General features: G+C 55.4%; 4 protein-coding genes across 4 annotated transcripts; 2 read left to right on the top strand and 2 right to left on the bottom strand.

The window, feature by feature from the left end:
- Positions 1 to 5,242: 5,242 nt before the first annotated feature.
- CDX1 (caudal type homeobox 1) lies at positions 5,243 to 20,717 on the top strand. Its single transcript, XM_047877700.1, has 3 exons — positions 5,243 to 5,687; positions 19,852 to 19,997; positions 20,517 to 20,717. The coding sequence occupies exons 1-3, from the start codon at positions 5,243 to 5,245 to the stop codon at positions 20,715 to 20,717; spliced, it is 792 nt and encodes a 263-aa protein (XP_047733656.1).
- Positions 20,718 to 26,457: 5,740 nt separating this feature from the next.
- SLC6A7 (solute carrier family 6 member 7) lies at positions 26,458 to 45,144 on the top strand. The gene is made up of 14 exons (XM_047868726.1): positions 26,458 to 26,584; positions 31,615 to 31,798; positions 33,457 to 33,588; positions 33,772 to 34,006; positions 34,430 to 34,568; positions 35,999 to 36,133; positions 37,637 to 37,740; positions 37,871 to 37,995; positions 38,904 to 39,016; positions 39,268 to 39,399; positions 39,882 to 39,981; positions 40,157 to 40,257; positions 40,804 to 40,971; positions 44,261 to 45,144. The coding sequence occupies exons 1-14, from the start codon at positions 26,552 to 26,554 to the stop codon at positions 44,468 to 44,470; spliced, it is 1,911 nt and encodes a 636-aa protein (XP_047724682.1). The 5' UTR covers positions 26,458 to 26,551; the 3' UTR covers positions 44,471 to 45,144.
- Positions 45,145 to 55,681: 10,537 nt separating this feature from the next.
- Positions 55,682 to 116,419, bottom strand: CAMK2A (calcium/calmodulin dependent protein kinase II alpha). Its single transcript, XM_047868733.1, has 19 exons — positions 116,358 to 116,419; positions 102,841 to 102,935; positions 95,563 to 95,622; positions 88,872 to 88,926; positions 87,941 to 88,006; positions 87,748 to 87,820; positions 84,624 to 84,726; positions 83,227 to 83,310; positions 83,003 to 83,097; positions 81,655 to 81,777; positions 81,196 to 81,279; positions 79,657 to 79,699; positions 76,848 to 76,888; positions 72,212 to 72,244; positions 71,181 to 71,229; positions 63,857 to 63,932; positions 61,154 to 61,248; positions 56,860 to 57,088; positions 55,682 to 56,550 (listed from the first exon to the last, which is right to left on the bottom strand). The coding sequence occupies exons 1-19, from the start codon at positions 116,417 to 116,419 to the stop codon at positions 56,547 to 56,549; spliced, it is 1,470 nt and encodes a 489-aa protein (XP_047724689.1). The 3' UTR covers positions 55,682 to 56,546.
- A 6,776-nt stretch (positions 116,420 to 123,195) lies between these two features.
- On the bottom strand, positions 123,196 to 129,746 carry ARSI (arylsulfatase family member I). Its single transcript, XM_047862736.1, has 2 exons — positions 129,032 to 129,746; positions 123,196 to 125,428 (listed from the first exon to the last, which is right to left on the bottom strand). Exons 1-2 carry the CDS (start codon positions 129,349 to 129,351, stop codon positions 124,021 to 124,023), a joined length of 1,728 nt encoding a protein of 575 aa, XP_047718692.1. The 5' UTR covers positions 129,352 to 129,746; the 3' UTR covers positions 123,196 to 124,020.
- Between the last annotated feature and the right edge of the window lie 8,768 nt (positions 129,747 to 138,514).

Here is a 138,514-nt window from a genome sequence, read left to right as displayed (position 1 = left end):
GGCCACACACAACACAAGAGTGGGAACAGTGTTCTAGGTAGAGGGAACAGCATATGCAAAAACTTGGAAGCCAAAAAGAACTTGGTGTGTTTGAACAGAAAGAAAAGAATGGTTGAGACACAGAGGGGACATGGCAGGGTAGAGCCTGGAGAGGAAGCCAGTGGCCAGGCCTCAGGGTCTTGTGGGTTCTGTCTTGAGGGTCAGGCGGGCCAGTGCACGATTTTAAACAGGGACTGATAAGATCAGGTCACTGTAGTGCACTGTGAAGGATGGGCTAACAAAGGCGACAGCAGGGGGCTAGTATGGAGGCTGTTGGAGTTGACTGTGGACTGGCTGCCCTCCCTCCAGCACTGGATCGTAAATAGAGACTGTGGGAATGCACCCTATAGGGAGTTAGGACTTGTGGGCCCCAGTCCATGCTTAACCACTGACTCACGGAGTGACCTTCCTTTCCTTCCCTGGCTGCTGTATCTCCTTTGAACAAAGGGTCCGATGCTCTGCCCCTTCAGATGATTCTGCCCCTAGGCCTTAGGTTCTAGCATCCTTTCTGCTCCCTAAGTGGCGATGTACTGGAGGGCTGCCTTCCTTCCCCACAGGGAGCAGGAGGAGAATCAGGGAGTCTGGCAGGGGGTCAAGTTGGAGAACAGGCAGCCTGTGAGCCTTCCGGTAGTACCCCGCAGTGCCAGCAGGTGACGCCCCAGCCTCTGGAGGAGGAGACGAAAGGTGCGGGAGGGGGAGGTGGGGAGAGGGGTGCAGAAGGAAAAGACATGTCGCAGGAGCCCCAGCACCCACCCGTGAGCCTCACATCTGCCCCCTGGAGGTGGGCAGGGCAGGAACGGCCATCCCTGCTTTCACCTCAGAAATAGCTCAGGCTGGGTGGCTCGGTTGGTTCAGCGTCCAACTTCTGCGCAGGTCATGATCTGAGGTTCAAGCCCCGCAGCAGGTTCTCTGCTGTCAGCACAGAGCCTGCTTCGGGTTCTCTGTCTCCCTCTCTCTCTGCCCCTCCCCTGCTTGCTCTCTCTCTCTCTCTCAAAAATAAAGTAAACATTTAAAAAAGAAAGAAAGAAACAGCTCAGACAGAGAGAGTTCCTCACCTAAGGTCACAGAGTGAGTCAAGGCCCTTGGGCTGCAGTCTGGGTAAGTCGAAAGCCAGGCCACCAGCCTCTCTTAAGCAATCCACTTCCAACCGAAAGCTCAGCCCAGAACCTTTCCTCTTCCACGGCCATAAACCTGTTTAGAAACCGACTTATCACCAAGATCTTTATGAGGCCATGTCTCTGCGCCCCACCCCTGGAGGCTGTGGTCAGGTATGTGAGAGTAGCCCAGAGGGAAGAGGGGCCACCGGGGAGCCAGAGGCAAGGAAGGGTCCAATAAACAGCTGCTCCCAGAGATAAGGGGCTGTCAGAGGAAGAGGCCGTGACGCGGTGGACGGGGGCTTCTCCGCACAGTCACAGTACCATGCTGGACCACCGTCTGAGACAACCAGTTCCCAGTGGGCAGATGGGGACACTGAGGCCCAGGGAGGCAGGTGCTCAAGGTCACATGGCGAGTCGGAGGCTAAGGTGGGGCGGGACCTGCCATTTCAGATTCCCCGCCTGGGACTTTTGAACAACGTTACAGTGTTCTCAGGAGGGGGAAGCAGGATTCACATCAGGGCTGGTCTCGGGTCTCTGGTTGGAGGGGTCCACCCAAAGGTGAGGGTAACGGGAGAACTGAGGCTTTTTTGCATGAGCCAGAGGAGGAAGAGGAAGCAGATATTTGTATAAGCAAAACCCCGGGTTTAAGAGAGAGACGCACACAGCGCACGACCTTCCCAGGCTGGAGAGGAAAGAAAAACTTCCAGAGAGGCCACGGACCTGCTATGCGGCCTCCGGGGAGTGACTTCACTTCTCTGAGCTCCAGCTGCTTCATCTGCAAGGTGGGGGTAACAAGACCCTGCCTCACCCTACCTGAAATAATACATGCAAATGAACTTGGCCCCCTGCCTGGCACTGAGTGAAGGAGCGCGTTGGCTCTGTAAGGGTCTACCATGGTCAGCATGCGGCGAAGTCTATGTTGTCCCTGCTCTCCTACTCTCTTGGAGGGGGTGGTGCTTGGAGGATCAGCAGGGCTGGGCTGAGGACCCCTCGGGCACTCTGGGTGGGCAGCGAGAAAGGCCAGTGGGGTCTGGAGACCCAGCTTCCGGGCCCAGCCCCGTGCCTGTGTGACCTTGCCTAGATACCTGGACCTCTCTGTGCTTCCTTATCCAGGAAATGGGGCCAGCCTGCTTTGCCCCGCCCTTCCCAACACCCAGGGTTCAGGAAAGAGCATGCCCAGGGAAAGGTGGAAATAGAGGCCTACCCCCAGGATGTATCTGTGGAGTAGGAGGCCTACCCCAGCCTCCACCCTGGGAGAGGACAACCCTGAGGGGGTTCCCCTGAGGGGATCATGAAGCCGGTGGGATGACTCCCCCAGGCCTCAGGGCTCCCTGGTCTTGATCTCTCCCGGATCAGGAAATAGGCCCCACTATGCCCTTAAGGCCCTCATCTCTCAGCCACCGCCCAAGTCCTGGGCACCGTCTTCGTCATTTCTGGACCCCTGCCCGGCTTCCCCGCTGCTCTTACCAAGATGTAATTTCACCTTTATCTGTGATTATTTGATTCATACATGCTTCCCCCCTCCCCCCCACCAGACTATAAAACCCCAAGGGCAGGGCCTCACTACCATAATACATATTTGTCAAATGAATGAACACACGAGCAAATGAATTCCTATATCTATTCCCGAGCTCTGATTTAGCATATTGTTGGAATTAGAGGGCACCCAGAAAGTACCAACCTTCCTGTCCCCCAGGATAGGCATGCTTTCTGCAGCGTCCGTGACCAGAGACCTCCAGCAGTCACTTGCATACCTCCTGTGATAATGAGCTCACTCTCTATTTCCTGACAGCCCATTTCCTAATGGATGGCCCTTCAGAGGGCACTCTATTATGGATGGGTTGAAACCTATGTCTGTCTATGCCTACAGCTTTCTCTCTCAGGTCCCAGGTCTGTCCTGCACGGCTTCCCAAACTCAGAACCTCAAGTCCCATTCCAGATTTTCTCCTCCTGCTGAGCAATCCCGGTTTTGTCAACTCAGAGAGGAGAGCCCTGTCTTTTTGGGTCTCTTCTCCCTTCTTTGTATACTTGTCAGTTTTTGACTGACCGCTTGAAAGAGTCAGAATTTCACCAACACGCCCCCTTCCTGACCTGGGAAAGGGAACCTTTCCCACAGAGGCAACCATGGGCTCATTCCATGACAGGCAGCTCCCTTTCCCCACCAGCTTTCATTTTTTGTTGCATAAACTTGGGCATGGCCCCTTTCCTTGCTGGGCCTCACTGCTGCCACCTGCACAATGGAAAGTTCCTCTGATCAGGAAGGGGAGCTACGTGCTTCCTGTCCCCGATTCTGTTATAGTACCCATTGGAACCCCAGATGGACAAGATTCTGACCAGAGCCAGCTTCATTGGGTGGGTCACCTGTACAGTCACCCAAGGCCCAGTGTTTAGAAGGGCCCCATGGGTGGTTAAATCCTCTCTGTCGCCATCTTGCAATTCTGAATCATTTTTGAGCAAGGGACCTCACGTTGTCATTTTGCACTGGACCCTGTAAATTATATTCAGATCCTGACATCTGTCTGGATGTAGCCTTGAAATGATGCTGACCTCCCCTGGCAAACTAATGCAGTGACCCAAGGGAGGGACAGGTTGATAAGACCCTGATTCTGTCCACCTTTTGGGGGCCACACATCTCTGCACAGGTAGGGTGTCCCCAGGAAATGTTGGAGGATCAAACACCGTCGGGGGCTTCTGTGCAGCTCGTTGGCACCGAACCCCACCCCCCGTGGAAAGGGAACCCATCTCCCCAAGACTTCCTGACCCAGGGCCTTGTCCTTCATGAGTCCTTCCCCAAATCTCTCAGCCTTGCTGCCCGTTCCGGGCTCCTCAGCTGTTTTACACACTCCCTCTTGGGTAGCTGTGAAATGTTTACCAGTCTTTCTTTAATAGGGGGAGGGACACGCATGAAGCGTTTAAAATACCAATGGGCCCCAGCTATAAGTGAACCAAAGCTTTTAGACCTTGATCACACAGGCCAACTGTTAAAAAAATCAACTGGAGAATTTTGCATCCAGACTGAGTGTTAGATAAGACTCAAGAATTTGTGTTAATTTTGTTAGATGTGTCTAATGGCGTATGATGCAAGAAAGTGTCCATGTGTTTTAGAGATGCATGCGGAAGTATGTAGGGGTGAAACGACATGGTGTTTGAAGTTTGTTTTAAAATACTCTGGCAAAAAGAGGGGAGTCGATAAAATAACTGTTACAAAAACTTGATAATGGTTGAAGCTGAGCGATGGGTATATAGTGGCTCATTACAAATTCCACTTGTGTGTATGTTTGAAACTTCTTAGTAAAATAAAGGGGGCGGGGGAGGGAAGCGCCTGCTGAGAGAATTGTGAAAAATTCCCCAGAATGTCCTCTTAAAGATGCCCCTCTTTAAGAACTTTCTCTGGAGAGTCAACTCAGGAAAACTCCCCGATTGTATGCAGACTCCTGTATGTGCATATGTGCATTTTCCCGGAAAAACCTCCACAGCTTGCTTCGGAGGCTCAGAGGGGTCGTGACCCCTCCCCCCCCCCAACATTAAGGACCCGCTACCTTACAGAGGGAACCCTGTTTGAAGTCAGGTTGCCCCCTCACCTCAAGCTGATCACTACGGAGTGCGCCACAGGCCCGATGTGGCTGTGTGACGCCGGCCTGGGGTCCCCCCGCCGGCCCCTCGGATCCCTTTTCTCCACCTGTAAGATGGGGTCACGGGCGGTCCACGCGGCCCAGGGAGAAGGAAGTGTTCGGCCGCCAGGCCGTCGGCCCCGCAGGAGCCCCACACCTAGCGATGCCTCGACGCTCGCCCGGGACGCGTCCTCCGCGCCCCCGCCCCCTCCAGGCCCCGGCCCGTCCACCTCCCGCTTGGGGCAGCAATTTGTCTCCTTTTGAACCCCCCGCCCCCGACGGGTTTCCCCCTTTGATTCGCGGCGCAGAGGCTCCCCCCCGCTTTGAAATGCAAACCCGCCCGGGCTGGGGCCGCGGGCGCCCGGAGCTATAAAAGGCCTGGGTGGGGCGGGCGCGGCGGCAGGGCCCGCGAGTTCAGGTGAACAGTCTGCTCGTCGGGGCGGCCGGCAGCGGCGGCTCCAGGGCCCAGCATGCGCGCGGGGCCCCGCGGCCACCATGTACGTGGGCTATGTGCTGGACAAGGATTCTCCGGTCTACCCCGGCCCCGCCAGGCCCGCGAGCCTCGGCCTGGGCCCGCAAGCCTACGGCCCCCCGCCCGCGCCCCCTGGGCCCTCGCAGTACCCCGACTTCACCGGCTACTCTCACGTGGAGCCGGCCCCCGCACCCTCTGCGGCCTGGAGCGCGCCCTTCTCTGCGCCCAAGGACGACTGGGCCGCCGCCTATGGCCCAGGCCCTGCGGCCCCCGCCGCCAGCCCAGCCCCGCTGGCATTCGGGCCCCCTCCGGACTTTAGCCCGGTGCCCGCGCCCCCTGGGCCTGGCCCAAGCCTCCTGGCGCAGCCCCTCGGCGGCCCGGGCGCACCGTCCTCGCCCGGAGCGCAAAGGCGGACGCCCTACGAGTGGATGCGGCGCAGCGTGGCGGCGGGAGGCGGCTGTGGCAGCGGTAAGGACCCCTCCTTCGCCCTGAGCCTTTGGAAGGTTCCCCTGGGCACCAGCAGGTGCTGGGGCCAGGCCCAGTTGCCCCCTGTCTCACCCCTGCCGTGGCCCCGCGTGGGTCCCCCCTTTGGGCCTCCCTGACCTCTCTGGTCCGGGGGGTGCTGTTCTCTCAGCTTCCCCCTTCAGAATCCCAGCCTGCCTGAGCCTTAGCTTAGGAAGCACAACCTGTCCTTCTGTATGGATAGGGAAACGGAGACCCTTAGAAGTGAAGAAACTTGCCTTGTGGTTGCCTGGCAAGGCTGGAACTAGAACGCGGGTCCCCAGGTTTATGCCAGGGCTCTTTCAGCAACACTGGCCCTGGTGGTCATCCCTTTCTTCCACCCCCTATCCCAGCCCCAAGAGGAAGCTGCACACCATACCCAGAAGGGGCGGTGCACTGATTGTGTGAACACGGGCGGATCACTTTCCTTTCCAGGTCTCAGTGCCCCCATCAGTACAGTGGAGAGAGTGGCGGGTCATATCCTTTGGACTGAAAAAGAGCCCTCTTCGGTTGAATTGGTGTGGGGGTCCATACCTTGCCATCCCAGGGCCCTCCCTGAACTCTTGACCCTGGGGGAGGGGAAAGCAGGAGCAGTTGGGAAGGTGGCTACTGTTTGGCTCCTGAGACAGTGAACCTCCTGCCCCCAGGCAGGCCTCTCTGATCCACCCTCTTCAAAGGCAGAGGAGGGGGCAGGACAAAGGGCCAGCTTTAATGAGGGGCGGCCTGACCTCCTTTATAGGTCCCCCCTTTGTCATGTAACAGGCTGCCCCTTGGCTCAGTAGTGACTCCTGTTGGCCGGAAAGTGAACAGGATACCCCATTGTCCCGACTGTGTCCGGCCTGTCCTGACAAAGGCCACCTGGCCTTAGGGGCGGGAAGTTGGCCTGCCCACCCTTTGATGTCCTACCCCTCCCCCCTTCCTCCAGCTGGGAGGGAGCCTGGGACTTCCCCTACCTCCTCTCTCTCTTCACCCCCATGTCCCTACACACACACTCCTCACTCGCTGGGGCAGATGCTGGGGAGGTCTGGCTATAATTGTAGCACCTTCTTCGGAGGCCCAGGGACACAGAAGCTCCTATCAGCCTCCAGAGGCCTCAGAGGACTGGGGTGGATGCCCCAGCTCTGCCACTCATTTGTGTGACCTTGGCTAAATACTAACAGCTAACGTTTATGGAACACTTACTAACGGACCAGGCACTGCCTAAGACCTTGCGTGCATTAACCCATTTAATTCTTACAACATTATTGAAGGTACTGTCATCATCCCCATTTTTACGATGAAAAATCTACGACCTAGAGGGGTTAAACCCTTATGCAAGGACGTATAACCAGTAAATGGTGGGGCTGGGACTTGAACCCTGGCCGATTGACCACCAGGCCTGTGTTCTAATCCTCTAAACAATAGCTTCTCTTAAATTAGTCATCTTTTCTGGGTCTCAGTTTTACCATCTGTGACATGATAGGGAAGGGTCTTGTACCTTTGTTTGATTTTAAAGGGGCCCTTTAGAAAAATCTGGTGGAAAATACAAATCTTCCCCCTAGAAAAAAAGTGTTGCCTAATTCAGCAGATAATCCGAGGGATTCTAGAAGCTCCAAAAAGATTTCTCCGTTGACCCTGGTTGAGAACCCTGCGTTAGATTGAATGAGAGGAGGTGTCTGGGGCCACTGACTCCCGGTTTTGTGTCCGTTCCCTGGAGAAAGAAGCCTGCTTTTCCTGCTTCTCTATTCTAGTTGTTGCTTCCTCCTGATCAGGCAGCTTTGGAGATGGATGGCGAGGTGGCAGCTGGGAGAGGTCCAGATGGAGGAGGAGTTCCTCAGGAGCAAGGACCTGGAGAGGGTGCGCCAGTGGGGGTCAGAGGACAGGTGGGAGGCCTGGAGGAACTTTCAGGCTGTGTGACGTCAGGCAAATCGCCGTTCCTCTCTGGGCATAGGATCTTCGAGGGAACCCGGCCCCAGCCTCTGGTCTCAACCAGTCATTTGAAAACTGTTGTCCCCAGGCAGATAGGAGGCCCAGCTGTAAGTCTGCCCAAAGGCAAAACACCTTTCCCCTTTCACTCTCAGAAAGTAGAAAGAGAGGGCCAAGGGAGGTTTGCAGGCTCCCAAGGAGAGTGGCTGCCCCAGAAGCCAGGTTAGACTTATTCTGCTGAGGACACAGGATCGCCAGCTTTCTAGAAGCTAGAAGCTGCTGCCTGTCTGCCCAGGGACATCTGACCAGTGTTCCTGAGATGGGGCAGGATTGGAATGGGGTTACAGACCTATCCTGAGAGAGAGGCCAAGCCCCCCCCCCCCCCCGCCACCTACTGTGGCCTCAGTTTCTCCTTCTGAGCCATGAAGACCCCGGGGCCCTGGCATGCTGCCCGTGTAATGTTGCTATCTAGGATAGCAAAGGGAAGGTCAGCACCTGCCAGCACCCCCCCCCCAACAAATGTTGCTGGCCACCTGGTTCTCTTGCCAGCCCCTTCTCTCCTGCACCTGAGCTTCTAGCACTCTAGAACATTTGAACTGGACAGTTAGGAGACCAAACAGGCAGTTGGGGAACTGAAGCCCAGGGACAGCAAACAATGTACTTGTTCCGCGCCAGTGGAGGCTGAGCTGGGATAGATGTTGGGGGAGTCTGTTACAATTTCTCCGATGGTTTCCCATTGGAAAATCTAGACTCCCTGAAGTCCACCAGACTGTAGAGCATCAGCACCTGGCCCCCGCCTGCCTCCCCAGCCTCGCCCCAGGCTACTTACTCTCTCCTTGGCCACCAAGCTCTAGACACTCCAGCCTTCTTTCACTTTCCCAGATGTGCCATGACCTGCCGCAGGTCTTGTGCATGTGCTGTTCCCTCTTCCTGAAAACTCCCTGGCCCTGACTCTTGGCAGGCCTAGCTCCTTTTCACCCTTTAGGTCTTAGCTTGATGGTCATCTCCTCAGACAGGTCCTCCATGATTTCCCAGGGAAGGCTCCCCCTATACACACACTGATAATCTTCGCCATGTTTCATTCAGAGCACTAACCCTGCTATCAGTTTACCCACTTGTGTGTGCTATCAGTTTACCCACTTGTGTGTGTGTGTGTGTGTTGTCTGTTTCCCCACCCACCAAGGTAAACCCCCATGAGGTCCAGAGCCACGTCCATTTGGCCCATCACTACATTCCAGATGCCATCTCAGTGCATGGCATTTAGTAGGGGCTCGATACATTTTGTTGAATGGATGAACAGGACAAGTGTGAGGAACAGTAAGACAGCTCTGAGAGAAGAGGGGGGGAGATGAGATCTGGGCTTTGACATGTTTCTGAGGTCCCAGCCCTGGAGATGGGCCCATGACTGTCTAGCTGATCGAGCTCTTACCTGTGATGGAAGCCTGGTTGCTCCCCCTCTCCCTCCTGGGACGGTACTGTGGCCTCAGCCGAGGAGGTGGCTGAGATGAGACTGGGACTACCACCTTGGCTTTACCCTGAGGGACAGTGAGAACTGGAGAGAGGAGGGAGAGGCTGTTGGGCTCCATCCCATAATCAAAATATTATCCAATTCTGAGTGATTGCTCTCACTTGACTGGGACCAGGATAGAACAGGACTATAAGGGGTCCTATTTTGTGGTCTTCCCTGTTGGCGTATATAAATACCACCTTTGTCATTAAGAGGGTTATACATCACCCTCTGTCAAAGGCTCAGCATCTATTCCTTGGGAATCGACAATACTTCGCAGGTTAGTGGCCTTTGGGGTGGTTGATGTCCCACACAGGCCAGGGAGATGCTCGCGGGGATGATGAGGCTGTTGCAGCAGGGTTTCGGTCTTGGGCCAGCCCCTTCAGATTTCAGACAGAGAAACTGAGGCCCGGCGAGGGGATGAACCCTCCTCTCCCCACCACAGTCTCTGTTGGCCCGTTGCCACAGTCACAAGCCTGGCCTCTCACCTTCACCCTCTCTCTGATACCCCAGCTGTCCTCACAACCATTACCAGATGTACCTTTTCAAGGCACATTGCCTGAGCCAGAGCATTCCGTGGCTCTCCACTGCCTTTGGAATGCCCGTCTCGTTGTATGTCATTTCATTGCTTTCAAATCCAGCCCCATTTCTGTGGCATTCAGAGCCCTCTTGAGAGGGCTGTTGAAGACACTCTCTCACTAGTTGGTCTAGATACAGAAATGCTTCCTGGGGGTGGCTTTCGGCTGCGTTTGGGAGCCTCAGGCCTGGGACTGCATTTCTGTTAGAAGCTGCCGAGCCTCAGGCAAGTTAACTTGGATTGTCTCTCTGAACCTCAGTTTCTTCCACTATAACATTAGGATAATAATAGGATTGTACCTTGAAGCAATGGGGCCCACTGAGCCCAGCCCCTCTGCTTGGCACACAGTAGGTACTTAGTATATCAGTGCCTATGACTGTCTCTGCCTGTCCTTAGCAGGTGCACGGAAACACACACCTCACACTCCCTGCCTCTCCAGTCCGGGTCCCTCAACCTAAATTACCCACCCTTCCTTCCCACATCTTCACTAGTTCAAACGCTGTGCCTTCGGGGCCACGGCCACCTCCTCTAGAAAGTCCTCCTTGGTTTCCTCCCCTCCAAGCACTGCGTCAGGCCCTTGTTTTCACAGCATTTACCACTGTCTTCTTTACCCCTTCCATCTCCCTCAAGGACCTGTCAGAGTCAGCCCCGTCCTTCTCACCATGCCTTCCCCGGGGGCAGGAGCTCGTGGCAAAGCTGAGAACTATGGCATTAGTTGAGTCCTCCCTGTGCACCAGGCAGCGTGCCAAGAACTTTGCACGGGGTTTCTCACTTAAGCTTCATAACGACCTTAAGAGGTGCGAGGATCTATTATTAGCCTCATTTGACAGATAAAGTTAATGAGGCTCAGAGAGGGTGAGGTACCTGCTCGAGCTCACATAGCTAGGATGCAAACAGCACGGGCTTCAAACCCAGACTCCACGGCCTAGGGAGTATCTACCAAAGAAAGCAACCCACTCAGCAGCCCCAGACCCCTGCCCATGTGCGTCCCAGCCCGGGTGGGGAAAGGAGGCTGGTCAGGGAGGAGCTGGAAGACGCGGATGGGGGGAGGGTGGGCACAGCAGGGGCCAGGCTGTTTAAAACTGGTTCTCTAGGCAGAAGCTGGATGTGACACCTCGTCTCTCAGATGTAGCTGGGAAGGGGAATGACCCAGTTAGAAGGTGGCAGAAGGCTTTTTTTGGTTGGGTGTTTTTTTTCCCCCCCCCGCTTTGGCAGATATTGCCGCCGAGAGCTCAGGGAATCATTCTGAAGGTCTAAAACAGCTTTGTTAGCGGTAGGGTCTGGCTTGTCAGGAGGAAGTTATCTTTGTGCGCTGGCCCTCCGGTTTCTGTTCTGGAGCTCCTGGGATTTGGAAACAACGTTTGCATCTGGAGTCAACGTGGGTGAACTTGTTGAATCCTCCCCATGCCACATTTCAGCCCTCAAGCTTGTAGGGGTGCACAGGGAGGGGGCAGACGTTAGTGGAAGCCGAGATTGACCCTTCAAGTTCAACACCTTCCCATGACTTCCCGTTGCTCTTGAAACAAATTCAAACCCCTCACCCCAGGGCTCAGAGCTCTGCTGGTCTCTCCAGCCTCACCATGTGCCTCTCCCATTCGTTCATTTATTCGTTCAGGCAGGCAGACTGGGGACTCTGGCCAGGAAGGCAGACTGGGGGCTCTCGGGAGCTGGCATTGTCTGCCCCTTGCTCTGCTACTCTCTGCCACAGGGCCTTTGCACATGCTATTCTCTCTTCCTGGCACATTCCTCTCGTCTTTGATATAGAAACCTCCTCAGCCTTCAGGTCTTGATTGAAATGTCACCTGCTCCAGGAGACTCCCCCCCAAAATAATTAAAGGAGGTCCCCCCCACCCTCCACCCCTGCAACTTATTCTGGCTCTCAGCTCTATGCTTACTTTCCTTCATGCTAATCCCAGTTGGTAATTATTTTGTTTGTTTGTTTTTAGTCTGCCCCCCTCCCATGAAAGAGGGGAAGGAATGGTTTAACAAATCAATCCTGATCATCTACCATAGTAATAACGACATCAACTAGTACCTAGTAAGTACTCGGCACGTGCTTAGCATTTCCTCAAATGCGGGTATTTCTGACCCCAGAACTGCACATTTCTGCATTAGATTAGTGGCTTTGACTAAGGCTCTGGGAGCAGGGGAGCTGGACAGAAGGACTGAGGTTGAGCTGACCAGCTGATGGGTTGGCTGTGGGGGCCGGAAGTGCCTCTTGGGCTTTTGGCCTGAGTATCTGGAGGGTGGTAGCCATTTACCGAGATGAAGGAGACCAAGGAGCAGATTTGTGTTGCATATTCAGCAAAGACCCATCAGGTACTCACTGTGTGTCAGGCACCATTGTGGGGCTGTGGGAGCAAGACGGCATCGTCCCTACCCTCACGGAGCGGACCGGGGGAGCAAGGCACTGGGGGGAGGGGGCTTGCAAAGGTCACCCCGTGATCCAGGAAAAGGCTGGAGCCTAGAGCCCCTCCCTGCATCGCACCCAGAATGTGTGACCTCAGGACCCAGGCCTGCAGACGGTCGGGCAGGAAGTTGACTTCCAGGGTGACCCTGGTAGGGCAAGGCTGAAAGGGGCACCGGGAAACAGCTCAGAGAGGCCTCAAGCTGTTCAGGCCTGGGGGAAGACGCGGAGGGACACAGTCGCTGTTTGCCAGTCGAAGAAGGGCTGTTCTGGGTCAAGGCCCCCCCCCCCTTATTTTTTGGCGCTCCCGTGGAAAAACCGAGGGAAAATACAAGTAGGTGGTGGATGTAAGAACAGACTGCTTTGCAAATAGTACAAGCACACTCCGCTTAGGATGCGACACAGCTGTGGGCATCTGGCCCGAGGGAGGGTTTTGGTCTAGGAGGGCTCTCCAGTTGAACTTTCTGTGATCGCGGAAGTGCTGGGTATCTCTTCTGTCCAGTCTGCTAACTAGCCACTAGTTAGTTAATTCGTGTCCTCAGTTTACAGGTGTATTCCTGGGATCCAGAGAGGTTCGGTGACTTGCCTGGGCTCACGTCGCTGGCCTGTGGCCAGGCTGGGGTGGAACAGACAGGTCTCCCCGACCCTGAACTTTTCTGTCTTCCTCACTGCCTCCCACAGCCAGGCCAGGCCCTGTGCCTCCACGGAGAAGACATGGCAGGGGACGATGCCAGGGTGGCCTGGGAGGAGAGGGTGCAGTGCCAGCTGAGTGCTGTGGCTGGGAAGGAGGGCGACAGTGGGGAGGAGAAGCTGGCCTAAGGCTGCAGGACCTCCCCACGCCCCTCCCCCCCCATGCCAGCCTCACCCCTGCTCCAGAGCTTAAATGAGGAACCGTGATGGAGCAGCCTGGGCCTGGCCACACAGCCGGAACAAGGACCCAATCAGGGCGCAGTAGACACCCTCAGGACCCAAGAAGGGACATCCATTCATCATGAAACCGGCCAGGTCAGGGCTGCCACAGCAGAGGTCCCACCCCTGCTGGTGGGATGGAGAATCAATCCGAAGCCGAACATCCATACGCAGCGGCCGGGCCGGATCTCCCTGCTTGCAGGCCAGTGTGTTCCTTGCCCTGCAGCTCCCCAGCGGGCCGCATTCCTCTGTCTCCCTAGGGACCCTTCCCGCATCCGCTTCCGCAAATAGCTCAGCTCTCCTTGACATCCCCTTAGCTCTTTGCCCTTTACAAACTGCTTTCCCGTCCAAAGCCCGAAGAAGTTCAGTCACTTGTCGAGTCCTTCGGCCTGGGCCCAAGCCCTTAGAGGAGGGCTCAGAGCTGCAGAGAACTTCAGAATCTACAGGCCCTCAGCGCTGATCTTCTGATGCACCGGAGAAACTGAGGCCTGGAGAGGAGAAGGGACTTATTCAAGACCACACAGATGGCATAGAATTGGGGCCAGGAAACACTGACTTCAGCTAGTGGTGCAGAATAGCGTCCGTGGGCTGCCAGAGACGGCAGGGAGAGCAGGATGCCGTGAGATCGGGGCTGGAGTATTTTTAACAGGCCTACCTGCGTACATGTGTGCATACTGCGTGTGTGTTTGTGTGTTGGGGGGGGGGGATTGTGATGCACAGTCAGGATGGGGCTGGACCACACAGGGAGGGGGCATGGAGGGTTGAGGCTGGGTCGGTGTTCCAGGCCCTGAGGGCCAGAACTGGCAGTGGCTTCCCCAGGGCCACAAACCTAGCAGGAAGAGGACAAAGGAAGTGCTGACCTGGGGGCCATACGATTTTCCTGGAGCCACCCACCCCGCCCTGGGGACAGAGGCTGAACTCTGTCCTCGCCTGGCCCAGGCTGGGTGGGAAGGCCCCACCGCAGGCCGCTGTGGCTCCTGTCCCCTATCCTCCAGCTGGGCAGGCCCGGTATCTAGGCTCTCAGACAGGGAAATCGGTCTCAGAATTCTTTCGGCAAAAATAACAAACACAACCAGAGAATCAACAAACATTGGGAGCCTCATGTTTCCAAGTTGGAGAGGACCTTATAAATAAACAATCTCATCCAGCACATCCCCCATTGCCCAGATCCATTTCCCAGCCTTTCTGCCACATGGCTTATCGTGCCACTGTTGGAAATCAGCACGGTCTGCCCATCCTTGCGCACCTACTAAGTGCCAGGTACTGCGCTAGGCGTCCTCCATTTATGTCAAGTGATCCGCTGTGCCCCCCGGTGGTTGCAGATAATTATGGGAGACCTCACCCTGTGTGAGAGGTTCTAGTGCTCTTTCTGAGGCTCGCCAGACCTGGGTTGAAATCCCACCTGCCAGATGTGTGGACCTCTCTGAGCCCCAGTTTGCTTATCTGTATGTAGGGATAACAGTAGCCCGGTTTCATAAATTGTTGAGAGATGTGTGCGAGCACCTCACACGTGGACATGTTGGCCATTATTAGAATGTTAGTTGCCTGCATTGTATAGATACAGAACATGATGCTCGGAAAGCTGAGGTGACTGGTCCTAGATCACCCAGCCAGTGAGAAGCTGTATTGCACAATCCCAGAGGTCTGCTTGCTCAGACCACCTCATGCCTGGGGCACCTGAGAGCCGGTCACACATCAAATCCCTGAGTCCCATTTTAGCCCCACTGAATCTGAATTTCTGGCCTAGAATCTGTGCTTTTAAAGAGCTTCCCAGGACCTCCAGTGTGCATGCTTTCGGAGATGGGGACTTTGCTACCTCCACAGCCGCCCAGTGCACACGGATGGGCCATTCCTCGTGTCCCAAAGCCTGAGCAAAGAGAAAGCCTCTCATTTGGGTGAGTTATCCAAGGATCTTCCCTGGTGTGCTCACCACTGAAGAGCTGGAGGGGGCTCCCCACCCCCCCTCCCACCCACTCGCACTGGCATCTGGCCCGGAGGGTTATTCATTAGGTGGCTGGGAGCGGCTGGCCTCTGTCAGACACCTGTTGCAGGAGCCCGGACTTCCCTCTCAGCCCCAGCATCCCAGGGACCTGTAAATCATTCATCCCAGGGCCCTCTCCCTGCCTGCTGCTCTCACACACCTCCCTGCCCCCTCCCTCCTAGGCTCCTGGGTGGCACAGGTGCTCATAGGAGGGGGAAGGGAGGGTGGCTTGGGGCAGTCAAGAGTTCTGGCCTAGAGCTGGGACTGGAGCCCAGGGCTCCTGACTGTCATTAAAAATACAAATTCATATCGCACATGGTAAAAAAAAAAAAAAAGAGAGAGAAAGAGAAAAGAGAAAGGAAGGAGGAAAGGAAAGAAGGAAGGAAGGAAGGAAGGAAGGAAGGAAGGAAGGAAAGGAGGAAAGAAGGAAGGAAGGGAGGGAGGAAGGAAAATAACAAATGAGGGGAGCCTGGGTGGCTCAGTCAGTTAAGCGTCCAACTTCGGCTCAGGTCATGGTCTTGTGGTTCGTGGGTTCGGGCCCCATTCCGGGCTCTGTGCTGACAGCTCAGAGCCTGGAACCTGTTTCAGATTCTGTGTTTCCCTCTCTCTCTCTGCCCCTCCCCCACTCGTTTTCTTTCTCTCCCTCTCTCTCTCTCTCTCCCTTTCTCAAAAATAAACATAAGAGAGAGAGGAAGGAAGGAAATAAAGGAAAGAAAGAAAGAAAGAAAGAAAGAAAGAAAGAAAAAAAGAAGGAAGGAAGGGATGGAGGGAAAGAAAGAGAGAAAGAAAGAGAAAAAAGAAAGAAGAGAAAGAAGGAAGGAAGAGAAGAAAGAAAGAAGCAAGAAAGAAGAAAGAAAAAGAAAGAAGGAAAGAAAGAAAGAAGGAAAGAAAAGAAAGGAAAAGGAAAAGAGAATCCTCTCAAAGACTCACATTCTCACCTTCCTGAGGCCCCACAGCTTCTAGCTCCCTCTCCAGAGGCAGCCCCTGTTATTGGCTTGTATATTCTTTCAGAAAGAATTCTATGGGTACACATACATGTGTGAGTGTGTGTGTATGTGTGTGTGTCTCCCCACTTTTATACAAAAAAACAGTAACATGCCATTCACTGTATTTTGTCTTTTTTTTCCTCAACATATCTTAGAAATCACTCCATATTAGTATGTAGGGACCTTTATAGTTTCTTTCTTTTTTTTTTTCTTACCATTTTATTTATTTTTGAGAGACAGAGAGAGACAGAGCATGAGCAGGGGAGGAGCAGAGAGAGAGGGAAACACAGAACTCGAAGCAGGCTCCAGGCTCTAAGCTGTCAGCACAGAGCCCGACGCGGGGCTCGAACTCACCGACCGCGAGATCACGACCTGAGCCGAAGTCAGACGCTCGGCCACCTGAGCCCCCCAGACACCCCGGTATAGTGTTCCTCTTCGTGGACGTGCCATCTCTTGTTTAGCAAGTTCCCTACGTGTAGACATGTACAGTTTTTAGTCCTGTGCCTTTCAAAACAGCCATAGCTTTGGGCACTTTTTCTGTGAGATCAATTCCAGGAATTGGGATTAATGGCTTGAAGGGTGCGTGTTAAATGAGGCTAGATAGTACCAACTTGGGCTCCAAGGAGCATGTTCCAGTTATTACTCCGTGGACAGCATATGGGATCTGTTGGTTCCCGGACCACAGTGTGATACCAAATGTTTTGTTCTTCGGCAGAGCCATTTTCTTAGCAGTAAAATGGTGTGCTTTGAGAGCTTCATCAGATAGAGGTTGGCCAGTGGTTCCTGAGCCTACCAGCCCCATCTCCTGGGCCCAGACAGGAGGCGACAGGGTCTGGGGGCTGGGTCTGCCCTGGCAGGAACAGCAAGAGATAATTACGCGGCTAGAGCCCTATCTCCTATCTGGTACCCCCCTCCTCAAATCTGGGATGAGTCAAGCTACGGTTTGGGTGGCCAGAGCCCAGGGTTTATACCACTATCAGGCAGGATGGCCCTCGGCAAAGATGCCCCCCTTCTGAGCCCCAGTTTCTCCCCCATTACGAAACTGCGTGTGATGGATCCCCGCTTGCTCATCAGCAAAAATGGGAAGGAGCCCTGGGTGCCTGAGGAAAAGGGTGTCTTTGTAAGCGCTGCTTGTAATCTCAGGCTGTTTGGGTGGGAAGGGAGCCTTACAGCCCCACTTCAGGCTGTGAGTGTTCTGGGAATTTTCAAGGGCCCACCCAGCCTGTGGACCATCCAGCCCCAGCCCAGGGCTCTTGCCCAGGATTAGGGGGCCTCTTGGGGGGCTCTGTGGACCCTAAGCCTGACGGGGTGGGGAGTTGTGCCAGGAGCAAGGAGTGGGACTCCAGACCAGATGACATGGCCTTGGGCAAGTCCACACTTGCAGGGGGCTTCAGTGACCCCCGACTGTACAGGGACGTTGAACTAGAAGGACTCACGAGGTCTCTATTATTTGGACCTCCAGCAGTTGTATAACCTGCTGGAACCCTCAGTCTCTTCATCCGTAAAATGGGAGGAGACTAAACCGAGCCCTTCTGGCGTTAGCCCAGCGAAGATGCAGAGCTCTGTTGGGCTCTGGGGGTGGTGGCATTAGGCAGAACTGTTTTTGAGTTGGCGTTGAATTTTCTAGGCCAAGGAAGGGCCCATCTGGAGCCAAGGCCTCAGCAGCCACTCCCTTGTCCCTTTCCTGGGCCAGACCTGGCCGAGGGCCGAAGTTGTCCCGGGCTACATCAGGCGGTGGGCTGAGGTCGGTGGATGTGGAAGCGTCCAGTGCGGTTCTGCTGCTCTGGCAGGAAACCCAAGGAAAAAAGCCCAGAAACATCTGTTGTCTCCCATTTTCCGCAAAACCATTTGGCTCTTGGGGAGCCCGGTGGCCGTCCTGCCAAGCTGCGTGGGCTTAGTAGTGGGGCGGGAGCTGGAAGAAGGGTGGGTGGTTAGCACAGCGATGCTGAGGGACAGGCAAAGCCAGAGCTGTGACCCCGGGGGGATAAAGGCCAGGCTGTGTGGGGGTAACCGGGTAAGGTGGAGCAGGGTCGATGGTGATTCCAAGACCCGCCATACCCTGGTGGGACACACGTGTGGGCCTGAAAGTGCTTGCGTGGGCCTCCTATTTATAGCCAAGTTCTCAGCTTCTTACGAAGGAAGCTGGTGTTTAGTCAGGCCCCCGCACCAGCCCAGGCCAAGCATGACTCTTAATATTCTCTCCAGACAGACCTCTGATCCCAGCCCCAAAGAGAGCCCTGACATTAACCCCGGTCGGTCCTCAAGTCCGGCTTTTGGCCCCAGGCTGAGCCCTGTAGAGAAGCCAAGCCACATCCTTCTCTCTCCTGGGTTACTGCGGGACTATCTGTGCTTCCCCCATCCTCTTGCCAATCTGTCCTCCATGCAGCAGCCAAAGTCATATTGAAACCTACATCAGACTTCCTGTCTCCTGGGCTCAGAACCCTTCAATGGCTCCCATCCCAGACAGAGTAAAACCCAGAGTCCTTTTCATGGCCTGTAAGGTTCTGATAGCCTGCCCCTCTGTCCTGGCTCACTGCACTCTGGCTATGCCAGCCTCCTCACTGTTCCTCACACATGTCAGATGTCAGGCATGCGCCCACCACGGGGCCTTTGCACTTGCTGTTCCCTGCACCTGGAACCCTCTTCCCCAGACACCTGCATGGCTATGTCCCTCGCCTCCTTTAGATCTTTGCTTAAATTCCCCTTCTCAGTAAGACCTTCATGGACTACTCTATTTAAAATCACATACTCTCTCCTCCCCAAATTCCCAGTCCTCTCTTCCTGCCTTCTTTTTCTCTGGAATACCTATCAATTAACATATCATATACGTAGTATTAACATATCAAATTATTTTGGTCTAGCTCCCTCCACTAGAACCTAATTTCACTGTGAGAAGGGATTTTTTTTTTTTTTTTTTTTTAGTTTTGCTTACTGGTATACCCCAGTGGTTGGCCCACAGAAGGAGCTCAGTAAATATTTGGAGCCTGAGCCTGAGTCACTGCTCTGTGCCCGCAGAAGAAGCGGCGGTGTGGATGGCTCTGGGCAGACCAACCCCAGCTTGGGGCTTGGTGTCTAGGGCCAGGGCCTTTTGAGGTACCTGACAGTTCCTCAGGGCCACCAGCTGTCTCAGTGCTTTCTGTTTGGTCTCGGGGCCAGCAGCCGCCAGGGGTCTGACGGAAATTGAGGAGCGCCCACCCCAGGACGGTGCGGCAAGCTTCTGCCTCTACCCGTGGTCGCTCTTCCCCACTCTCTTCTCATGCGCTGGAAAGAGGGGCAGCTGACTCGTCATTAGTCTCCATCTGGCCTGGCCTGCCAGGTGACCCTCCGTGTCGCCGTGTCGCCGGTGTGAGTGCCTGTGGTCTCAGGATCCTGAATCAGAACCACCAGGGGGGCTTGCTAAAAATGCAGACTCTATCGCCAGGCTTTCCAGTTCACAGGGTCAGGGATGGCCGGGAAGCTGTGATTTCCGCAAGCTCCCCAAGTGTCCGTTGCACAGCGGCATCTGGAAACTGCTGGGTTAGAGCTGGTGGAGCTGGCGATCACAGTAGGGTCAGAGGAGCCGGATCGAAACCCCAGCTCCACCAGCAGCTTGCTGTGTAACCCTGAGTGAGTTGCTTCTCTTCTCTGAGCCTCAGTGCCTCCCCAAATGGGCATGAGAGCAGTGCCTGCCTCTCAGGTTGGGGGTCTCCAAGCCTGACGCTGGGGGAGTAATTGTTACCCCAGGCCTCGGTGTGTGTCCCTCCCCACCTCAGGGTTCTCCCTTGGGGGCCTGGATTTCTCCCTTCACGGGGCCCTGCCTGGGCCTTTTACAGGCCCCACCCCCCCACTCACCACGTCTCCTGGCCCCTCTGCTTCTCAGGTAAGACCCGGACCAAGGACAAGTACCGTGTGGTCTACACCGACCACCAGCGCCTGGAGCTGGAAAAGGAGTTCCACTATAGCCGTTACATCACCATCCGGCGGAAGTCAGAGCTGGCCGCCAATCTGGGGCTCACTGAACGGCAGGTGTGTGGGTACCCCCACCTTAACCACGGGAGCAGTACTGGGAGTCTGGCCTCCAGGCTGTCAGGCAGATTACGGACTCAGTCAAGGGAGAACAGAGAGGTTGAGTCTCTGGCCATAGTCACACGGCATAGCAGAAACCCAAACCCCACTATCCCTGACCCCCAACGGGGGGGATAGGGGATCTGCTTAGCTATAGGCTACAGCAGGCTGTGATGATTCTTGTTTAAGTCCCAGGGAGCGCAAGGAAGTCTTCCTGGAGGAGGGGTGTTAGAGCATGGCCTTAGAAAATGGGGACAGAGGAGGTTACAGAGAAAGTTGTCTTTAGGGTTGCAGGTTGTAGACGGGGAGGATGTATTCAGCGTCCATGAATAGTCTGGGTGGTGGTGCAGGAGGGAGGCCCGAAGCCCCCTGTGGAGGAATAAGAGCCCAGCTATCCTCCCTCTTCCTCTCGCTCTGTTTTTTGGTCTCCCCCCCCCCCACCCCCCCAACCTAGCCCATCTCTGCTCTCTGATACCACAGGTGAAGATCTGGTTCCAAAACCGGCGGGCAAAGGAGCGCAAAGTGAACAAAAAGAAGCAGCAGCAGCAGCAGCCCCCACCACCAGCCCACGAAGTGGCCCCCACCGCAGCTGGGCCGTCCCTGGGGGGCCTGGGCCCCAGCTCTGCCAGCCTCTTGGGTGCCTCCTCCCCAATGCCTGTTAAGGAGGAGTATCTGCCATAGCCCCCTGCCCCCGCCCCGCGGGCTGGGGGCCTGGGGACTCCGACGCTGGGCATGTGGCTCCCGTTAAGGCCTAGGAGGCTCGGTCTGAGTCCCAGCCCTGCCACTGACCTTCTAGGTAACCTTGGACAAGTTGCCCACCCAGCCCTTGCATCCCCTTGGCCCATCTGTGCAGTGAGCCTGTGGGAGAAGGACCTTTCCAGCTCCTGTGTTCTAGGCCTCAGGGGGGTAAAAGAACCCAGGGTAGGAGGTCTCAATCCCCAGAGGGCTAGGTGAGGGGCCATAAGTCCCTAGGTCCCACCTCCCCTTCCATAGGTTCAAGGGTGGGAGGCCTCTGGAGGGAGTGCACTGACTCTGGAGAAAGGGGGCAGAGCTAAGAGAAGATGGAAAGCTTGCAGCCTGGAACCGAGGGGGAGGGATGCGGTCAGCTCACACCTGCCTCTTCCTGCAGCCTCCCCTCCGGCTGCCCCCCACCACAAATTGCCCTGACCCCTGTCCAGGCTGGATGCAAAGCGCAAAGCCCACAAGACAGGTCATCAGAGCAAGAGGCTCTGATGACCGACCCCTCTGGACCGCAGAGCCATATCCCCCCGCGAGCATTCTCAGTGGGGCCTCCAGATGGGGGGAGCCAGGGGGGCCCAGAGGGGCAGCATCCACCTGCCTAGTTTCTGTCACCCCACTAGGCTGTCCCTTAGGGCCCAGGCCCCAGGGAGTCCCCGGGGGACTTCCTCTGGACCAAGCGGAGCTCACAGCTGGGCAAGCGTTGTACATAGAGTGGAATCTCTTGGATGCAGCTTCAAGAATAAATTTTTTTTTTCTCTTTAAAAAGAAGTATAAAAATCATTGTACACAGCATTAAGGGAAGATGCTGAAGAAGCATAAACTGTCCTCACCCTTCCCTGACAATTGCGCGGTCCCCTCCAGTCTCTGTAGGCCTGTAACAAGGTCACCTTTAAAATGTGTTTGAAAGATCAAAAGAGGACATTGTTAGAGTAAGTCCATGAGACTATGTAAAATTTTAAGTGCATTTTATAAGCAGAATCATCAGACCCAATATATCAGTTTTGGTTTTTTTTATTACTCAAGTATTTTCAGCTCACATTTTTCTTTCAACAGATGATATTCATTGGGAACCCCCGTGTGCCAGGCCTGGCTGAGCCCACAAAAGTTCCTTGGCCCACAAAAGTTCCCAGTCGGAGCTATGCCCTGGGCATCAAAGGAACAGAGCATCTGGGGAGCCCAGAGTTGGCTCCCAGCTTATAGCAGAAGGTCTGGGAGGCTTCCTGGAGGAGGTGATGTTTGGATTGAGGCCTAAAGGTCTAGTAGGTGCTGTCAGACCAAAAAAAGACCAACATACTCATAAAAAAGAGTACTAACAATGTGAACTTAAAATATAATTTTTTTAAACTCCTGAGACAAGCTACTGTTCTCAACTCCCTTCCAGGGGCGGGCAGAAGTCTGGGGCCTTCGCTCCTGAGAAGCCTCTGGTGCCAGCTGCCTGCCCCTGTTTACCGTTCTGGGATGTGGCCCAGCCATAAAAAGTGTGTGCAGCCTGCCTGCCTGCCCTTTGCTCCTGGGGCACGTGACAGCAATGCACAAGGTGGATGCAGTCCCCACACAAGCCCCTGGGAGCAGCAGGCACTTCCCCCTCCTCCTGCTGGTGGCCTGGGAGACAGCACAGCTTCCCCGAAGATGGTGGGCATCTAAGGCCTGGTAACAAGGCGGTACCAGGGAAAGGACTATGCTTCCAAGAGCAGAGGAGGAAGGTTGGTGGCAGGTGTGGTTGGCAGCGCGCAGATTCTGACCTTCACAAATATTTGCTGTGTGACCCTGGGGTAACTGCATCTCCTCTCTGGGCCTCATTTAAGAAGTGGCTCAGGTCAAGTAAGTTTGGCAAGTCCCGCAGACTCAACCCTTCTGGGGGCGAGAGTGATATGTAAACACATCAAAGGCTCTGATATGTCCAGCAGCAAAGAAACCCCTTGACTTTTCTTTAATCCAGCCTTCTCCATGCTTTGTTACTCAGGAGGCCCCTACCAGCCCCTGCTAGCACCCCAGGGAGCACCACACACTCTGGAGTGTGGGGACGCTGTGGGCTGGAGGGCCATGCTTCAGCTGTAACTCGGTGTTCACGGCACGTTTTGTCACATGGCCTGGCCTCCGGCTTGACTACCTCCAAGCTCTGAGACTTCAGACAACTTACTTAGCTTCTCTGAGCCTCAGCGTCCTCGTTTGGCAAATGGAAATGAAATACTTTGACCTATCCAGAATTTAGCACAGGGTAGGTGCTGTCTTTTAGCCACCTGCTTACGGGGCTGTTGTGTCCTACTGCGAGATGCTGGCGGGCCCGCCTAATGTCCCCACCACCCCAAGGCTGAGGACAGATGGTGGTGTGGAAGATCTGAGGCAGGGCAAGCCTGTCCCCAGCCACAGGAAAACCTCTGTCTGGCGGGAGGGCGGTGGCCGGGCCTGGCAGGCTGGGTGAGCTGCAGGTGGGGCCCACGTGGAAGGTCAGGGGGCTAGGTTGGGCCCACAAGTGAGGTTGATCACCTGTCGACCTCCAGAAAAGAGGAAACCTTTATCTAAAGGGACTTTCAAGCAGAGGGTCCCCCCAGAGCCTGGGGTGTTGTGGCTCAAGAAAGGGACCCCTCCTATCCTGTCGGACCCAGAAGCCAGCCCAGTGCTAAGAGGTATTCTAGCTTTCCTCTCATGAGGAGCTGCTGTTACTTCTGTTTTGTATATAGCAATTTTATGTCCCCGTTCCCCCTGGGGGGCAGGCACCAGTGGCTGGAGACTGGGGCTCCAGACAAACATCAGATATGGCTTGGCCTGGCCGTCAAAGGCCCATGGCCTGGTCATGGCTTCCAGCAAATCAGAAGCGTGCCCATTAGCACTACGTTTTGCATGCAATTTCATCTGCAGACCCCCAATGCCCCGCTGAGAACCTCAGTCTGTAGAGCTATCCTATCGACTGCCAAGAGATCAGTGTGGGCAGAGCAGAGAGGGCCACAGCTCCACTCTAGGGGAGGACTCAGCCCAGCTCTAGGAATAGAAAGGGTCTTCCGCCCCCCAGGGTATGTGTGTGCACACGCACGTGTAAAGGATTGTGATGGGGATCTGTCCGAGGAAACCAGCCTGGCTCCTGGTGGATGAGGTGCCCCGCCAATGGGATGCAGAACCTGGGAGCACAGCAGGCCTAGGAGAGGGCGGCTTTGGAGGGCAATCCTGTCCCAGCACGGCCGCACCAGAGCCACTTTCTCTGAATCATACCAGATGGACCAGCAGCCTGATTCCTCATTTTTTACAGTCGCCACTCGCTGGTGTAACAAAACACATGCTCTACAGTGATACAGTCTGAACGTTTCAGCAAATTAAAAATGTTTATTTATATGCATTTAAAAATATCTCCGTATATAATAAAAGGAAGTACATTTTCATCTAACACTTTCCTTAAATCAGCACACATCTCCATTAGACTTCTGGTTTGATGTGAGACCAGGAGAAATGAGAGAGAGAGAGAGAGAGAGAGAGAGAGGCGGGAAGAAGGAAAGAGAGATTATTTACTGGTTGGGATTCCTAAGTGCTGTCTTTCTGCCAAGTAGTAACCAAACTTCCTCTGGGAGAAGGGAGAGGGGACAGCGGCTGCAGGGGACGTCAAACACGCTTGGTGTTCTGAGGGTGACTGAGGGTTCAGTGGGCAGACTGACTTATGTGGACAATATCTTCTAGAAGATGTTGGGATTTTGTTTGTTTGTTTGACGAAGACCAGACTTTTCCAACAAGGGCTGTGGTGAGGCTTCCCAAAGAAGCCAATGCCTCCCCTCTATTCCCTCTTCCTGTGGTTCTCCGGACCTTCCGTAGGATCTGATGAAACCCACGTACCAATGGGAGGGGGTTGTTCAGCAAAGCCGGAGCCTGTCCTGTAAGAGAAGAGGTGACAGTCCCTGGGGGAGGGGGGAGTGGGTCCCGCCTGGCCCTTCCTGGATTCAGGAGCTGCTGGCTTTTGCCCTCTTGGCTTCTCTCCAAAGCCCAGAGATTCAGTGCTCTGTGTGGCCTTGGGCATATGACTTCACTCCTCTGAGACAGGTTCCTCAGGTACAAAATGGGGACGCACAAACCTGTCTTCCCAAGCTGTTGGACAGAATTACAAATTAGATATTGGATATAAGCCTTCATCAAACGAACACAGTAGGGTTCAATAAATGTTCCTTCCCTTCACATTCAGGCCCAAAGGGCTCCTTCCTCCTGTATCTGGAGAGCCCTTGGCCTGCCCTTGAGGCCGGACTTAAAGAAAGGGGTCTCTGGGTGAGCAGGTGTGCCCAGAACCCGCCAGCCCCTTTCCCGAAGCACACTTCAGTGTAAACCCTTCTTGCCCCTTCCAGACTCCGGGGGTATGAGAGGCAGCAGACCCTTATCCTCACTCTCCCCAAAGACCTCCGCATGTTGGCTGATGGTAGGGCAACCCTATGATTTAGTGTCTGAACTGGGACACCTTTGAATGAAAGGGGCATGATTTGCAATGCATATGCTGGGTCCACTAGCTTATACCAGTTCAGGCCCATAGATGAAAGAACATGAATGCTCTAGCTAATAATTTCCTATCCTAGTCACAGGCTCACACGGACCCTCACGCTGCTCCGAGAGGTCAGTCGGGCACGGGGTGGCTGATGGCTCATCTTAGAGATGTGAAATTCTAACAGTCCTGAGGTCATACTGCTGGTGGGAGAAACCCAGGTGCTCACGATCTAAGTCACAAGCCATGACAACAACACGGTGACGCTTGCCCTGTCTCTTCTGGCCCAAACCTCTCCCAGGTTAAGGAGACATGTTCAAGACCTCCACCAGCCCAGAAGGTCCATGAGGCCTGACTCCGTCACTGGGGTCACTCACTAGCTCTGTGACCTTGACTCAACCTCTCTGCTTCAGTTTCTTCATCTGTAAAATAGGGATAGCACCATCTGTCTCTCCGGGTCCCTGTGTTGAGACAATAGGACCTAGCCCAGGATCTGGCACAATAAATACCGTGGGCGACTGAAAAATATCTGATTAATGGCTGCTGTGTCCTTTTCTTGGCATTAGCGGGCAACCTCTAGTCAGTCGATAAACGCCAGCTGAGCCCCTGCTATGTGCCAGGCCCGGTGCTACCTGTTTTCTATGCACAATCTCCCTGGGTTCCCCACATCATTGTAAGGGAGGGCAGATTCTTAACCCCATTCTCCAGATGAAGAGGCAGCACAGCACAGCACGCTTAAGGAATGTGGGCAAGGTCACACAGCAAAGAGGAGGCGCTGCCTGGATCGCTGGAACCTAGAGCCCGGCTGTTAGTGTCCGTGCACGTGGCCTGCCTCTCACTGCCCAACTGGGGAAAGGAAGGCCCAGAGAGGGCAGGTTACCTGCCCAAGGTCACGCAGGAGACGGTGGCCCGAGGCCTCCGGACCTCCGAGGGTTTCCGTCTCGGACCCCCCCTCCTCCCGCGCTCGGGCCCCTCCAATCCGCAGCTCTGCGTGCGGGGGCGCGCGCATCCCCCCGGCTGTCCGTCCGTCAGCCGTCTGTCTGGGTGGCTACGCGGGCGCAGCCGTGCTCCCCTCCCCAGCCCGGGGCGCTGCGCAGGGAGAGGCAGGGCGTTCGTGGCGCCCGGCGCGCGCGCCCCACGCCCCACGCCCGCAGCCGACAGACGGCAGCGCCTGCGCCCGAGCCCGCGCCCCCCCAGCCGGTGCGCGGGAGCCGCCGGGGCAAAGTCGCGGCGGCCGGCCGGCTGCGCGATCTCTGGCTCCCTCGCTCGCTCTCTGCTCTCAGGGGAAGGCAAGCCGGGAAGCCCCGGTAACCCGCCCTCCAAGATGAAGAAGCTCCAGGGAGCTCACCATCGCAAGGTAGGGCACGAGGACGAGGGGGCGCACACGGGGGCGGGGGCACACCTGAAGGCGGAGTGCAGAGAGAGGCCCGCCCCCCGTCCAGGCCCCGGGAGGGTCGGGGAGGGCGCCTGGACCATTGCGAGGTTCTGGGGGAGTCCGGGCTGAGCTAGATGGCAAGGAGGGGCGGGGTCGCGGTCTGCTGGGGCAGGGGGGTGGGGGGGATGCGGTTGGGAGGAGGGTTGGCAACACGGCCTTCCCCATCGGGGGGTCGGGATGTGCGTGAGGGGACCGAGGTTCGTTGGGCCGGGTCCTTCGAACAGGTGTCTGAAACCCCAGGAGGCGTGGGATAGGGCGGCTGGGGCCAGGCGCCCGCCCCTCTCCAGCCCCCCACCTGTTTCCTCCGGGGGCTGATTGGGGTTGGGGATGTAAGAATAGCCGAGGGCCAGCCTTGAGCTGGACTAATTACAGGGGTGGGGGGCGGGGAGCCGCCCTGGTCCTCATCGGGTGGGTGCGCTCTACACTGAAGCAGCGGCGGAGAGCCAGCAGGGGGACGCTATCTTTCCTACCCGCGCTTTTGCCCTGCGGGGACCCACCACCTGCTTCCTCCCCACCGGCTTTAGCTTCCCTGCTAAGACCCCAGGCTGCCCCACTGCAGGGCTGGCAGGAGGCGAAGGCAGGGAGGGAGGAAATGGGAGACCCAAGGGATACGGGGGTGGGGTGGAGGCTGGCATGAGAGAGGTGGGCAAATCTGTGTTCTTGGAGCCCTGGGCCAGGACCTCAGCCTCTTCCCACCTCCTCCTGTGGGGTCAGACCTCCCGGCCCGAGGAGCCTGTGTTGTTGGGTCAAGTTTTCTGGCTTTGGGCTTAAGAGTGGGGGGTGGGGGAGTGGGGGATGTGGTGACCCCACAGGGCCGGTAGGTGTAGATATGAGAGAACTCACAGGGGCTGGTGTTATTGTCCGCCCCCCTCCCCTGCCAATTCACGCTCTCTGCCCCTGCATCTGGGGCCATCGGTGTGTGTCTTGGGTCTTCTTGGGCCCTGCCCTCCGTTCTTTTCCATTCTCCTACTCTCTCTCCTTTCCTTTCCTCCCCTCTCCACTGCCACCAGACCACACAGAATGTAAATAGCCATAGTCTGTGAAGCCTTATCTCATGTAATCCTCCAAAATTCTGGGGGCTAGGTCTCTCTAGCCCCACTTTATAGACAAGGCAAAAACAGACGTGGGAGATGCAGCTAGCTGCTTTCCTAAAGATGGGCTGAGTAGCCTAGGACTAACAGGGCAGGGGTGGGGCCGCCTGGCCTCTGTGTCCCCTCCTTGGGTCTCAAGGTGAATGGGGCAGGGAGTGAGGAATGCCAGGTATCAGCAAAGGAACAGCGGTGTTCAGAGACGAGCACTGGGCTGAAAGTCAGGGAGGGTGGGTTCAGGTCTTAGTCTGCCCTTAACTTGCTGTTTGACCTTGGGCTCGTCTGTTTCCCTCCCTGAAACTCAGTGTCTTCATCTGCACAATGATGAAGTTGGACTCCACATTTCTATTGTCTCTCGCATCCTGAAGAAGGTGTGAGAGCCTTGGCTGGGGGCAGGCTAACCTCTTCCGGCCCCTGCTGCTGCTAGTGACCTACATCTGTTGGTTCTTAAAAGAGGGGGTGCAGGTCTGGCAAACCCACGATTCTGTTTCTGCGTGACTCCGGATAGGCGGCGGGGGGGCGGGGGGGGACCGGGGGTGGGAGCTTCACACACAGGCGGAAGTGTGAAGCGACTCATTAAGCTTCCAACCCTGCCCCATTGATTTGGTCGCTTGTCTCCCAGCCAGTCCCATCCTCTTTGTTGCCAGCCTCCTGGGATTCATCCATGGTGGTGTTGGGGGCTCCAGGTGGTCTTGAGATTGGCTCATCTTTGGAGGACCCAATCCCCTGTCCCTGGAGCAGGAGCAGGCTTCCCTCTGATCGGAGGAGGTGGGGGACAGAAGAGCTGGCAGCATCCTGCTCTTGGAACTCTTGTCACCATGGAAACAGAGAGCCGGGACTGCTCTGTGAGCAGAGAAAGGGCAGCAGCTTCTCAGGAGAGATCAGAGGAACCTCATTACTGGGCCCTCCTGCCAGCTAGCCTGAACAGGGTTGGGGGGTGGTCACAGGGTGACTGGCCTGTCACACTACCCCATTTCAGGGGCCAATGTTAACTAGCTGCTCCTCCATACCTCCTGGAGCTCGCCTGGCAGGGAGTGATTCCAGAGAGCTAGTACCCACCCAGCTGGGGAGGGACCTTGTGGAAAGGGGCATCAGAGGGCAGGGGTGAGTTTCAGATCAGTCTGGGGGCCACTGCTATCCTCAGCCCAGCATGTCTGAGATCACCGCAAGCCCAATTACTGGAAAGGGCTTTTTCACACTCTTCCTCATTATCACCATCACCCATAATTATGCCAGGCTGTCCTTGCTGCCGCTGGCCCTCTGGCCAACAGCCAGCCTCAGGCAGGATCATTACTATGGTCGCCACTGTCACTGAGAGTCACCTCAGTACTGTTACCCCCGTTCTGCCACCTGAACCCATTGCCCCGACCCTGTCACCGCAGCCAGCCAGACACCTCCAGTCCTGTGACACCTGCACTCTCCCTTCCCCGTCTTTATCCCTGAAAAGCCTCCTCTGTCACCACCCAGTTTGTGTGTAGACACCTACTTGGCTGGTGCCGGGAAGGGGAATTGGCGGGGGGGGGGGGGGGGGGGGAATATCTCATCAATAACTGATTACTGAGTCCCTGTGCTAGGATCTGATCTGGTCTTCAACCACTGTAAGTGCCTCTGGTGAAGCCTCCCTCACAGACCATTAGAACCAGAAGACTAACAGATAGACCTACACTTCTCTGCATAAAGCTCAGCATGCTAGCTTCTTAAAACCCTTTTCTTAAATAGAATTGCAGCATACTGTCTGTTCTAGTCCTTATTTGGAGAATTGCAGTGGGTATTGGTCCATTAAAGGATCTGACAAGTCCTACAGTAAAGAAAACTTTTGCTTTGTGTTAACCCAGTGTTTCCCAAACTTCTTCTTCTTCTTCTTCTTTTTTTTTAAGTTTACTTATTTATTTTGAGAGAGAGTGTGTGCACACAGGCCTGGGGAGTGGGGGGAGTGGGAGCGGGCGGAGGGCAGAGAGAGAATCCGAAGCAGGCTCTATGTTGTCAGCCATGTCAGCGTAGAGCCCACCTCGGGGCTCAGACTCACAAACCATGAGATCATGACCTGACCCGAAATCAAGGGTCCGATGCTTAAGCAACTGAGCCACCCAGACGATCCCTCCCGAAACTCCTTTGCCTCAAGAATCCTTTTTGCCGCTGAGCACCTGTGAACATCCAAAGGGATGTGTTTTTGGAAACACTGATTTATTCGATGCCTTCTGTGTCTAAATGGGGAAACAAGGCTCAGAAAACTCTTTCCTAAAGTCACACTGTGAAGTGGCACCGACCTGGGACTAGAATTGTAGTCTCCTGACTCCCAGTCCAGAGATATCACTGTTTTCCTATAACCACTGCTGAGCAGGAAACAGGGCGTCCTTTCTCCTCTCTCAAAACCATGAGATTTGATAATCGGCCTTCTTTGCAGCTGCATTCTTCTCTGCCAAGGGTCTGAATTTCAGAGGCAAGCAGGAAGGGTGTGGCTGTCCCTTTCTTCTGACCCATTCCAGGAGACACTTTGGGGACTGCTCTCTGAATTGTAGATAGTTATCCTGATATCTTTGGGCTCCCCTACAGGCTAACTCACCCCCAGGGCCAGCATTCTAAGCGGCTGGAGGAGGACCTCCATTTCCCAGCCCCAGTCTGAAGGGAGAATGCCCAGTGCACTTCCCCACCCTCCTTAAATTGCAGGAAGGGACCTTAGGGACCGCTGGTTTCCGTTCCCCTCTGTGCACGTATCTCTCCTGTAATGACAGGAAGATTGTGACTTTCTGAGATAGACCAGAACTCAGTAGCCTCTTTCTGCTCGTGAACTAAGATTCACAGCACTCCATAGGCCTCCCTGAGCCACTAGAGAATGAATTCAATTCCTCCCTCAGGGGAACCCGTGTTCCCTCCAAGGCCTCTTCTTTCTATGCTAAGGGCCCCTACTTCTCCCCTGTCCTCCCGTGACTACTTCTCCTGAACACCGTCCTGTCTGGCCACCTGCCCAGTGGACATGCTCCAACCTATGTCTTTCTTAAAATACGGTGCCCAGGATAGAGTAACAAAAGGCCAGCACCACGGGCACCTGGGTGGCTCCGTCGATTAAGCGTCCGACTTCAGCTCAGCTCATGATCTCACCATTTGTGGGTTCGAGCTCCGCATGGGGCTCTGGGCTGACAGCTCGGAGCCTGGAGCCTGCTTTGGATTCTGTCTGACTCTCCCGCTTGCACTCTGACTCTCTTTCTCTCTCAAAAATAAATAAACATTTTTTTTTAAGAAATTTAATTCTCTCTCAAAAATGAATAAACATTTAAAAACAGTTTTTTTAAAAAAGGCCAGCACCAGCAGTTGAAGACACGGGCTCCAGTGTCAGGAAGCTCTGGGCCCGAGACCCAGCTCTCCACCAGGCAGTCGCATAAAATCATGACACCTCCGTGAGCCTCGATGTTCCTCATGAGTGAAGCAGCGCTTAGACCAGTACTTACTCAGCTTGTAGCGTTATTTTGAGAATGAAATCAGGTGAAACGTTGAGTGCGCGGAGCGCGTAGTGAGAGCTCAGTCCACGGTAACTGTCATTAAGATCGTCGTCGCATCGTCATCAACATAGGACCATCCCTTCATCTGACCTCTGTGCTAACCAAACTGAGACCCAGGTAGCTCTCTTAGTGCTTGAGCCATCCTGCTGGCCTCATGCGTTTGTAGTTCCCTGCAACCCAGAGACGCTCCTGCGTAGGACCACGTGAGCCCAGGCAAGAGCGGTTGATTTTCCCAAGCAGGAGAGTATCTTTGCATTTAGCCCTGTTTGATTTTATATTCTTATTTTTGTTTAGGGGGGCGGAGGCATCACAGTGCTACCCTGGCCTCACCTTTCTCCCTCACCCCTTTGGTCTCTCCTACTGGCAGCCCATTACCCCAGACCTACTGATGACCCCCAGTGAGCAGGGGGACGTGGACCTGGATGTGGACTTTGCGGCGGACCGGGGGAACTGGACAGGCAAACTGGACTTCCTGCTCTCCTGCATCGGCTACTGCGTGGGCCTGGGGAATGTCTGGCGCTTCCCCTACCGAGCCTACACCAACGGAGGAGGTAGGGGCCCGGGGGCCTGCCTGAGGGGCATCTAGGCTAGTAGGCCACGGCTGGGGGTGGAGTGAGGTTTTAAGTGGCCTTGGCCACCATCTCCCCTGCGACCTTGAGCAGAATTGAAAGCAGTTCAATTCTTTGAACTGGGGCTTTGAACGGGGCTGGGAGAAGCGAGCTCCCTCTGCCTTGTCTTTTTTCATCACTCATCCCCTCCTCTGTCTCCCTCATGCCCAGTGCGGATACCTACTCGGCTCTCCCCCAAGGCCTTGGCCCTTCCCGGACCCCAAGAGATGGGCAGAGAGGCTTCCTCCACTTCTTGAGAGCAGCCTCTATCTGCCTCTCAGCGATCACTGTGCTTTCAAAGTTCTCCCATCCCCCCCTTCTCCCCCACCCCCGCCAGGACCTCACTCCATCAGTCATTCTCACTCTCAAATCTTCGATCCGCCCTCCTGTCCTGGTTCTTTCCATTCAGACTGCATATGTGAAGTCTCCCCCATCTTCAACAAATCCTCCACCGTCCCTGCTTCGCCATCAAGTGACTGTTCGATGTCTCATTAACAGTAGCTGGGGTTGAACACTCACCATCTGCCAGGCCCCGGGCTTGGTGTTCTCACTTAACCCTGACGACAACCCTCCTGGGCGGCACCATTGTCCTGATCTGACGGCCAAGGCTTGGAGAGGCCAGGTTCCTTGTCCAAGGTCATCTGGTGGCCGACCCAACATTCCACCTTCCATTCTACCTTCTCGAGAGCCAGCGTGCTCCCACCCGCCCTCGAAGCCTCCTTCCCATTTCTGCCAAACTCATTGAAGAAACACCTATTGGCAGAGCGACAGAAATCCAAATAGGAGTAGATGAGGCAAGGAAAAGATGAATTGCTGTGACCAGGAAGTGTGGGACTGTAGCTGGCCTCTGATGCTCTAGGAACTCAATAATGGCCCCAGTTCTGCTGGCTCTCCCTTTCCCTGGTTCCCGATTCTGTTTCTCTCTGGGTGCTCACCTCATTTTCTGCTGGGACAGGCTCCCTCCTTGAGGTTGGGCTGGGGGGGGGGGGGCGCACAGACAACTCTGGAATGACTTTATCCTCAGAACTGTTGTCTCTGAGTGAATCCATATAGGACCGCAGGGAAGGTCTTGAACTGGCTTGGCTTGGGATAAATACATCTGAGGGGGTGGGGTGGGGTGGCTGTTGTGAGTGACAGTCCTCCCAGAGCCCTATAGTGGTGGGCAGTTCTCTAAAGGAGACAGCTACTGGTATGAGAAGCAAATGGGGAGGGATACTGGGCACACGGGATGGCCCGTGGCAGCCACAAGCATCTAAGGGGGCGTGGCAGATCAGGGCCAGATTCTGCAGGGTGTTCATTCATTTCCATACTGAGGCATTTGCACTTTTCTCCGGCAGGGAATTCACTCCTTTATTCGTTCACTCACTCAGTGTTTGCTCGAGACCTAGCCCTCCTCTGTGCCCTGGGGCTGCAGAGGTGGGGAGATCCCCACCAGCCCCCTTGGCTCTCAGTGAGCTGGTATAAAAGGACAGTCCCAGTCTGCATGAGAAGTGCTCCGTGGGGTCGCAGGTGTCTGCCATCAGGGCAGGGGCGGGGCCGGAGCTGGGCTTTAGGGGAGCTGACCCACCCGGGACCTTCCCCAACCTCCTTCCTCCTCGCAGGTGCCTTCCTCGTGCCCTACTTCCTCATGCTGGCCATCTGTGGCATCCCCCTCTTCTTCCTCGAGCTCTCTCTGGGCCAGTTCTCCAGCCTGGGACCCCTGGCCGTCTGGAAAATCAGCCCCCTCTTCAAAGGTGAGGCCTCATCGTCCCTGGAGGGGTCTGGGCCTGGGGGAGGCAGGGAGGCTGCCCCCCTTCCCCCAACCTCTAGGCAGACGGGGGTGATGAAGCTCAGAGAGGGGATGGCTTCCGGAGGCCACACAGCCTGGCCTGCAGGAGGCCTCGACCTGAGGGCAGCCCCTACTCCCCCACCCCCAGGTGCCGGCGCGGCCATGCTGCTCATCGTAGGCCTGGTGGCCATCTACTACAACATGATCATCGCCTACGTCCTCTTCTACCTCTTCGCCTCCCTCACCAGCAACCTGCCCTGGGAACACTGTGGCAACTGGTGGAACACAGACCTCTGCCTTGAGCACAGAGGCTCCAAGGATGGCAATGGAGCCCTGCCCCTCAACCTCACCAGCACCGTCAGCCCCAGCGAGGAGTACTGGAGGTCAGGCCGCCGCGGGCCCCTAGGCGCCGGCAGCAGGGAGGGGGCGAGGATGGGCCGGCGTCCCCCAGGGGCTCGGCGTGCACCTGGAAGGCCGAGTGCCGGTGCTGGTGTTAGGTGGACCCCGGTTCTAATCCCAGCTCTTCAGTGACCAGCTGTGCAACCTTACCCAATATATTTGGCTTCTGATGCTCTGCCTTTGACGTGGGTCTGGTCATATATTTCTGAGGGTCACTGTGAGGATTAAGGGAAAGAAGGTACGATTGTGCCATCCAGCCTGTTGGATAATCATGCTGAGTAAATGCTGGCAGGCAATCGTGATGCTGGTGATAACAGTGATAGGAATCTTGCTGGCCGCGGCTTTGCCCCGCGTGTGTGGCGTGTGGCAGGGTGACCAGAGGACTCTCAAATCTCCATCCCCCACAGCCGCTACGTTCTCCACATCCAAGGCAGCCGGGGCATTGGCAGTCCTGGGGAGATCCGCTGGAACCTCTGCCTCTGCCTGCTGCTTGCCTGGGTCATCGTGTTCCTCTGTATCCTCAAGGGCGTGAAGTCTTCGGGCAAGGTAGGGCCTTCTGGGAGGCCCTAGAGGCCTGAGGGGCTGGGAGGTGTGAGGACTTCCCAGAGGAGGCAGGGCATGGACTGAGCCTGAGAGGATGAATAGACTTCCTACTGGGAAAAAGTTCAAGGGCAGGGGCCGGGAGGGGGGCGGTGGGTGGCTAGGGATTGGGAAGGGGGAGGAAGAAAGATGTGGCGGTAAGGGTGGGCAGTGGCTAGAAACTTGCCAGGGACAGGACTGATCTGTTACTCAAGTTTGCATCCTGACCCAGTGCTTGGCACTTTGAAGAGGTTCCGTCCGCATGTGTTTGTTGAATGTTTGGAAGGTGGGTGTATGAGTCAGAGGTAACTGACCAGAACCCAGTTGTCACACTCGATTGGAAAATCCAGAGGGTGTGCTTCAGGTATAGCTGGGTCTAGGGGTTCAAAGGATGTTATCAGGAATGTGGTTCTCTTGGTCTCTCAGGAGTGCTTTGTATCTTACCTGCTTGGTGAAAGGTTCTCCCTTGCTCCAGTTCTCAAAAACCCTAGAACTGGGTCTCACTGTGTAGGCTGGGTCATGTTCCCACCCCTGAACCGATCACTGTGGCCAGGAGGGTGGGGTGCTCTGCTTGGCTGGGTCTGGTCAGGTGCCCACCTCTGGAGCTGGGAATGGGGTCAGTCCCAGCTAGGGAAAGTCAGGTGACTGGTGTCTGAAGGAGGCCAGATGGATGCGAGGCAGACAAAGCCACGGATGCCCACTTGAGGTTATGAAGGGTGGGAAGGACCATGAAGCTGTTTTAGAAAGACTTGGAAACCTTCTGAGTGGTTTATTCACTCATTTATAAATTAGAACTTGTCCCTGTGCAAAATGCTGGGAAGTGTCGCCCACGAGGAACAGAACCAAAAGAAAGACTAGAAAGGTAGGGTAGAAACCAATGAGAAAGAGGGGAGAAACAATCATGGTGCAAGTCGGGACGGTGACGAGCCTGAGACCTGGTGGCGTTTGCTGAGAAAATGGCTGGAGTTTTGGGAACAGGTGGAGACAGGATGGAGGGGAGTTTGGGAATGTGCAGTGGCTGCTGACCACACAAGGTGGGCTTTCCTGGGCTAGGGGCACGGGGGGTGGACGCATCGGAGGGGAAACTCTCATAACCCCTGCAAGGCAAGGCTTCCGGGCAAGGGGGCGAAGGCAGCCCGGACCAGGGCACTGCAGAGCTGGAGAGAGTGGGTGGGTCAGGGACTCCTTGGGAAGCAGCGACAGGACTTTGCTGAGGGATCCATGTGTGGAGGGAGGGGTGCAGGGAAGGAAAGAAAAGCATCGTGAATGATGGCTCTTCTCATCTTGGCCTACCCAAAGACTGGGGAGGCGAGTTGGGTAAAATGGGGACTTGTGGAAAAGGAGCAGGGTGGAAGGAAGGTCACCCCTGCCTTCCCTCCCCACTTATCGTGCCTCAGGTGGTATATTTCACGGCCACGTTCCCCTACCTCATCCTGCTCATGCTGCTGGTCCGAGGAGTCACCCTCCCAGGGGCCTGGAAGGGCATCCAGTTCTATCTCACCCCTCAGTTCCACCATCTGTTGTCTTCCAAGGTGAGGCCCTCGGGGCTGGGGCAGAGAGGGAGGGGTCAGGCCTGAGCCAGGGAATAGAAAGAGGGCGCCCCTGGGGAAAAGAAGGTGGGGGCGGGGGGGGGGGGGGCGCCTGGGTGGCTCAGTCGGTTAAGCATCTGACTTGGGCTCAGGTCATGACCTCGCGGTTTGCGAGTTCGAGCCCCACGTTGGGCTCTGTGCTGACACCTCGGAGCCTGGAGCCTGCTTCGGATTCTGTGTCTCCCCCTCTCTCTGCCCCTCCCATGCTCATGCTCATGCTCCGTCTCTTTCTGTCTCTCAATAATAAATAAAACGTTAAAAAAAAAAAAAGAAGGGGGTAGGAATCCTCCATGTGATGGGCCCCTGCTACCAGACCCTGGGCTCGGCTCTGTGCTCAACACTGTGTGTCTTTTTCACTTATTATTCTTCACCATCCTGTGAAGTAGACATTATTCTGGGGCACGTGGCTGGCTCAGTCAGAGGAGCGAATGACTTTTGATCTTGGGGTCGTGAGTTTGAGCCCCACATTTAATGTAGAGTCCTAAAAAAATATATAAACCTTAAGGGGCACCTGGGTGGCTTAGTCGGTTAAGCGTCTGACTCTTGATTTTGGCTCAGGTCATGATCTGGTTCCTGAGTTCAAGCCCCGTGTTGGGCTCTGCACTCATGGTGCCCGCTGACAGTGTGGGGCCTCCTTGGGATTATCTCTGTCTGCCCCCCCACCAACCCGTGCGAGCACGTGTATGCTCTCTCTCTCTCTCAAAATAAATAAAACTTAAAAAAGAAATGTAAAAAAAGGGAAGACATTATTCATCCATTTTACAGATGAAGAAACTGAGGCCCAAAAGAGTGATAAGCTTAAGGTCACAGGGCTAGGGAGTGGCAGAGCCGGAATTCCAACCCAGATCTGACTCCACACCCCAAGGAGGGCATTTGTGATTATGGAAACAATGGTACCGATGGCTTTAACACTTCTCATTTATTAACGGATGCCCGCCTGACCACGCCTTAGCACTTTGCACATACGTGGTCATTAGTCCTCACCACCACCCTCATTTCAGAGGAGGGGCCCGAGGCTCAGGGAGAAGCTGTGGCATGCCTAAGCCATACAGCTAGAAAGTGGGGAGCTAGAATCAAATCCGGGTCCCTCCAACTCCAGGGAGGAGGGAAAGGGGTTCCAATGGGCTTACTGTCAATATGAATCTACTGAAAATTTACGTGAGACGCCACTTCCTTCAGAACTGGACCAAGCTTAGCGATCATCTAGATCCTGGAAGGGGAAACTGAGGCCCGGAAAGGGACTTTCCCCAGTCCTGCAGTGTAAGTGCTGGAACAGGGTTTGCTCCCGGCCCGTGTCACGTGTGAGCCGGGCTCCTTACCGAACCATCCCTGGACCTGCCGACTCGCTCTCACTCCACCTCCTTCCTCCTCTTTCCTTGGCCCTCTGGACGCCACGGTGTGCAGCCCCTTCTCTTTGCTCTCCATCTGCACCCTTTCCTGCCACAGGTGTGGATCGAAGCTGCTCTTCAGATCTTCTACTCCCTGGGTGTGGGCTTCGGGGGTCTCCTCACTTTTGCCTCCTACAACACGTTTCACCAGAACATCTATAGGTCAGTGCAGCCTCAGAGCCCTCGAGGCCAGAGCAGGGAGGAGAGTGGCTGGCCAGGGCGGGCCTCCTGGGGTGAGGGCGGGGCCCGCTCACTCTGGCCTGGACTTCTGTGCCCGGACCTCTCCCGGCAGAGACACCTTCATCGTCACTCTGGGCAACGCCATCACCAGCATCCTGGCTGGCTTCGCCATCTTCTCCGTGCTGGGCTACATGTCTCAGGAGCTGGGGGTGCCTGTGGACCAAGTGGCCAAAGCAGGTGGGCAGGCCGGCCAGCCCTGGTGGGTGAGGGGGTGGGGCGGGGGGGGGGGGTACCGCTGGGGCTGGGCCAGGGAGCACAGCGCGGACCGGCAAGGTCGCGGATGGGTTTGTCCAGTGCGTGTGTGGGTTTGCGTGCACACGAACGCGTGTGTCTTTGCCGGTCTCTGGGTGTCCGAGTGCAAAGGGGGTGTGCGTCAACCTGAGTCCGGAGATAAATGGATTTCTGTGCGAGAGTGTCTTATGTTTGATCACGTCTTAGTAACTTGCCTTGTTTGTCCAAGTGAGTCATTTCCTATGTCAAGAGGTCTGTGTGCACGTGAACTGAGGGTTCAAATGAGGATGCGAATCAGTGTCTTGTGCCAGTGGACGTGTAAGTGTGTGTGTTAGTGGGACTGTTTGTGTCAGTGATGGTATACGTAAGTGTATGCAAGTGAGGTTTTATGTTGGGTCTTGGGTTTATTCATGTACTCATTTTTTTTTTTTTATTTTAGAGAGAGAGCAGGGGAGAGGGAGAGAGGGAGAGAGAGAGAGAGAGAGAGAGAAGAGAACCTTAAGCAGGCTCCATCGTCAGCATGGAGCTCGATGTGGGACTCGATCCCACGACCCTGGGATCCTGACCTGAGCCAAAATCAAGAGTCGGATGACCAACCGACTGAGCCACCGAGGCACCTCTCACACACTCATTGTTAATCCATTTATTTTATCAATCTATGTTTCTTGAGCACCAACAATGCACTGGCCTGCGTCCTAGGAGTTAAGTGTTAGAGGTGTGCAGATAGCGTGCGTCTCTGGGCTTGGCTGAACTAGTATGGCCTGGTGGATGTAAGCGACCACGTGTGTTTGAGTGTGCATGTGGGGGGCCTGCCCCGTGCCCCAGGCTGCTGACTCTTTGTGCCCTTGGCCCAGGCCCCGGCCTGGCCTTTGTCGTCTACCCACAGGCCATGACCATGCTGCCTCTGTCGCCCTTCTGGTCCTTCCTTTTCTTCTTCATGCTCCTGACTCTTGGCTTGGATAGCCAGGTGAGCCTCGTGTGTGCCAGCGGGCCCCCTGTGGTGTGTGTTTGTGTCTGTGAGGTGGGTGTGTCTGTGTGTCCATGTGTGATGTGTGTCTTTGTGTGAGATGTGCGACTGTGTGTGTGTGTGTGCGTCTGTGTGTGCTCTGTCTATGCGTGATGTATCCGTGTGATGTGTCTGTGTGTACCTCTGGGGGTGTCTGTGCACGTGTGCTGTGAGGGGGGCAGAATTCTGACCCTCCTCCCCCCTCCCCCCAGTTTGCCTTCCTGGAGACCATTGTGACAGCTGTGACAGACGAGTTCCCGTATTACCTGCGGCCCAAGAAGGCTGTGTTCTCGGGGCTCATCTGCGTGGCCATGTACCTGATGGGGCTGGTCCTCACCACCGACGTGAGTGGTGCTTCGGGGTGGGTGGGCAGCTGGTGGGTGAGGCAGGGGCAGGCGCCCGCAGCAATGTCTGTGATCGTTCCCTGGGCTACCGGCTTGTTCCTGTTCGGGAGGAAGCTGGCCCACCCCAGGCGCTCTCCCCGAGGGCAGCTCGGTCTAGGACCCAGAGTCCTGGCTTGGAAGTATAAAAGACCTGGCCTCCAGCCTGGTTCCTGCTCTGGCTGAATGACCCCAAGACAAGTGGCTTCCCCTCCCGGAGCCTGTTTTCCCACCAATAAGATGGGGGTCTACGTCTAGGATTGTTGTGAGACTCAGATAGGATGGTGTGTGTAAAGGGCTTGGCAGGTAGACAGCCGTCCCACTGTTACCGTCTTGCTGTCACCGCTGGCCTGGCTGCTTTCTGCCCACCTCCTGCCTGGAGAAGGGGTCGCAGCAGGGAGCAAGACCAGGGTGAGGGAACCCCAGAGCTGTGACTTGTGTTCCAGGGGGGCATGTACTGGCTGGTGCTTCTGGACGACTACAGCGCCAGCTTCGGGCTAATGGTGGTGGTGATCACCACGTGCCTCGCCGTCACCCGGGTGTATGGTGAGAGGGGCCACGGGAGGCGGCGTTGAGGCTCCCCACCGTGGGAGGGTGGGAGTCTACTCTGGAGCCCGCCTGCACTGGGTCCCCGGTCCCAAGGGCCAGGGTCTCCAGTCGGGGCAGTTGGGGTGGAGGAGGGGCTGCTGGTGGGGCCATTCTCCTCCCCTCCCCCGTGCAGGCATCCAGAGGTTCTGCCGGGACATCCACATGATGCTGGGCTTCAAGCCGGGCCTGTACTTCAGGGCCTGCTGGCTGTTCCTGTCCCCGGCCACGCTTCTGGTAATGGGTGGGAAAGAAGGCTGCTGGCTGGGGCCCCGGGGCTGAGAGTAGGGCCCCGCCCTGGGCACTCAGGCTGGTAGGGCTGCCCTGACCCCGGAGTGGGCCTCTGTCAGGGCTGAGGGGTGGGTGGGCACCAGGATCTTGGTCTACTCCCGTCCCCTTGATGTCCCCAGCTGTTGTAGCCGGGCTGGCCCTAGCCCTGCATTTGATTGGCAAAGTGAGTGGGGCATTCTCAGGCCTCAGGGCCTTAGGGCGGGGGCTTTGAGGCTCGTGTGTTTGCTTGTGTCTGTGCTTTCTTGGCCTTGGAATTGAAGCAGTTCAGGCACAGGCTGTCTCAGGAATTGGGTGCTTCAGAGCTGGGCTGTCTCAGGCCTTGCAAAGGCTCCGAGGATGGACCGTCTTAGGTTCTGCACAGCTAAGGTTATCTCCGACACTGGGTGGCTCTGAGCTGGGCTCCCTCAGGCCTTCGGGTAGCTCAGACCTGGGCTACCCCAAGCCCTGGGGCCTGTGCGAAGCCCACTGTGATGCTGGGGCCCCCGCCTGCAGGCCCTGCTGGTATACAGCATCGTCAAGTACCAGCCCTCAGAGTACGGCAGCTACAGATTCCCAGCCTGGGCAGAGCTGCTGGGCATCCTGATGGGCCTGCTGTCCTGCCTCATGATCCCAGCCGGCATGCTGGTGGCCGTGCTCCGGGAGGAGGGCTCGCTCTGGGAGGTAAGTCTGCCCTTGGTCTTCCCGACCCGTGGCCCCGCCCCGGGCCCACCTGCTGGAACAGAACACATCTGCACCGGCACCTTATCCAGGGCCTTGCAGGCTTTTCCAGCCAATAGCCTGAGCTATGAATCCTGCTTGGGGTAAGGCAGTCTCAAGGGGCTTCGGGTCCTGCCCTGTGGCCCCCAGGGCCACGTGAGGCCTCTGAGGGGGAGCACACTCCAGAGACCACCGATGTTGGCCAGTGTCCACGTGTGTTGGGGAGAGGACAAAGGAATGGCCCAGGGTCCCAGTGTGAGTCGGGCAGAGGTCAGGACCTAGACTCCGGTCACCAGCCCAAAGCTTCCCTATGAAACTCAAAGTCAGAAGGCAACACTGAGGGACCCCAGAGGGTGGACTGTCACTCTTCTCCCTGCTGCAGCCCACGGGTGGCCTGAGAACAGGCTGATGGTGGGAGCCCTGCCCACGCCAGGCTTTGTGAAGAGATCTAGAAAGCACAGAGAATGCAAGCTGTCTGGGCACGGGGATCTGCAGGCCTCAGAAGAGGGGAGTGGGCCAGTGGGTGTGCTGTGATGCTGTGTGACCACTACAATGTTCTGCCCCTCTCTGAGCCTCATCACACTCTCGGGACTTCTGACGCCATGGGTGTGGAGTCCTCTGGGGGCAAGAGGCTGTCATAGTGAGCAGAGCTGAGGGAGGCTACTAGGGCCTAGGAAGAGCCTACGGACCCCCAAACAGAGCCAGCTAGTGCTGGTTCATAAGAGCTAATTGTTAAATACTCAGGGATATTGTGAGCCAGTTGTTAAACCATCGATAACTTGAAACTGACCTTGGTGGGAATATTTACACCACCGGAACTGGTGACAAATCGAGCCTCCTGTGCCCCTCCATACACCACCCCCAGCCTGCTCACCAGCTCCCTACTTCTCCCACCTCCCATAGAGCTCCACTGCACCTCTGCTGTCCCCCACCCCACCTTCACATCTCCACCTGGAGAGAGGCTCAGAGCCCTCCCCCTGCAGAAATGACTGCACCACCCAGACCACAGGCTAGTCCTGGAGTCCAGCCACCGCTCTGTCTCCAATTGCTGTGTGACTAGGAGCAAACGCCTTGCCTTCTCTGAACCTCGGGAGCCCCACCTGTACCTCTAAAGGAAACCTGTCTCCTTGCGTAACAGCCAGGGTGTCTGCAAAGGAAAGGAGGAGACAGCCAGGTGGCGGGGCCATGTTGTTGTGGGGTCAGCACTGCAGAGGACTTGCCCAGGTCCGGAGTGCCACCTTCAGAAACCAGGGCTTCTAGCACTGACACACTAGGAGGAATCCTAGGTCTGCCTTTTGCCAGCTGCATGACCCTAAGCAAGTTAACACACCTCTCTGAACCTTGCTTTCTCTCTCCTTAAAGTGAGGACAGTGACACCTACCCTTAAGGGTTGCTGTGAGAAGAAAAGAGGCTCCTCAGCATCTTCAGAACTGTGAGGGGCAGAAAAGCAGAGTATTCTAAAAGTTTAGGATGGAATCAGACTGCCTGGGTTCAAACCCCAGGATGACCACTGTGTGAGCTTGGCCAAGGTGACCGACCTTGCTGAACTTTACCTCCAGATAGTATCTGTGGGAGTAGAGGATGAAAGTCATAATGCCCCTTTCCCAGGGACTCTGTAAGGATTGAAGAAGCCCACATTTAGCGTAAGGCTGGAACATGGTGAATGTTTTGTTCCCCACCAGGGATTCTCACGGGGGCGATTTTGCCCTCAGAAGCCATTTGGTAATGTCTGGAGGCACTTTGATTGTCGTAAGCGTACAGCGTACAGTGTGCACAGGGGATGCTCCCGGGATCCAGTGGGGAGAGGGCAGGGATCTGCTAACCATCCTCAGTGTGCAGAACAGCCCTTACGCAGGGACTCTCCAAGCCGAAACGTCCACAGTTCTCAGGTCAGGAAGTCTTGATCTAGGCACTAGTGTGCAGCTGGGAACAGACCTAAGTCCTTGCTCTCAGGGAGCTTGTATTTTAATGTGGGAGACAGACAATAAACAAACAAATACATAAAGGTAGTGGCAAGTACTATACTTAAAAAAAACAACAACAACACAGAAACAAAAACAAAAAACAAACCCTAAATTTAGGAATAGAGAATGATGGAAGGTGGTATTTTGGCCAGGGTGTCTGGGAAGACCTCCCAGGGGGGTGGGGGTGTGTGTGGGGACAGACACCTGACCAAATCGACAAGGTGATCTATCTAGCTTTGGAAGGGGAGAGCATTCCAGGCAGAAGGACAGTCGGTGCAAAGGCCCTGAGGCAGGAGGGGCTGGCATGTTTGAGGGCAGCAAGGGGGTCGGCAAGACTGGATCAGAGCAGGTAAGGGCAGGGGGAGAGTGGTCGGAGCTGAGGTCAGGGAGGCAGGCAGGGGCCAGGACGTGGAGGCTGTGGTGAGCACGTTGGGTTCCATTCTAAGTGAGATGGTAAGCCACTGGCAAGTTTCTGAGCAGTGGGGTGACGTGCTCTACAACAGTTAAGTGTCACCATGCTTTGAGTATGGAGCCATGCTAGGCCCCGGGCTAAGGGCATCGCACACATTATCCTCCTTGAATCTGCACCCAGCAGGCTCCACTTGATGTTGGTTGTCCGTCTGCCTTCGAGGGTCTGGGGCTCTTCTCCCTGAAGCTCAGGCAGAAGGCTTTTGGGAATGTAGTTGGAAAAGGGAGGAACCCTGGAACGTCCAGACTTAGTCATTGTCTTAGTCACCTCCCTCCTCCCATGGAAACTGGGGCTTGAGAGGGAAAGGTCAGACATCAGAGTCAGAGCGAGGCCAAATGTTAGACACTTGGAAGGTCAGTGACAGTCCTGTCTCAGTTCTCCTGCTTCCTGGCTCTTTCCCAAACCGCCCAGCTCCTTAGGACTCAGCATTTAGGGGAAGGCACCCAGAGTGGGCTCCTGGATTGCGGTCACAGAAGACACCATTTACTGGGCCTTGCCCTGTTCCCGGCACCCTGCTAAGTGCTGCATCTCAGGGCCTGCCCGTGAGGGCATCATGATCCCCCAGTTACAGAGGAGGAAACAGAGCATGGAAAGCTTAAATCCCATGCCCAAAGGCCACCCAGCTCGTGACAGCAGAGCAGGACTCTCATCCAGGCGTGTGGCTCACTCCCCTGGGGAAGGTGCTACCGCCCGGGCCCTCTGGGATTCTTGCGCGGACTGATCCAGGTGCTGTGGTGAGGTCTCTGCCCGGTGCCCGGCCCCAGGAAGCACTGCACCACGAGCGCCGGCCGTTTTCACCGCTCTCCTTGCTCTGCTGCAGCGGCTCCAGCAGGCCAGCCGACCGACCATGGACTGGGGCCCATCGCTGGAGGAGAACCGGACTGGCATGTACGTGGCCACGCTCGTGGGGAGCCAGTCACCCAAGCCACTGATGGTGCACATGCGCAAGTACGGGGGCATCACCAGCTTCGAGAACACTGCCATCGAGGTGGACCGCGAGATCGCTGAGGAGGAGGAGTCTATGATGTGAGACAGGAGGCAGGCGGACAGCCTGCCGGGCCGCAAAGGGTAGCTGTGCCCTCTGGGGCTCTGAGAGGCCCCGAGGCCGTGGGAGGTTGCCCCGGGTGATGCCGGTCCCCCGTGCAAGTCCTTTCTTGTGGCCTCTGCCTCTCCTCCGTCTACCTTCTCCGCGCGTGCACACAAACCCACTCAGAGCTCAGCCCTCATTTCGCAGATGGATGAACTGAGGCCAGGGAGGAGGGACTTGCCCAAGGTCACATGGCGGAGGGGACTGGACGCCAGGCCTGCTGGCCAACCAGCTCCCTTTCTTATGTGGCAGGTGGGAGCATCTTCTCATCTCCGTTCAGGGCCCAGACTCCTCTCTTTTCTAGGGGAGGCTCCCCATACACTTGGAACAGCCAGAATCCGAGCTGGGCAGGGACGCCCAGGGCATGGCAAGGCCCACGAGGCCCCAGGCATCAAGGGTTAGCAAGTCAGGTCGGAGAAGGACCCCTGAGGACTCATGTGCCCACCAGGTTTCCTGAAGGAGGCGGGGCCTGAAGGCCCTGGAGGATGGGGCAAGTTGGGAGGGAGAGAGGAAGAGGAGGGCAGGGGATGGAGGCCCCCGTGTAACCCCCGTGCCTCCCCTGGAGCCCCGGGCAGACACCAAAGTGTTCCCAGGTTACAGCAGGGTCCAGGTGGGAATGACGAATGAGGGGGAGGGGGAGGAGGGACGTGGGGTGGGCAGGGGTTTGCATGATCTGGGTGTGCTTTCGATAGAATATCTTTCAGGGTCAGCGTGCAGGGTGGCTTCGAGGGGACAGGGCGGAGGAAGCAGGCCTGTGGAGGGCAGGCAAGAGGGGGCGGTGGCCTGAGTGAGGGGGTGGGGTGGGGAAAGGAGGAGGACCCCACGCTCCCCTCCCCCCCAGAAAAGGGCCGGCAGCCTCCCACACTGGACCCCCGCCCTCTGGTGTAGGGAGCCCTGGGCATGATTAGGACAGAGGACATAAGTGGACAGGTGGGAGTGAGGGGTCCTAGTCAGGACCCAAAGCCCCTGCATTCCCTTCTCCCTGCCCTGGCGGCCCTCACTGTCTCCTCCAGCTCCGGGCACTGCTGGGAAGTTGGCCTTGGCTGTGGACGACCAAGGCAACTAAGAGGCTTGGAGATGGTCCGCACACGTGGCTGTCTGGTCCTGATGCTGCCCACCCCTGCTCCGGGACGCGGGTCCGCGGGCCCAGGCAAGGGGGGTGGAGCCAGCGAGCCCAGGGCAGCCGACTCCTCAGCCCCGTGGCCAGAGGCCTTGGCATCTTCAGTCCCCGGCACAGGAGGGGCTATCCTGGGGCCCCCACTCGCCCCCGAGAGATAAGGGTGGGGTGTGCAAATGCCTGAGTAGAGCTTCTGCCCACACGGTGCTCCCCAGCGGGGCGGAGCACCCTCGTGCAGCGGGCCGGCCTCTGTGCCCTTTGTCCTGCTGTCTCCCCAGCCCATCCATGTTCCGTCCGTTTGTTGTCAATAAACACCAACGAGCTCATCCTTCTCACCCCTTCTCCTTACCGCTGAGAACCATGAGGTGGGCAGCCCAGGGCTCTCCGGCTGATTGGAACCGAGGCTCAGCTGTTTGCTTCCCCGGGTCCCCCAGCTTCTGACACTTGCTCTGCCATTGTGCTATGGCCATGGTGGGTGGGTGGGCTAAGGAAGGGTGGTGAAGAGGAGGAAACCCTTGAAGACAGCTTTGCCCCCCTTGTACATCTGGGCAAACTGAGGCCCACCGAAGGGGAAGACTTGCTCGAGACTACCCAGCCGAGGCAGGAGGCCATCCCCTTTCCCCCTCCAGCTGCTTCCCAGCCTTACCCACAGGTGCAGCTGGGGCTAGAAGACCAGGGTTGGGAGGGGCCCAGAGTTTCCCAGGCTGGTGCGACCCACCCCCTCCTGGCAGGACATTGCCACATAAAAGAGTCCCAAGGCCTTTCAAATGCGAAGCCCAGGTGTTTGCAAAGGCTTTGATTGGGGGTGGGGAGAAAAGGCCGCTGCCTATTTTGGATATTAATAAATTTCCCCTAACAAAGAGCCAGGCCCCCTCCTGCCCCTCTTTGGGGCAGTAGGTGGAGGAAGAGTGATGGGTTTGCTAATTTGCTGAGGGCACAAGAATGGCCTTCACAGTTCAAGGTGCCTCTTCCCACACTCTTGGGGGCAGGCTCCAGTCTTGCTAACAGAGGCCCCTGGTGCCAGCACAGTGGCCCCAGCCCAGGAGAGGGCACTCTCCAGACCCCCCAGCTCTCTCTAGGACAGACCCCAGGCCCCGGGCCAAGGTCCTGTGAGTACTCCTTGCCCAGCCTCTTGGGTGCAGCCTGGGGTCCTGGGAGTCCAGAATAGGCGATCCTAGAAGTCTAGGTTTCTCTTCTCCCAGATTCCCAGTCTGGATTTGGAGAATTCCAGGAGTTTGTGCAGCCCACCAGTTTCACTTCCAGTCCCTCCAGGACTCACTTCCCCTTGCTCCTGGGCCTGCAGTTCCTGGTCTGCCCTCCCCAGTCCCATCTTCCAGTCTGTCCCGCTTTTCCCATTTCCGCTGCTCCCAGACAGGCTGTCCTGCCACACATCACCCTTCTCCCACCTCTGCCGCCAGCGCCAACCCCCAAACGCCCCCAGACCCAACCCCCCAAGTGCCCCCAGCCCCATTCCTTCGTTGACTTCAGATCTCCCTGGCTCAGAACAGACCCCAGCCGGGCCCGGCTGCAGTGGGAACTGACTGGGGACCAGGAACACCTGGCTGGAGGGGTCCGTGGCGACGTAGTGGGCAGCTCAAGGAAGACGTCAGCCCCATCTGGAGTAGAACCCCAGCCTGGAATCCCAGAACGCCCTAGCAGGTGGCAATCCAGTGCCTGCAGAGCCCGGCAAGCAGGGAAGCGGGGTGCGGGATCGTGCTTTGCAGAGGCTGGTCAGTGGTGGGGACCGTGGGACCCTAGAGAACAAAGCGTGCCTGTCTTCGGGGGAGGCTGACCCTCAGAAGTAGGGGCCCAGGTTGCTGGATACCCTGGCTTTTCAAGACAAGCTGGGGGTGAGGATTTTTGTGAGAAGTTTCCCATTTTTGAACATGAGCAACTGATGGGAAGCAAGTGACACAGCGTGGCTCCGTTAGGGTGGCTGGCAGGCCCACTGCTCTGCAGAGGCAGGGGGTAGTAGGGCTGTGTCCTGTGGTGAGAACGTGGCGGAGCGGAGGCCGGAACCAGGGCCCCCCCTCTACTCAGTGTTCTGCTCCCCTTCTCAGCTGACCTCTGTGTGCATGGACCCCTGACCTGGGGAGGCCAGTGGGGGGCCCTGGGAGGCAGCATATGTGCCTGGCTCAGGTGTGCTGAGGGTGCCCTGGGGCCCCTCATTGCTGTTCTAGGAATGTTCTAGAACTCATCAGAGGCGGTGTTCTCTTGGCGGGCACTGGGAAGCGCTAAGATGGGGCGCTGACCACCTGCAGTCACTTCCAGTTCCAGCCTGTGATCTGCAAGAGCAAATATCTGGGAGGCCCAAGGGGGAGAGGGAAGAGGGAGGGGGCCCCGTTAGGGTCAGCCATATTCCCAAAGTCAAGTGAGGGTCAACAGCCGACACGGGGGCACACTGGGTACCTTGTGTTTGGTTCTCAGGAGGCCCTGCCTCCTGTGCTCCCTTCTACCACCCCAGCCAAGTTCACCTCGCATGGTGCCCTGAGCCGGCCCAAGCTTCCTCATCCAGAGTCCTCCCCGTTCATCCATGGGACCCCTATCCATTCTCTTAGGTCTGTCCTCCACATACCCTCCATTCTCCACCAGGTGTGGGCTCCTCGCATCCTCAGGGAGCCTGGCTCAGCCCTACACCTGGCGCGAGCCACGACAGCCGGCCTTGCCTGTGTGGGGTGCTCACGGCCTCCAGAGACACCCACTTCATTTCTGTGTGGTTAAGACACGTGCAGCACTCTCCCTGGGGCCCAGGGCACCTGGGGCTGGGGCAGGGCATCGTGGTGGGGGGCTTGTCACCTGGTGCAATCCCAGCTCTGCCCCTCCCTGGCTGTATGGCCATCAGGGACCCATAGCATCAGGTCACCACTTTGCACATCGCGGCAGCAACTGAAAGCAGTTTGTTGGTAGCTCTAGGGACAGCCAGCGAAGAGTTAAGACAGTCCCAGCCCCTCTGAATTTCACGTGACCCTGGCTTGCTGAGCCTACAGTTCTGGTTCTGCGGTGGACACGCTTCTCCAGACTCATTTTTTGCTGGTGGCTCATGGAAAATTTGGCTCCTTGAGCTCCAGGCCACTCCCTCTGGGGCCTGAGGCCTCGCTGACACTGGTCCTGCCCTGGAAGGGCGTCTAGGGCCGCCTGCCTGCCCTCGGATCCTTGGCCAGCACCCCCTCCCTCGCCCCCCCTCACCCCTGTCTCCGCCTGACTTCCTGCTGCCTGACCTTTTCCCCCAGGACAGAACGGCAGCCCGCCCCCCTTGGCCACGCCGAGGCCTCCTCCCGGCACCCCATCCCGGATCGCTTTCTACTGGAGGGAAAGAAAGCCGCTTCCCACTGACAGCCACCGCATCTGTGAGCAGCATCCCTTCCAGAACTGTAGTCAGCAGGAGCCAAGGCAGGCTCGGACTCTGCCAGTCAGAGCCCAGTCTTGACTCAGCTGTCCACTGGCTGGACGACTCAACTGGGTCTGCTGCTTCATTGCCCTGACCCCCAGTGTCCTGACCCTCAGATGGAAGATGGGAACAATGGCTTTCCCTCCGCAGGGAATTACATGGGATAATATAGGTGCTCAGTGCATAGTTTTTAAAAAGCGATCAGTGCTTAGTGCAAACCGTGGCAGGCAGAAGGCCTGCAAGTGGGATGGTTCTCATGAGCCTGCTGTCCCTACTTCAGATAAAGAAACTGAGGCCCAGCTCCCGCCTCCAACCAACAGACGGAGAAGGAGGGTGGGGATTGGTGTGCTTGGAGCCAGGGTCCAGGCAATGGTGGAAGCCTCAGGGCGAGCTGGCATCTTCCAGTTCCATGGCAAGGGGCCTGGGAGGCTGGGCCTCAGTGTCCCCACCTGTAAAATGAATGGGTCGGAAAGCCACAGAGGGAAGCGGTGCTCATTCTTTGGAGCTGGATTCCAGGACTGGACCCTCTTGCTGGATGGAGTTAATGGTTAAGAACTCGGATGGCGTCACCAACGGGCTGGGAGGTCCTGCCAAGCCAGCAGGAGGTGCAGATTCCGGGTGGGAGTAGGGCAGCACTGAAATCCTCCAGGCTCCGAGGCTTGCTTTGACCTTGACTCGGCTGATCCGGGGTCAGGGTCTCACAGAGTTTCAAGGATTGGGGTGGCAGGAGGCAGGGGCAGGGGAGGGGCCAATGGTCAATATTGATCTAGCTGAGTCAGGGGAGTGGATGGGGAAGCGGGCAGGCTGGGGTGGGGTTTACTGATAACTGGTCCTCCAACTCCCAGCATGGCTGTGGGAACCGGAGAATGGGGTGGTTGGGGCAGAATCCCCAGACGGAGTGCTTATCGAAATTACAGCTGCCTGGAGGCCAGCTCAGGCTTAATGCATCCAGTCCTCTGTGGGGAGGGTCTAAACATCTGTATTTTTAGCATACTCCCTGGGTGACTCTGCATAGCCAACTCGGTTCCCATATTGGGGACCGTAGGCTCAACCCCCTCGTTGTAACAACCAGACACCTGAGGTCCACAGAAGGAGAGTAACTCACTCAAGGACACACTGGGAGAGGATGATGATAATTCTCCCCTTTTTCTTGGGCGAAGGGGGAGTCTACTTCTAGATAGCTCCATCCATCGTGCAGCTTTGGCCCAAAACCCAGGAAAGAATGGTAAGGCCAGGATGCCCAGAGGGAAGTGGCTTCTGAGACCTTGGTAGGCCCAGGTAGAGAAGGGAGGGTGGGGCATGTCCCAGGAGGAAGGACAAGGAGGAGGGGCCATTCCCACAGGACTGGACCTGCTCTGCCCCGCCCTGAGCAAACACTCCCAGCACCTGCTGGGGGATGTTTCCTAAAAGATTTACTGTGGTCCAGTCCGGGGAAGGCCATTTCCATTGCTGGGGACCTACCTGTGCCCTAGAAGGACACGTCCACATCAAGGGATATTTGGGACCCACATGGCCCTCTGACACTCTGGCCCCAACAGCCTCCTCCCTAGCCTCTTCTCTCCCCACCCCTCCCTGATCCATTGTGCTGGGCTCTCAGCCTTCGCTCTGGCCTCCACCCTCCCCACCATTTCACCCTGTGGGGCACGTGCACAAAGCCTCTCGGGCAATCCCAGTCGCTGCCACGCTTCTCCCGCTCCTTCTTCTGGTTCTGTACACTTCGCACCTCCAGACCCAGCCCCCACCCCAGCCCGTCCTGCCTTCTGCTTCTCTGCATGTCCCTCACTCTTGGGATGGCCTCTCTGGGGACGGGAGACATGCCCAGCTCATCACTGGGCCCTACTCAGAGCCCAGCTGGCTGCAGCAGGCCCCAGCAGGTGTTTGGAGGGGCTAAAAATCCCGAAACCCCCCTCCCTCCCTCACACCCTGGGCCGTTCTGGTCAGGTTCCTTCCCCTCTCCACTACAGTCTCTGTGTACATGGAATGAAAAGAAGAGAAATGTAGTGCCCAGCTGAGGGGCAAACCCAGGATCCTGAGACCCCGGGAGTAAGGGGTGCCTGGTACCTCGTGTGAAGGAAGACTTCGCCATTGTTACTGCAGAAGTGGGGGAGTGGGTGGGAAGTTCCAGCCCCTGCACCAGCCATCCCTCGGTCACTGCTGAGGCACACATTTGCCAGGAGTTTACTCTGAGCAAGCGTGATGATACTCTGTGCGTGTGGGGAGCAGCGACAAGATGCTGTCCTGCCTTCAAGGAGCCCTCAGCTTCGCAGACTCTTCCTTAGGTGGCTTCAGCCCAGGGCGCTATGAGGAGATGGCTATGGGGGCTGGGTAAGCCCACAGAGGGCCCTAACCCAGCAAGTGCTGGGAGAGTGTGAGGGAGGCTTCCCCAAGGAGAAGACACCAGAACTGTGTCCTGAAGGGTGAGGGAGCATCGCTGTGCACTGAGCAAGAGGAGAGGAGCCAGCGGGTTTCACAGCAAATGGGCAGTGGGGAGGTAGGGACTGCGGGGTAGACTATGGAGGGACAGATGGTCAAAGATTCCTAAGAATCCCAGCCACAGTTGGCTGGCTGTTCAGAGACGGGGAAACACAGACTGGGTCACCAGAGGCCCTGAAGGGATTCCGGGTTCTGTCTGGCAAGAAGCCTTTTACCCTCTGAGCCTCATTGTCTTCAGGATAAGGCTCTTCTGACACAAGAGGTATTATGAAAGCACTTTGTGAGCTATAAAGGGTCACACTACTGTCAGACAATAGTAGTGTTTTGGGTGGAGCTGGTGCATTTTGAGTTAAAGGATACCTCAAGCGGCGCCTGGGTGGCTCAGTCGGTTGAGCCTCCGACTTCAGCTCAGGTCATGATCTCGCAGTCCCTGAGTTCAAGCCCCATGTTGGGCTCTGTGCTGACCTTTCAGAGCCTGGAGCCTGCTTTGAATTCTGTGTCTCCCTCTCTCTATGCCCCTCCCCTGCTCATGCTCTGTCTCTCTCTGTCTCAAAAATAAAAACATTTAAAAAAAATTTTTAAAGGATACCTCTTGAGGTCTACTGGGGACTGGAGGCACAGAGCCCAGGACTGCTGGAGCCTGCTCCTGTGCTGCCACCTGCTGGCGATTGTCTGCAATGGCAGCACAGACCCTCGGGCCCTTCCTCTTGCCCAGGTGGGGAGATCCGAAGGCTGTTTGAAGGCCGGAGCTGGGAGAAGCCCAGGCGCCAAAGGTTAGCAGACTCCAGGGCAAGAGGGCAAATAGAAGGCCCCACATTCCTCTGCAACCCACCCCCTTGCCCTTCTCAGCACTCCTCGTGGCCACCCTGCATACCGGCCGCGAGGCTAGATCCCAGAAGTGGCTGGTACAGGAATTCTGGAGTCCCAGATGTCCCAAGCATGGGCTAGAGGGGACTGTGGGCTCCAGAAGGCACATTTCCCTGATCCTGTGGAATCCAGGCCTCTTAGGTGGCAGCATGGCTGAGAGTGACCAGCTCACCTGCCTTGCCTAAGGCCTTCCCAGGTTTACTACAGAAAATTCCTACATCAGCAAACCAGGACCGGTGCTTACCCTGTCGTGGCCTTGAGGAGAGCCAAAGCCTCTGTATCACCATGTTGGCTCCGCCTGACATCCTGGGCTCAGAACCAAACTGGCCTCTAATATGGCAGGGGCCTCCCTTCGGCCAATGGAGCCTCTCAAGCCATCTCTCTCTCCAGCCCCCAAGGCCCCTGCCCCAGGCATTCTGTCCACAGATTGTGGGTTTGGAAGGTATTTCTCCCTTACCTCTTTCTCCAAACCCGTCTCCAGGACTTCGGAGGCCTGGGGGCTTGTCTGTGAGGTTCGGCTGAGGGGAGAGAATAGGTGGGGAGGGACTTATGGAACAATTTCCTCATTTTACAAGGAAACGAGGCCTAGGAGGCCTAGAGGAGAAGAGCCTCGCCCAAGACCCCTGAGGGAGACTTTGCTGCTGTTTGTGGCAACCCGCATCCACCGCCCCCCCTCCCCTCACCCACTCTTGTTAAGGGCACCCCATGTGTCTGAGAGAAAGCCAGCCCCACCCCTGGCTCTAAGCCTGGGCACAGGGTCCAGACACAATCCCACTGCAATTGGCTCAGGCTTGAGCATGAGACCAAGTTGGCCCAATCAGAAGGGAGACCTTGGCTTTTATTTTGCAAATGGAGAGATCTTGTACTGGAAACAAACAAAACCCACCCAGTGCCAGTGCTTGACTGAGACAGGGAGACCTCAAGTGCACAGAAGTTTGTAGCTATTTATTGCACTGAAAACACCAATAAAACAGACACCCCGTTTCCCCCCCTCCCACCCAATAGCAGAAGTTTTGAGCAGTGGTCATTCAAATTCACAGCCACATAGTTTTAAAAAAAGAAAAGAAAAGAACTGAAACAAACGCCCCCCCCCCCCCCGCCCCCAGACAAATAGTAACAAAGAAACCAGCATGGGGAGTCTGGCAAACACATCCCCCAAAGGGTCTCCCTTTGGGAGACAGGAGGCCGTGGGTCAGGATTAATGCCACAGTGTGCGTAATCCTGGGAGAATACTTTCCTATAAAGGTGTTTGCATGCTGGAGCCTAGGTCTGGTCTTAGGTCTGGATTTTTTTGCGTCTACAGGATGTTTTAGAGGAGCAGAGTTTCACTGTCTGGTGGGGGTGGGCTCTGGGCCGCTTTGTCTGCCAGCCTCCCCTGCGTGCTGCCTCAGGATCACGCTGATGGCCTGTGGTCCACACTGGCTGACTACCCGCCCACAGGAGTGGCCTTCCTCGTGGGGCCGTTTCCTCCCGGGGTAGGGACCTTGCCTCCATTTCTCTGGCACTTGGAACTGGACACGGTAGACGGGAGGCATGTCAGCAAATAAAGATCGGGACACTGGGGTCCTCCAGCTCAGTTACCCCTGGTGGGAAAACCCAGGGCCAGAGCAGGAAACGGACTTGCCCAAGGTCACGCAGCAAGTCTGGTCAGAACTGGGGATGGAATCCTACTAACCCCCAAAGCATGGCTCTTTCCCCATAGTCCACTGCTAATAAGCAGTTGACAGGCACCGAAGAGGGGAATGAGGGGCAGGTGGGGGAGAAGTGGGGGCTGGTCAAGGCCCAGAATGAAGCAGGGGTCCAGCCAGTGGATCCTGTCCGTTCTTGCAGGTACATCAGGCTTCACTTCGCCGTCCTGTTTGATCCCCCAACAGCTCTGCAACATAGGCTGGGCAGGAATATTTCACCCTTTAACTGATGGGGAAACTGAGGCTGGAAAAGGGACCAGACTTTGTCTTGGTACTTGCAGCATCCCCTGTGAAGGCTGCACCCACACCTTTGGCTTAGGGATGGCTGTGGGAGCTGGCAGCTCACAAGGGAGGCAGGCGGTTTTGTTGCTGGGACGCTGGGATCACTGGGCCTTACTGGGAAGCCCTCTGGACCTGGGGCAGACCAGGTGCCTGCCCCTGGGCCTCAGCAACAGGGTGTCTGCCAAGGATAGAGGCCGGTGATCAACCAGTTTGGAGACCAGGAGGCCCAGGCAGCCTCTATCCTGGCCTGCAGCCCCAGAATAGCCTGCCTCACCTGTCCCCAGGGCAGCAGCAGTTGTGAAAAGGGCCCAGCAGACAACTCATGATCAGGGAAAACTCAGAAAGTCCTGGATCAAACATCCCCCCAGTTCTCCAGCCAACACCCAGGACTCCCCAGAGGTTCGGGGGAACCAGAGCCTCCTCCAAATCCCTGGGGATGTGGCTCTTCCTCCCCTAAAATCCTCCAGAGGGGACAGTATCTCATGCTGGCAAAACACGGCCACACAGAGGCCAAAAGCACAGAGAGGCGGCAACATAATTCCGAGTCGGACACTGAGAATACAACCTCTATTTTTTTTTTTTTTTTGTCCAAAACATGTAGATTGGTTTTGCTGAGTGTTTTGTCTTCTTTTCTTTTTTTTTTTTTTTTTTTGACGTACTTACTGCATATAAAGTCATGCAAAGAAAACAGTGCAGACAGTAGATCCTAGTGGATGTGCCAAGGCATTCCACATCAGAGTCAATCCCAGGGGAAGAGGGGAAGAGAAAGGAAAAAAAAGAGATTCGAACCCACGGCTGCAGGACGAGGCGTGAAGAGGAGAAATTCCAGTGCTCTGCTTGGACCAGCAGATACAGAGGGGAGAGGCAATGGAGACACATGCTCGTGAACCCCCAGAGACTGGGGGAGGGGCTGAGAGGGCACTTAGATGCGGTGGAATGAAATCCGGGGAAGCTGGGAAGCGTCGTAGTAGGAACCTCAGTTTGGGAGGCAAGAAAAAAAAAGAAAAAAAAAAAAAGATAATTTCCGTCTTGACGACCTCCCCCCGCCCCCCCCCCCCGCCCCCCACCGGCTCTCTCTGCCCTGATTTGCTATTTCTTAGCTCTAACATCTGGTGTTTCCACAGTCCTGAAAAGGAACCTTAGGACCAAAATGTCAATGAGGCCCTCTTCCCCCTACCTCCCGCACCCCTCCATCCCCGGGGACTGAGTCCACCTCGACCCCAGATAACCACGGGTGACAAAGTCCATCTCAGAGATGACATTAAAAAAGAAGAAGAAGAAGAAAGAAAGAGACCTAGAACAGAAAAAAAACTACCCCTCATCCCTCTTCCCACGTCCCTTCCCAACCCAACCTGACCTTCCCCGCAATAATTTGAGAGGTTTAGTTATCACATAGATATCCAGGAACGCAAAATCCATTTAGGAAACACACAGAAGTTTGGCTATAAAAAGGCATGCGGTCCAAGTAGAAGTGATACCTAAATGTTGCCTTCTTTGCCCCCAAAAAGCAATCAGATTCTCTCCCTCAGATGTGACGGAGCTGGAATTCTCCAGGGCTGATGGAAGGGGTGCAATGGGAGTTACTGTTGGAGGTGAACATCAGCCGGAGGAGAAGAGTGAGGGCACCCTGAGACGGTTGTGCTCCACACGCTGAGGGGAAGGGTCCGCAGGGACAGGAGGAGGGGACAGGATGGGAGAAGAGCTAGGGAGGCAGTGTCAGGTGGGGACTCCTGGTGTCTGCTCCTCTCTCACCCTCTCCCACAGGGGAGGCTGGCTCAGGGGTTGAGGGGGACCCTGGAAGGAGAGAGACAGCGAAAGGTGGGGGCAGATCCACATTCCTCCTGACTCTGCCCCTCTTTCTCCTCAGCCCCTGGGGGACACACAGCTGGGCATTCTGGCCTATAGCCAAGGCAAGAGCAGGCTAGCGACAGCCAGGAGGGGGGGGGGGTCCTCAGAGCCAGCACCCAGGGCACCCAGGGCACCCAGGCCCGAGGAAGCCTCGCCCTGGCAGGAGAGTGACAGGTGGTGGCAGGGAGATGTGGCTATTTGCTCTGAAGTCGTGATAACTTTTGTGGACAGACAGGTTTTCTTGATGCAGGTGTGGCGGTGGTGGTGATGGTGATGGTAGTGGGATGGGGTGACGCGATTGGGGGAATTCCAGCCAAATCCAAGTGGGAGAACCAGCAGCCACATTCCGTGAACGAAGAGAACATCTCTGCGGTACAGGGCCCCCGGCCCGGTCCTTCAACTGTAAGAAATGGTATGTCTGTGGGTAATGGCGGTTGCTTCCGAGGGCGTCATGCTTTCCTTGGGCAACCACCCCTACCCCGTCCTTAGATGGAGTCGGAGCTGCTTCTGTGGGCCCCACCCAGCACCCTACCTGGCCCCGCCTCCCCCACCGGGGACCTGCAGGCCGGTCTCCTCCCTGTGGTCCTCCAGCCCCCACCCCATGGCCTTCCAGCAGCCAAGTGCCCCAACATGTCCCCCTCCAGACTGACACCACCCCGTTCCTTTAGATCGCCCTAGATGACAGATGGCGGGAAGGAGAGGCTCTTACTGGGGCAGGACGGAGGGCGCCCCAGATCTGTGGAAGTGGACGATCTGCCATTTGCCATCCCGGCGGTGCCAGACACGGGTCTCCTCCGACTGGGCCGTGCGGGGGATGCCACCCGCATCCAGGTACTGCGTGATGCGGATGTAGGCGATGCAGGCCGACTCGTCACCCATCAGATGGATGTGGGGGTTCAGGATGGTGGTGTGCACGGGCTTGCTGTTCCGAGACCACACTGGAGGTGGGGATGGGGGGGGCACAGGAGATGCACTTGGGGGCCTTCTTCACGTCCTTCATTTGCCCATCTCCCAGCGACCCTCTCAGCAGAGGCACTCCCCGCCCCCTGCTTCATTTCCACAGGAGGGGTGTCTGTGACAGGGCTCAGCTAGGTGTCAGGGCAGACCTTCTAGATGACTAGATCAGATCCCAGCTTAGAGACAATGGATTTCAGGCATGCCAGTTCTTTAAACACAGGGGAATGGGATTTTAGAATCACGGTATCTCAGACACACAGAAGTATAGGACTATGATGGCAGAATCAGATGAACTTAGACCAGGGTCTCAAACCCAGATTCCCTATGGGGGCCAGGCGTGTACATAAACGAGGCTGGTGAGCTGGGTGTGAAATGCTAAATGACAACAGACCCTTTGCCTCGGAGTCAGGGAGCCATAGGAATGGGGGAGACTGGTGACACCATGTCCCACCTACAGAGGGCGCCCTGTACACAGCTTCCTTGGTGGCTGATATGCGAGTACGGCTGACCCTGGAACAACGAGGGGGCGCAGGTTAGGGCACCCACCCTCTGCACAGTTGAAAATCCACATATACCTTTTGACTCCCCTGAAACTTAACTACTAATAACCGTCCGTTGACTGGAAGCCTTACTGATAACACCAACACTCGATTAACCCATCTTTTGTATGTTATTTGTATTATGAGCTGTATTCTTAAAGTAAGCTAAGGGAAATAAAATGTTATTCCTTAATAGGGAAAGGGGAATACATTTACCGCACTGTGCTGTATTTATTGGGAAAAATGCACGTATAAGTGGGCCGGCACAGTTCAAACCCATGTTGCTCAAGGGTCGGCTCTAAGTGGAACCCACGTTGCCACAGCTTCTGAGTTTTCAAGAGAATCCAGAAATCTGGATGTTTATGTGAAAATGCTTCATTTTTTATTATTGGTATTTAACTCAAATTTAAAACATGCGAGCCCCATGAAACATATGTACAGTCCAGATGGCCCGTGGACCCCTCAGTTGCTATCCCTACTGGCAACAGAAAGAATTATGGAAACCTGGGTAATATTGAAACTGCAGAATCTTAGGATCTCGAATTGTAAGGATGGAATTAGGGGTCATGGGGTGAGGTCGTGGAGTTCTCCAGAGTTAGGTGGAAAAACGTAACTCTTATGATCAGGACAGAACTGACAAAGGTACTTGAAACCAGCTTTCTCTATGCAATATATGAGTTACTATTGTTATTATTAGTAGTAGTAGGGTTAATTATTTTGGTTCTTGGAACTCTCCATTTTTTTTAGCAAGATAGAAAACAAAAGCACAGAAAGACAATGACCCAGGGAGGGGCTGGACAGGGGTCACCAGGGTCCCAGGCTTTAGAGGAACCCTCATGCCTTCTCTTGGTGTAGCCCAGATGTAGGTCCAAATCCCATAGAGAGCTGACTTAAAATATACACTGCCCATCTCTTCCCTTAGAGATGACAATTCAAAAATCTATACTATTAAAAAGCCCCCTTCCCCTCCCCACCCTTTGATTCTGAAGCCCAGCCTGGTTTGTGAACCACTGACTTCCTAGAAAACATAAAATGTCTTTTTTTTTTTTCAGGACTACTGGAAGCATCCCTAATATTATAATCTCACTATACCCAGGCTTTGCCTACAGAACTCAAAATCACTGAGTCTTACATATGTAGACTACACTAACAGACTGTTACAATGTGGGGCTCTCAGAGAGAATGTAGAGCGTTTGCATTATAGGCTTGGGAGAGACCTCCGAGGTCAAAGGTCACCCAGTGGCCTTCCTACCAAATGTCAGGAGGCCTCAGCAAGTATCCTTGACAGCAATCAGGGCTGGAGGCACTCCAGACCGTCTAGTTCAATGCATCCATTTTAGCACATCTGGAAGCTGAGGTCCAGAGAAGCAATCTGACTTGTCCCAAGCTGGGCCACTTCCTGAAGGAAATGCAGTAGAACCTAGAAGAAGTCAGTCTCCAGACGGGACTGAATTAGGACAATCTAGAACCGTCTCAGAAGGGACAGACAAGCTCAGCATTGTTGAGGGCACTGCGCCTTGCTGTTGTTGGCAAGGGCTGGGGTTCTGGGGGACGTTTGTAAAGAAATGACCACCCTAATTTGGTGTCTCTGACTAGACATCCACCCTTGTGGGCAGCGTGGGAGAAAGGGCCAGGTCCTCCAGCACCAGCAGGGAAAAACAGGCTGGATGGTGAGACTTGGCCTGGGGCGGGCCGCTACTCCGGGTCTTGCTCTCATGGGCCCTTCGGCGTTCAAACCTGCAGTCCAGGGGGCCGGTGCTGTGATGGGGCCCCCTGCCTGGATGCAGGCCAACAACTAGTTCAGCCTTCTCTTTGTGTTTATTTTCTTTTTCCCACCCCTGAGCCTTTACAGCCAGCTCAGCCTGGTTTCTGCTCTATTGGCTGGGGACTGGGGAGTCCACTCTGGGGAACCAGCGCCCCCAGAGGACAGGCCTGTATAGAGGTGGCCATGGTGATCAGCGAGGGAGCTCCAGGGAGATGGGGACTCTTGGGGTCCAGCCACCTCTCTTCACATGAGAATTTAACCTCCACTGCTAGCCTTGGAATATCAGAGTTTGATTAATCAAGGGATAATGCAACTTCCTTCTCTGCAGCTTTTTGGGGGTGCTCTTGAGCCCCTAGATTGGGTGCAGCAGGAGAGGAGTGTCCAGCTGGGGGCTGCTAACACATAGTTGAGAGGGGGTGACCCAGGGCAGGAAAAGGGAAGGAGTGAGTCAGGACTGGGTTCTGCTACTGACTTTCTGGGTTCCTTTGGATGAGTCATTTCCCCTCTCTGGGCCTCAGTTTTCCCTTCTGGGTGTTATAGAGTTGGACTAGATCCTTTTTCAGTCACTTAAATGCCCCCTTTGTTTTAGCCACCTACAAGTGCCACTATACTGACTTCATTAAAATCCTTCCTTAAATCAATACACTTTATCAATTTATGCCAATTTATTATAAAAGAAAACTTCCTGGCACAATCAGTAATGAACAACCAGTATCACAGAATACAAGTTTAATCACGAGTCCAGTGTAAATGAAATAAAGTTATGTAATCCTAGCTCCGAGCTCTTGCCCGCAAAGGATCTGAGCCTGAGACCGTTCTCTCTTTGATGAAGAGATAAATTAGAAGGTTGGAGAGCTGTTTAAGACCAGCACCCAGCTGAGCCTTTCCCCCTCATGAAACCAGACGTATTGAAAGAGAATTTAGAAAGGGACCAACTTTCTCACTGTGTGAACCAATGTTGTTTCAAGTGATGCCCACGTGCACCGGAAATCATCTTGGGTAGCCTCAGTGGTATATGCCTTCCCTTTGGGGTACCCTGGATATGCCACTTCTCAGGTCCTGAGCTAGATGATTCTAACCTGCATGTGCTTTGGTTCGTCCCTGTCTGACCCCTGGCCAAGATGAGACATGGACACAGGCAGAAAGCGCCCTTGGTCAGGCCCAGCCTCAGCCCCCTGACAGTCCCTGGTTGCAAAGCTGCCAGGGTCTCTCCTGCAGAGGAGAGGCCCAGTAAGGACAGACATGCGGACAGAGACCTAGACAAACAGGCAGGGGCACAGCAGTGTGAGCTCGGGTCCCCTCCTCTTCCCTGGACTGCCCACCCACAGGCATTAACAGCCCATGAGCCGGCTTGTGACCAGTTGGACAGCTGGGGTGGCCCCAGGCGTCTAGATGGCTGTAACTTGGGTACATGCTCCGGCAAGAAGGCTGCCATATCTGTAAAATGGGAACAAAGGTCCTCCCCCAGCCCTCCCAGGGTCAGGGGCAGAAGAGGGCTGGGAGTGCTTGTCACACTTGTCCCAGGTCCCCGTCCTCAGCCACCGGAGGGACAGCCGGCAGTCGGATGGGCCCAGGTTATGAGAGGGAACCAAGGTGGTACCAACCCCTGTCCACACGGGATCTTCCTCTTCGCTGGCTCCTGAGCTTCCCCGGGGGCCCTGCCTGTCACCCTGCTGTGCCATCCGGCAGGACATGGAACAGAGAGCAGACAACAGGCACCCCAGAGAGAAGGGATTGCTCACAGTTTTCAAAATAGAATCGATGGAAGTCCAGGCCCTCGACCAGGTTCCCCAGGGCCTCAGGTTCGAAGGCTGTCATCCCAGGGTCACACATCTTCCTAGGGGGAGGAAGTCAGAGGAAAGAGGAGTTGGGAGTAGTCTCTTAGGGCCACCCTCTAACTCCAGGGCCTGGACTGGAGGAGGGTGGGCCTGAGAAACCAGAGGGATGGAACCCACCTCACAGGATCAGTGACGTCAGCAGGTGGGACAGGGCTTGCAAACTGTGCTATGAGGCACCCACCACCATCCAGTGGTAGAACTGGGAGGCCAGGGTTCGACTCGGGTCCTGGCCCTGCCACTCACTGGTTATAAGATCCCCAGCAAGTGGCTAGTGGCCTAACATCACCCACCAAGCATGCCATGAGTGGCCGTGAAGCGTCGTGCAGAGACCCCAGGCGGGGGCTGACTCAGCGACTCAGCCTGTGCGGGCCTCTCCAACCTGCATCTCCCCGCCGGGGGCAGCAGAAGCCAGGGGGGCTTTTCCCGGTGGGGAGGACCTTTTCCTTCACACCAAAGTGACTTCTGCTCACCAAACAGGTACATCCCTGGAGGGGGTGCGTTTTGCTACTTTAAAAATGGCCTTTTTGCCCTCAGCGAGAGCCGCTGTTTCCTCTTCTGTAACATGAGGAAAATAGCATTCAGTCAGGTTTTTCATGCCTGGGAGGGAGGCGCACAGGGCAAGGTGAGGAGGCCCTCTGCTGTGTGTTTTCAGCTCAGAGCTCCCTTCCAGGTCTCAGCCTTCTGGGGAAACCTGACATCCAGGTTGAGGAAGGAAACAGGCCATCTCCCCCACCCCACCCCCACCCCCAGGTCTCTAGGATCTGTGGCACGACACAGACCCCTGTGACAATGACGGTGAAGCCAGGGACAGGAAGTACCTCAGCACAAGCAAAGATCCCAACCCTGGGGAGGAACCGGAGACACTGGTGGATGGGTATCAGGCCCGGCATCGTCTGAGCTGGACATTGGCTACTGCAAGCCACTGTCTCCCTGCTCTTCCCTGACTGTCCTGTCCATGTGACCCAGACAATGCACTTCTCCACTCAGCCCCTCAAATTCTCCAGGTGGACTAGCCGGGGGCTGGGGACTCCGCTCAGACCATAGGAGATGTTCGGAACCCTTCAGCTCCAGAATCCTCCAAGGCTGGGGGTCTGAGCTCTGAGTGTCCGGGAGACTGAGCACCCCCACTGGAGAAGCCCCTGCCTTTGAAGGGACTCAGGGACCACCTTCTCCAACTCTATTATACATCTAGAGACACTGAGGCTCAGTGAGTTAGGGTTACACAGGGCCAGACTCAGGGTAGCACAGGCTCCAGGGGTCGTGGCAAGGGGTCAGAACCGGGAGTAGGCTACCGATGCCAGAGAAAGTAACATCACAGAGGTGAGAGCGGGTCCCCAGAAATGGCACTGGTGGGGGGCTGGGGTCCACAGAAGCCACCTCTCTTTCCCCCCTCCTTGGGTGCATCTCTCCAGAAAGACTCGACGACTCTTCCTGTGGCTGATTTAGCACTTAGGGCTGGCCACAAGACGCATTCAACAGCGTGTTTCTGGGCTTTCATGCTTTACCCAGGTACACATGTGCATACACACCTGTGCACGGCCCTTATGCACACAGTCACAAACATGCAGTGTAGACAAGTGCGCACACATGTGTGTACGTGTGGCCTGTCTCACACCTGTCCCTTCCAGAGTCCTTGTTCATCCAGACATAACCAGGGGATTGCTGGGGCCTTGCCGTCATCAGCTGCTGCCAACACCCTCCCACAATTACCATGTACCTGGCCTGCCAAACCTTTGGGAGACAAACTTCAGCTCCTGGGCACAGTGGAAACCAGGAACCAGCTGCCCAAGAACCAAACCCCAGCTACGTTATTCCCCCTTCATCTGAACCCAACAGTCGAGGGTCATTCTGCCTCAGTTGGCAGCTTTTGCCCACCAAAAAGCATATGTGGGGTCTTGTCAGCCCTGCCTGAGTGGTGGAGACTCCTCCTGCTCCTTGGGGTCGGCTAAGGGCCCCGGTGGGGCCTGCTTCTGGGCCAGACCAGGGAGGGGGCATATGGGTGACCACTAGGGGGCGTTCCAGCTCAGCCTTTGCACACAGCCGCCCCATGGAAGGCTGGTCCAGATGCGCAGGGGACAGTCTCAGACCACCTGTTTCATTTAATGTTAGTTTTGGACACTCTGCCTTATTCCCCCAGAGGATTTAAGGTTCTGTTTTGAGGTTCTTTTGCTCACCCCTGCTCCCTGGAGGACATACCCTACCCTGCCCTCCTGAGGTCAGGCCCATTGCACCTGCCTCCCTCCCCTCCTTCCCCACTCATCTCCTGAGGAGACCCATGCTGTGGTGGAGACCACCCTCTGTTTCCTTGGAGAAGCAAAGGGGTTTGGTTGGAGCCCCTCCTGAGGAACAAGATAGGAGGAGGAGGAGGAGGAGGAGGAGGAGGAGGAGAGGGAGGACCGAAATACAGAGAAGTACTATGAACAGAAAGCTTCACTAAAGCATAAAGTCTAAATGCAAAACAGACATATGAGCTCAGTCTGACTCACAGCTCATGCAGAGGGAGTGATTGAGGGTCAGAGACCGGGACCCCCAAAGTTAGCCATCAGCACCCCCTCCCCCTGAACAACCATCTGGACATGACATGCAGAATGGGCCCAGCCAACTCACGTGTAGGACTCAAAATCTCCATTGCTTATGGCTTCAATCAGCTGCTCTGTCACTTTTATAATCTCCTGTTTCCGCACTGTAAGGCAGGAGGAGACACAGAGAAATGATAGTAATAGAAATAGTAATGAAGCACCTGCTACCATTTTCTGAGTCCCTATCATGTGCCAGATCCTGTGCTAGGACCTGAGGGCCTCGTGGAGACTGTCTTCATTTATATTCACGTTATCCCTGGGAGGTAGGTATCATGACTCCCATTTCACAGAAGCAGAAACTGAGGCCCAGGAAAGTGGGGAAAAGGTGTGACAGTTCCGTCAACTGCAGAAGGCAAAGCCGGTGCCCCAGGTGGAAGCCTTTGTCTCAGTGAGGCGTGCATGGCAGACATTCTGACGTTAGGTCTCATTTGAACCCAGGTTGTCTCCAAAATACCCCCCCCGCCCCCATCCCCTTGCTTTGCCGCCTGAATCAAAACCAGGTCAACGGTGGGGCTGGACCTAGTAGCCATGAACCAGGGCCCTCCCACCCCGGGCCCAAACTGGGGCCCCCAAGGAAGGTCTTAGGGCTTTACTCCTCCCTCAGGTCTGGGTGAGCGTTTTGGTCTATTTGGGTGCCTGTAGGAATCAGGCACTGAGCTGTTCAGAACTTTCTAGGCCTTAACGAATCCCAGTTGCTGAGACCTGGCCTCCCCTGGCCACCCCTGAGACACTACAAATAACTGGTCTTTCTAGTACAGGTTTAGGCATCAGCTTTCTTATTAGATGTGTGCTGTTCCGAGCCCCGGTTTTCCCATCTGTGAAATGGAAACACCACCACCTCTCATCCCTTCAGTGCCAAACCCAGACTTGAGGGCCAGACAGACCTCTGGAAATGCCGGCGCAGGTCCTTACACGCTGTGTAACAAGGCCACAGGGTTGTTTCCTAGCCTGTCTGATGGAGACAACAGTGCCCCCCCACCCCCAGTAACGAGGTAACGAGGTGGGATGAGGCGATGCGCACGAAGCCCCCGGGCCCACTGTAGGTACGCATTTTCAGCGCTGCCGTTTTCTGCCTTCTCCTACACAGGTTGCCACACCCGCTTCTCACAGACACCCCGGGAGGTCAGCAAGGGCCAGTGCCCCCCATCTGATCCACAAGGACACTGGGCCTCCGTGACAGAGGAAGCTGGAGCCGGGTGTCGTGGCTCCCGGCAGGGCTGTCTCACCAGAAGCCTCGCATGGTTCCGTGGTGGCAGGCCGCACCCCCCCCTCCCCCCCGTGCTGACCCCAGGCCCAAGCTTCACTCCAAACCCAGTCAGCTCTCCGGCCTACTGGAGCAGCCGTGGTGAGGTTCAAGGGCACACTGTCATTTCTCAGTCTGGGGCCGAAGGAGGGGACCACACCTGGCTGAGGCCCTGTCCCTGCCCCTTTCCTCACCACCGCCCATGCAACCCCACCCCGTCTCACGCCAGGGAGCTCACCTCAGGCCCAGAGGACACAGGGTCCTACGACATCCAGGCTGAAAGAACGCTTGGGGACCAGGGACTCAGCCTCCTTATCAGACTTTTGGGGAAATGGAGGCCCAGTAAGGGGGGTGACTTGCCCGAGGACATAGAACACACTGGGTGCAAAATTTGGCTCCCAGCCCATGGCCTTTTCCACAGGACCCCCACACCCCACATGCTCCCTGACGTATCAGGCCCGTAAGCTCATCTATTTCCCAACTCAAATATGTGCTCCACGGAAGCTGGGCCATGGCTGCCCGTGTCGCACAGGATCCCTGGACCTGGATGGGACCCCTGGCCCCCCCAGGCACTCATCCCTGAACGAACAAGTGCATCAGGCACTGTGCTATGTGCTCTACCTGCGGAATCTCGAAGCCTCACAGCACAGCTTCACGTGGCCATCACTTCCACATCAGCGATGAGCAAACCGGAGGTGAGAGAGGTCGGCCGGTCTGCTGCGGTGGGCTGACCGCCCCAACCAGAGTCGTCATACTGTTCTCGGGGCAGGGGCCCTGTGCCCAGCACGGCTGTTGGCACACAGTGGGTGCTCCGTAGACATACTGGTGATTTTCTCCAATGTCAGTACCACAGTGAGGGGCTAATTCTTTACCTGCTGGCTCTGCTAAGATTTACCAGGTCTGGGAATGAGACTGTCTTAGACCTTGAGCTCTGCCGGCTCCCTCTGGGGTCTTGCCTGGGGCGGGGGCAGAGGAGGCTTGAATGAATGAATCAGTGGGTGGACCCAACACCGGGGCCTGGGGCTGCTGTCTTCACCCTGTGTACTAGAATTGCCCAAGTTGCCAGGTGGTCCCTGTCCCTAGGAGCCCAAGAGCCTGGCCTCCAGCTCGACTCTGCCCTCCTTCCTGGAGACAGAGGGTGGGAAGAAACCCATCCCTGCCAGGAGATGCCTCATTCCACTCCCACGCAGAATCAGGCTGACGATCCAGAGCGGGCCACGCGCTCCGGGCAGGCCATGGCACCTGTCCCACCTCCTAGCCTTTTCTGTACAGACCTTACGATTCCTTCCAGCCTGACATTGCACGAGCCTGTGCTTAATTAACGCCCTGTCTCCTGTGGGCTGCCTCTCACTGCGATCTCAGGGAGGCTAGCGACGCGGTCAGGGGCATGGATTCTGGAGCCAGAGTCCCTGGGTTTGGATCCAGATTCTCTGCCACTTCATAACTGTGACCTTGAGCAAGGTGCTTCTGCGTGCCTCAGTTTCTCCGTACGTATAACGGAGCTACGGACACTACTTACCTCACAGGGTGGTTCCCAGGACCGAGTGAGTTAAGAATGTATCAGTAGGAATAACTAATACATAGATGGTTCTCACTAAGGACCAGCTACGGTTCCAAGCCCTTTATATCAACTCATGTATGTAAATAATGATGCATAATCTAAAGTGTTTAGAGCAGTGCCTGGCACTCCATAAATAAGAGCTATGATTATTGTCATCCGGAAATCTCTGAATTGGAAGTTTTCCCTGAGGACAGCCTCTGGTCTTCAGCCTGGGCAGGGATGTTTTCCAGAAGCCTGATACGTGATGGTTCCATCTGGGTTGGGATTTGGGGGTCTGCAGCCTGCTGCCCTGTTTGACATCTCCCTCTCTTTGCACCCACCTCCTCCTTCTTTTAAGTCAGAATCTCCCCCCCGAAAGCCCCTTCTTATATTTCTCTTACCCTTTCTGCCTTGTGGGCCTCTGAAGTGTGCACCTGTTTCCCCAGACCCTCTGCCCTCCCCCTCTACTAGTCTTCTCTTTTTAGGGCTGAAAGCCTCTGGGTTGGGATTTGCAGGATCTGACGTAAGCTGGCCATCTACTCTTTGAGCATCCTTGAGCTATTGAAATGCCTCTCTGAGTGTGAGCACACAAACCTCAGTGTGGCTTGAATATTGCAGCATATCAGGTCTGGGGTAACACTCTCTATCCCCTCCCTAATTCTGGACACTATACCTCTCTTAATGCAGCCAGAGACTATGGCTGACTTGGCTCTGCCTCCAGCCACTCAGGACATCAAGTTTGCCAGCAGTGGAAGTCTAGTGAGCAGAAATCTCCCTAGTAGTTTCATCTCTGGGATGGGAAATCTGGGAGTCTGGTGCTCCTGAGATGTGGAGAAATTCATTCTGGTTTTGGGTTCCTTCCATGTCCTCAGCAGTCCTGTTGCTGCGTGAGAGATCCATTCAGCAGCTGCTCAGTAGCAATCTCTGGCATTTCTCACCTACCAGGTGTTCATTCATTCAATCCAGGAGTGCTCCCCTACAGATGGGAAAGCTGAGGCCCCAGAGAGGTTAAGGCACTCTCTCAAGGTCACACAGCATGCCGAGACTGAGATTGGATCAGCATTCCTGGCTGGTATTTCCCAGAATGTCTCTGCCCAGAGTCTGAGGCAGCTCTTTGGGTTTGGGGAGGAAATTAATTTTTCATGGAGTTGACCAGGAGGAGGTAGGGAAGTGGGAAGGAGCCTGGCAGGGCCTCAATGCAGCTCAGAGGGTGAGAGGCCTGCGCATGAAGCCTGAGGTGCTCTGAAATATTAATGTCTCTTTCTTTGCTCAGGGGGAAATGTTCCCTAGAGGATGACATTTCTAATTAACTTTAATGTTAGGTCAGAATCTACCCCACCAGCTGCTATTCTCACTTAGTAAGAAGACTTAACAAATTAACACCAGAAAATGGTTTTGTTTTTTTTTTTGAAACTTTCTCTGAGGCCCGAAGAAGCTGGGGGAGGCGCAGGGCTCCTCTCTCCTGCCAGACACGGGGAGAAGCTTCTGGCTGAGCCAGTGTCTCTTCCATCAGACATGGACTTTTACATGTGGGAGACTGAGCAGGGGACGGGGTCCCAGTTCTGCCAGTAATAACCTGGATATACCCTTTCTCTCTGGGCCTCAGATTCCCCTCTACAAAAAGGGCGTAAGTGAACAAAAATTTAAGACTTCACAAATCTTCCCATCCTGGTCTCTAGAGGAGAGGATAATGGCTGCACATGTGGGGTCTCAGGGACGCCAGCCAGAACCATTACTCCATGTGGACAATGTCTTCGACGGGTCACATTTTACACTTATAATGCATACAAATTTTGCATTCTGTTCCAAACATTTCTCTGTCTGTTTAACATATAAATATTTGTCTCACAATAATCATTGAGTAAAATCAATGCTCCAAGGAAATGTTATGTGGCCTCTTATCATTCAGCCCTAAGCTCCAGTTTGAAAATAAAGAAATTAGGGGCGCCTGGGTGGCTCAAGTGGTTAAGCGTTGGACTTCAGCTCAGGTCACGAACTCGTGGTTTGTGAGTTCGAGCCCCATGTCGGGCTCTGTGCTGACAGCCCAGAGCCCGGAGCCTGCTTCAGATTCTGTGTCTCTCTCTCTCTGTTCCTCCCCTGCTTGTATTCTGTCTCTCTCTCTCTCTCTCTCTCTCAAAACTAAATAAGGAATAAAAAAACAATTTTTTTAAGAAATTAAAATTTATTAAACAATAACTATGTGCCAAATACTGTGTAACCACTTGATACACAGCCTCTCACTTCATCCCCACAGCAACCCGCTGAAATGGATACTATCGTCATCATCTCTTTACTGAAGGAAACTGAGGCTCAGAGAGGTTGAGTTTGTTGCCCAAGGTCACCCAGAAAATGGACCGCAGTGAAGAAGCACGGAGCCAGTTTACATCCATGACCCCCGTCTGCTCTGAGACCAGCATTATGAGACCACAACGAGCCCTTTCAAAATCCCAGTGCCTCTCATCATTAAGACAGTGAACCTCTAATGTGGGGAAAGCCTTAGAAATGCCATGTCTTGGCCACCACAAACCTATGGAATCAGAATCCACAGGGGCAAGGGCTGGGAATGTGGTTAGAAAATCATGCCTGAGGGACTTAGGGTGCAGACTTGACCCCAACAGGGAGCTTTTCTTCAGGATGATCCATTTTTTTGGTACGTTTTTATTTAGTTTTTGAGAGGGGGGAGGAGAGTGCAGGCGAGTGGGGGGAGGGCAGGGAGAGAGACTCCCAAGCCGACTCTGCACTGTCAGTACTCGGGAGTCAGACTTGGGGCTCGATCTCACAAACCGTGAGATCGTGACCGGAGCCGAAATCAAGAGTGGGATGCTTAACATGCTGAGCCACCCAGGCGCCCCGAGGTAATCTATTTTTAAAGGGTGCCATCACGGAAGACTGGTTGGCTCTAGTCCCAGGCTGTGGTGATAGAGTGCCCCCATGCCCAGCTGGGAATGACCACCCAGGGACACACACAGGGTGGGGCTGGTCTCCCAAGGCATCCTGGCAGAGACGGAAGGTAGCCATGGTGCTCTGTGGGTCACACTGACCTTAGAGGCGGAGATGCAACGGTACCAAAAAATCTGTTACATAGTAAACCGCTCCTTCATTGTATTCTTTTAGAGGCAAATATTTACACTGAGAAACGTCGACAGGGATATAGCTGCAATCTCTCCAAGCCAACCGTGTTTTTCTAAATTACAGACACCCCCAGGTGTCTCCACCATGAGCTGTGAGAACCCCCACCCACCGTGGCTGGTCTTTCTGTCCCGCGGGGTGGCCGGGCGCAAGCAGCACAGCGGGACATCACGAACTCATCCGGGGATTTGGGGTCCCCCGAGCAGAAGTCGACACTTGTCCTTTCTGCTCCCACTCCAAGCATGCATGCCACACCTTTGAGCCATGGTTACGAGGCAGCATCCGGAGCCACGTTGCTCAGGTTCAAATCCTAATCCTACCCTTATGAGCTAGAGGACCTTGGGCCAGTTTACTCGACCTCTGTTTCCCAATCCATAGAAGGGGCTCAATCACAGCACCTGCCTCACAGGGGTGTTGTGAAGCGCAGGTAAATGTCAGGTGCGTGGAACAGGTCTAGCAAGTGCCCCACAAAAGGCAGCCACTGTTCCTGTTACTGTCCTTGCTATTTTCTCCCTTACTGGCCAGTCCCAGTTATCTAGGTTCCTCCCCCTCATCCATCTGAAGGCTTTTGGGGACTGTTAGCCCCTGGCTACAGTAGGTCTTTCTCATACGCCTGTCAACTGAACTTTCTGAGTTGTTGCTTCCCCTTCCTTTCCTATCATGGCTTCGTGTTTTTAAAATCAACTCACTTTTTATTGATTATTTAAAGTAAGCTTTATGCCCATTGTGGGGCTTGAACTCAGGACTCCTAGTTCTTTTTATTTTTTTACGAGCAATATAGACTTTATTTTTTCCAGATTTTGCACAGTGTACATCAATTTTATGTGCTCAGGACTCCAAGTTCAAGAGTCAAGAGTCATATGCTCCACTGACTGAGCTGGCCAGGTGCTCCTAAAATCAACTTTTTTTTTTTTTTTTTTTTTTTGAGACAGAGAGAGAGATCAGGGAAGAGTGGCAGACACAGAGAGAGAAAGAGAATCTTAAGCGAGCGCCATGCTCAACATGGAGCCCGACATGGGGCCCCATCCCATGACCCTGGGATTGTGATCTGAACCAAAATCAAGAGTCAGACGCTCAACCAACTGAGCCACCCAGGCGCCCCCAAATCAACTCATTTTTTAAAAATTCAAAAGAAACCGTCTACCGCTGTGATACATCTATGACTTGGCTATGTTAATCCTTTCCCTAAAACGTACCAAACTACATATGTGACCCCTACAACAGGAAAAGCCTATCTGCACGCCACCAGCGGACCAAGCACCTCATATGGGGAAACAGTGTCCCGCAGCGTGCCCGGTCTACGAGCGGCCACAGCCACGTTCTCTGTGGAGGAACAGGATGCACATTGGTACTGGGGCCCTTCCAAGCCCGGGCTGTCAGTAAAGGGGGCCTGCTGGGAGGCCCAGGGCGCCCAGACACTGGAGGCAAGGCCCCCCCTACCTTTGGTGTCTTCATCCTCAATGGTGGTATTGGTACTCTCTGAAGATTCCTGCCAAAGAGAACACGGGACACGGTGAGGCCTGCCTGACAAGCGGGAAGACGCACGGCCAGTTTCGGGGCCGCCCCGGCTGCCTGATGCTGTGGCCCGGTTTCCGTAAGCCTCGCCGGCTCTGCCATCCAGATGCTGCGCTGAAAACCCTGCCAGACCTCCAGGCCTAAGGAGGGGGAGGGCCCAGCTGAGCGGGTGGCTGGTGGCAGGGGGCGTGGATGAAGGGATGGTTGCAAGGAGAACCCTGGCCTTTCTGGAAAGGTGGGGAGGGCTCCCTGGCCCTGTCAGCTTGAGGGAGCCAAGAGGGGGTGTGGAAGAGCAGAAAAGGCATATGGTGGCCACAGAACGGGGAAGGAATACACGCACTGGCAGGAGAGGAAGAGAGAGAGGCGGGGAGGCCCAGTGTGAGAGAGGCTGGGCCTCCGGGGGAGAAAAACCACACAACTGAGGGAGACAGCGATGGAGTCAGAAAAAGAGGGATGTGGGCCACCATGCCACCACTGGATCCCCTCGACAGAGGCAGGGGCTGGTGGCTCCTCTGCCACCGGCAGGCCCTGGGTAGCATCGAAAAGCTCAAGAAGGGCCTCTCTGGCGCCCACTCCTTTGGCCAAACCGAGCCCCCCCTCGCCGCAACTGGCACAAACCAAGCCCTGAGACGAGTTCCAGAGCGGAGGGCGGGGAGAAGCGAGAAGCCAAGGGCTGGACGTGGGATGGGGTTCAAATCAACCTTCATACCTGAGGGGGCTCTCAGGTCTGCCGCCAGGCTGCTGGTCTGGGCCATGGAGTTGGAGGTGTCAACAGAAACACGCCAATGACACGCACACACAACACACATGTTGTCGCACGAGGCACACACGTACCAAGCACGCCCTGAGCACCCTCTCCCCGCCCCGGGTTCCCAGTGCAGCCCTGCAGGAGGGAGGCGGGAGCGAGGGTTCGAGGCCCAGCATTTACCGGCGTTTGGGAGACGGCAGACACTCACCATTAACTGAACGCTGGAACTGGACTTTCTTTTCTGGAAAAACAAGGAGAAGAGATGGGACAGGAAAAGACACAGCGTGAAAACGGCAGGGAAGCAGAAGAAACGGCAGGGAGCAGAGAAACAAAAGACAGGGGAGGTTTGGAAGGGTGATGGGCCTCAGGGTCACCCTCTGTGGTCCCTCGCCAGCGTGGCATTGGGGCACGAAGTCAGGGCCACCAGCAAGAGCTGCCCTAGTATGGCCAATCCTCTCTCAGCCTGAAGCTCTCGGGGCCTCGTGCACAACTGCCTGGGGCTCACCATCCGACCGGCAAGCTCCAGGCCGGGCCTCGCCTGGACCAGGGCTCCCCCTACACCAAGCTCTGACGGGGGAAACCAATCCTAGGGCTTGGATGCCAGTTGCCTAAGGCCTCCGGAAGCCAAAGCTCTTGCTAGACGAGAGGGCGCTCAGGTCTGGAGATGAGGCCCCGTGTCTCCTCCTAGACTCCCCACGTGTGTCTCTACTGAAAGAACCCCACTCCCGGGTGGGTTGAGCGTCATAGTCACTTGGGAAACCTGTCGAGAAAAAACATCACCAGGCCCCCTCAAGGAGTTTGATAACTAGGTGTGGGGCGGGGCCTGGGCATCTCTGTTTTAAACAGTATCGCCAGGTGACTTCAAAGCAGGCCCCGGTGTGGATACCAGTCCTTTAAGTAGCCTTTGAAATCCTGCTTCCCAGCGACTGGCCTGTTCAGCTCCTTAACGGTGACAGGGAAACTGAGGCCCAGCCAGACGCATGGCTGAGCCCAGAATTTGAGTCTTTAGGCCCTGCCCTCCCTCCTACTCCAGTTTTGGGGGGATTTATAGCTTCATTCCTATTATTGGCTGGGGAACCATGGGAAGGAGAGAAAGAGAGAGGACACGTGCGGATTGTCTTCTCCTTCGCTCACTCCTAAGCTAGGTGGTGCAAAGATTCACATTCAGGAGGGGCTGTAGGTCAAGACTGACGCTAAAATTGGACAGATGGGAAGCTGGGGTCCAGAGACGGGCAGTGACCTGCCCGAGGTCTCTCAGCCAGCTGGTAGCAGAGGGGAGGCTGGAACCCCTGAATGCAGGCTTTCTCCTCTGTCCAGGTCTCCAGGCCCCACAGCCTGATGGCGCTGCAAAGGCCCGTCCTTCCTGGACGCGCTTACGTCTAAGAGGCCTGGAAGCTGTTCTCGCTGTACTGTGAGCGGGGACAGACTTGAGATGCCCTCAGGGTAGGCCTTTGTGGGGGCGGTGGGGGGCGGCGGAGGCACTGGCTATTCTCTGAGGATCCTTAGGTCTAAGTCTGCACTCTCTGACTTCAAGATCCAGGATCCTCTGGGGGCCAGGAGGAGCCTAAGATCCTGTGCTCTCCGTCCAGGGCCCCCAAAGATGTGGCAGAAGTGGCTCACTGGGCACTGCCCAGTGTAAAGTCTCACAGTCCCTGCATCTGCCCCAGCTTGGTAGACTCCCACAGCCAGCAGCCCGCGGCCAGCCCCTCATCCCCTCTTCTAGCAGAAACCTGAGGAACGCAGGGCCCGGGGTTCCAGGCGGGACACGAGGAGGGAACACAGAGCAGAGACTGCGTCAGATTCGGACATACAGTGACAGGATGGGACATGGGGGAGAGGAATCACGATGGCACGGATGGGACACCAACAGGGGGCAGTGAGTGGGGCTGAGGGGTGGGAGCGGTCGGCCGCTCCTCATAGAAGCAGAGGCTTAGAGGTGGCTGGGAGGCGGGGGTGGAGGGCATCACTTCTTGCCAACAGAAAGGCTCGATTTCCCCGGATCTCAAACGATGACGATGCTAATAATAACTCCGCACTGACCAGGGGCTTTCACCAAAAGCAGAGTCACATCTCCCAGAACCACGTGCAAAAGCATGGTTCTAGGGTTAGCAAAGATGGCAGACGTAAAGTAGGGTCAAAATTAGCCTTGCAAAGCCCATAAAGTACAGTACGGTGTTATCTCTGTTCCCCAACCAGCCCTTTTCCCGTCCGGCGTTGGAAGCAATCACTGGGGCTTCAGCAAAGCCTCCGATGAAGTCGGTGGTTTCTTTAGGGACCAAGTGGTAAGAAGAATATGTACGTCCCCACTTGGGCGGAATGTGTGTTGTTCCAAGCAGCACATGGTGTGACCCCCCAGGGCCCACTCTGGTGTAGAGCCTCTCACTGGCCGCAGAAAACACCTACCATTCTCCCCTTGCACAGATGGCAGGACTGATGACCCAGATCGCCAAAGGAGGGCACGGTGGGGCCCATCAAACCAACGGTTCCTTGACTGGAGGTCCAGCATCACTCATAGTGAAACACACGACTGGACCCCCCAGAGCAACACATTGCAGGCTAGGCTCCCCAACTCCCGGGCAGGCCCCTGATTAACTCTGGCTATTCCTGGCCTTTGGGTTTCTCTTCGTCCACACCAAAGCCACCTGAGAAGCCGCCCAGGGTCTGTCCTGCTGCTGCAAGAAGGAGTGGCTCTTTCTCCAGCTCGGCCTACTGGCACGCCTTGCGGTGACTAGCCAGAGTTCCGCCATGCTACGTGATGTCCTTGCCCCCAGATAGCCTCTGCCTCCTGGCCTGGGCTGGAGAGAAGCCAGAAGGGAGCTTCATCCCAAGACCCACTATGAGGGAGGACCTGACCTCACACCCAACGGCTCTGTGTCAGCCTTTGCCAGGGCCACACCCAAGAGCCAAGCAGACGGGGCAACCCTCCCTCCGCCCCTCCTCCTCTGCTGACTTCAGCCACAGCCCACCCGCACCTGTGACCTCTGCCCTATGTCCTTCGAGTATGATTTTTTTCCCGGGGACCCCAGCACCCCCGGTGTCTACCCACTAGGGCCAAGAGGACCCCGGCTGCTCCAAACTGGGCCACCCTCATACTGTACCTCCCCCTATTACCCTTTCCAACTGGAGGGGGGAGAGCGTTTGACTCATGCATGACCCAAAACAGCCAGGCGGCCAGAACTCAATTCTGGATTCCATCCTAGGATTTGGGATAGGTGTGTGTTAACTTTATAAATTGGGTTGGCTTTAGAGCTGTGTTTCCAAAGACTTCCTTGATCAAACTTTGTTTTCAAGGGAAATCTTACTTGCAAGTCCAATCTAGAAAACAGAAAAGATAATACTGACTAGCATCTCATGAGCGAGGATCGCATGCCAGTACCCCTGCTGAATCCTCAGGATACGCTGGTTTGCTTCGTCCTCACAAACAGCCCCGGGAGGTGGGAATCCCTTTTACTCCCATTGCCCAGATGAGGAAACACAGGCTCAAGGGATTGAAATAACCAGCTGAGGTCTCTAGCTGCTAAGCCCTCCCTGGCTCCCTTAACCACTGCGATGTCTGTTACATGGAGCTGTTTGGCTGAAGTGGGTGTGAGAAGCCGAGAATCTTCCCTGCTCAGCCTCCCCCTTTCTATCCCGTGCTCCCTGCTGCTAGGGATGCCTCCCCAGAACCTTCAGGCTCCAAGAAGTTCAGTTTGAAAACCACTGACTTTGGCTGATAACCAACTAATTATGTATTCCTCACGTACCCAAGATGAGAAGGAAAAATGATTAGATAGGGTTTTGTTGGCTTTTTTTTTTTTTTTTACTTTTCTGTTTTTAAAGCTTATATCTTAGAAATGATGGAGTCCACATGCCCCCCCCCCCCACAACCCATTGCACATTGAACTTATGAGGAAAACTTAGCCCCCAGAGGACTAAGGGCAGAGAGGAGGCCCAGATCCTGGCCTCAGCCAGCCAGCCCAGATCTCCTCCCATGCAACCCCTAAACCAAATGAAAGCCAGTGGCCTGAGACCATAAATGCCACTACAATGAAGCCATGAAGCCACCAGCCCACCTGGATGGCTGTGTTTGGACAGCATCCCACACCTTCCAGCATCCTGGGCACAGCCCAGCCCTGGGGTCCTGGCCAGGCAGGGCTCTGAGCCCAGAAAAAGGCAGGGTCTCAAGAGAGGAGAGCCCACAAGGCAAGCCAGTGGCAGGGGAGGAGGGGGCCGGAGAGGGAGGGGGGCCAGGCCCCAGAAAGCAGAGGGAGAAGAGAGAGGAGGGAAGGAGGGGTCAGCAGGGTGTGGGCGGAAGTAGCTCGGGCAGGGCATCGGGGGTGGGGACAGAGGGCAGGCCTGGGTCATGGGGAGGAGGAGATTCTTGGCCCTGAGCCGGCAGGCCTTGACAGGGTGGGTGCCTCTGTCAGATGATTGGCTATCCAACCTCCATGGACTTCGTGGGTTGGACTGGGGTGCACACTGGGTCAGGGGCCCGTTCCAGCCAGCCCACACTCGGGGAGGAGGAGGTCACCCCTCATGATCAGCTCTGTGTCTTCTTTGTACCCTCTCACTTTCCAGTCTTCCCATCCCAGAGAACCACAGGTATCTTCAGACCTGCCCCTTTCCTCGCACCCGCCCCAACTCCCCTGGCCACCTGCCTCTCCCACCTACTTTCAACCCTCCCCCTTCCCCTCCCCCCAGCCCCCCCTCCCCCACCAATCCTGGGGACAGCCCGGCCGCACGAGTGACCACATCTGCCCACAACACCTTCAGCAAGGCCTGGGTCTCGCCCCAGCCCTGAAAGGCAGGCCCTGTTGGTGGAAACGCTGCCTGACGCTGGCCCTGCCGGGCTCCCGGGGGCTTACCTTCACACCATCATTCTTCTTGTTTCCTCCGCTCTTCCCTCCTGCGGAGGAGAAAAAGTAGAGGGTTACCAACACCAGGCAGGGCACCAAGGCCCACAGGGTAAGGAACAGCAGCATCCGCGGGTCGGCGGAGGGCGCGGAGCCGGCTCAGTGATCCGGGGGACACCTCCTCCTTCTGCTCCTCCTTCCTCCTTGGGGCCTGGACTGCCGGTGGCCCCCTAGGTGGGCCTGGGCTCCCCCGTTCTCAGCAATCTTGAGTGTGACCCTCTGGCCCCATGGGTTGTAAGAGGTAATCAATGTGTCCCAGGCCCGTGGGGTTGCTGTTTCAGCCCAGGGATTCCCTCTGGATCCCAGTCACCACCCGTGCTGCTGGTGGCCAACCCAGAGGCCTGGCCGCCTGGCCCGGGGCTGGACGCTCCCTCCCCACCCTGGCCCACTCTAATTTTAGCCCCATGCTGCTGCGGAGGTCATGTGTCAGCCCTGCCTACTCACTCCGGACAGCTGCGAGCGTCGTTTTGCCGGTGATGAGAAGCAGATGCCCCGCTCTGGGGCCCATCCCTGCCAGAGCACCCACCCCAACAGAGGCCTCCCTACCCCTAAATTCCAGAGCCCCATGCTCAGGCTGGCTGTGTCCCTGGTGCTGGGAAAAGCAGAGCAGCGGTTCTCAGGGAGGCCCCTCCTCTTGTTGTTCCTCTTTCCCTCCCTCCCTGCCTCCTGGACAGAGCCCCTGGAGAGGGCAGCAGCCAGGAATCGGCAGGAATGCCCAGCCCTGCCCAGCCCGGCATCTGGCTGCTTCAGACTTCAAACAAATGCCTTAAGTTACGCGAGACAGGATAACTATAAAGTGCTTAGCACAGCACTTGACCTCGATGCAGTAGATGGTCGGTAAATGGTAGTCACTGTAAGTCCTTCTCCCGGACGCCGGGAAAGGGGGAGCCTGGGAAAAGGGGCAGCATGGGACATGGATGCCCCAGAGGCTCAGAATGACAGGTTCATGCTAGCCCAGCTTCCCAGTCCTTCTCACATCTCTACCTGTGACCCCTTCCAGGCAAGTCTCCCTCTTAGAAAGTAAATGCAGGTGTGGGTGCCTCTGGATCCCAAAGCTGGGAGGAATGAGCTTCCTGGGCTGGACTGGGGTGTACAGAAGCTTCTATGAGCTTCCTGGGCTGGACTGGGGTGTACAGAAGCTTCTATGAGCTTCCTGGGCTGGACTGGGGTGTACAGAAGCTTCTATGAGCTTCCTGGGCTGGACTGGGGTGTACAGAAGCTTCTATGAGCTTCCTGGGCTGGACTGGGGTGTACAGAAGCTTCTATGAGCTTCCTGGGCTGGACTGGGGTGTACAGAAGCTTCTATGAGCTTCCTGGGCTGGACTGGGGTGTACAGAAGCTTCTATGAGCTTCCTGGGCTGGACTGGGGTGTACAGAAGCTTCTATGAGCTTCCTGGGCTGGACTGGGGTGTACAGAAGCTTCTATGAGCTTCCTGGGCTGGACTGGGGTGTACAGAAGAACAGGGGGAGTAGTTGCCCTTCCAGCTTCAAGGGGGCGTTCTCAGCTCCAGCCCACAACCGCAGGACTGTGGGTCCCATGAGGTCACATGTTCTGATCTTCAAGAGAAGACAGAAATCTGAGTTTTTCTATGAAATCGCCTAATTTTTAAGTGCTGGGAACTCTTTTCAAAAACACGACTGTTTTAAAACACCACTGGTCCCACAAGCCCGTCAAGAGATGGGAACTGACCCACGGGCACCATCTGGACTAGAGTTTCTAGGGGCCCTTCAGACGTTAAAAAAAGACTCTGACTGTCTGGGTGGCTCATCTTTCAGTTTAAGGAACTGCAGGATCCTTGTCTGAGGAGAGAGTGGGAAGGCAGTTAAATGCGGTGGGGCAAGCCCAAATGTGAAGTTCCAGAGTTTTCCCACCCGTGGGTCTCATTCTTCCAGCTGGTTCAATGGGCGGATAGACTCTCTGGGAAGCCAGAGCCATAGCTTCCCAGAGCCGACCCCTTGCTGTGGAGCCGGCCACGTGTCCACAGCAGCCCTCTCCGACTGGCCCAGCCCCAACCAGAGGGCCCCTCGGGTGAGCTTTGCTATATCTGCTCAGCTGCCCCGTCAGCTGTCCGGGCTCCCCAGAGAGAAGCCTCTGGCAAGCATTGACCTGGGTTCTCTCCCATGCGCCAAGGGGAGCTTCTTGCTAAGCCCTGATGCAAATCCCTTCCTTTTCTCTCTGGGGCCACATGCCACAGGTCGTTGGGTACTCCCTGCCTTAACCAGCCGGCTACGGCCAAGGCCAAAGACCATTACCCCGGCTCCCTGGTGACACGTCGTGGTTAAGGGCTTGCTCCGGGGTTGCTCAAAGCTGCACCACAAGCAGGCTCTGCCTCTCTCTGCCTAGCAATGGCCCCCACTGCCTTGTCACCAAAGGCCACCTGAGTGAAAGCATGGGGACTGCTTAGCACAGGGCTCGGTAACAGCGGGGAACAGGAATATTGCTACTTCCTGGGCCTACTTCAGTCCTGCCTGGAAGTGTACCCCAGTGTTTGGGAGGACTCCCCCTGGGGCTGGCCCAGCCTGAGAACCCAGCACCGCTGTGAGGTTGGGGCGTTAGCCTTTCCTGATGGGCCTTTGGCCTGCTGACCTTTCACCTCTTGCCACTTGTGGGTGCAAGTGACCTAAGCCCCCAGTCTTTGGTCCTCTGTAGCCCTCACTCTCCCCAGGCCCCTGGCTCAAGGCCACCCAGATATCCAACAGGGCAGTGCTTCCCACAGACCTGTGTGGGATATATTTGGGGCTCTGAGGTCCCACCACCTACCAGAGAAGTTCCTGGTAGCCAGCATTGTGGTGAGGATGGCTCCCTGCAACAGAGAAGGAGGGGGCATGGGGCACAGGAGGTCAGAGGTGAAGGGGGGGAGAGGAGAGACAGAGAAACGGGAGGGGCGGGGGGAGGGGAGGCAGGTGCTGCATTCAGACACAAAGCCAAAGCCTTCTGCCCTGCCCCTCCATCTGTTTTCACCCCACAGCCCAGAGACCGTCCCTGCCTCCCTGGGGAAGTCGGGGAGAGCTAGGCCTTAGCTGGCACAGCTCCTGGAACAGGGCCACCCTAGCAGCAGATATTAATAGGTTCCACTGGCCTGGTAAAAGGGCTCAGGGACACCTGTCAGTGGGGGCTCCTAAAGGCCAAGGAAATGTCCTGCCTGGACAAGGACAATAGACCTGTCCTCCCGGGCCCCCTTTACTCTCCACCCGGTGCATTGGAGCCCTCAGTTCATCATTAGTTTGTCCACTCGGGGCTCCTGGGCTCAGAGCCGTGGAGGGTTAACAAAGAAACTCTTTTGTCTCGATGAGGGGGCTAAGGCACCACCCTGCTGGTTCTGACAGTCTGATCTGGACACTCTCTGAGTCTGACAGTTCATGATTTTAAGACATGAAAAATGGTTCTGACATTTTGAGATTTCCTCTGCGACAACTCCCAGTGGGGGTTGGTGGGGTGGGGGGCAGTGGGACTTAGTTCTCCTGGCCTCATGCTGCCCACCACCCCCTTGGCCCTTGTCCCCTTCCTGAGCTGCCACATCAGGCCTGGGAGCAGTTGGTGAGGAGGTTCTGAATGAGTTGAGGCCTCAGCACCTGTCACTCAGCGTTCTGATGGCTTCTCTGTTCCAGCAGGCTGGAGATTCCTCAGTCATTCTTCCTACCTGCTCGTGGGGTCCCTGGCAAGGTCTAGGCCAGTAGCTATCACAGCCCTGGGGGCACACATGACTTGCTTGAGAGGCTGGCAGCTCCGGGCCCACCTGGGTCCCACTGTGGCTTCCTCTGGGCCGTGACCCCTGACCACGTCTCTTGGCTTGTCATCTCCTGTGTTTGGCAGCCGGATCTCTCATGCCCCTGGCCTCCTGCCCCATCCCATCTCACCCCCTAGAACCCCTCACCAGCCACTCTGGAACCACGCTTCCGGACTTCTGCACGAGCTTTTCTCTCCATCTGGAACATCTGCCCACACTGACTGCACACCGCTAATACCTGCTTGTCATTTGGGGCGTCTGCTTAAATGCCACTTGCCTAACAAGTCTTCCTGGGATGCTTCCGTGGTCCTCCCAGACCTCGACTGTGGCCCTGCTGTGTACTCCTCCAGCCCCAGGGTGTGCCCAGGCACAGCACTCACCACTGCCCCTTTAATGTCCCGCTTCCTTGTCTGTCCTTTCCACCGCCCCCTCCCCAGCCCAGACAGTAGATGTTCAGTAAATGCTTGTTGGCTCAGTGAAGGAGAGAACTTGTGAGGGAGTCTCTCGGCCTCTGCGGAGACCCGACCAAGCTACTCCATGTCGGGGGGCTCGGGAGGGCGGGGACCCGTTACCTTCAGTTTTCTCCTGGCGTTGAACTTCTTCAGGCAGTCCACGGTCTCCTGTCTGTGCATGCAGGAGGCCACAGTGGACCGATGCTGGGGAAAGAGGGGAAAGGTCTGTGAGTGGAAGCCAGGCCCACCCGAGGGCCCCTCGGCAGGGTGTCTCATGGAGATGTGGTCGGGATTTGGGGGGGAGGGGCGGGGGGACAAATCTCTGTTCTAGGGAATGCTGTCCACACTGCAGGTGCTTGGCACCCCCGGCACCCGCCATTCAATGCCAGTAGCATTGCCAGTCATGATGTCAACGCTTCCCGTTCTCACTTCTCCCTGAGAACCACAGCCGGGCAGCGTCTCGTGAGCAAGCTCCCTTGACCCCATGTTGGGCCCGAGGGGCCAGGGGCAGAGCCATGGGGGTCCGGACCCTGAAGTCAGGAGGGGCTCCTGGGAAGGGCCCTGCTGAGGAAGGCTCACCGAGATCCAAGGGTGCTTGAGGGCCTCGGCGGCCGTGATGCGTTTGGATGGGTTGATGGTCAGCATCTTATTGATCAGATCCTTGGCTTCCGGGGTGACAGTGTCCCATTCTGGTGACGGGAACTGGAAGGGGCAGAGGGGCCAGGTTTGCCCAGCCTAGCCCAGGCCACCCCTGCGATCCCCCAGCCCCTGACTGGCAGGGGAGCAGGCAGGGGTCCTACTGCCCATCCACTCGGGCATCCACAACCAGGAGGAGTGGTGACCCTCAACGCAGGGACCCCCCTGGAACCAGAGGAGGGACAGGGTGCTTTGCCCCCGGGGACAAATCAGAACAGAGGCCAGAGGGAAAGGAGGACTTCCTCTGTTGTTCTAAGGCTGTGCCTTGTCTGGGGAGCAGTAGACCAGCGGCTATAGGCCAGACTCCAGAGTCAGAAGGCTGAGTTTAAGTCCTGGCTCTGCCTCTTAGGCTGTGTGACTCTGGACAAGTCATGTGACTCTCAAACTGCCTCTAGAGATGTTGTGAGGATTAAATATGACGTGAAACCCAGAGCGCATAGCTTGATAGAAGCAGCCTTATTGAAAATCAGTATAGGGGCGCCTGAGTGGCTCAGTCGGTTAAGCATCCGACTTCGGCTCAGGTCATGATCTCGCAGTTCGTGAGTTCAAGCCCCGCGTCGGGCTCTGTGCTGATGGCTCAGAGCCTGGAGCCTGTTTCAGATTCTGTGTCTCTCTTTCTCTCTGACCCTCCCCCGTTCATGCTCTGTCTCTGTCTCAAAAATAAATAAAGGTTAAAAAAAATTTTTTTTAAAAGAAAATCAGTATAGCTTGGTCCTTAGGAACACAGACACTAGAGCCAAACTGCCTGGGTTCAAATCCCAGCTCCACCACTTTCGGCTATGCAGTGTGGGCAGTTATCTAACCTCGCTGCGCCTCAGCTATCTTATCTGTAAAATGGGACTAATACTCACATCTCTGTCATAGGTTGGTATGCAGATTAGCTGTAATATATATATATAAAGCATCTAGAAGAGTCCTGTATCAGTGCTAGGTATTATTATTACTTATGTGTGCATTACTATTGGCGGGAGCAGGGTGGGGGGGAGTTGAGAGTCTGGCTTCTGGACCTACTCTCCACCTCTCATCCCACTTGGGTGCTGTTTCTGCCCTCTGGGGCCCCGGGCTAAATCCCGTCACACAGAGGCTCAACCATGAGGCGAGGCCTCACGCATCAGCCCTCAGGCTCTACCCGCCCCACAATTAGAGAGTGGCAGGGGGCCTAAGTGGGTTGGGAGGGCAGGAGGGAGGCACAGGGGTTGACAGGGAGGCTGGAGAGAGGAGGGACACTCACATCATAGGCGCCGGCTTTGATTTGCTGATACAGGCGGTGCTGGTCCTCATCCCAGAATGGCGGATACCCAACCAGCAGGATGTACAGAATGACCCCTGGGAAGAGGACCAGGAGAAGCCTCACCCCCCTGTGGGGAGGAGCCATGAAGAGGGGAAGGATGGGAAAGGAGAGGGCAGCAGAGGGCAGGTGACTGGGGGGATGAGGCGGCTTCGGGGTAGACTCACCACAGGCCCACAGGTCCACAGGCTTCCCATACGGGTCCTTCCGCAGCACTTCCGGGGAGAGGTATCCAGGCGTCCCTGCGAACCCTGCTCCCCAGACACCCAGACAGGCAGACACACACACAGAGGTTGGCACGTTAGCAACCCAGAGCAAGATCCTGCTGGAAGAGGGATGAGGTTGCCCTGGAGATGAGGAAAACACTCCCTGCCCCCAAGAGTATGTCGAGGGCAGGAAGCTCTGGCCCGGCCAGGCAGCAAAGCCTCTAGACCAGGCTGGACAAGTCCACAGTGCACCTGTCACTACCCCCACTCCAGAGCCTATGGCAGAAGTCATCAATCAATCCCAGAGTCCTTCCCGTGGGGTCCTGACTCAGCATCCCTCACTTCTAACAGCCATCCTGCAGCCACTATCAAGCGCTGGTGGCACGCTAGACAAAATGTCCTTGCCGTGTCAGCTATAGCCGAGCAGAACCCTTGCCCACTCCCCACCCTTGTCAGAGCCGGTCCTGGGAGAGGAGGAGGACTCTCCCCAGCTCTGGTTTTGCCTTAAGTCTCTTTTTCTTCGAGGCCTCAGTTTCCTCATCTGTCAAATGAGGGATTAGGGACGCCTCCCTTCACCACCTCCCGGCATTGTTGAGAGGATCTCGCTGGCAACAAACAGGCATCCAAAGTACTTTAACAGATAATCCTAAGAACAGTGACTATCTCTTAAGTGTGTGTGCTAAGCACGGAGCTGAGCACTTACATGTCTGGTCTCACTCCTCACACAGCCCTGAGGAACGTGCTGTTATCACCCCCATTTCACAGGTGAGGAAACAAAGGCTCAAGCAAGGTGACGTGACTCGTCCCAAATCACACACCTCCTAAGTGGCCGAGTCAGAACTTGAACCCAGAGCTCTGGCTCTTAACCGATGATCAAAAGTGCCCACTAAAAAGTTTCCCCAGATAGCGGAAAGGACTTAATTATGCCAGAATCTCAGAGTGCTCGGGCTTGTGTGAGCTTAGATCCTGGCTCTTCCCCTTTTGATCTCCCGTGAACTCTTCCAAGTTTCTTAGCCTCTGCTCCCCATTTGTAAAATCAGGATAATTAGCCCCGGTACCCAGGCTGTTAGGGGAACCCATGGAAACCCTCTAGCCAGGAGGGATGGTGCACGTGCGTGTGAAGAAGCCACGCACTCTTTTCACGATAACCGTGTCCCTGTGCCTGAGTCCCGTGGATATAGGATGGGCAACACCCAGTGACCAGGGGCTGAGTGGGCTGGGACCACTGCTCCCAGAGCCCTGGCTAGTGCAACAGCCATCTCCCACTTGCCCCTGCTTGGGCAGGGCTCTCCTAGAGGCCAACGTGGCAACACAAGGCCGGCCCCCAGTGCCCCTGGCACCCCCCTGCTCCCACTCACCGAACCATGCCTGCTGCTCCCCTTCCACCTCTATGGCCAGGCCAAAGTCCGCCAGCTTCACCGCGGCGCCCTTGAGCTTGGAAGCCAATAGCAGATTCTCCGGCTTCCCAGGACCAGAGAGAAGGGTGAAGTGGGGGAGGAAAGAGCCAGAGGACAGTGATGAGCAGATTCAGAACCTCACCTCCAGGGGCCTGGGCGTACGGAGGAGCAGCTGGACAATCCAGAGGTGCCCTGCACCCGCCCCTCCAGTCCCAGCCACGGGACCGCGAGCTTCAGCCCCCAGACAGGGGACGACCCTAGGGCAACACCGCCATCTACTGCACCAGAAAGACCTTTTCCCCACCCCGCATCCCCTCCTTCACCTCACCTCAGGGTTTGGGGCTGGGGCTGAGGTGAGGGCAGGGAGTTGGGGGAATAGCCACCACTATAATAGAGAGGAAGGAGTGATATTTATTGCGCCCCTCCTAGGTGCCAGTCACTAGGCTAAGTGTTTTGCATACATCATCTTATGGCCTCAGCAGCCTTTGGGGTCAGCATCATTCTCCCCGTTTTCCACAGTAGCCTTCCTACATTCCCCGAAACAGTCATGCTTGTTCCCACCTCAGGGCCCCTGCGCTTCCCGCTCCCCCTGTCTGACTTGCTCTTTCTCTGAGCTCCACAGAGCTGACCTCTTCTCTTCATCTGCTCTTACCTTCATGTCACCCTGTCAAAGGATCCCTCCATGACTATCCAAAGGAGGAGCCCCCAGGTAGCCTCTGTCTTAGCAACTTGTTACCATCTTCAGAGATATCATCACAATTTGTAATGTTTCCCCATCTGTTGTTGTGCTTGTCCATTATCTGTCACCTCTATAGAAAGTGAGTTTCTTACCACTACATCACCCTCACCTAAGACAGGGGACAACGCAGAGCAGACACTTAATAAGTATTTGGCATATGTATGAAGGTGAGGAAACCAGAGAAGTTAAGTGACTTGGCCAAGATCACACAGCTGATAAGTTAGAGAGCCAGAATCGAGGCAAAGTCAGGCTCTAGAGCTGTATTTTAACCACTCTAGGCTGAGAGAGGGCCTCATATATGCTGCCTGGCCTCTGGGGCCCCAAGGCTGCTGTCTTCTGCTGGGTCTGGAGAGGAGGAGATGCCCCTACACAGGACAGAGGGAAGTGGAAGTGAATCCTGCAGTTAGATAGCCCTCGCTTCTGACCCAAGTCCACCATTTCTATGCCGTGGAACTTGGGCAAGCCATGTCAATCCTGAGCTTTAGTTTCCTCTCAGAAAAATGGATCAAGCCCAGCTCACGGAGCGGTGTGCGGATTAATCCGTGTAGAGCCCTTGGCAGTGGCCTACAGCGTGTGGTTGATGAGCATTAGCGCTCCCAGTTTTTGCTTGGGGTGGGCTGGGGGTGTGGGCTCCAAGTCCCCGGAGACAGCTGGTTTCCTCTGACCCCCTTCCCCACTGGAACTTCCGAGGGGTCCCACCTCTGACCTTCCACTGACCAAAGTTAGGCGGGACCCAAACAAATATAGCTCCATCCGTCCCTCGTTAAGGCCTCTTTTATCCTCTGGCGACTGCGTTCCCAAAGTGTCCTGGGCCTTGGTAGCTGTCCTGCCCTGATTTGATGAATATGCCACTAATTAATCTAGGCAGAGTGGCCTAAATTTGCTCTGCCTCTCCTCCTTTCTCCTCCTGTGCAGGGGCTGTAGCTATAATGGGAACAGGCCCTCTGGGAGAACTGCCCTGCAGTCTGGCAGGACCCACTGGGAGTGCACACTCACCTGTGGGTGTAGACTGATAGACTAGGAGCTCACGGGAGCTCAGCTGAGAAACCATGGACTGCTCGTGATAGAGGTGGGCAGGGGCTCAGGTCAGAGCACTGCATCCCAAAGAGGGACCTGGGTCCCACTGGAGGATGCCCAGGGCGGGCGCCCAGAGAGGGCGCCCAGGATGAAGAGGGCCTGGAAATCCTGTCCTGCCTGGGAACGGAGGAGAACAGCCTGCGGAAGACTTAGGAGGTACAACAAAGCTGCCCAAGGGTCTCTCGGCTGCTCCAAGCTGGAGGCTTGATCTGTGTGGCCCCAAAGGGTAGAACTGGGGTTCACAGACAAAACTCCCACAGCAGGAAAGACTGAAGGAGCATTTCCCAGTGGTTCAAGGGGGATACCCCATAAGAAGCAAGTTCAGAGTCACCGAAGGCCAAACGCAGAGGTTCAAAGGCACCTAGAAGGAACTACTGTAGAAGCAGGAACTGCATTGAGGGGCTTTTTGGCCCAGGCCACTGCGGGCACAGGATCTGGGGTCAGAAGGCCAGGGCTCCAGTCCTAGCTCAGACACAGCTGAGCTGCGTATTCTTGGGCAGGTCCCTTAGACACTCTAAGCTTCAGTTTCGGGCTCTGCAAACTGGGGATACCAACCGAGGTAACCAGCCTCGATGCCATGAGGCTCAGCAGAGGAGAGCTAGGAGTCTGTGCCGACCAGGCAAGGCTGTGTGGCTCGTGCCAACCCTAGACTGCACGTCTGCTTAGGTCTGTCCATCTTCCCATTCAGGTGGGAAGAGGAAGGACTCTGAGGACCCCGAGACCTGTTTTTCTTCTCCCCCCACCTGCCAGAGACCCAGAAACAAGAATGACAATGTGTCCGAGCACCAGACACTGTGCTGTCTCCTTTGACATCCTCAGCAACCCTGTGCAGAGGTTGCTATGGCAACCCCACTGTAAGGAAGCTGAGGCCTTGAGGCTAGAGAGTGGCCTAGCTGGGCCTTGGACCCCTTCGTAGCCAGTACTGTCAGTCTAACTACATCTTACCTGGTCTGTCCCAAGGCACATGGGGCGAGGAATCAGGACACTGGATCCTGAGCCTAGATACTCCTCCCTGAGCCCAATTTCCTGATCTGAACAGTGGCGTCTATATTCCCCACCCAGCCCAACTCAGGGGATTCTGGGGGCTCCTGGGTGGCTCAGTCAGTTAAGTGTCCAACTCTTGATTTCAGCTCAGGTCATGATCTCATGGTTCATGAGTTCGAGCCCCGCGTCGGGTTCTGCACAGAGGCTGTTTGGGATTCTCTCTCTCTCTCCCTGTCTGTCTCTGCCCCTCCCTGGGTGAGCTGCACCCCCAGGTGGGTCGCTCACCTTCAGGTCCCGGTGCACCACACCCATCTGGTGGCAGTGCAGCACGGCCTCCAGGATCTGCTGGATACAGTGACTGGGGAGAGAGAGGAAGGGGTCACGGTGTGAACGCAGGCCTCTCCCGGAAAGCTGGAAAGGCAGGGAGGGAGGCCCCCTTGGCCCCAGGCACCATCGCCAGGCTGCACCTGGCACTCACCTGGCATCAGCCTCACTGTAATACTCCCGGGCCACGATGTCCTCAAACAGCTCCCCACCAGTAACCCTGGGGAGACAGGCACAAAGTCACCCTCCCACAAAGGCCCCAGGTGTTGCCTCTTCCGGAAGAGTCTCCAGGAAGCTAAGGACGGGACCCAGGGACCTCAGAACCTCAGCCCAAAGAGAGGAACCCCAGGGGTGTCTCCTGTTGGAACCCTCTTCCTGGCTTCTAGCCCACCCGTCCACCAACTCCCCTCCCCTCCGCCACCTGCCCTTCTCTCCCACTGGGTCCAGGCTGCACTTAGGACAGGGATGGGACACTCAGAACGTATCACTCAGGGTCATCAGGCTCCTGGAAGCCCAAGGACTGGGTTTTGTTGCTGTTATTGTTGTTTGTTTGTTTGTTTGTTTGTTTAGTAAACTTGATTTTTTTCGAGGAACTTTAGGCACACCGCGAAACTGAGGCACAGAGATTTCCCACACACCCACACATGCAGAACCTCCCCCACTATTAACTGTTTCTTTTTTACGGACGGGACCAGTGCCTTCACTGAAGTTTCTCTGCCAACCCAAGAACCTATCATTTCATTATTGTTTTTCCTTCCATTGACTGGCTTTAAGAACTTCACAATGACTCCAAAAGGAAACTTTCTATCGCCACCAGACATGCAAAGCCAGCATCACTGGCCACAAACAGAAGCAAAATGAAAGCTGTGCCAAGGAGAGGAACGGGTATGTGTCGCCTTTTCAGGGAACCCCACCTGCACTGCTTGGGTGGCGGGCCTACCACATTTGGGAAACTTCGGTCTCAGAAGAGGGAATTCAGCCCAGCCTGGGAGCATTTGGGAATCGGGCCGAGGGACCCAGCCAGGTCACCCCGGCTCCGGCTGCCCCCCTACCCCTCGTACAGCCCGGGGTGGGCCCAAACTCACAGGTCGAAGATCAGGTAATGGTGTCCCTCCTCAGAGATGCTGTCGTGGAGCCGGACTGTGGGAGGGGCCCAGGCAGCCAGTTAACCCGGAAGCACTGCTTCCTGCCCCCTCCTGCCCTCTCACCTCCCCTCCCCCGCCCCCCAACAGCCAACATGCCAATTTCTCAGTCACTGAGCACAAGCTAGATAACAGGTGCTTTGACAAACTAAGTAAAGGATGGCTCACTGACTTCGGGCATCGTCAGAAGAGGCCCGGGTTTAAAGGTGAAAGACCCCTCCCCGCTTTGGTGAGAGTTTGACCCCTTTCTTCCCCCAAAGCTTAGCTTCTTGCAGGGCGAGGTGGCATCATCGGATCAGCCCGTGGCTCAAATCTCTGCCACTTCCTAGCTGTGTGACTTCAGGCAAGTTGTTACACCTTTCTGAGCCTCTCTTTTCTTGCCTGGACAATGAGAATGAAACTTCTGGACCCTCAGGCTTGTTGTGAGAATTCCATGAGTCACCCAGCCGGTGTTCAACCAACGCGGCCCTGAGTGCCTAACCCCACTGTGTATCCAGGTCTGAGATAAGAGAGCTGGGGGGTGTGGGGGACAGTGGTCCCTGAGTATGAGCATGCTGAGAAACTCATCTCTTCCTACCTCATTTACCAAGAACAGGGGCAAGGCTCCCAGAAGCCCAGAGCTCCCTAAATTACCCCCTGAGATTCTAGAAGGAAGGGCCCGAGGCCTGGGGTTGACTCTAGGGGGCTGCACCCTGCCAACCAACTGCATTTTCTCCCAGGACAGCTTCACATCCTTCCCTGAGCCACAGCCTAAAAATGTCCACAGAGCGGGGTGCGGGCTCAGAGAATTAAGATACATCGCACAACGGAAAATTACACAGCTGTTAAAATAATACGGCAGTTATGTATCCACTGGTTCAGAATCATCTCTGAATTATGTTGTTTGGCAAAAAAGCAAAGCGCAAAACAGCGTGCGTGGTACTTTTTATAAAAGATGTATTTCAGCCTGTCTGTGACATAAGCCTCTCTGGAAGGATACAGAGAAGTGGGCACTGGGGTACCTTGGGAAAGGGAATCGGGAGAGCAGGGGTTGTGAGTTGTTGAGACTGTTTTTTCACTGTGAGCCCTAGTGCCATCTGAATTCTTGCCATGGGCATGTATTTCTGACTCAATATTGAGTCCCCTAAATGGCTTAAGACTCTCCTATCTGCACATAAAGTTTGGAGAAGCAGGATCAAAAACACAAGAGTGGGTGTCTGCTATGGGGGAGGGGAGAATGTGACCAGAGATGGAGGAGGAAGGGAACACAAGTTTATTATTTTTTTTAAAGATTTATTTATTTAAGTAATCTCTACACTGAACGTGGGGCTCAAGTTCACAACCCCGAGACCAGGAGTCACACACTCCACCGACTGAGCCAGGCAGGAACCTCAGGCATGCAAATTTAATTAAAAAATTTTTTTTAATTCCTAAATGATGATATGTGTTTATAAATGACAGAAAGAGGGGCGCCTGGGTGGCTCAGTCGGCTAAGCATCCGACTTCGGCTCAGGTCATGATCTCAGGTTTGTGGGTTCGAGCCCCGCGTCGGGCTCTGTGCTGACAGCCTGGAGCCTGCTTCGAATTCCGTGTCTCCCTCTGTCTCTGCCCTTCCCCCACTCATGCTCTGTCTCTCTCTCTCTCTCTCTCTCTCTCTCTCTCTCAAGAACATTAAAAAATCTTTTAAATAAATAAATGACTGAAAGATGTGTTAAACAGATGTTTATTTTGCTCTTAACTAAGCTCTACGCTCAACTTGGGCTTGAATTCACAACCCCGAGATCAAGAGTCGCATGCCCTACTGGCTGAGCCAGGCAGGCACCCCTGTTTGTAGTATATTTCAAAGCAAAAACAAGAAGCAGGTTGCCTACAAGTACATATTATGTGATCCGGCTTTAATTTCTTCTCAACATTTTATTATAAAAAATTTCAAACACACACTCACGTGAACACCCGTGTACCCCCCACTTGGGTTCTATCATTAATCTTATACTTGCTGCACTACGTTTCTACCCATTCCTCTACCTATTAACCTGTTTCCATTTTTTAAGGCATTTCAAAGCAAAGGTAGGCTCGGTTTTTGAAATGTCTATGTGCAGTGAAAAGAGCATCCTGTATATTCTGTGTGCAGAATCTGGCAACCCCGTATTGGTGCCCTGGCCAGGTCCCCTTTGGTAAGATGGGGTCGCCATCCTGCAGCTGCCAGGGGGGTTAGCTGCTAACAGCTCACATCGACCCCCTTCTCTGGAGAACTCCCCACTGCCTACAGAGCCACCTTGTGTACAAGGTTACCTGCAGCATTCAGCCAAGGACTGACTACTGTGGGAGGGCAGGGTCGGTGCTAAGGGGCAGTCTCTTTGCTTTAAGGAGGGACAACCCCAAGACACGATTTATGTTCCAGTGTGTATGCCATACACACACCTGGAAGTGGGTCTAAGTTAGACTTGACCTGAGGCCACACCCTTGCTCAATTTCTTCCCTTTTTCCATCGTGGTTCACCCAATTCCTTGCAGGCCTTCCATGGGAACACACCCTCGATAAATCACGAGAACCTGAATCCCTGCCTCAGGCTCCGCTTCTAAGAAACCTGACCTGAGATAATATGTATAGAAATACTCTCAGGTCATGATCTCACGGTCGGTCCGTGAGTTCGAGCCCCGCCCCGCGTCAAGCTCTGTGCTGACAGCTCAGAGCCTGGAGCCTGTTTCCGATTCTGTGTCTCCCTCTCTCTCTGACCCTCCCCTGTCATACTCTGTCTCTCTCTGTCTCAAAAATAAATAAACATTAAAAAAAAATTAAAAAAAAAAAAGAAATACTCGAGAAGGTACAGACATCATATATCATATGGAAACATGTATCATACAAAGTTAGCATTGATAGTGTAACAAGATAAAGTTTTTAAAAAGACCCTTTCCTTGGGGAGTAGACTCCTTATTGCCTACTGGGTTCCTGGCAGGCATGTGTGTTTTTAACTTCTCTTTCCTGAGCATGAGAAGCTCTGAGAAGCCAACCTGCGGTCAGAACCATCTCAGAATGGGCTTTTAGAACCGGGTCAAGAGGCATTTGAGAGGAGCTCCAAGAAGACTGGACTCCTGGATCTACCCTCTGACTGGAAGCCTCAGCTCCTTTAGAGAAGATTCTCAGGTTTCAGAGAAATGGACAAAATTGGGGGAGGGGGAGGGTCCTTCGGCATTGACTGTAGCTCAGATAGTAATTTTATGCTGATTTAAAAGGCTGCCCCTCTAAGAACCCAGGCGACAGGAACACAGGCTGGATTCTAGCCCCCACCTGCATGAGGGCACTGGCGTTAGTCCCTGAGAGGAGGTGCCATTATAGCTACCCAGGAGATAAGACACATCAAACCTCCCCTCCCATCCGTGAAGGCTACCCTGAGGAAAAAAAAACTGAGCCCAAAGCCAAAGAGGAAAGGAAATTTTCAAGAGCCGCCGCAGGGTGTGAAAGGGTCTCACCACCTGGTAGAGATTGACATGACTGTGGTCGTTGAGTTATGCTGTCAGTTTTTGACTTTTTAGAAATATTGTCATAGATCAAATAGATCTGTAACCTAGTTTTCATTTGTGTAGCTGAGCTCATGAATTTCTGACATGCCTTGCATATTTCCAACAGTTACCAGTTTTTTCTTGGAAATTAGAGGCTGGTGCTTCTTACCCTATCCAATGCCCCCTGACAACACATTCCTGATGTCCACTTGGGAAGCTAAAGAGAACGGCTGGGAACCTGGGCTCTGGAGTCAGTGTTGCTGGGCTCACCTCCCAGCGCTGCCTCTTATAAGCTGTGCAACTTTGGGCAAATTAGGTAACCTCTCTGATCCTCCTTTCCTACCAGCAGCGGTAACACTACTGGCCTGCTTTGGAAGTTAATCGATGATACTTGTAAAGCCCTCGATACAGTGCCCGGCACAGGGAAGAACCTGATAAATGAAAACACCATCGTCTTCATTATCAACCAGCCCCCTTCTCTTGCCCACCCAAATCCCTTGTGAAACTCTAGGGTTGTCCCCTACTCCCTGGGATGGCCTTTGGGGTTTGCCCCATCAGCAGGTGGCAATACAGAGTGTAGGGCACTGTCCCATGTGCATGACACAGTTGGGCCGCCCTGTGCTAAGCCACGGCCTCCCTGACCTGGTCCCCTTGGGGCTGGGCACCGGCCACACACGGGCAGCAGCCAGTAAGCATGGCTAGAGACACCAAGCAGGCTGGCTAGGACTCAATCTAGCTTCTCCAGGCACGGACTTGCCTCGTGGGTTTTGTATCCACGGCTGTACCTCTTTGCATTTCTTTGGGCAGATTATAATCTATAATCTATTTAGAAGTGAGATATTTGGAGGCTCAGGAAGTAGCACCCTTCAGGGCCCTTCCAAGCCCTAAGATAGCTCGGGTTCTTCCCCCGCGTCTTCCTGGTCTGGGTCTCAGCTCGGCTCTCCACTTCCCTGTGTATCAGCCACCCCCGCCCCTTCCTTTCCCCCTCCCCACCCCCATCCTCACTTCTTCCACACATCCTCCACCCCTAGCAGAGGCCTTGGCACACGGTGGGGCCTCGGATGCCCTTGCTATCAGGTGAAGGAAGGAAGGAGTAAATGATTCAAAGATGACAACGATATTAAAGGTGACAGCCATCATTTCTGAGACTTCCCCATGTGCCAGGCTTGTACTAAGTGCTTTACTTGCACTTTCTCATTTAACCCTCCAACAGTTGTAGAGGGTGGATATCATGATTACCCTCACAGAGGAGGATACCGAGGGTCAGAGAAGTTCAGAGCCTGCCCACACTCAAACACCCAGTGAACAGCGGAGCTGGGATTTGACCCCATGTGTAAACCCCGTTCTCTTCACCGCCATGTTAAATATAGGGCCCCAAACTGTTGACCAAACACCTGGATGGCTCAGAGGAATGAGAATCGTGCCCCTCTAAGAACCCAGGCGACAGGAACACAGGCTGGATTCTAGCCCCCACCTGCATGAGGGCACTGGCGTTAGTCCCTGAGAGGAGGTGCCATTTTCGGGTAAGGTGGTTTTGTGGAAAGGTGTGGACTGAGAAAAAGGGGAGCAGTCTCATGATAATAAAGCACTTACCTCGGGACTGTCACTGTGCTATGCTCTATCTAATCATCACAACCCTATGAGGTGGGTATCATTTCCATTTTCCGGCTGAGAAAACCGAGCTTCAGAGTGGTTAAGCAACATGTCCGGGGTCACACAGCAATTAAGCAGCAAACCCAGGATTTCAGCTGCAGTCTGTCAGCCCCAGAGCCCATGACTACTGCTCCCCATGCACAGCTGGGAATGAGAGGGGGAAGGAGGTGCAAAGAGGAGGCAGCGTTGACCTGAGACAGCTGCAGCACACCCCCTTACACACACCCTTACACACACACACACACACCACCTCCTTCCTCTGGGGCTGACAGGCTTTCTCAGAACCGTGGGACTTTATCGTCAGAGATCACTCACAATCCTGCCCGTCATACAGCTGGGAAGGTGGAGGCCCCGCCCAGGCAGGAGCCGGCCTAGGGCTGCACAGTGAGTCTGCAAGCAGGTCGGGGATCGGGGGTCCAACCAGCCTCGCTCCCCACCAGCTGCTTTGCTGCCCCTCTTCTGATTCTGGCCCTGGAGCCTCTGGCTGCTGTTTGCACGGCTCTGCTCCCCTTCCCTGGGCACAGGGAAGGGGAGGTGCCTTTTGGGTATAAATACCAGATGGAGCTGCTTCTCTCCAGCAGGAGAGTTAACCCTTGGGGCTCTGGGCACAGAGAGATGCTTCCTCCCCACGGGCGAAGGCGTGGCGGCTGTCAGAGTTGGAATATTCCTCAGAGAGCACCTAGGCCTTAGTCCTCAAAGCGTGGTCTGGGAACCAGCAGCCTCGGCATCGCCTTGGAGCGTGTTAGAAACGCAAAACCTTGCCCCCCCCCCCCGCCCCCAAACCCACTGAACCAGAATCTACCTTTTAACAAGATGCCCAGATGATCCAGAGGGTGCTTCCTTGTGAAGTTGGGGAGGAAAGTGGCTCAGAGAGGGAGGGGCTCCCACCCAAGGTCACACAGCCATTCCCTGACAGAACTCCATCTAGAATCTGCACTTCCTCCCCACGCCCCACCCCCAGCCGCCCAACTCAGAACCATGATGGGCAGGGATGCAGCCCCCCAATCATGTAAGGGGGAGGTGGGAGGCCAGCCAGTGACATGTGGTCTAGGTCTGGCCTCTCCTGGCGGCCTGGGCTCAGTCTACCCCGGGACCGGGGCCACCTTGGAGCCTGCCTCTGGGGGGCAAGCAGGCAGCTGGGCTAGGCAGGCGGCCCGGCCACAGTGCCAGGCTGACTCAGCATGGGGCAGGTTTGGGGAGTGGGGCGTGCTGGTCAAGGCCAAGCCTGGCCTATTTTCGTCTCTCTCAGAGCTTCGGGAGTTTTCCTGCAACAGCTTTTCCGAAGGAGGCTGCCGGCAGCTGCGTGGGCTGGGAGGAAGGGCCCCTTCTTCACCTTCCCCTCAACCAAGCTGGTCTCTGAGAAACGTGGAAACCATTAAAGGTACCCCCTTTCCCATAACAGGGGCCATGATGCCCAGAGAAGAGAGCAGCTGCCCTCCCAGCCCCCAAACACCCACCAGGCCGGGTGCCACCCACACCCCTCCCCACTCCCCAAAGCTCACCGATGTTGGGGTGCTTCAACAGGCGGCAGATGCGGGCTTCACGCTCCAGCTTCTGATGGTCTGAAACACAGATGCCCAGGTAAGTCCTGGGTGAGGGAGGAACCTTCCCCCACTCCATCTCTGCCTCTTCACGGGCTCTTATGATCTGCACCTGCCAGGGCAGCCCCTGGGCCCCGCCTGGAGAAGCTCGCCTCTCTGGCAGGGGCCCTGGGTCCTCCAGGAAGGCAGCGGGATGCAGCAGAAGGGGGAGAGACCAGGTTGCAGTGCCTCAGAAGTCCCTTCCTCTCTCTGGGCCTTGGTTCCCGGGGCTCTCAACTGAGGTACCTCCTAGAGCCACAACCACGGAGCCCGGAAGGGCCCCCCAGGGCAGGCCCCTGCCCCGCCCCCAGCCTTGCCCCTCCCATGGGGCTCCAGCTGGGACTGAACCACTGACAGGCACTCCTCCAGACCCACCCTGCACAACCCTCTCCCTTGGGCTTGGGACCTTCACCTGTGTGGTTCTCTCAGCTTGGAACTTTCCCTTCCAACCTCCCACCCGGCCATCATTGGCCATCACTCGTTCATCCCACCTGTCTTCAGATACACTTTCTCCTAGCAGCCTGTCCTGACTGCCAGGCTGGTAGGGGCCCCTCCTCTGGGTTCTCAGGGCCCCTGGACAACACATCCTACCTTGTCTCATGGACCGGGACCTTGTCTCGTGCCCTTAAGGGCAAAAACTTGGTCTCTGTTGTACCCTGGCATCTACCCAAATGCCTGGCACATAGTAGGTGCTTAAGAAATAATTGAAGTAAAGAATAAACCATTGAATGGCGAACCTTTCTAAAGGAGTCTGTATTTGCTCTGCAGGAGAAGAACTGTATTAATTTGCAGGGGCCACCCCCCTTACAGGAGACTCCGGACCAAGGACACAGAGAGCCCCAAAGAATCTGCAGTACAGAACCTACATGTGACAGCATCGGGGCTTGCCCAGAGCTCTTGCACCTGCTTTCCAGGACTTTTGTCCAAACCCCCAGGGAGAGAGGACTTGTTCAGAATCTGGCCCCTCTCCCCCCCCCCCCCATAGTCACTGACTCTGGGACTGCTGGGAACAATCATACCCATGACCCCCTTCCATCCCCCCAACGACCCTGTGCTGTGGGCATCCCTGTCCCCATTTTATGCATGTCTCCATCTCCTTTTGGGTGCTTTCCTCACAGTTCAGTAGTTGATGCCTTAATTTAAAACAACAACGACAACAACAACAAAAAGGGAGGCGGTAGCAAATCTACAAGATTTACTATGTGCCCCGTGCTGTGCAGGGCACTTTTTTTTTTTTAATTTTTTTTTTTAACGTTTATTTATTTTTGAGACAGAGAGAGAGCATGAACAGGGGAGGGGCAGAGAGAGAGGGAGACACAGAATCTGAAACAGGCTCCAGGATCTGAGCAGTCAGCACAGAGCCCGACGTGGGGCTCGAACTCACGGACCGAGAGATCATGACCGAGCTGAAGTCAGACACTTAACCGACCAAGCCACCCAGGGGCCCCTACAGGGCACTTTTATATGCATCTCAAGTGCTTACAACTGCCCTTTGAGGGAGGTACTGTCACGTTCTGGCTTTACAGAGGAGGAGACAGAGGAACAGGGACGTTAAATACCTGGCTCAGAATCACAACTGTGGTGATCAGTGGAGCCACACTTTGTACCCAGGCAGGCAGACTCCGGGGAGGAGCTTTAAAACCCTGTACTATACTGTTCTCCGCACCCTGACTCATTGCCATCACCTCCACCTGCCCCCAATTTCTGAATGGGAAAATCGAGGCCCATGCCAGGGAACTCACGCAGATACTCACAGGCAGAGCCAGGACTAGAACCCAGTCCCTGAATAGCCCCTTCAGGGCAGGCAGGCACCAAGGAAGATTATAAGGATGAAGCAAGTCCCAGCTCTTGTCCCCAGGCAGCCAGCTCAGCTTTCCCCTGCCTCTTTATCAGAGCAATCACTATTAGAGCAATCACAGCCGTCCTCCATGGGCTGCAGAAGCCAAGATCAATACTGAAATGTGGCTTTTTCATCAGCAAAGCAATTAAGTCCAATCCTGTTTCCATAGAGCGTAAGCTCAGCTCCCCAGCTGAAGGTGGACTACAGGCTGGGGGAGGGGAGGTTGTGCACACGGGGGTGGGGGGCTTCCCCTGGTCCCCCCGTCCTTCCCAGCCTCCTTTCATATCTTCCAGGGCGGGGGCAGGCCGATTCCCACACAGAAGAGGGGGATGCCCAGATCACACCGCATTGCAACTTCCAGTGCTAGAAGCATTAATTTGTTGAATTTACGTAAACATATAGGTTTTCCAATGGTTTTCGTAACTGTGAAATGCTTTTATTTTCTAACATTCTTCGAAGAATGTAGGGACTGTGTTTCTCTTGACCTCTGAGGACTTGCTCTGTTATGTAGGTAAGGAAACTGAGGCCCAGTGATGAAAAGGGCAATCCCTTTATCAAAATCACTCAGGGGTGCCTGGGTGGCTCAGTCGGACTTCAGCTCGAATCATGACCTCATGGTTCGTGGGTTTGGGCCCCGCATCGGGTTCTTTGCTGGTGGCTCAGAGCCTGGAGCCTGCTTCGGATTCTGTCTTGGGCTCTCTCTGCCCCTCCCCTGCTTATGCTCTTTCTGTCTCTAAAATGAGTAAACATTAAAAAAAAATTTTTTTTTAATCACTCAGTAGGGTGGTCAAGCCTTGTTAGTACTCAGAGCTTTGAGGAACTGCTCCTGGATGCTGTCCCTAATGCAGCCAATAGTCCTTGGCAGCGAAGAACCTCTTATTAAAATATGAATTAGGTGCTGTCACTCCCTGGCTTCAAACCCTTCAACAGTCCCTAGTGTACTTATAATCCAAACTCCTCACCACAACCAGCCAGACCCTGCTGGGTCCTGCCTCATCTCGGCCTTGGAGCTTCAGCCACAGTGGCCGCCTCCTTTCTGACCTCAGGCACACCAAGCCCCTTCCCACCCCAGGGCCTTTGCATTCGCCCCGTGCCTTCTGCCTAGAATGCTCTTCTCCTGGGTCTTCTTATGGCTGCCTCCTTCTCCCCTGGCAGGTCTAGCACAACGTCACCTCTTCAGAGGTGCCTTTTCTGAGTGTCCCCTTGCCCCATCACTTTCCCACTGCCCTGTCTTCTTTATAACACTCCTTGCTACCTGAAGTTATCCAGTTTATTTATATGTTCAGTGTTATTTTCAGTCTTCCCCCTTAGAAAATGGGTGCGGTGAGAGCAAGACCTTGTCTGCCAGTCGCTGCCGTGCTCCCGGGGCCCAGAGCCACTAAGCAGCTTGCCCAAAGTCCCATAGCTAAGAAATGGCAGTGCTGGGATTTCAGCCCATGTTAATAATTACTATACTATATATTGCCTCCCATTCTTATAATTAATTAATTGACAAATCAATCCATCCAGCTCAATATAGTCCCACAATGGTGAAGCCTCCTGCCCAGGTACCTGGAAGGATTAGCCCCAATGCCCACTACAATACCTTGTGAACCTTCTCCCCCCCCCTCCCTGGGGGCAGACCTCCAGGGTGTTGGGGTTAAGGGGTCCTACCTTGCCCAGGAGCTTGGCAGGCAAGCGTGAGTGAAAGTAAGGTTCAGGGTGAGGTTCCTGGGGCCAGATAGCACCAGAAGGGCAGGGCAAGACAGAGCAGGGCATGGGGGCAGGCTGGAAGTCTGTGCCTGCAGAGGGGGTGGGCTCCAGCAGGCAGGTGGGCAGTGGGACTCTGGCCGGAGGCACAGGACAAGAACCAGGGGGAAAAATAGATTTCAGAGTCTTGCAAGAGGAAATGCCCCCACCCTCTGTAGGGCCTCAACAGGGTTCCTGATCCTGGGGGGGGGGGGGGGTTAGAGAAATAATCCTAAGGAGCAACAGTGCCAGGCAGGGGTGGGGAGTAAGATGAGGAAGACGGGGAGATGTGTCTTACTGCCTACTTCCCATCACGGACCACAGGGGTAGCCTGAATGAGCTCATGCCGCGTCCTGGGACTGGTCGCCAGGGAGCCAAGGAAGTGACCCCTGAGCATTCGGATAGAGAGTGGGTACTGTGAAGGTGTCTGTACCCCAGTCAGTCTCCCCTGGCTGTGCCAGCCACATCCATGTGCCCAGCGTACCCTAAAGTGTTAATGAATTTTTCTTCTTCTTTTTTTTAATGCTTATTTATTTATTTTTGAGGGCGGGGGGGGGGGGGACAGAGAATCCCAAGCATGGTCAACACAGAGCCCGACATGGGGCTCGAGCTCACGAACTACCAGACCGTGACCTGAGCCAAAATCATGAGTCAGCTGCTTACCCGACTGAGCCACCCAGGCGCCCCTAATGACTTCTTTCTGTGTGCTAGGTGAGGCTGGGGTTAGGAAGCATCTGGAGCCCCCGGCAGGGAGTTCTCGCCGGGCATATACTAGCTATCATCACTGCTGATAGGAGTCTGGGCCTCACCTACTGAATCCAACCCTCCGGGGTAGAAATAGGGCAGCTGCATTTTTTTAACCTCTCCCAAGGGGATTCAGCAGGGCTTGGGACAGGCAAAATTTGTACTTTCTGTTCCATGTCTTTATGGCTCCTTGGAACCATTTATACCATAAGTATCTTATTTAAAAGAGTAGTTTGGGGGCGCCTGGGTGGCTCAGTCGGTTAAGCGTCCAACTCTCGATTTCAGCTCAGGTCATGATCTCATTGTTCGTGAGTCTGAGCCCCATGTCAGGCTTAGCGCTGACAAGGAGCCTGCTTGAGGTTCTCTCTCTCCTCTCTCTCCCTGCCTCTCCCCTGCGCTCTTTCTGTCTCTCTCTTAAAATAAATACACATTTTTTTTTTAAAGAGTAGTTTTAAAATACATACAAGAAAACATCTCCTGGGTTGGGGAGCCATGCAACAGCAGAAGAGGCTGACCCTGGTGGGGAAGGGGAAGGGGAAGCCACAGCCCCCACCCAGGGGAGGACGGCTGCTCCGGGTGGGCATGGCCCCTGCGGGGAGCTGCCAAAGTCACCGGGAGTGCCAGCAGGAGAAGCTTAGGGTACGTTGCCAAATATTCAGCATCACACTGCTCCCCACCCCGGGCACCATGAGTGGCAAACAAAGAAACCTGTGAAAAGCCACTCTTTTCCTCCCCTCCCGCTGGGGACAGGAGCGTTGGCAGTTGGCAGACTTCTTTGAGAAGATTCCCTGGAGAACCTCCCCACTCCCACCCTCCACGCTCACCTAGGCCTGGACCACCTTCCTCTAAGGACGTCAGAGCCTCAACAAATCACCAGAGAATGACAGGGTGCCTGGCAGTTTCCTCCTGGCACGGCCCAGAGTCTATACCGCCCGAGGAATGCTTAGTCCTACCTTCCAGAAAGGAGGCAATGCCCTTTCCATTCTCCCCCATAAACATCTGTCTCTTCCTGTCAGTGTGTGTGTGTGTGTGTGTGTGTGTGTGTGTGTGAGAGAGAGAGAGAGAGAGAGAGGGCAGTGAACTGCCCAAGAGCCCCAGCATCAAGGGAAGACACTGGTTCCTGACCCTCCCTCATTTTGGAGCTACCTCAACTTGCCATCCCGAGTCATGGCTCTAATCTTGCCCCCACTGTATCTCAGGGATTGGGACGTCTCCTTTGATCACTAGAGACATAAAGCACAGAGAGGGCACTAGAGTGCCACTAGTCACACAGCATGCAAGGCAAACCCCAGCATTCCTGTGGCCTTCCTGCCCGCCCTGACCCCTGACCCTGGCTCTGGCTCCGGACTTTCCACAGGTGTCACCCTTCCACACCAGCTTTCAAGCTGAATGTGTGCCATCCTGGCAGGTTCAGGGACCCTCAGAGAATCCACACACACACACACACACCCTGCGTCTTCTCCCAACAGGACACTGGCTGCCTATGGGGGAGCTCAGTGACTAGGAGAAAGTGCTGGGCTCCCAGCAGCACTGAGCCAGGGGGATGAAAGGCAGCAACACACGGTCAACACAGGGCCCGCTGGGAGGCCTGCGGGGGACAATGTGAACATCCTGTAACAGCCTCCGTGAACCCCACACCTGCTGGGCTCCAGCCCAGACGCAGCTGCTGCCTATGCCGGGCAAACCCCTGGACACTATGCCAGCCCCTCGCTCGACGTCCCCCAGGCTGCACCTGCACCCGCCTCACCCAACAGAATTCCCTTCGCCTCCAGGGGACCCCCAAGGCAGCTAGACACCATTCAGAGCAGGAATTGGAGTTTTGAAGATAACCTTCCCCAACCCACTGACTATGGTTACTGCCCTTCCCGCTGTAATCACGTGCTCAGGGCAAGAAGCAAGGCTCCTGGGCAGGCTTTCCAAGTTCCAGTGTCCACACGGATCACCAGTGCACCTTGTTAAAATGCACATCCTGATTCCTTAAGTCTAGAAACAAGAAGCCTTTCTAACGATCTCCTGGTGACGCGGATGCTGCTCGTCTAGGACCATTTCCGAACTGGAATGACCCGGGGATCTCTTCCAAACCCAGGTCCCACCTCACACGGATTAAATCACAACCTCGGTGGGTAGGAGCCAGGCATCAGGAGTTTCGGAAGCTCTCCGGGGGTCCTGGGGTGAGGACAGTTTGGGGAGCCACCGTTCTAGGGAAAATTTAGGGATAAGAGAGTGGATTTGCGTGGCTGAAGTAGAATGTACTTGGCGTTAGCTGGCCTCTAGTAGAGCACTGGGATGTGTTGGGTGCTCTCCTAGGTACTGGGGATAGCAGGGACTGAGACCCATCCCTACCCTCTTGGAGCTTAGAGTCAAGAGGCAAGATGGATGTGAAATCAGGGACCAAGTCAGTCAATGGGATAAGTCCAGGTTGGGGTAAAGCCACAAAGGTAAACAGTAATAACATATAAAATAGGGGAGACCCCTCAGATTTGGGGGTCAGGGAAGCCTCTCAAAGGATGGGACATTGAGCTGCGCCCTGAAGATTTAGAAAGGATCAGGCTTGTAAAAGGAGCCAGGTGAGGGAGTCCCAGCAGAGGGAATGGTGGGTGCAGAGGTCTGGAGATGAGAGAGGGAGCAAGTGGCAGAAAAACGGGGAAAGGAAGTGCTACCTGGAGCCTTTGCCTTCATCTGGGTGGGAGGCAGAGAGGCCATGGCCTCCGGTCTAGATCCCCGAAGGAAGGAAAATGGAGGGATCTGCGCTCATAATACCCACAGGAGGAAGCAGCTCCCTCCTGCAGCATCACCCAGGAGGACAGACCCAGGTCCTGGCTCTAACCCAAGGGGTAGAGGGTAGCAAGAGCCCCAGAGGGCGGGCGAGGCATAGGTCTGCTACCTACCTCTGGCCGACAGCTTCTTGGTGTTGATGATCTTAGCAGCATACTCCTGGCCAGCCAGCACCTTCACACACCTGCGCACCACCGAGAAGGCTCCCCTGGAAAGACAGAGAAGGCGCAGGGGGTAAGGAAGGGCCCAAGGGACGCATCGCTGGGACAGACCAAAGCCCACGCGTCTGCACCATGCTGGCTAGGGAGACCTTCTGCGGGGCTGCAGGAGCTCCCGGGGACAACCGTGGCCTGACTCGGGCACGGGGCGGGGCTGGAGACCCGGGAGAACCACTGGTAGCAGATTATCAGGGCCTTGGCCTCACGAGAGACGAACCTTGCAGAGTTGTAATAAGTTGGGCTCTCCAAGTTGTAAAACATTAGAATCGTGTAGTGTGAGAATCATAGCATCCCGGTCTCTGAAAGATTTTACTGTTTCATTCTTTGAGTAGGTAACACATCAACTCGGTTCAAAGTTCAAAAGATTGGAAAGACTCCCTCCCACCCCTGTACCCCAGTCTCCGAGGTCCCGTCCCCAGGGACAGCTAGTGTTACCAGGTCCTTGAGCAGCTGTCCACAAATACTCTCCCCCACACAAAGGTACTGGAACTTGCAGACCATTCTGCACCCTCCTTTTTTTTTTTAAAGTCTATTTATGTATTTTGAGAAAGAGGGGGAGACGGTGAGCAGGGGAGGGGCAGAGAGAGAGGGAGAGAGAGAATCCCAAGCAGGCTCTGTGCTGTCAGCGCAGAGCCCGACCCGAGCCTCCAAACCACAAGCTGTGGGATCATGACCTGAGCAGAAACCAAGAGTCGGACGCTTAACCGACTGAGCCACCCAGGCACCCCTTCACCCTACCTTTTTTCAGTAGATATCTTGGAGATACTCCTTCCAAATTGTATATGTTACAAGAGGGGTACCTGGGTGGCTCAGTTGGTTGAGCATCCGACTCTTGATCTCGGCTCAGGTTATGATCCCACAATTCGTGGGTTCTAGCCCCACACCAGGTGTAGAGCCTGCTCGGGATTCTCTCTCTCCTTCTCTCTCTGCCCCTACCCTGCTCTCTCTCTCTCTCTCTCTCTCTCTCTCTCAATCTCTCTCTCTTTCTCTCTCTCAAAAATAAACAAAGATTTAAAAAATCTTTAAAAAACACAAAAAACAAATCGTCACATAAAGAGCTCCTCATTATTTATTCATATGGCTGTCCTATAATTTACCTAGCCAGTCCCCTATCACTGGGCAATTAGGTTAGTTCAAACCATATTACAAACAATGACTAACCTTCTATGTGTGCCTTAGAATTACTTTTGTCTTGTGTGCAGCTGTCTGTGGATAAACTTTGAGAAACGGTGTTCCTTGGTCAAAGGGTAGGTGTTATCGGTAATTTCAACAGATAATGAGAGATTATCCATCTTAGAGATTGTACCAGCCTACTTTCTCTAGTATGTGAGGGGACCATTTCCCTCGCCCACGTCAACAGTGTATCATCAAGCTTTTTTGTCTTTGCTAGTGAGACAGGTGGAAAATGGCAACTAAGCGTAGATTTGATCTGTGAGTCTCATATTGATTAAGGCCGAGCCTCTTTTCACATGTTTTAAGAGGCTTCTGAGACTTGACCCTCAAAGTATCAGTGGCTGGGAAAAGAATCTGGAGCGAGGGTTAAGTTTCAGCGCTTGCATGGGGACATTGATTACTGCCATGTGGCGTGTGGCCCATGTCCCAGATTGTTCAACTTTTTGAGAAAAGCCAGAAGTCTGGATATGTATGTGAAAATTCCCAATTTTTAAAGACTGGCACCTTATTCTTGAAAATAACTTTTTTAAACAGAGGATCTGGCCAAACAAAACTAGTTTGAGGGTTAGATCTTGGAGCCAAGAACTATGTCATACCCCCTCCCACAAAGGTCATCTGGTCCAACTCCTTCATGTCACAGACGATAAACCTTCCCTGCCCCTAAGGAGCTGGACACTGACCGTAGGAACCACCCTTAGCCCCCTAACCACAGACTAAAGGCAAGAAGCAAGTCTCTGGGCAGGTTTTCCCAATTTTATTTTATTTTATTTTAATTTTTATTTTGTCTTTGAGAGAAACAGAGAGAGAGACCATGCACAAGCGGGGTGGGGGGTGGGGGCAGAGGGAGACAAAGAGAGAAAATCTTAAGCAGACTTCACGCTCATCGCGGAGCCCAGCGCAAGGTTCGGTCCCAGACCCTGGGATCAAGACCTGAGATGAAATCAAGGGTCAACCCTCAGTGCTCAACAGCCACCCAGGTGCCCATCCCAGTTTTAAGGTGTATGTGAATCACCAGGGTGTCTTATCGAAATGCAGAGTCGGGTTCCTTAAGTCAGGAGTAGAGCTCAAGACTCTGGGAGCTCAGCGTAGAAGACTCTCGAAGCTAGCTGTAGGCAGGGCTGGAACTCTGGTATTTGCTCTCCCTCACCAAGGGAGCCCGCCACACCCAGTTTCCTGATGTGGCCACATCCTCCAACGCTGATGCCCTATCCTCAGCAAACGGGTAGGTCCAAGCCCAGGAGGCCTGCAGGCTGGCACAGACACCCTCCCTACGTACACCCTGGGCCCGGTGTCATTGGTTTCACGTCTGGGCAGCATGAATGGAGAGGGTGGGAGACTGAGGAAGGATGAGGAAGAAAGTGCCAGGAGGGGGCTGGAGACCAGGAAATGCAACCTCTAGGAAAGCCCTAGAAGGCCAGAATTCCTGGGCAAGTAGAAAGTCTCACACAGCAATGGACCTTCCTTGAGGTGGGCACCACACTGTTCCCCCACCTCGACCACCCCCCCCCCACACACCCAGAAAAGCAGCAAGACCTGGGTGCCTGGCCTGTGCTCCCAGAGCACTCCACACCCACCCCATCTAGCCCAAGTTCACAGCTGGTTGCTCCTCTCGTCCCTCCCACCTGACGGTAAGTTCCTGAGGTCCAGGACTTTCACTTGCTGCTCCACGTGCCTGTGCCCGGGGAACCCAATGTCTACTACCCATAGGGCTTCCATAAATGTTACTTGCAGAAACAGGAGGTAGATTGAATTCGCAGTGGGAGGGACTGAAACGAGACCGGGAAGGGGATTTTCCATCGGAGGTGTTAGGAATAGGAACAGGCATCTGAAGAAGGTAGGGCACAACTCATCTCCCAAAGAGATGACAGACAGAGAGGCGGACGGGCCTAAAGACCTTCAGGTCCCTGCCCAGCTGGAGTCCACGATTCTCAAAGGCCCCAAGGGACAGAGTGTTTAAGGTGGCCCCTCTGGGAAAGGTTGGAGAGCCCCAGTGAGATCAGGGGGCAGGGAAGGAGAGAGGCTGTAAGCTCCTGGGTGCAGGGCGGAGTCTTGCCCCAGTGACCAGCATCTAGCCCATGTCCGGTCTGGAGCCTGGAGTTCAATTAATGTGGGAGCGAGAGATGGAGGGATGGAAGGGTGGTGGGAGGAAGACAGGAAAAGAGGGATAGATATAATTTCTCCACTAAAGAAATAAATGCTAAGTAAGAAGCAGAAAAAAACTAAGTAAAAAAATCCATTCCAGGTAAAGACCTTAGACCAATGGTTGCCAAACTGCTTGCTCAGGAATCCCCTGGGGGTATTTTTAAAATACATATTCCAAGACCCCATCCAGACCTACCAAGTCAGAACCTCTGGGCAGAGGCACAGGGGATCTGTATTTTCATTGAACACAGGGGTTCAGGTGATAGTTTCCCAGCCAACTGGGCTGTCCTTCCTGCCCTCTGCGGGAGTCCTCCTAGATGCCCTGTCTCCGGACATCAGCACTGAAGGGGCTGGCACATGTACTTCTGTGCAGGGTGGCTTGACAGGCGCGTGAGCCTGGGCTCTGCGTCAGGAGCTGAGAACCTAGGAGCCACAGCTATAAAACAGTAGAAGGCACATTCGCTAAACTTCCTCCCTGGAACACAGCGCCAAGCTTTTGGGTAAGTCTCAGCTTCTAGCTGGGGTCCTAACTAGGTTCTAACATGGGGAGGGCTGCTGCAGGGGCCATGTACCCCCTGAAGGACATCCTGCGCCTCTGAAAGTAGGTACGTGCATTTTTTTCTGGGGCAAGGATGCATAGCTTTTAGCAGCAGCTCAGAGGGAGGAGTTTATCAAAACCAGTTCAGAGCTACTGGTCCAGAGGGCACCAGCCTCCCACGTACCCAGAAGGCATCCTCCTTTCAAATGCATGTGCACCACTAAGCTCCTTCTTGAACACAGCAGCCCTGTGAAGTTGGGGCCGGCAGGTCGATGGGCAGGAGCTTGGAAACAGGACAGGGCAGAGAGGGGAGGAGGCCAAGATGGGGAGGTCAGCGTGGAAGGGAGTGACCAGGGGTCCTGAGAGGAAGGGAAAGCAGGTCACAGAACGTGGTCAGGGAGGGGTGTGTCTGTGAGACAGACAGACCCAGAAGGGACAGAAATCGCAGCTCTCAGCCCTGCTGGGAGGTCTTGGGCAGCGGTCTGCCCCAACACAGGCCTCCCCTTCTTTATCTGCAGCACGGAAGTTGGGGTGTGGATGAGGCGAAATAGCACAGAGCCCTCGCCATCTTTAATATTCTATACCAGCACCGTCCAACAGAATGTTCTGGGATGGTGGAAATATTCCGTGTCGTCCAACGTGGCAGCCGCTAGCTTCATATGCTCATAGAGCACTTGCAATGCGGCTCGGAGGACTGAAGAACTGAATTTTTTATTTTATTTCATTCAAACAGCTATACGTGGCTAGTGACCACCGTGTTGGATGGCGAAGTTCTAGAAGAACAGGCGTTCCCGAACCAGACCAACCAGAGTTCAAATCAGGGTGCCGCCACTCACCAGCAAGCCCCTTAACCTCACTAAGCCTGTTTCCTCCCCTGTAAAGTGTAGCCAGGAATAGTACTCACCCTGTGCAGTTGTTTCAAGGATTCAATGAGATAATAAGGTATGCAATAGCTTTAACACAGTCCCTGGAGTCTAGTAAATGCTCAAGAAACATCGCCTTTTATAGGCATCATTATCTACGAAGTGATGAGAACAGCTGGCTTCATCAGAAACAAAATGGACCCCGTTTGCCAAGCTCAGAGAAGGAGGAAGTCAGGAGAGGAGGTTGTGGGGGCCACGGTGAGGAGGGGAAGGGCTGCTCCCCAGGGCAGAGCAGTGTGCCCCTGTGGGGGCGGGGGGGTGGGGGGGCACAGGCAGGCAGGGAGGCCCTGCTCTCCAACAGACAGATGGAGAGGGCACAGTGAGAGTGGGTCCAGCATGGCTGAGAATGTGGGAACGTGCTAATGGGCCGTGAAAAGCAAGATTCACACTGGGAAATTGCTTTCTGGCTGCCTGGCAGGCTCGGTGTCCTGGGAGTTGCTGGCTGTCAGCCCACGGGGGGCTCACCACTCTCTCTGGCCTGAACCAGCCCGGAATGCTGACGTTGAAGCCAGGTGAGCACGGGGAGCATTCGAGGGGGGGCGTGAGAGACCTGGGGCCTCGCCCAGCTTGGCTACCAGCTTCTTATCCTCTGGGCCTCAGTTTCCCCATTTGAAAGATGGGGATGAGGACCCGCAGTCACACTTCCCCCTGGGCCATTTGGGAGAAGTCTCTCCTACACAGGGATGGGGAGAGGTTCCTGCTACCAAGACAACTTCCTCTAAAGTAAACCTCCCCACCTTTACCCCGAGCTGCCCAGAGCCCAGGGCGTGCCCGTGGGTCTCAGCAGACAGAAGACAGTTTCTGGGGGCCTTCTGGAAACAGCACAGTCACAGAACCCGCACCCCCCTCCACTCTGGACTCCTTAGGGGGTCTGATTGTCAGGGGTCCCGACAAGTACTAGGGTCTTCTGTTCACTGGCTGCTTCCTCAAACACACAACAGGTCTCCCTTATTCTGGAAAAATAAATAACTATCCTGCTCCCCCCCTCCCAAATTTTAAAATTGAAAACCAAGAACTTCTCTCTCGACCCAACAGCTTGGGCCATTTCCTTCCTCCCTCTTTGCTGCCAAACTTCCAGAACAAGTGTCCGACATCCGCTGCCTCCTCTTTCCACCTCCCACACTCCATGAACCCACCACAATCTGGTGCCCACCCCCGGGCTCCCTGGAAAAAGCTGTGCCAGGCCCGCCCACCCAGTGCCCCTCCCCCCCGCCCCTGCAGCCCCAGTGGGCCTGCTCCCCCTTGCCTGTCCCACACCAGGCGACATCTGGCCCACCTCGCTTTTTGTTTCTAGGTGGCTGCACTCTCCCTGGGACCTTGCCCTGCTGCCAGTGCCTTCCCCTGCTCATCTCCCCCCAGATCATTTCTCCCCATTCTCTCTCTCTCCACCGCCTCTTACCACCTCCCTCCAGCCCCTCCACCAGGCCATCAGCTGGGATCTCTGGGGAGGGTCTGGGCGGTCATGAGCACACATAAAATTTAAACAAAATGACTCTGTGTCTGGGTATTATCTGGGGCAGAGGATGCGTATCTTCCATCAGCTTCACAAAGGATCTGTGACCCCACCACCCCTGCAGATGGTAAAAGCCAGTGACCATCATGCAAGATTGAAACCTGCTTCTGTATAGCCCCTCCTGCCTCCAGAATTCCAGTCCCGAGTTTCTAGCTACTCATCATCTTGCTTGGATGCTACGTGACAGGCAACTCATAATCAAAGTCCAGTCTCCTCGGGAAAGTCTCCTCACCCTCAGTTAAAATATCTAAGCATTCCACCTCTCTGAGATGAGCTGGGGTGATTCCAGAAAGTTCCAGGTCAACAGGAACCGTTATCTGTCAGAGCATCAGGGTCTGGAACTTCTCAGTGGTAACTCACAGCCCAAGTTAGCTGATCTGATCACTCAGCAGAGAGGAAGGCCTGGGGGTATGGATGCCCGAGCAGACGGAGTCAGAATGTCTGGCCATCAGAGGGGCCGCGGGGTGGGCCACATGTGACCGCATCAGGAGCTGGTGTGCCCAGTGATATCTTCCCAGTGAAGTCGACTTTTTCCCCATTCCACAGATGTAGAAACTGAGGTCAAGCCCTTGAACCCAGGACTCCTGACTCCTTGTCGGTTGCTCTCTCCAATACCCCACATTCTCAGATTAGAGGTGGCCCTCACCTTGGGTCCACAGATGGACTTTAGGGCAGAGGGATCTTTGAGAAATAATACACCCTTGCAGTGGATTGTTGTGAAGCGTTTTTCTAGAAAAGTGCCGGGGAGTCGTATGAGATTCTCTGAGGGCTCCTAGATTTCCAGACCAGTTAAAAAGCTGGGGTCAGATCTGTCGAGAAACAAAAGGGATATCCTGTTTCTGTAATAACCCCTTCGAGTGCTTTAAGCAAATCCCTTCACCTTTTGGGGCCTCAGTTTGCCTATCCGTGAAGTCAACTGTCGATCATTTTTAAACCCGCTCTTTCTTTCTTCTTAGTTCTTTTTATTATTATTATAATTATTTTCTAATCTTTATTTATTTTTGAGAGAGAGAGAGACAGAGCATGAGCAGGGGAGGAACAGAGAGAGAAGGAGACACAGAATCTGAAACAGGCTCCAGGCTCTGAACTGTCAGCACAGAGCCCGATGTGGGGCTCGAACCCACGAACTGCAAGATCGTGACCTGGGCCGAAGTTGGACGCTTAACCGACTGAGCCACCCAGGCGCCCCTTAGTTATTTCTTTTTAAGCCACGATGCCCTTTTAAAATAACAAACAAAACACAGCTATGCAGGTCTCCCAGTGGCAAATAGATCAGAGGAGATAGGGGCTGTGGGGGCTAGGGGCCCCATTTGTTTGGTGTTCTCTCTCTTCTCCCCAGTTCGCTACAGCAGCTCGGCCCAGAACCCCACAGACTATAGCATTTCGCAGCCAGAAAATTCTAGGACCTTATTACTGAAACCTTACATCTCCCTCCTCCCATCCTGGGCTGCAGCCGCCCGCTGCCAGGGACTCAGTGTCTTTGAGCTGTCCCACACCCCACAGGCCTGCCCCATGCCAACCCAGCAGAAGTCTTGTGGGGGACACAGAAGGTCTGGGAACCAGAAGATTCTGTTTGCCACAGGGAACAGTGAACCAACAGAAGTCCTAACATATTCCTTGTTTTGGCTGTGCATGGGTTTTCTTGAATGGGTTACAAAAAGGGAAATAGAACGATATTCACAGACCTTGGAGAGAGGACCTGAACGGACAGAAGCAGGGGGGATGATGAGGGCCTGCTTCCTCCTCAGGTTCCATCCACCTGCACACCCTGAAGCCTTCTAGAAGTTCAGAGAGAGACACTAGAGCCAAGCACCAGACAAGAAAGAGGCTGGCGTGCCCTCTTCTTGTGTGCCATTGGCCTGTGCGACCTTAGGCAAGGCCCTGGCCCTCTCTGGGCCTTGGTTCCCCATCCGTAAGACAAAGGAGCACTCCTCACTCCAGTACTCTGAGTGGGATTGAGTGTGTGCTCAGGAAATACCTGTTGCCGGGAGGCAAGAGTCACAGACATGTTTCTCCTTTTACGTGACCCCAAGGCCCTCAACCTTCTCCGGCAAGGAAAGTTCCAGGGGCCCCACCTGACGCCTTGGGGCCAGCCACGCCCCAAGAGGGGCTGGAGGGCCTGGGCTGGGCCTCTGGGGGCTGCGTCAGCCTGGCCAGGGACGCAGGCTTCCTTCTGTGCCCCAGAGAAGCTCAGAAGCTCAGAATGCAACATGGGCAACATGCATGCTGGAGAGGGTGGACCGTGGCAAAGGGGCCTGCACAAGGAGAGGGAAGGGCAGGGCGGGGGAGCCCAGGAGCGCAGCCAGCATCATCTTGCTCCCCCTGCGCTGGGAGGTAGACCTGGGCTGGATGCCCTCTTGGAACCGGTGTGTGCGTGTGTGTGCGCGCGCGTGCGCGTGTAACCGGATGCAGGCATTGCATTCCAAGGCTCTGGCCTCACCCCACTGAGGGCCGGGGCCCCAGACTGCAGGGGTGCTGGCAGCAGTGTCACTGTGTGCTTGTGCAGGGAGGCAGGCGGGCAGGAGGGAGGCTCAGCAGAGTGTCAGTGTGTCTCAGCCTGTGTGGGGGTGGCTGTGCGGGGGTGGAGGGCTGCGGCATGCACCAGAACATGTGCGTGCCTGCCGCTCGGATGGCTCGGAGGGGGAGGAAGGAAAGTCTGTCCCTTTCCCTGTTCCCGTCACCCCTCCCCACCTTGAAGACCTGCCCCCCCCCTCCAATTTCCCATCCTTGGCTTTTGGCCCCTGAGAACGATCTGGTCCCCTACCTTGGCTTTGCCACTGCCTCTCCCTGTGACCTTGGGGTATTTCTCTCTGGGTGTTGGTCCCGCCATCTAGGTTATAAATAGCGAGTGTGGACAGTCCTTCCAGTTCTGATGTTCTTTGAGTCTGAAATTTCCCATGTGTGTCCCCCACAGAGGGAAGCTAAGGAGGGCAATACCTCTCATGGGGCATTTCCGCATCTGCAGAATTATTCTGATCCCCATTTTGCAGATGGTAAAGTTGGGGCTCACAAAGGACCAGGGATCCACACAGGGTGGCCCGGTAAATTCGAGGCAGAATCGTGTTTGAACATAAGCCTCAGCTCGGCGTTCTCGTACCCAGAAGGTCATGGCCCCTCTTCCCTGGGAGCATTGCCCCGACACAGCAGTGAGAGGGGTCCCTATCATGAACCGTCTCCCCACCATGTCCCGGATGCCAGACACCGGCACAGCGGCCATTCCACCTTCTCAAGCCTCGGTCTGCTCATCCGGCAGGTGGGTGAGTAAGCCCTCTGCCTCCCTCAGAGACGAGCTAATGGCTGGAGAGGTGCTTCACTGGCCCCAAAGCGCTGTGAATATGAGCTTATTCGAAGCAAAATGCAAGTGTACCTCCATCTTTGGGTGGTGTATGGACGGCCAGGTGTTTCCTCTCCCCAACATTACCCCATTGAGGCTCCTAACAGCTCAGCTGGGGAAGGATGGGATTGTGGAGCACACTGGCAGACGTTAGAGCTTGCATGTCACGCGGGATCCTAAGCACCCAGGATGCTGGCCCCCCAGTGTGGGGAGCAGCCTCTAGGCCCCATGTCCCCCACTGGTCAGCCCAGCCCAAGCCCAGCTCCTGATACACAGCTGTGGGGGTAAGAGCGGGCAGGAGGCTCCGGAGCTAGCTCTGTTCCGTCCCTCTGCCGACCTGGCTGGCCCCTGGAGCCCCTCCCTCCGCCCAACACTGCCCTTGAGTCAATTTCGGATCCCAGTTACTAGAGAAAGACTGGGCTGTGCTCTCTCTCCAGTCTCCCTCCCTCTCCCTCTCTCAAGTAAAATCTCCTTCGGAGGCTCTTTCTGGACGGCTGCAGAGCAATTCTCTGCCTCCCTAACCTCTCCTAGAAGTGGGATTCCAAAGCCCAGAGAATGTCAACGGCTGGAAGAGACATCCTCCTTTCCCGGCCTCCTGGAACCTGACCGCTTGCTCCGATCGTGGTCTTCCCAGAAGTCAGGCTCTGCTGAGAGCTCTGCCCAGACCGCACCCCACCCAGCTGACTGACCGCCAGGTGGGAGAGAGACAGCTTCTCTTACATCCATAGCCCACCCCATCCTGGGCTCCTAGAAGGCCTGCATCATAAGCCAGTCCTCACCGAGTAGGGCGCCAGGAAGCCCTCGAGAGGCACACGCCCTCCTCTCCAGCTGGGCAGCCCGGGGCCCTGCGGGAGGTCCAAAGGCTCCCATGTCCCCTCGCAGGGCCAACCCAGCTGCCTCTCCAAGGCCCCCTGCCAGTGATCTGAAGCGGGTTCCTGGAATAAGGGACTCAGCTCCTGCATGGTGACCGCAGTGTCCCAGCTGGCAGGGACTGTGGGTCAAGCATCCAAGGCCGGGCCCTGCAGGCATCTTCCTCGCTTCTCCCAGCAGAAGAGGAGCTTGGTCAGGCCCCTCCCCCAAGCTGGGCAAACTCCAGACAGAAGGTAAACATGTGGCAGTCCCCGGCCGAGGGCTCCAGCCTGCCCAGCCTTTGAGGGCAACAATGATTCCGGCAGCAGCCCCTGCTGATGGCGCACTGGGTGCCAGGCCACATCTTCACACGTGCCATCTTATTTCACCACCACAGCCTTTTTTTTTTTTTTATCTCCAGACTACAGGGGGCTGTGGTCTGGCCACTGTCGCAGAGGCACGGACGATGAGATCCAGAGCCTGGGCCGTGTGCTGGGCCCACCTCTACCTGCCCCACCGGGCGCCTGGCCTAACGCTGCTGCGCGGAGCAAAGCCCCCACCCGCTCAGTAATATGTCCCGGGGTTTCTAACCCAGCCATGGGTTCAAAGAGGTGTGGAGCCTCATTCTCTTTCCGATACAAGCATCGGTAACCCTAAGCCCATCACAGCCTTCCTAATGTCCTGCAAGCTCCCGACAATGCATGCGACATTTCGTAGGTCTGCGCCTTCTTCTGGAGAAGGCAGACTTAGACTTTCGTCAGATTCCTGGAGGTATATGAGACCTAAAAACGGTTAGGAGCCCTTATGGTTCTAGAAGGGAGAGGTCTGAAATGGATTAGACAAGGCCTGGCCATGCCTGCCACCCTCGGTTCTCCTCCCGTGGCCACACCAGGGCTCCCTGTCCCCTGAAATCCTGCCCCTGCCCCGGTCCTGGCCGGCAGTGGGGCTGAGAAGGCTCCCGAAGGCTCCCTGGGCCAAGTCGCCCCCACAGCACCCAGTCTGCATGATAGCCATCTCCTCTCGGGGCAAAATACCACTTTTATTTTCACTTTAAGTGCCTGAGTCACATCTCAACTCCATGTCACTGCACCCTGTGACGCAGTCCTCCCAGAGCCGAGCCTTGGTCATGCCCTGAAAGGCAGATCCCAGCTAATCAGGGGATCCTTGGGCTCCCGTGGGCACCGGAGCCTGGCTGAGAAGGGGCCCTGCGCACATTTAGCAGACAGCTTCAGTCCTTTGGAGCAGCTCAAAACACACTCAGAAACGCAGGAAGTCTGCAGACAAGAGTGAGCACACATCTGCACATGGGTGTGTGTCTGTACAGGGCCCCAGGGCATACCTGAGGGTGTCGGGATAGCCTGGGATGTGGATGTGAGTGTGTGTGCAGGCAGCCTACTCGTACACAGCCACAGGCCCACCTCCCACACATATGCAGACACCAGCATAAGCTCACACATGCCTTCAACACCCACACTCCCACCCGAGCCTTTGGCCCAGGCCTCGCACGCACGCACATAAACCTTTCCGTGTGCATGGCCCCCCATCCACACCTGGATCTGCGTGTCCAGACCTCAGAGAGGTACCACTGTGCCCAAAGCCCACAAGGGCATCCTTACACAGACATAGACATCCTTACACAGACACGAACGTTTGCACACACCCAGACCCCACACACATTTGCCTGCTGATGTGCATGTAGCTCTGACCTGCCACACTCGGGCACACACAGTGACGCCTATTCACGCTTTCACCCCCATGCAAATCAGCCGGTGGTACCCCTTGGGCCACCTGCACGCGCCCACTCTTGGCGGCCTTACACACGAAGCACGCCCCACAACCCCCTCCTGCTGCACACATGTGAACACTTGCCTACCCTCTCGGGGCACGCAAGTGTACCCCAGAGTCAGTCTTGACACAACACACACCAAAATGTGCACTGGGTGCATGCATCCGGACCTCCCCCCGGCACATATCTGCTCACAGGGCCCCTCTCCCCTGCACTCCTGCTGCCACAGCAAGGACCACCCGGGGCGCTGGAGCTGCTTTGCCCAAGGGGCAAACTCTGCCTCCAAACTATACCCCTACCCTGATCCATCCCTGGGTCCTCCACACACCTAGCTGGGGGCAGCCAGAGTGTTTCCCTGACACTCCACGACCTACTGGGCCACCCCAGGGGGCTTTTCCCCCCCCCCGTACGCTCCCACCCTTCTCCCCCCGCCAGTCTTTGCCAAGGGACCAGAGCCCGTATACCACTAGCCCCTGGAATGGTAGTGCTCCCCCCCAACCCCACTTGCCTGATTGCCCCTCCCCACCTCCCAATACCCAGGAAGCCTCACCAGTCCCTCGGTTATTAACCCCTGCTGTACCGGTGCCCTCACGCCAAGAGGAGTTGGGAGGAGGAAGGTGGGGAGGGGATGCGCTTTCAGGGAGAAGTTGGCCACTCTGCACAGTCACCATTGGTGCCTAAAGTCAGAAAGGACTGCCTGGGAGGTGGTGAACTCTCTCCCATCAGAGGTGTCCAAGTTGAGGCCAGATGAACACCTCAAGAGAAAGTCGGCAGGGCGTTCCAGCCCTGGACTTAGCAGCCTGGGAAGATGTCTTTTTAACCCTGAGTTTCTAAAAATCTGTGTGTGCCCAGTCATGTGCCCCCATGTATGTGTGTGTGTGTGTGTGTGTGTGTGTGAGCGTGTGCATGCACGCGTGCACCGGCATGCACCATCCACCTTTCACCCCTACACACACACTCACCTGGCTGGCCTTGGCACATCTGTGCACCCACAAACATGCCTACACCCAGCTCCGGGCACTTTGCACGGGCAAGCGTCCCCAAACACACGCAGACTTCCTCCCTATGGGTACACAGGAAGCACGCAGGTGCACACCCCCTGCCCGTGACGCTGACCCCCTGCACCCTCCAGAACTCTCTGAGGTGCAACTCACTTTCCCAGTTCCTCGAAGAGCTGGTACTCTTCCGTGAAGCGGGTGCAGGTGATGGTGGCCATCCTGGCGCTGGGCGGGCAGGCGAGGCTTGGGGCTGGAGGACCAGGACTGGGGCGCTGCTGCTCTGCACCCGGAACTGAGGACCACTCGCCTGCCTGCGCTGCCGAGCGCGAACCAAGAACCAGCTTGACTGACGAGCCCGGGGCTTCTGAGCAGGGCACTGTGGCTGCTCACAGCCTCGCGAGCCTTCGTCAGCATCCAGGTCCCCATGGCAACCACCTCCGAAACGCCCTGTTCCCGTTGCCCCGGTAACTGCCTCCCCAACACCTGCCTGCCTTCCACTGCGAAACCTGCTCCCGGACGCCCTGGCCCTAACCACACAGAATACTGCAGGCCTGTGTGGGCCCAGGGCGGGTGGACCCAGCACCCCCCGAGGTGATGGACTGAGGGAGGGGTCTGGAGAGGGGGAGAAGAACCAACTTAATCCACAAGTGATCTTCTCTCTTCCCACCTCCCCCACCTCCAACTGTGGGTCCCTTGTAGCAGACAGGATGGGATTAAGTGGGGCAAAAAGGCAGTTGCCATGGTAACGGCCGGTGGGTGCCACATTCTGGGATGGTCCCCAGGAAAGACAGGATACAGTTACCCTGGCAACTTCATCTCCTCTGGAGAGACAGGTATTGCCCCGTTGCCCTGGCAACAGCCGGGTTCTAAGGTTTACAGGAAAAGATGGCTAATTCATGGGGATCTCTCTCCCAGTGGATCACTGTAGTCTGTAACTATCTCTCTGCTCCCTTCTGTATTTTGTTTTGGCCTCTGTCTCTGTCTTCCCCATTTGCTCTCGTTCTCTGCTACCCCTGTCCATCACACTGGCACTCTAACTTGGGGGACAGATGCAGAGGAGACATCCGGATTCTGGAGGGAACTGCCTTGCCTGCCCGCTCATCCCCACCCCTCTCCTCCAGCCCATGTTCCCAGTGGGACCATGGAGATCTGGCCTCCTGGGGCTCACGTCCCAGTTTCTGCTTGTGCTTTAAGTCAAGGTGAAAGAGGCAGAGGCGGGCAGTGGGGAGGGAAGCATGGCCTGGCATGGAGGGGAGTGGCCATGGGCCTGCCCTGAAATCCTCATTCCCTTTTCCTCATTCTCATTTTCCCTGCCAAGTTTGATTCTTCAGGGCAGCAGCCAGATTTATGGCCCCAAGATCTCACCCAAGCCCTGGGGGTTTAGGAAGGAAAAGGACTGGAGTTAAGGATCTGGGTTCAACTCCCGCTCTGACGTTTGTTAGCTGTGTGACCCTGGGAAAGTCACTGCCCCTCTCTGAGCCTCGAGCGCCCTTTCTACAAAACAGAACAAAGCTGCCACTGTAGAGGAAGGTCGTGAAGAAAGAGTGGGCTAAGGGCTGCGGAAGCCTTTGGGAAGTATGTAAACATGAGGCCTGTTTTTAGTTTCTGGAAGAGGAAAAGGAAGGTCTAAAGCAGGACCATGACCACCCCCATCACTAGCTTGGACTCAGAATTTCACACCCACCTCCTCCACGCAAGCTCATTTCACAGCCCACCAGGCTGAGGTCTCTTGCCAGCATTTGCCCACAGTGAGCACAGGTCGGATGAAAGGATCCAGGATCCAAACCCTCGTTTCTACCCCACCCCTCTGAGCCTCCAGCTTGCCTTACTGGTCACCTCACTTGCTGGACACGTTGTCTGCTTGTCGGTTATCCCCAGCCCTAGCGGGTCCCTGACTCACTACTTTAGGTCCAGGGGCCCCGGGAGACATCTGGGTCCCCTCTCCCACAATTCTGCCCCTCTTCCCGGGAGTTGGGGGTGGGAGAGAATGATGGGGTTAGCTCTCTGATGCAGCCACTTCTTCCCAGGAGAGAAATGGGAGGGAGGCCGAGGGGAAGGAGGGGAGGCGAGCTAGGGAGGAGGGGTAATGGCTTAGCCACTAATTGCACCATTACCACCTTCAGAAAAAGGAAAAACCACTCAGTTTTGTTTCTGCGCACAATGCTTCCCGCTCCTGCCGCCAACGGTTGCAATTCAGAGGCAGAGAAGAGAGGCCTGTGCTCGGGGGCTGCACAGCTGGTGGGAGCGGGCTGGGCACAGAACACCACTAGAGGCAAGAGAGGCAGACGCGGGGAAGTGGGGGAAGGACCGCACCCCCACCTCCCTGCCCAGGCCCTCTAGCCCTCCCCGGGAGGTGGCTTCCACTCGTGAAGGTGCTGCAACAGCCTTTAGTGACCACTGAAGCTACCTCAGTCATTGTCCAGGGGAGAGGAGAGGAACTCCATGCTCTATAGGCTGTGTGATTTTGGATGAGCAGCCTAACTTCTCTGTGCCTCAGTTTCTTCATCCGCAAAATACAGTTCATAATATTCCCTACTTCCAGGGCTGTTTAAGGATTACATGAGAGGAGCAGATGAGTACAGCAGCTGGCACGCTGTACGTGTTCATTGATGGGCAATTATTACTATTAAGGGACTCATAAGAAGCCCCTCCCTCCTCACGCCGCTCTGCCTGAGTCAGGGAAGCACACACGACTATCCTCTAGTCCTAGCACTTTGTGGCGCGGTTCTCTGAGTCCCCATTGGAGTTGAGCTCATGGTTTGAGCATCACCCTGGCCCGGCCTGGTTTGCAGCCTTTTGCTGGTCGAACAAAGAACAAGAACAAAGAGGCTAGGAGAGGGCTCACAAGGCCTCTAGCTCACTGGTGCCAACTTAACTTAATGGGGCTTTAGAAATTAACACATAAAACAAATAGCAAACGTGCCCCAAGGCTGTATTAATGGGAGTCTGAAGTTCTGAACAAAGGAGGTGATAGTCCTGCTCTGCTGGGAGCTGGCTGGACCACCCTGTTTCCTGGCTCACCCCATCCCCAGTCCCCACTGGTGAAAGGAAGCATGTTCAGAAGAGAGCAGAGCACCGGGCAGCAAGAGCCAGAGGGACAAGAGGAACAGAGGCTAATGGCCGGCTCTCTCCCTGTGTCTGACAGGGACCGTGGAGGTGGCCTATGTGGATTCAGGGGCAAAAGCAACCTGGCCTCACACCACCCCGTCACCCCATCACCCTGTCCGTCCTTCCCTACCTCTGTCTCCCCTTTCCGCTCTCCTTCCTCTTCTCCTTTTCCTCTTTCTTGCCTTTCCCCATTTCCTTCCCTCCCTTGAGCCCTTTCTTCTCAATCCTCCCTATCCTTCTTGCTCCTTTTCACCTCCTTTCTTGTTTCTACCTCCCTCCCTCCTGCCTCCCGGCTGTGTACCTCTTCCCTCCCTCCCTGGGCTGGCCCGGCCCAGACCCTGTGCGCCCTGGGGGATGTCCAGGACCTGGCAGAGAGATGCATGGAGAGGAGGAAGAAGACAAAAGGTCTCCTTGGCAACTCTCATACACACCCTGCCCCCGCGTGCTCCGAACCTTCGAGAGCTCAGCTCAGGGGTGTGGGCACTGCCTCGGACAGGCACCCCCTTCTGGAGTGGAACTGCCGCCCTGCGCGACAGCTAATTCACTGCCTCCCCTGTGCCCGCGAGGCTGGCAGCTGTGCCTGGTGGTGGCGGGCAGCGAGGAGCCAGGCCTGCCTCTGCAACGCGGGGAGAATGAGCCGATGATTGCAATGGGGGGACTGTTCCTGCCAGACTCCCCACCCCCCAGGGCCATGGCAGGCATGCGAGCCAGCACGTGTGCTCCCATCTGTAACACTCATGTGGTACTCAAGAGCTGGCCTGCATGCCGCGGGCTGGTGGCCAGGGGTGGGAGCCCAAGAGGTCACTGAGCACAGTTGTGGCATGTGAAGGTGGGGAACCTGAACGTGAATGCAAGCTATACCCTGGGTCTATGGGGTGGGATGGAAAAAAAAAAAAAAAAAAAAAACCTGGGACCAGGGCCAAGTTCCTGGGCCATAGCAGAGGTGGGAAGGGGGTGGGGGGAATCAGAGCCCGGGAAGCATTGTGCCAGCCCACTGTCATCCCACCTTTCACAGCCCACACACATACTCTCAGGCACATGCCCAAGGGCCTCAGGGTCCTGCAGGGCCTGGGCAGGTACCACAGAAAACGTGCCGTCTGAAGGGTCCCCACGAGGCCTGTCCCACTAAGGGCAGTGAGCGTGAGGGGCAGAATCGGTGGAAAGTGGGCCAACAGAGAAATGATCCGGCAGAGGGTCTAGGTGGAGGGTGATGTGGTTAATTAACTGCAGTAAGTAATGTCAGCCTCGGACTCTGGAGAGAGGGAGGGGTCAGGGAGCATCGCTGTCCCCTGAGGGGGTCCCACATAGGAGACATTCCTTCCAGAGCAGAGGGAAGCAGGAAGCCAAGGGACAGAGGACGGTGGCTGCCGGGCCAAGGTCTGCACAGCACAGCCTGCAGTTAGAGGACCCAAGTTCAAGTCTAGCTGTTGGCTAGGAGTGATTATGGCAGGTCTCTTTCCCACTGGGGCCTCCATTTCCTCCTCAGAAATATGGGGACAAGATGTTCCTTCGCTGACTCCAAAAATACGAGAAATAGTTATTTCCGCTTGAGAGCCAGGCCCTGTGCTAAGCATACTGCACAATTTATACCGCACCACAGATATCTGTGAGATAGGTACGATCACTGTGTATCTTGCAGAGATGTGACATGACTTACCCATGTGGGGTCTGTGTGACCTCTGCACCCCTGCCCTATGCCCTTTGGCCTACACAAGGGCTGAAAGGGCCCTGACGGAGCCCATGTCCCACACAGATGGAGACCAAGGCCCAGAGAAAGGAAGCTGCTGCTTCCTCCCTCGGCAGCAGAAGTCAGGGGCAGAGTTGGGACATAATCCAGAATTCCTGACTCCCAGAACAGTGCTCTTTCCCTTACCCTGCTCTGCCCTCCCTCTTTCTGGTGCTGAACGGCTGCTTGCCTAGGTCCCAAGGTAGCCAGTAGGTACGAAGCGAGAGGAGGGAATACTGTCAAGGCCCAGGGTAGGGCTCAGAGCCCTGTCCCTCTAGCCAGGTCCAGGGCTCCCTCCCGGTTCCTGGGGGACTGGTCGTCCCTGCCCAGGACTCCACAGGCAGGGCCCGGCTTGGACAGGGCCACCCCCGGTTCTAATCTGGGTGGCGGATCTGCTGACATCTGGTCCAGCCAAAGGGGAAATAGAGGGGCTGTCTGGCATCTCTGGACTCCACTCCCCCAGCTCTGTGACCCAAGGGGCCAGCGCTGCCTCTGGTCTGCTCTCCCATCCACCCCTCCCCACCAGGTAGGTGGTCCGAGCATCCGCCTAGCAATGCCAGTCAAGGGCCTAAAACAGTCCAGACCCAGGTGCCCTGGCTGGGGGAAACTCAGGGGCCACAGGAAGACAGGAGGAGATGGGCAGGAGCCATGCTGTCTGCTGGGCCCAGCAGACACCACAGCAAGCAGGCTGAGCCTCCCCTCACCACACTCTAGTCCTGGTGACTCCTTACCCCAGTACCTTCCAAAAATCTCAGCCCTGGGTCAACCGCCAGCACCTTGGTTAGGCAGGCTTGGGGACTGCTGGGCTGTGGACCAGGTCGTTGGCTGAAGCTTGAGTGGGGCTCTTGGGCTGTGTGCCAGGTTCTGGGTTAGGTAGGACTCTGAGCCAGGCAAGCTTTAAGCTGGGCTTGAGATGAGGCTGAGCTTCCTTCTTAGGGCATCAGGAGCAGGGGCTGGCCTCTAGCCCCAGCTGGGCCCTCTATGTTTGAGGCCACGTCAGCCACAGGAGGGTAGGTGTTGGTGTCTGGGGAAGAACATAAAGGGACTTTTATGGTCCAGCTCTCATGGCCCCCAAAGGGCATAAGAGAAGCAGGGTGGGAGCTGGAAGCTAGGTCACCTAAGGCAGGGCCAAACTCAGCAGGCATGGGAGAGGCCTCCACTCAACTGGTGCAAGCCTGGAGCTGCAGGGGAGCCCTGGCTCCACGCGGCTCTGGAAAGGCACAGCCCAGACAGCTGGGAGAGGCACCCAGTAGAGCCGGAGAATCCTGGGTAATGGGCAGACTATGAACAACCCATCTGTGGGATATGCTGGGCCTGGGACACCGTCTTCTTCAGAGTCTCCCTCCTTAGCAGGCAGAAGTGCTGGGGGTGGCCGGAATCCAGAGGCTTCAGCCAGTCCTGGCCCCTGCCCCACACAGCCCAGGCGTCGACATCCTACAGACAGAGAAAGCTCCAGCTGGAGGGGTGGAGGAAGGGGCCCAGGATGTGGACGGTCACCTCCGTCCTGCAGCCCCAGGCCAGACTCTCACTCCTGGGCTCAGCTACCTCTGCAGCTCTGGAACCAACACCCAAACCCCCTCCACTGCACCGCACCCACCCCCCCCCCAACCCGTCCTGCTCATCCACAAGCTGACGAGTCCTAACAGGCCTCCTTTGCCAGTGACAAAAATAACTATTTTCAAAATTCACAGCAGGGCTTTCGCCTACACACGCTGCACCGACTGGAACCTGAAGGGAGATATGCAGAACGCAGTGTGTGCATGGAGGCGCGCTCTGCAGCGAGCAGGCTCTGAACCCCCCACGCCCCTCCTCCCACCACTCAGCCCATGCCCCCCCCACACACACACAGGGGTGTCCAGAATGACCAAGTAGGAGGGGCTCCTAAAGCATCCATTGTACACAGGGGGGCACTGAGGCCCAGAGAGGGTCCAGGATTTGCCAGAGGTCACACGGTGGACCTGTGGCAGGACTGGACCAGAACCCATACGTGCTGCTTCCTAGGCAGGCTACCCACCTCCTCTCCCATTCACTTGGCTAATGGTGAGCTCGCACTTGCCCTCAGGATGCACGCGCACGCGCCCCAGTGCGTTCACAGACCGCACCACAGCCCTGGCTTCCGTGTTAGTAGCATTTTAATCAAGTGCACGGGCTCCTCCACAGCCATTACCTTGGCCAGTTCTCTACAACCCTGTGAGGTAGGCAGAGCTCAGGCTAGCATCCCGATTGGCAGTTGGGGAAACTGAGGCCCAAAGGTGAGGGGATGGGCCTAAGGTCAAAGAGGCACCCAAGTGTCCTGACTGTTGGTTCAGGGCCTCTTTGCACAGCTGTTTCCACCACCCTTGATCCTGCAGCAGCTAAGAGCCAGGTCAATCCTCTGGGTCCTGGGGGCCAGAAGGAGAGCTTTCTGCCATAGCTCCCAGCACCAGTCTGGCCCCAGAACTGGCCCAAGCCATGTGAAGACCCATCCCTGCACCCCCACCCTCAGCATCAGAGGATCCCTTCAGAGAGTGGCCAGATCGCCATGCTTCAGCTGGAGTCCAGGCCTCGAGCTGCCTCCAGGGGCCCCTCACCCAAGCAGTACCACAGAGGTGCAGGGTCCACGGGCAAGGCTTTAAACGAGCTGGGAGGCGGCAAGGTCAATGGCAACTCCACCATGGCCCCAGGCACCAGGTTCACACCACAGGGCCACAACATCATCAGAGCTCATTTACAGATGAGGAAACTGAGCCCAGCTCTCATGCAGGCCACTTGAGGTCACAGGGCAAGTCAGTGAAGAGGCAGGATTGGAATCCAGGCACCCCAGTCTAGTTTATTCTCCCCCAAGCCAAGCTCCCCACCTTTCAACCGAGGGGCTCGATGCCCACCCCCCATTTCCCTGCAGACAGGGGCTTGACCTCAGGCCCCTCCCTGGGGAGGAACAGGGCCAGGTTTGAATGGGGAAGTACATCTAGAGGGGCAGAGATCCTCACCTCCCCCCACTCCCCATCAGATCCGCTGTGACATCAGCCTGGTGTTGAGTTTACGAAAAAAGGATCGCAGCTTGCAAATCTTGCATTTTTTCTTGCGGCGTCCTCGGGAGAAGCTTCGAGCCCTGCCTGCCTCTTCCTCCTCTTCCTCTTCTTCCTCATCACTGGCCCAGGGCCCCCAAGCACCCCCATTAAAGTCAGGGTGGGCCCGGGGATTCTCAGCCGGGTAGCGCACAGGGATGGCTGTGCGGTTATAGTCCACCAGACGGGCCAGCAGGGCACGGACCACATCAGGCCGCTGGCCAGCCAGGTCCTCCCGTTCGTAGGGGTCAGCGCTGATATTGAAGAGCCACACTGCCTGGCGGGCACTGGCCATGCGCTCGAGGTTCCACCAGCTGCCAGGGAAGGCGGCCAGCGTCTGCGGTGGGATCCAATCGCCATAGCCAGGGTCCCCTGTTAGCAGCTTCCACTCGCCCACACGGATGGCAGCCTGCACGGCAGTGTTCCAGATGCCAAAGCCAGCCTCCAGGGAGCCGTGCCGGGCATGGTTGTAAAGGGGGTCAATGTTGTGCAGGATCTCTGTGCGCGGCGAGGCCCGGCCCTCGCTGATGGCCGGCCACACATCGTAGCCGTCCAGCCCGTCGGCCGCCGAGGCGGTGCCGCCTGCCAGACCCACCAGGGTCGGGTACCAGTCAGTGATGTGCACCAGCGCCCGGCTGGTCCGGCGCTTCCGCTTGAGCAGGGGGCTGTGGACAAAGCCCAGGCCACGCACGCCACCTTCCCAGTAAGTGCCCTTGCGTCCTCGCAGCGGCCAGTTGCTGCCCCCTGAGAAGGTCTGGCCGCCGTTGTCACTGGAGAAGATGATGACGCTGTTGTTGTAGAAACCATAGCGCTTGAGAGCCCAGGTGATGTTGCGCACAGCCTCATCCATGCAGGTGACCATGGCCGCATACTTCCGCCGGGCCACGTTGCCCATGGTGCGGTAGCGGTACAGGTACTCACGAGGGGACTGCAGGGGCGTGTGCACCGCCTGGAAGGCCACGTAGAGGAAGAGGGGCCGCCGGGGGCTGTGGCTGGCTAGGATGTGGCTGACACGCTGGGCATAGAGCATAGTGGAATACTGGCCGCTGAGCCCCCAGGCCACACTCTCGCCCTCGTGCAGGTCAAAGCCACACACCCCGGGCCCGTCGCAGTTGTCGTAGGTGTAGTAGTCCACGTTGCCCGTGAGCGAGCCCAGGAAGGTGTCGAAGCCCCGGCGGGTAGGCAGGCACTCCTTCCGGTAGAAGCCCAGGTGCCACTTGCCCACCATGTGGGTAGAGTAACCCGCCTCCTGCAGCTTCTGGGGCAGCGTCACCTGGTCCAGGGGCAGGCAGTTGGGCTGCCGAGGGCGGATGATGGAGTGCTGGAGTCCCGTGTGGATCTGGTACCTGGAGGAAAGAGGGGAGGGCAAAGAAGGCCCGGGTGAGCTACAAAGCACTGCTCTGGCCCACCGGCCCCCAGTTCTCACCCCGAGGTGGGCTCTGGGCCCAGCACTTCCGGCAAAGGTACAGCAGGTATTACGACACGTGACAAGCACTTCCAATGCATCACCTCATGGAATCTTCAAAATTAGTTGAGCTCATATTATGGTCATTTCGCAGATGAGGAGACTGAGGATCAGAGTGGTTAAACCACTCGGCCCAGGATCACGCAGCTAGGAGCTGGGGAGTTTAGAGTCGAACGCAGGTTAATCATGACAATGTAGCTAACATTATTCTGCAAATAAGGCAACTGAGAGGCTCACTACATGAAATCGCTTGCCCACTGATTCAAACAATCTGTAACTGGAGTTGGGATCTGTATCCCAGGCAGTCTCCAGAGACTTCAGAATCCCTAAACTCTAAGCCACTAATTTGCTCTGGGGCCTAGAGCAAGCCCTGCCCTCCCAGGGAAACTCCTGCTCACTCTTCAAAGCCCAGTCCAAACGTTACCCCCTCTGTAAAGTCTCTTATAACTCTCTCCAAGAATGAGTCACTTTTGCTTCTGGGTTAAATTTAGTACACCTGATCACTGTCCTACTTGACCATGGGGTTCCACTCAGTTGTACATGTTCTTAGGCCCAATCATCTGTAATCGGATTGTCCTCTACTCAACTTTGCGGTCTTGGCACTCAGGTGATGTTAAAAGGACACTCAATTACTTACGGAATGAATGGATGAAAGAACGAACGAATGGTGGCACTCCCAGACAATTTTAGAACCAGAAGGGACCCAAGTCAACTTCCAGTGTATTTACCTTGTTTTAAAAACACAGTTCCAGAGGAGGGGAAGGGCCTTGCCCAAGGTCACTCAGTGGTCAGGGGCAAAGCCAGGACTTGAACATAAATCCAAGCCAAGTCCAAGCACAGGCTCCCTTCCAGCAAACGAGGCTGCCATGTCTCCTCCCCCATGGTGGCCTCAGTTTGCTCATCTATAGGTGGGGAGTTGGGTTGAATGGGAGATCTCTGAAAACCTTTCAGTTCCCAGATTTTATAAGACCTGTTCTCGTGTGCCTACCCACAAGTTCATGTGGCCCCTGGATCCGGTCACTCACACACGCTACTGCTGTGAGCCAGGAGTGAATGGTTAGCAGAATGCTATATTCCTCATTTATTCATTCAAGTCCCTTCTGTGGTCAAGGCCCCCATGCGATCTGCTTGGGGTGTCCCACCTTTACTCAAGTCTTAAAAGTCCCAGGGTAAATAAGAAGCCTGGAACTTCACTAGGGTCTTAGAATCCCACACCTGAAGGCCTGACACCTTTAACCCAGGCACTAGGTGGGCTTTCCTGTTTTTAGTTTCCTTAACTTAAAGCTGTTATTGTTGTTAGCCATCATTAGCTACTACTGCCATTTTTAACACTATAGGCCACACGCATCGTTTCACTTAATCCTCATAAAAAACCTACAGGGGAGGGGCGCCTGGGTGGCGCAGTCGGTTAAGCGTCCGACTTCAGCCAGGTCACGATCTCGCGGTCTGTGAGTTCGAGCCCCGCGTCAGGCTCTGGGCTGATGGCTCGGAGCCTGGAGCCTGTTTCCGATTCTGTGTCTCCCTCTCTCTCTGCCCCTCCCCCGTTCATGCTCTGCCTCTCTCTGTCCCAAAAATAAATAAAAACGTTGAAAGAAAAAAGAAAAAAAAAATTAAAAAAAAAACCTACAGGGGAGACCATCATCCCCATTCTACAGATGACGAACCGAGGCTCTCAGAGGTACCGCAACAGGCCCGACTGCAGACAGCTCGCAAGCAGCTGCCCCGAGCTTTGAACCCAGGTCTGCACAACTCAGGCTGAAAACCTCTCGGTGATCCTGGCTCTACAGACCTCTCAGTCAACCTCATGAACGATTCCATTTAACAGAGGAAGTACCGTAGCGCCCGGTCACAGCCGAGTCTCTTCCTAGGGCTGGGCACCACGGAGCACTGGTTTGTAAAGTGGGTGGGCCAGCTCAGAGTCACCGAAGCTCGTCTGTAAGCGAGTAACATGAGAAACACTGGCTCTCTCCAGCTTCGCCCAACACGACTGGATGCATTAACAAAACACTAATGAGAGCAGTCAGCATCAGTCAGACGGAGCCAGCTGCAGGGGGCGGAGGGCAGACGCTGCCCAGCCACACTCGGCTCACTTCACAGATCAGGGGGTTGGCACACTGCCCCGTTGGATGCTCATTCCCCTGCTTAAACCCAAAGTCACCTCTCGAGAGAGAAATGCTAACTTGTGCACAGTTCTCAGGAATGCAGATTCTTCTTCCCTCTCCTGGAGGTTGGTCAACATTTGGGCTTCACCACCACCACCAACGCCCCCGCCCACGACCCATACACCAGCCCCTCACCCTCTTCTCCGACGCTCTCTCTTGCTGTTCCCGGAGCTAAATGCTGAGTGCCCGAGTGAGGGAAGAAAAGGCACCTATTTTGACTCACGGCTCTGGGACCCCTGCCAACCACCTGGCCTCTCAGCCCCCTCCCCAACGGATGCTACAGACTCTAGGCATGAATTGGGTCCTCCCTGACTCCATGCCTCAGTTTCTCCCACCCAGAAACAGGGACAGCAAGGCTCCGGTTCCTGAGACCATACTCGTGGCTTTTGGGTGGAACTTGGGAGAAGGCATGCCTTGGACCCCATCCAAGGAGGATTAGCTTCAGCCTTGCCAAAGGATTTTCTCCTAAGTGGCCAAAGTTTGCCTTCTACACCCCCACCTCCTGTTTCCCTGCTCTTTTAATCCTGTAATCCTGCCGCCTTGCCTGTGGGCCACTCCTTACGGAGAAAGCAGCACGTCTCCTTGGGACTTTCGGCCAATTTAGGAGGACTTTGCAGATGAAAAACCAGAGGTTTGGAGAAATGAAGTAACTACCCGAAGGTTCCACCGGTCACGGCATCCTGTGCATATCTTTCTGCTCCATCTAGAATGTCTATCTATCTAGACATTCCCTGGCTTCCTTCCTCTCCTCGCAGCCATCAAACAGTTTGGGGACCCTAATCCCTCCGGTGACATGAGGGCTGCCATTTATTGACAGCCAAGCAGGTTACACACAACTCATCCCATCACCACTCTTTTTCAAGTAAACACTCCTCTTCACTCCGTTTATGAACAGACAAGAAAACGGAGGCTTAGAGAAGGGAAATGACTTGTTCATAGCCTCAGGGTCTGTATACAGAAGCGGCGTTAAAACCCAAGGGTCAGAGACTGCCGTGTTCCTCCAACAAAGGGATGACCAGATGTCTCCTTCACATGGTGTGTAACGTGTGTCCTAGAACATCAGAGGGAGGAGACCTCACAGATGGTCCAATCCACTCCGTGTACAATTGGAGAAACTGAGGCCCAGAGAGGATAAAGGACATAACTAATGATCACACAGGCGACTGGAGACAGTCGTGTCTGAGTGTCTCAGAACTGGCCCTGAGTCCTTGCTTCCCAGGTCCCAGAGTGGGGGGGGTGGGACTGTGAATGCACAGGAAATCTCCAGACCGGATTCATTTGGGGCTTGCACCGCCAGCCCCAGCAGCCTGGGTCATGCCTACCTGCCAGTGAGAAGTTGGCTCCGCGAAGGCGTGCAGATAGGCTGGATATAATAATTCTCCAACTTGACACCCTCAGCTGCCAGCCGGTCCAGCGTAGGGGTCTCAATATCTGAGCCATGGTAGCCCACGTCGTGGTAGCCCTGGTCGTCGGTGAGGATGAAGATGATATGGGGAGGCTGGGGTGGAGCGGCCGAGGGCTGCTCCACGCCCGCCTCCCCGGGACCGTCGGCCGCCAGGCTCGGCTTGGACCAGTCCCAGGACAGGTAGCCGAAGCTAAGCAGGCTGACCAGCGAGAGGCCAGTGAGGGCGTGCATCGCCATGCCGGCCCGCGCGTCCCGGCGCACAGGGTTCCCCGGGCCTCACCGCCTCGCGCGCCCAGGGCGCACGGCCCGCACGCCCGCCGGCTGGCCGGCCTGGACGCTGCGAGATCGTTCAGCGGCCCCGGGGGTGGCCCAGGGGCTGGTCCAGGACTGGCGGCCGGACCTGCGCGGCCGCAGCGGGGCGCCCTGGGGAGGTCAGGCCCGCGCCGAGCCGCCTCCCGCCGCCTGCGCGCCCGCCCTGCGCCGCCCTCGCTCCCTCTCCCCCAGCTCAGCCGGGCCAGCCTGAGACGCGGCGTGGCTGCTTCCAAAAAGTGCTCTCCACCATCCTCTGGCTCTCCCCTTCCTACTAGCCCTCGATTTCTCCCGCCTCCTAATTTCTCTCGCCTCTGCTTTCCCTTCCTCCTCCTCCCGACCCTCCAGCCCCCAGCCCGGCCTCTCGCCCCGCCCGGAGTCCGGAGAAGAGTCGGGCTCCCAGCAGGGAGGCGGGCAGGACCCCAGCGGGGAAGGGGAGGGAGGCACGGGTTGGGCGGGCCTGGGGGGGACACCGCGGGAGAGAATGCGAGAAAGTTGTAACATCTGCCGGGCCGAATCCCAGGTGGAGGGGCGGGACCTGGAGCAGCGGCTCCGCCCCCGGGCGGGAAGCCCAGGCCCGGGCGGCCCTCTGGCTCCGACCCCCTCCCGGGCCCCGGCCCGGGCCGGGGAAAGGAGGGAGAGGGGCTGCTAGGAGTTGAGTGGAACAGCTCCGGAATGGGCCGGTCAGACGTTCCTCGATCTTGGGAGTCTTAGCATCTCTGCGTGCCAGCCCTGGAAGGGACGCGCATAGTTTTCTATTCCAACCGGGTCACTGTGCAATTGGAGAAACTGAGGCCCTGAGATGGGTGGGAACTCGTGTAAGTCACAGAGCATGTTAGTAGCTTCTCCCCTGGCGCTCAGTGGCTGTTAGAGTGGCGGTAGAGGCAGCAGTGGAGAACAGGGATGACTTTAGCAAGCACGGCGTGGTGGGGGGGAGGGGGGGTCTGGAAATCGGCAAACGCGGTTCAAGCCTTTGCCAGCTTCCCTCTCCCCAACCCCTCCCCCTCCTCATCCTGCGGTTCGCTGCAAGAATGCCAGCGCCGAAATCCAGAGGGCGGGGGCTGTTGAACACATCTTGTATCCACGGGGTCCAGAAGCTGCATGAGTACATGTTGCATGAGTCAATGGATGAATGGGCCTCCCGCATCCGGCAGGCCAACTCTCACCCAAGGAAATCTCCAGGGAGGAGAAGGCAAGCCCCAGGGACTCCTGAGCCAGGCAGGTACCATAAATGAGTGAAGCAGGGGATGGTGTATTAGGCAGGGGCTACAGGGAGCCAAGGACCACAGCCTTGTGTCCCGCCGACCGACCATTGTCATGCAAGAATGTGGCCCAGTGTTTCCAGATCTTCCGATTTTCCAAGGACACCCAAATCCAGATTATTATGAGAAATATTCCAACTGTTAAGTGCTGGCAACTAATTTGAAGCACATTTAAGCACCGCACAGGCCAACTCAAACCTATCTGAGGAACAGTTTAGGCCGTCGGGAGCCCTTTGCAACTTCCACTCCGCAGCATTGTTTTCAGAAGTTTTACTAGGCTGCATTCGTAAATGGGAAAGCTGACTTAAACAAAACCAGTTAGGCTTCTTTACTACCAGGACTTCAAATGCTGGATATGCTCATCTCCAGGAGGGGAGTTCCTAGTGCTGTATGTTCCGCTTTTATGTGAGCGAGGACCCTCCTTTTCAGAGCTTCTCAAAGCGCCAGTGTTTGGGGAAGTTGGGGAAACAAAGACTGGCCAGGTGTGTTTTCTCTGCTAGCATCTTTCCCCTGCTAGTATTCTGTCATGATCCCTTCCCTCTTCCTTAAAACCACTGTGTGTGGGGAAAGAAACCAGACCTCCAAAATAGCAGCCCGAGTGAATCCACATTTTGAAATGAGGGCTGCGTGGGGCCGGCCGCTCCTGTTTGCTCAAAGCCCCATATTTAGGGTGACCAGATTTATCAGAAGGGAAAACTGAGCCTGTTTTTCTGGCAAAAGAAATGTTGAGGACAGACAGGAAAAATACAGCCTCCTGAGGGGAATGCTGTTAAAATGGTGCTCCGGGAGGCTTCAGCCTGAAGGCTGTCCTGGGGGGGTCAAAGTGGGACAAGTCAAAGGAGGTCCAATGGACTCGGGTCTTGCATTCTGTGCATTGTCCCAGACCTCGGTCAGGAGGACATGGAGAAATGGCACGAGGAGAAACGGCAAGGGAGGTGGGGTAGGGATGCAGCCTAGAGAAAAAAAAAAAAAGGTCTGGGGAGGCAAGCTCACAGGCTGCAGATCTCGGAGTGGGGGGTGGGATAGGGGGAGTGTCATAGGGACAAGACCAGCAGAATTTCTAAGAGTTCAAGACTGTGGGCACAGACGTCAAATTGCATGTGTTCAAATCCTACCACTCCTTTGGGGTCAGGCCTTGGGCAAATCATTTGGCCTCCCTCGGCCTCAGTTTTTTCTTCTGTGAAATGGGAGAATAATATAAATAAGACATAACACGGTGTTCAGGAAAATGCCCAGCACATAGTAAGTACTCAATGAATGTGAACAATTATGACGATTGTTCTCTGGGGTTCTGGGAGAAGAGACTAAGTCCTGTGGGTGAATGTTACGGGGAGGCAGATTTCGGGCCAATTTAAGGGATTACTTTTGTAGGAAATCTGGCAGTTTTCTTAATAAAAGGATGGCAGTGATGGGTGAATCACCACGTGGAGAGGAGTAGGTGGAACTCTGGGGCCCAACTCTTGTTGCCAGTATTCACGTTTAAGGGCCCCTCATATTCACTGAAACCCACGTGGCCTCAGAGGGCACCATTTCCCCTCTAACGTCCTAGGGATATAAACACTGACCCTCAACTCTTCTTTTAATACCGTGACACAGCAGGGCCAGGCTGGAACATTTCAGCCGGACATTTCCAAAGGCTCCGGGATGACAAGGGGGAAATAAACAAAGAGTAACGTGAATCCAGGTCATATCGCTATTAAGATGTGACTCGCTCGTCTTCCCTTTATGTTCCCTACAGGATGCCTCCCTGCCTCCTTCCCCGGCACGCTGTCCATCAGCCCCACTGCAGCCCAGATGGACCCGAGAACTCCAAAATGTCTCAGGGTCAGGCCCAAAAAGTAAGTCACAGAGAAACAGAAGTTCCCTCTTCAGCTAAGCTAGTCTCTGCAGTTTCTCATTCAGGACCCACCTTTTTCCAAGGTGAATGACAGCGGGAATATCCCCCCCTACAGATAGGGAAGACCTGACCCTCATTCACATAGATGCACGCTTACCCCTTCATCCCCCCAAGACCAGCCGCAGTGAAACAGTATGAGAGTGGTGCCCCTGGGTGGCTCAGTCGGTTAAGCATCCGACTTCAGCTCAGGTTTGTGTTCTGCTGGTTCGTGGGTTTGAGCTCTGCGTGGGGCTCTGTGCTGACAGCTCAGCCTGGAGCCTGCTTCAGATTCTGTCTCCCTGTCTGTCTCTGCGCACCCCCCCACTCTCTCTCTCTCTCTCTCTTTCTCACTCTCAAAAATAAATAAACATTAAAAAAATTTAGTTAAAAAAAATAATAAAACAGTACCAGAGGGGCACCTGTGTGGCTTACTTAGTTGAGCATCCGACTCTTGATTTCGGCTCAGGTCATGATCTTACAGTGGGTCATGAGATTGAGCCCCGAGAGTCAGCCCGGAGCTTGCTTGGGATTCGCTCTCTCCCTCTCCCTCTGCCCCTCCCCTGCTTGTGAGTGTTCTCTCTCTCTGTCTCTGTCTCTTTCTCTCTCTCTCTGAAAATAAATAAACATTTTTTAAAAAACGGTACCAAAAGCCTAACATCTGCACACAAAATGCAGATCAGATGTAGCAGGGGTATAGTGTCGTTACTTCCTGTCAGGCTTAAAAAAACACTGCACTCCTCGTTACCAGCACTGTGCAAGAAAGACGTAAAGTGCCCACCTGTTCAGGAGGTAGGGAGATTCTGAACTAAAGTGGGGGGCAACACTAAAGGACTTTGGAAGTTCTTTCCAACTCGAAAATGTTATGATTTGCATTATGTATCCACAGAAAACTTTCTAGGATACAGAAATGTAAAAGTGAAGAAGTGGTGAGTCTGTTTTGTGGTATTGTCTTTCATTGCTATGCATGTTGTGGGGTAGGTTGTAGGGTGTGTGTGTGTGTGTGTGTGTGTGTGTGGCCATCTTTGAGCTAAAATTAACTTAGTACAGATATTATTTTCTCCTGACGTGACTGACCTTGGCAAAGATCTTAGGCACAGATTATACATGCTGTTGTCCTCTGGAGGTCAATTTTCTAGGCTGGGCCAAATCAAGGACCTGAAAGATAAGACAGAAGGCCTCTACACAGTCACAAGTGTCACAGAGTTCAATCCCTTAATTCAGAGGAGAGCTGGTCAGGCCTTCCTCACTCCAGACCTACTGACTCTTGCTCCACACGCAATTCTTACAAAGCTAATGATTTTCTTCCCTGGCCCAAGAACACTGGAAGCAGTTCAGAAGGAATGTATAAGAAAGTGGCTTGAGGCGCTTGTCTGTCTTCTAGTAATACGGTTTCCCAGTGGAAACATCAGGGGTGATACAAAAGAATAAGCATAAAAATCAGACTGATGAATTCCAAAAGCCTGGGAGTTTGGGGCCCTTTGGTGCAAAAGCGAAGGAAGAGCTGTATGCATCTGAACAGACCCGAGGGCACCACCAAATCACAGCCGCACCACAGCAGTGAATGATGGGTCACCCTTCAGAGTTGACATTCTGCTCAAGGTTCTCTTTTTAGGAAAGCTGGAGAAGCCATCAGCAATTGTTTAAGGTTTCCGTCCAGAATGGTTGCTTTGACAGGCCCACGGCGTAAGCTCAGCCAGAGCGGTAGAACATCCCCCCCAGCCCCCCCGGAGACGCGGGCCCAGGAAGCAGCATTGGCTGTGGCGGGTTCTGTAGTGAGGAGGACGCCGCAGTGAGGCTGGGGGTCCGGGTGCCCAGTGGTCAGCCCGGCTCCTTCACCTCCTGTCTCTCTTGTGGAGCCCACAGATGCCAGCATCACGTTCCCTGCACCTTACGCCCCGCCAGGTTCTGGAGTTTGAAAGGGCACATGGCCCCGGAGTGCAGAATGCTACCGCCGGCACCCTTTCCGACAGTTATAGGCCATATCCTCCTAAGGAGCAGTTGCTCTATGTGAAAAATGCCTCCACGAGAGAAAGTTCCGTGGGCTTCCTTGGTCATCTAGTCCTAGCGGCCACCGGTTCTCTCTTTACCTCCCACACTCACGTCTAGTGCATCGTTAATTACAATAGATTAATGATCAAAGGTGATGTTGGAGGTGTTTAAGACAGCCGTGCTGGCTGTATTATAGAAAATATATTGTCTGCCCAGCTGAGCTGTTCTCACCAGTGGGTAGGCTGAGGGGCATCCGAGGCCCGGTCCTTGCTGGATATTATCTGGGCAAAATGTTCTGGGAAGAGAAGCGTTTTCCTCCTTAATGCTGGCACACCCCCTTTTGCATTTCTGGGAGGGGGGAGACACACAGCCCTCCTGACCCTTGCTTCCGGCCCTCTTGGTGGTCTCACTGGATCCCCCTTGCTTTAGTGTCAGGATCCCCAGATCAGACATCTGAACCCGGAGTGGCAAGAGCCAGGGCACCGTAGCCCCTTGCCTTTAACCCTTCACGGGGCCCCAGTCCTGGGCATTTCAATGGCTCCTTTCTCTGGCGCTCAATGAAACATTCTTCCGAGTAGATTATTGAAAGCAGAGCTCTGGGTCCACAATGGGCGCTCTGTGCTCACAGCCGCTGCCCAATCTGTTTGCCCAGCCCGAATGCGGCCTCGCCTCTCGGCTCGTTCCCCACCCTCCACCCACCGACCCCGGCCCCACCTGGAGGCCAGCTCAAAGGGAGGCCGTATGAAAGGACTTGTTCTCCACCTTCTCAGAAGTTCCCGCCGTGGCCTCTGCCAGCCCTGGGAGGAATTAGCCCAACGGGACCCAGGCCTGCCTCCAGCCCATCCATCCGGGGCTCTGCCCACTTTGATGTCCAGAGGCTTCCGTCCTCGCTGGTCAGCTGGTTTCTCTCTCTCTCCCTTTCTCACACACACACACACACACACACACACACCAGGTGGGACTTTCAGAGAAAGAGGTGAAGTCCCAGAGCATCAGACTGCGGGGGGGGGGGGGGTGGGGGGGTGGGGGGGGTACTGAAATCCAGATAAATGGTGGGGCTCCTAAAAGTGAGAGTGACAGGTTGCCCACCAGCACCCCCTCTTCTGGGTTCAGGGAAGGAAAAAGAGTGCAGGGGTTAAATGGTAGACCCCTGGAGCCAGGTGGCTGTGTTCCAGCCCAGCTCTGCCATTTGCTAGCTGTGTGACTTAGCTACCTGAGTCGACCTCTCAGTGCCCCAGTTTTCTTATTTGTAAAACGGGACTAATTATAGTAGCTACCTCATAAGGTTGTTGTAAGGATTACAACAGACAAGGCATGTGAAGCTCTTAGCACGGTGCCTGGTGCATAATAAGCTCTCTCGTGAAATGATAGCTGTTGTTATTATTGTTACTACATTTAGATTCTATTGTCATTATACTTAGAGTCTATTCCTACAAGTGCATAGAGCTTCAGGGACGAAAATCTGCATTCCCTTGATCAAGTCCTTTTTTTTCTTCCAAAGTGTTCAATGGCGACCGACTGCCTGTAGTAAATGGCTCAAACTTCTTGGCTTGGCTCGCAGGGACAGAACCTTGACTCCCTCCTTCTTGATAATAGTCACTGGACACTCGGAAGGTAAATGGGTCCCCTCGCTACCCTCACTGTTGTCATTGTCCTCGTCTTCTATATTTGGAGAACCTGGCTTTTAGCACAAATATAAGGAAACTCTGCCTGGTGGGGGAAAGACACTGAATCAATACCCAATTGAAACTTGGAAGTCTAATAATGCTATAATAGCTTGCATTTATTGAACGTCCATTGTGTGCCAGTTACCATACATGACCGTGTTTATTATCTCACTTAATTCTCATGCAGGCCTATGATGCAGGTAAAATTATTACCCTCATCTACATCTTACAGATGGGGAAACTGAGAAGGAAAGAAAGGGTAAGTAATTTGCCCAAGGTCACACAGCTAGAAAGTGTCAGAGCCAAGATTTGAACATACGTCTGGGGTCTAATGTCTGTTGCATTAAATACCCCACTATTCACTCTCCTGTTAGAGACACCTAACCTGTCACTGGCGTCTTCACTTACGGTTTCCCCTGTGCTCTTAGTGGTTAGATGCCAACTCTCTCAGTGCATTGGGATGCCCTGGTGGTCCCCAGGGGTCCTGGGAGGCCACGTTCCGGGAGGTACCCTCACACCCTGGCATCCCGGATAGAACTCTACCCCTTGGCCACTTCTGGTTCTCAGACCCGTTCCCTGCCCTTCGCATTCCCTCCCTGATGTCCCAGTGCCTGCTCTAGTAGCTTCGGGATGTCCCAAAGCCCTCTGAGGCAGAGGCTTCCCCTGGCTGGCTATTTTCTCTGAACCAGATGTCACCTGTCAGCTCTCCTCCCTATGAAACAAGAGCCAGTCTCCCAGGGCAGCAATCTTGCTGGGCTTTTCTTCTAAGGGACAGCTCAGCCCAGCCCCCGCTGCCTCCTGGCCCTGGCTAGACAGCTCAAAGCCAGGGATGCTCACTAATGACAGGGATGAGGCTTGCCTCTGTTCCTATGGCAACTGCTGCGCTCCACTTACTCAATCACTTCTTGAAGCTCCTGCTGGTGTGAAAGTTATTTTGCATAGACATGCTTAACTCTTATCCAGGAACTCTGCACTGGGCCTTTAGATCCTTCCAGATCGCTTATAAAGTTGATTTTCTCTCTCCTCCCTTTGTTGAAGTCCCTTTATCTTTCAAGCTCAGTTCAAATCCTACCTCTTCTAAGAGACCTTTCCAGGTCCCCTCCCCTCACCCCTCCCCGGGCGGAGTCAATCTCTTGCTCCCCACACTCCCCTGGGGCATGTTTATGGCTCTATTAGATCACAGTCTGCCTGTTTCACAGTTATTTATGTGTCTCCCTCTGAGCCCCTGGTGAGTGATCAGCCCATAGTAGGTGCTAAACAAACATTTGTTTGAATTTATTTGAATTTCCCTTTCGGGGTTTTAAAAAAATTACTATTATTAACAGTACAGACCATTACTAATAATCCCTATGCTTGTAAAATTATTTACAGTTTATATATAGCTTCATGCTTGAGGGCACTGCTTTAAACCCCAGCTCCACCCTTGCTAGCTATGTGACAGTGTACAAGCCTTATAACTGCTCTCAGCTTGCTTCTCATCGGTAAAACGGATTGTTGTAAATATTAAAATAAATGTGTCAAGAGTTTACTTAGCACAGGGCCAGATGCCTGCGATGGCTCAATAAATGTGAGTCATTATTATAACTCACAGCCTTGGTGGGACCTCACAAAAGCTCTAGAATGAGGAGAAGCACAGGGTTTCTGTCAGGGTCGTCTTTGTCCCCAAGGACAGGTGAAGAGGGCGAGGCTCAGAGCGGAGAAGTTTTGCCTACACTTCAGGCTTTAGTCGAGTGCTATGGTGGGCACCTGCGGTCGGCCGTGGAGCCACCTCCCCTTTCCTGGTGATGGAACCTGCATTTTCGTTTGCAGAACTACTCCTTCCTACTGGTGGGTCAACTCCAGGGCAGGCTTGGGTAATCAGAACATCAGATGTCCCTGGCCACAGGGATTAGTTTGGGAATGGGCAAGGGACCCAAGCCTATCCAATGAGACTCACTTCCGAGATTTTTGTTTGAATTTCTGAGAACAAGATTGTCTCTTTTCTGCTGGACTGTAGGCCTAACTCCAGACTAACTCTAAGGGCTAACAGAGAGGAAAGCCAAGTGCAGAGGTGGAGACAGATTCATCATATTGTCAGTTGAATAGAAGAATCCTAACGTTATAATTACCCCGGGGACTTTGGCGATATGAATGGATACAGTTGTTCCGTCTCATGCCAGGTTGCATTCGTGTCTACCACTTGCAACTGAACAAGTACCAGCTCTTGTAATGTAAATCTACGGTCTCCTCCACGCAGAGGTCAAGGATCTCTCTATACCGTTCATTCACACGACAAACACCTACTAGGGTGCCATCCA

This window comes from Prionailurus viverrinus, chromosome A1 (assembly GCF_022837055.1).
Source record: "Prionailurus viverrinus isolate Anna chromosome A1, UM_Priviv_1.0, whole genome shotgun sequence".
Taxonomy (NCBI): Eukaryota; Metazoa; Chordata; class Mammalia; order Carnivora; family Felidae; genus Prionailurus; species Prionailurus viverrinus.
The sequence above is the reverse complement of the archived record's forward strand: the minus strand, read 5'-3'. Positions and strand labels throughout refer to the sequence as shown.

Coding starts and splice junctions, on each gene's coding strand:
- SLC6A7 (XM_047868726.1), top strand. CDS start 26,552: ATGAAGAAGCTCCAGGGAGCTCACCATCGCAAG. Junction 26,585..31,614: donor AGGGAGCTCACCATCGCAAG/GTAGGGCACGAG, acceptor TCCTACTGGCAG/CCCATTACCCCAGACCTACT. Junction 34,569..35,998: donor GCGTGAAGTCTTCGGGCAAG/GTAGGGCCTTCT, acceptor ATCGTGCCTCAG/GTGGTATATTTCACGGCCAC.
- CAMK2A (XM_047868733.1), bottom strand. CDS start 116,419: ATGGCCACCATCACCTGCACCCGCTTCACGGAAGAGTACCAGCTCTTC. Junction 72,245..76,847: donor AGAAGAATGATGGTGTGAAG/GTAAGCCCCCGG, acceptor TTGTTTTTCCAG/AAAAGAAAGTCCAGTTCCAG. Junction 63,933..71,180: donor TGAGGATGAAGACACCAAAG/GTAGGGGGGGCC, acceptor CCTGCCTTACAG/TGCGGAAACAGGAGATTATA.
- CDX1 (XM_047877700.1), top strand. CDS start 5,243: ATGTACGTGGGCTATGTGCTGGACAAGGATTCTCCGGTCTACCCCGGC. Junction 5,688..19,851: donor GGGAGGCGGCTGTGGCAGCG/GTAAGGACCCCT, acceptor TCTGCTTCTCAG/GTAAGACCCGGACCAAGGAC. Junction 19,998..20,516: donor TGGGGCTCACTGAACGGCAG/GTGTGTGGGTAC, acceptor CTGATACCACAG/GTGAAGATCTGGTTCCAAAA.
- ARSI (XM_047862736.1), bottom strand. CDS start 129,351: ATGGCGATGCACGCCCTCACTGGCCTCTCGCTGGTCAGCCTGCTTAGC. Junction 125,429..129,031: donor AGCCAACTTCTCACTGGCAG/GTAGGCATGACC, acceptor TCTTTCCTCCAG/GTACCAGATCCACACGGGAC.